We start from the raw sequence: 139,151 nt of genomic DNA on the forward strand, positions 1-139,151 counted from the left end.
TTGGTCCACTAATCCACTACCTGCGTAAAGAAAATTATTTAACTTCTTAAAATTATACAGAAACACTCTAGTACATAGTAATAAACAGAAAACAGAAATGAGGGAAAACCCCATAATTGCCTGTGACTTAGGGCACACAGTGTTCGCCGCTGTTAACATTCGGTTGGATGTCATTTGGGATTTTTTTCTTGGCGGATTTAAGCCTCCCAATGACATCTTACCGCCCAGGTGATCTCGACTATGCCTCGCTCACTCAGTTTCTAATTAGAAATATCTGTTCACGCTGGTAAACTGACTTCCTTTACATCGTTGATCATCATTTCGTACAATTCCATTCCACAGGTCAATAGCGACCTGTGAGGCAGGTCCCTATTTGGGACCTTCCGAATACAGCTTTTTGCGAAGCGGCATTGCAGTGAGCATTCGCATAGGAAACCTGTGTGAAGTTGGCTGATTACTCCGACTTAAGACGTTACTAGAAATGCAATTTGTAATTCGAGTTTTCTCAGGATTTTTAAACTCTTCATGGGCAGGTTTAGTCACCCAGGCCACCGACCTGCTGTCACCGTGTTCCCACGGGAGAAGGAGCAGCTGTGAGGGGCCTCGGCCTCTCTCCGTTCCCGGGACAGCCTTCTGCGCGTCTCCGAGGCACGTGACAGCCCCCTGCCTTGTCGCCTCTACGCTCGCCCTGTCTGAACGAGTCCCCAAAGCACAGAAAACAAGGCATTTTAAAACAGTGCCCAACAGAGCCTCAAGTAAACTCGAGCATCCCAGGGTGCCTCTGCATGAGCTCACCTGTGCTCACCCCTGCCCCCGCCGCCGTCGGCACCCCAGCCCAGGGGCCCCGGCCGCTTCCTGCAACAGGCCGAGCTCCCCCCGCTGGGGCTGCCCGTGTCAGTCCCAGCACCACATGCCCCTCAGAGCTTCGCTCAAGACAGTCGCATCGATCTGTCCCTAACTAGCTCCTGTTCAGCCTTTCCCAGGAGACAGGGAGCTCCATGGTGGTACCGACGACACTGTTTTCTTCACCACTGATTTGGCAGAGTCCTACTCAGGCTGGCTGGCACACAGTAGGTGCTCAGCAGATGTTAGGAGTGGACGCTAAAAGACACTGGTGGCCATGGACCCAAAGAACTGCCCCCGAAAGCCTAGGGAACCACAGCGGGTATGAGTGTTGTTGGAGTCAGGGGACACCGCCAGGAAGGGAAGTGCCTGGGGGCCGACGAGCGTGCCCTGGCCTCGTCCATGCTGCTCCAGCCCCGGCACAGCGTCCGTCCGCCGAAGGCCGAGCCAAGCTGGGCGTGAGGAGAGTGGCCGGAGCACCGCCAGCGCGACACCCGGAGAGAAGCGGGAGTCGCCCCAGGGGCCGAGTGAGGCAGCGCCGGGCGACCGCCAGGATCAGCGGGGTCCAGGCCGAGCGGGCGCCGAGCCGCGATGGGGTGCCGCCTCGCCCGTCCCATCTGCCCCTGCGGCCGACCCTAGAGCTGGCCTCCGCGTCCTTTCCAGCCTCTCGGGCAGCTGGGACCGGGGAAATGAGCATCCGCAGGAATGTGTGGCAACCGCACGCCTGCCGTGTGCTTGCGGCCGCGGAAATGGCCGGGCCGCGGTGTCAGCTTACAACGTCCGCCTGTTCTCCTGACGGCAGAGCCCACCCCCCACGAGCGCGGAGAAGGGACCTCTGCTCGGGCAATTTAGGGGTGAACAGACGTGAGGGAGCTGGCCAGAAGTGTGCCCCGGGCTGCGCCTTCGCGTGACTCCATGTCTACTTGGACCGAGGGAGGCCACCATGGATTCAGGGCCTCTGGGTTTTGAGTGGCGGCTCTAAATTGGCCCTGTGGAGTCAGCCCTCCTGGTCTGAATGCCGCCTTGGGCATTTCCAAGCTGTGTGACTTCAGGCAAGTTTCTTAACTTCTCTGAGCCTCGATTTCCTCGTCTCCAAAATAGGAATGCAGCCCCTCACTGCAGCAACGTGAGGATTAGACGACACCGAAACAGCCCAGTGCACGTCGGATAGATACAAGTCCATGTCGTAGAACTGTCCTTTCAGCCAGAAGACGCGCAGGTGAGCCCCGCCGGAGCAGGCGACAGGCGGCGGGGGGAAGACTCGGGAGGACAGCGGGGTGGGTGTGAGAGGGACGCTTCATGCTGGACTACTGTGCGGGGCCGAGCTGGGCACCGCGGCGCGGTCCGCCGCACGGCCGGGCTCCGCCTGCCAGGTGCCGGCAGCACCTCCCACCTCCCGCCAGACAACCAAGTCTCTAGACACTGCCAATGACCCCCCACCCTGGAGCTGGCCAGGTCGCCTCCGTTGACCGCTGATGTGTTTTGCTGGTAGCTCCAATACAACAGTGTGGATGTCAGCAATGTGACTTCCCTGAAACAGTGACCGAATGGCACAGCTCCAAACAAGGCAGGGCACGGTTTTCCCCTGCATCACACGGTGGCTGCAGCCCTGGAAAATTCCGTATGCAGAAGTTCCTGCCAGATGCTGCTACACGTTTATGTGTGAGCCGGGTCCCACAGTTCACATGGTCACAAACAGGGACGCTTCCTGTGCAGATCAAATAAGAGTGTAAAACGCTTGGGAAAACAGCCTGGCAGTTCTTCAGAAGTTTACGGAGTGGCCATATGATCCTACAGCTCCACTCCTAGGCACACACTCGAGAGAAATGAAAACATGTGTCCATGGAAGCTCGTTCGCCAATGCCCGGAGCAGCCGTGCTGATGACAGCTGAGTGTGGAAACAGCCAAATGTCCATCAGCTGCTGAATGCATAGACGAAATGCGTTCCGCCCACGCGGGGCGGTCGTGTTTGCACTGGAAAGAACTGAGGTGCTGGCGCGGGTCACAGGGTGGTACGTGAAAGGGGCTGGTCAACACAGGCCACATGTCGTGCCTTCTGTCTACGTGAGGTGTCCAGCGCAGGAGCATCGGTAGAGACAGAAAGCAGGTTGGGTTGCCGGGGTGTGCGTGGCCAGGGAAGGGGGGCCCGAGTGGCTGCCGTGGGGCCTACGCGGCAGGGAAAGGAGTATTACGAATGTTCTAAAGTTACTGCAGTCATAGCTGCATAGTTCTGAATAATCTAAAAAACTGGCTTATGCACTTTTAATAGGTAACTTCTGTGGTATTTGCATTATATCTCAAAAAGCTGTTACTTAACAAAATGTCCTGAAGATCGGAGGACAAGTCATAATTGTGAGACTAGATTGCTTTGCAAGACATTTAGCTTCTCACCCAAGTCCTTGTGTGGACGATAAGAAGGGCGCCTTAAATTCCCTCTCAAGGCTGGTTTCCAGCCCTGGCACTGCGAACCGCGAGTCTAAGCAATTTCCATACAGGAATCCTTCCTCGCCAGTGATTGGTTCAGGAATTAAGACTTAAGCCAATCAGTAACTCTCTTTAAACCACGGTGGTCACATGATCCTGTTGGCCCAATCAGACTGCAGAAAGGACTTCCAGAGGGCGGGGAATCCTCTTCTCCGCTTCGGTAGGACGCCCACGCTTCCAACGGCACCGAGCGGCCACCTTGGTCACCGGGGACAACTGCAGAGCCAAGCCAGCCATGTGGACGGCAAGGCAGAAATGAAAGGTCAGGGGCCTTCCTAAGCAGCTAGCGACCGTCCGCAATTTCCTTTCTGGAGGCCTGTTTGCCGTGAGGTCAGGCCCGATGAGGGGCGGGGCTCCAGGCCACCCCAGCTGTGAGGGGCGGGGCCCCAGGCCACCCCAGCTGTGAGGGGCGGGGCTCCAGGCCACCCCAGCTGTGAGGGGCGGGGCTCCAGGCCACCCCAGCTGTGAGGGGCGGGGCTCCAGGCCACCCCAGCTGTGAGGGGCGGGGCTCCAGGCCACCCCAGCTGTGAGGGGCGGGGCTCCAGGCCACCCCAGCTGTGAGGGGCGGGGCCCCAGGCCATTGCCCAACAGTCGGGGGCGGGGCACCAGGTCGGGTCCCGCTGTAACGGGCGGGGCTCCAGACAGGACCCAGACCCGAAACTGGAAACCGGCAGAGCAGGCCCATCCAAACCGCCGGAGAAAGAGTAGGCTGCAGGGACACTCAGGACTGGTCTCCGCCGGCTTTAGAGCCTGGTGATAGTTCGTAGCTGTTCTCAAGCTTGCCTTTTATTTACTTAAATATTCTGAAACAGCTGTTTTGTAGTCTGTGATGAGTCCCATATCTAAAGTCTTTATAACATTGTTTTTCCCGCTGTTATTTCTTCTGGTTCTCGCTCTCGGTGTCTTGTGTCCCTGGTGCTTGATCATTTTTAACTGGATGGTGGTCACTGTTCCTGCAAAGTGTCTGCAGAGAGTCCATATGACTTAAGTCGAAGGTGCCTTGCTCCAGAGATAATCTGTGTCTGCCTCCGCCGCATCCCTAGACAGAGGGCGGCCAGGACGACTTGAACACAAATCCCAGGACTGGGGTGGCGGTGGGCTTCCCCACTGTGGAGCCCGCCGTTGGCGCCGTCTCGAGACCTGTCATTATCATGCACTCGGTGCATTATCACACGCACTTCACAGGAACCTGGCGACGCAGGTGTCACAGTTATCGCCATACTGCAGAGAGGACACCAGAGCACAATATTAAGACATCAACCCGAGGTCATACAGCCAGCAAGGTGCAGAGGCCCCCAAATCCTATAACCTAAGGTCCCATTGTACAGGACCCACTCATTAAGACAGGAAGATAGTGTTTACCTAATAATGCATGTTGATGACGCTCGTCATGTTTACAAAAGAAGCAGAAATAAAGGTTCAGGCTCAGGCGGATTTGGGCTCTGAGACGAAGTCCCCACCCTCCACTTCCCTCCACACTGCACGATGGACCGAATGTGCCCAGAAGCATAGCACCAGGCAAGGCTTAGGATGCCGTCAGATGCTACGTGTAGAACAGTAGACCTGGACCAAATTCCAAAAAGCACAAGCCTCTGAGAACCACAAAGAGCTGGGACCTCACAGCTAAATGTCAAGTAGTTTTGCAGGGAGAGAGAAAGTTCTGCAGAGGTTCTGTCAGTAACAGCCTGAGTTATCCAGGAGGGAAACGGAGAGCAGCATCTCGGGGTTTGCTACTGACACATGGCCAGAGTGTCTGTGTAAATTGGGGACCCCTGAGTGCAGCTTTCTGAAGGGCCCCTTCCTGCTTCACAAGCCAGATTCTCGTCAGCCCTGGGACCTGGGACCTGGGACCGCGCCTGTTGCATGGCAGGCTGCCACGGCAGGTAACGGGCCAGCATGCCCGGAGAGCCGGCGGGCTGTCACTGCCTCGGGGCCGGCCTTCTCGCTGTGCTCCCTGATGATTGATTCCATGCCGGCCTTGACTCTGGCCTCTAGCTGACCATAAGCTCCCGGAGGCCTGGGCTGTTGATCCCTCCCTCACCGACGCTCAGCACAGTGACAGTGCACCCACCGGTTCAGGCCAAAATTATGTGAGAGGCACGTCCCGATAGTCACAGAGGACATCATGGTGGACAAACCCTGCACGGTCCTCGTGCCTCTGGGGCCCGGTCGAGCAGGAGTATGGAGTAGCCAAGTGATAGGGGCACAAGGCATAACTGCAAACTCTGACCAGTGCTGCGAAGGAAGGAAGCTCAGGACACAGAATGCGATGTCTGCTGGGGCTCGGAGGGAGCTGCCCCCTCCCCCTCCCCTCCCCTCCCCCTTCCCCTCCTTTCCCCCTCCCCCTCCCCCTCCTCTGTCTCTATCTCTCCCCCAGCTTTTTTCCTCTGGCCACTCTAAGAGCACACCCTGGCAGGCAATGAATCAAAGCGAGCTATTTTTGCTCTCATGTGAGAATGTTTACAACATTGAAAACCCGGCCTGTGGTTTCACGTTGTGTATATTTTCAGAAAACCTGACTGGTTTCCCAAGTCGGTGGAGGACTGTGCAGCCCAGAGGGCTCTCTGCACTGGGGCAGTCCGTCCCTGGTGGCCGTCCGCCCTCCCGCCCCTCTGTGAGGGGCCGGCTTCGGGTGCAGGCCCAGAGGGCTCAGCCGTATTTCCTAGCAACGCTGACTTTGTGAGCAGTGGCGCAAAGTTGTGAGAGAAGAAATGCAGAACGCACCACGTCCAGCAAGGAAGCCTCTGAGGCCCCCTCCGCGGCCTCGTCAGATGACGCCTCCTTCCCGCCCAGCCGCGCTGCCCCCAGACGCTTTGGACCCTGCCCCTGCCCTAGCAGAGTTAATCTTGAATACATTTTACCATGAAATATGAACATAGTAATTACAGAATTTTCCATTCAACCTCCCCTATCATATTCCTGGCACTCTGGATTCTCTGAGAATAGCATTTAACTGTTTTCATATGGGCTTCAGCTGACATCCTAAAAGATTTGAAATGGCCAATCATTTCACTGCAGCAAACTAGTCAAACTCTCTAATTTTCTTTCTTCATTTTTTTTCTCCTACTCCAAGTTTTAAAGCGAGGTTACGGCCGACCTAGTTTTCTCAGTGCCTCCTGGCGACTATCAGCTGATGGCAGGTCAGGGGACAGACACGGAGGACGTGGCCGCAGCTGGGCCTGGAGGGAGCCTCACAGGCTGAGTGACGGCCCTTGTGACCTCGGCTGCGAGCAGACGGGGGCCCAGGGTGGCGGGCAGCGCCGGCGGGCAGACCCGCTTTCTCAGAGCGAGGCCGACTTTCCCCCAAGGTCCTCGTTCGCGGAGCGGCCTCCACGGCCAGCCTGCTGCCTGCTGCGCGCGCTCGGGCCTGCAGGCCCAGCCAGCGGGAGCGTGGGCCAGCCCGAGAGCAGAGGCGAGTCTGACCGGATTAGGAAACTGGTCCAACGGCTCCGGCCCCCGCCCGCCCGGCCCTGGACCCGCGTTTGTGTTTGGTCTGTTTTGCTTTCTGTTCCTTTGCAGAGTGTTTGTCCCCTCCCTGTGCAACAGTGAGGACGTGAAAGTGGGAAGTGCCCGGCAGCCGCGGCGTCTGTGTGTCCTGGCCTGCAGCCTCGCCCGTGACAAAGACTTCCTTTGAATCCTCCGGCTTTCTTTCGCTGATGGCACTGCCCCCGCTATGACGCCCGTTGGGTCTCCCGCCCCACCAGAACCGCCAGCAGGGCTGTTTAGGGCAGACGCCTGCCCTCCCCCACCCGCCGACCCCCGGGGGCTGCCTTTCCTGCAAGCCCCCCAGTGACACACGTCAAAACCACAGCTTGGACTCTGAGCTTCCTGAGGGCAGGAAGTGTCTCCCTTCCCCGTGTGTGTCACACCCTGTCCCGTGTCTGGCACAGATTCGTGTTCAGTCCGGGGAACGCTGTCCGCCCACTCGGCACCCGCTGAGTGCCAAGCCACTCTCAGCAGCCGGGGTCCCGGGGGGCTCGACCCAGGCACGCTCTGCTCGGGCAGACGGGAGAGGCCATGTTCATGAAAGGGTTCCAGCTTATGCTGGGCACGGTGGAGGAAATTAGAGCAGGACCAGAGGGCGCAGAGGATGGGTCGGCGGGCACTCTGGGTGCGCCGTCGGGGAAGGCCGCCCCGAAGACGAGGCGACTGCGGAAGGAGCGAAGTGAGTGAGCGGGTCGTGCGAAGGCCCGGGCGGGGTCGGCAGCATCTCCAGGAGGGAGCACGAAGTCGGGGGGCCGGGGCCCTGGGCGGCAGCAGGGGGAGGGGTGACAGCGAGACCGGAGGGGCGACCGGCCGGCTCACGCGGACTGAGAAGCCGTGGTGGGGAGTTCGCCTTTGTTCTGCGTTTGGTGGCAGGGTGCGGGAGGGTCTTGGTTCAGGGAGAACCTGTTACGGTTTTATGTTAAGGGTCATACAGGAGGAAGCAGTGGGAGCGGGGAGACAGGGAGCGGGGCCTGAGGGGACCTCGGACCTGTCCGGTGACGCTGAGCGGGCCAGGTGACAGCGAGATGCAGTCTGGGACGCCGCGGGGCTCGGGCGTGGGGCGGGAGGCGTCCGGGGCGGCCCGGAGCTGGCTGGTAAGTGCCGAGGTGGGTTAGAGCGGGACGTGACGGGTTCTGTTTGGGACGAGTCACGACCCTCCAGGGGCCATCCGAGTGGGGGTGACGAGTGGCCTGCTACGGGAGCCGCGGGGAAGAGTCCATGCTGGGGTGGAACTTTGGGGTCGTCCGTGGAGGGCGACCTGCAGAGTCCCTCAGCCGAGGGACCGAGGCCTCTGGGCGACGGTCGCCCATGCGAGGCATCTGGAACATGGACTGTCCAGCACCGGCCGACAGGACATACCCTGGGGCAGCACTGCCCAGCTAAGGCTCCCCGACTTCCTACAAGGAACCGGGAGCTAACGAGTCCGTTGTGTCAGCCTGGTAAGCTCTGGGTGCCTCGCCATACAACGGTTCGCCTTTAGGAAAAACAGGGGCATTGAGTATAAACGAGCCGCACAAAAAACTGAAAAAAAGAGAGAGAGACAGAGACAGAGCAGCCGGGGGAGGGCTGGAGGACAACGCCTAACGGCGAAGGTCAGGGGCGTGTCAAATGACCGGCAGGAACGCAAGACCCAGCCCCCCACGCCCGGGTCAGTGCTGCGGCCGCAGCAGGCGCGTGGCCTCCCCGAGCTTCTGTTTCTCCTACCTGTGCTCCCGAAATAGCGGTAGCCGCGTCACCACCACCGTCATCGTCGTTGTCACACCGCCGTCACCATCCTCATCGCCATGCTCGTCGTCATCATCTTCGCCATCGTCATCGCCAGCATCACAGCGAAGCCTGTCCAAAGTGCCAGGCCACCCTCCGGACACGCGATACACATTAACGCTTCCTCATCGTGATAAAATACACACCATGTGAAGTTCATCATCTTAACCAGTTTCACGTGCACAGGTCAGTGGCATCGAGCACATTCATGCGGTTGCGCAGCCATCACCACCACCATCGCCAGAACGTCCTACACTCCCAAACTGAAACTCCGTCCCCATTACAGGCTCAGTCCCCAGCCTCCTCCTCCAGCCCCCGGCATGGAAGTCGCGTTCCTCGGCACTCGTCCTGCGGCCGGCGCATCCCCCGAGCGCGGCGGCCTCAGAGTCCACCACGTCGCAGCACGCGGCACGTTCTCTTGCTGGTTACGCTCAGGAGCAGTCCACCGCATGCACGTGCCGCGTTCGGTTTACCCATTCGTCTGTCCTTTGGATGTTTCAGCCCTTTGGCTATTGTGAAAAATGCTGCTATGAAATTAGGTACAAAAATACGCCTCTGAGCCCCGATGCCGGTTATTCTGAGTGTATGCTCAGAAGAATCGCGGAATCGTACAGTAGTTCTACGTGTCATTTTTTTAGGAACCACAGAGCGGTTTTCATAGAGGCTGCACCCTTTTCCATTCCCACCGGCCGTGCGCGAGGGTTCCAATTTTTCCACATCCTCGCCCACACTGACGTGCTGTTATCATTTTTTGTCTTAGCCACATGAGGGTTATTTTTATCTTCATTCTGTGGGAAAGCCGAGGCACTGAGAAGTGAAGAACCTGCCCAGGGCGGCACCGAGTAAGCGCGCACACAGGTGCTGGGTCCCGGAAGCCGCGCTGCTTACGGCTCGAAACCACGAGGGCCTCCCGTGCGCCGAGCACTGAGGTGTGCCAGGCCGAGTACCAGGCGCCCGACACGGGCCATTTCATCTAATTCTCACGACGGGCCTGCAAGTTCTCATGGTCCCTCCTCTTCCAGCGAGGAGCACAGGAGGAGGTTAAGCATGGCGGCCCATGCGCCCAAGCCGGCAAGTGATGGAGCTGGGGTTTGAACCCGGGTCCGAGTCCAGGGCTCGAGGTAGGAATCGCTGCCCCATCGAACGGACACCCCGTCAAACTCTTTGTCCTCCCGTGTGCCCTCAGCAAAGATACCGCCCCTCCCTCCCGCTGAAGTGTCCTTCAGCCTGGGTTTCGTGGTGACATAGACCTGCTCGCCGCTCAGGGAGGCTCACGCTGGCATCCCAGGGCGCCTTGCCCGGGCTTGCGGGTGAGCAAGGCGGCCTGAACGTGCGCGCCTGGTGTGACGGACCCGCCAGGGGAGGGCAGGCAGGACCCCACCTCCCGTAGAAGCCGCTCATGTGTGGCTAACCCCTCCCCGTCGCCTCGCTGCTCTTCCTGAGTTAATTTCTTCTGCTTCCTAATGCTAAAAACAAAACTCCTCGCCGCCTCTCTTGCTAAGTTTTTCCTCAACCTGCTGTCATGTCCTTGGAGCTGGCGAGCAACGTCAGCCCCGTCGCCCCAAACACCGACGTCCGGGACCCCCTCTGTGTGGCACTGGCTTTGTGAACGCGAGTCCCGGGGAAAATGCCCGCCGGCGGCTTCCTCTGGCTCCTGACGATCTGCTTCTCAGCACCGGCCCAGAATGAGAACCAGCCGTTAATCAGACCGACCCTGGCCCGCTGGCTCCCCTCCCAGACAGCTGGCCCGGCGCTCGCACCCAGCCACGCCCAGCCCTTTGCGCCCCGCTCCCCTCTTGGACCCTGACCCCCCACTCCCTCATGGGACCGGCTGCCCCACCAGGGCCCGGTGCAGACGCCGGCTCGTCACAGGAGAACCTGGTCTGTGCCGCCCGAGCTCACGCGGGTCCCTGCGGTGCCGCCTGGACGTGCCTCCCTCGGTGGTACGTCCCGTGTCTGTCCTACGCCGTCGGGGGGAGGGGGGTGCCAGCCCCCTGAGAGCAGGCAGGGTCTGTCCCACCTGTGTGCCTGCCCACACACCCGTGGAGCCCGTGAGCACCACGCCCCGCGCCTGCTGTGGGGGCCATGCCCGCCGCTGCACCCCGAGAAGCCAGGCTCTCAGACGACCCTCTCGGCTCCTCCGCGGGGTGTTTACTCAGATCGCACACAAGTCCGAAGGGCTGAAGTCCCTACACCACGCACTAGAATAAACGGCACGAGCTCAACCGCAGCAGAGGTGGTTCGGCCACTTAGACAGCACGTGACGGGGCCTTTGAGTGCTAAGGCCGAAGCCGCGTAAACGAAATCTAGGGTTTTAGTCTGGGAGATGTCTCTCTCGATCGGATCTTCATGGTGACCTGGCGCCGCTCTCCCAGCACGTTTGGCGAAATCTGCCGATCACAGAAAACTGGCCGAGCCGAGCGGTCCAGACTCCTCGCTCAGGACAGGGGCGTCTTGGCCACGTCCGAGTCTCCTTGCAGAAGACAGAGCGGGGCCAGGGCCCAGGGGGTGACCCAGCACAAGGTGTGGGCCCCCGGCCTGGGGCTGGACACTTGAGCGGCTCTGAGGCCGTGTGGAAACAGCCTGGGCCGCCGGCCTTTCCTGCTGGTCAGTGGGAAAGAAGACGGTGTCGGCTGCTTGGGGCGCTCTGCTGCGTAACAGCAGCTACATTACTGTTCTAATCTTCGTTCATTACTGCCAAATGAGAGAAATAATTGGGCTCTGATTACCCTGGCATCAGTAAGTGGCGGCGTAATTTTCCGTTTGGCTCCAAAGCGCTCTCGATAATTGAGTCGTGTCTCTCCTTCCTTCTAATTTAAGAGCCTGAGAGAGGCGCGGGCGCAGCCGGCGGCGTGCGGCGTCTCCCGGGCCTGCAGCGTCCCCTGCGTTTCCACGCGCCGCGGGCGGGCGGTGGGGCGCCCGGCGGCCCCCCGCGAGGCAGACCCCCGCGAGGCGGCCCCGCGCGAGGCGGACCCCGCGGCCGGCGCGCGCTCCCGCGCTGCGCGGCGTCGGCGGCACCTGCCCTGCGAGCCTCGCGCTCCTGGCCGCGGCGCTGGCGACCGTGCTGGTCCTCGCGCTGTGGCCGTGACGTTGGACAGAGCGGCGACCGTTCCGGAAAAGGCCGTGGGTCGGTGGGTCAGGGGACTTCGGGGCGGTGACACGACGCTGTGGGACACCGTGACGGCGACGTGTGTCCTCAACGCCGTCCGCCCCGGAGCGCGTAGCGCCACGCGGCGCCCTCGGCGAGGGTCATGAGCGCGGGGACTGGGCGCCGCCGGCTTCCCCACCGCGCGGCTCAGAAACTGGCCGCAGAACTACAGGAGAAAAGCGAGGACTGTTTTGTTGACATTAAAAACGCAGAGTTGCTTCTGCTCACATCACAGCCTCTGCCCTTGATGCCAACGACCCCGAACTGACAAGGAACGCAGAGTCATCTAATCCACACAGAGATCGAAGCCAAAGTGCTTCGCTCCAAAAGCAACTCAATCCCGCTAAAAGGAATAAATCGGTTTTTCAACACAGATGCAAATATTAAAGGAAATTATTTTTTGACATTTAATTTAGTTATTAGAAAACATTTGGGTATGTTTGGAACAATGCAGTTATGAGAATCTACTTTTTCGACAGTAAATTTTATGAAATCTAAATACAGAAAAGGAATTTTTAATGAAAATGTTGAGATTTGCTTTAACTGTAAAATACACATCGAATCCACAGACAGTATGAAAGAACAAGAACATCTAGTTGTCGGGTTTTATATTGATTATATGTTGACGTGATAACCTTCTGGGTTACATGCCATGCATCGCTAAAATGGACTTCGCCTGCCGTTCCCTCTCCCAGGTGTGGAGCGGGGCAGTGCGGGGTGTGCCGCCCGCAAGTCTCCATGGGCTGCGCCTGCCGCGGGGTGTGCCGCCCGCAAGTCTCCATGGGCTGCGTCTGCCGCCTCACGCCTCCTCCGTCACCGAGAAGGTGGTAAGACGCAGACGCAGAAACGCAGTTTCTGTTTTTTTACTCAGATTTCAATGTGAGCGTCCGGAATAGTAATTATTTCACAGCCTGCCCGATTAAACCAGCATCCTAGACTAATAACGTAGAGAGAGCCAGCAGCCGAAAGGTAAATGAGGGATTGAGATGATTTTGAAAGGTTTATTGTTTTTTCAACTGTGGCAAAATACACGTAAAATTTTGCTTTACCAGTTGTCAGCAGCATCGAGCACATGCACACTGGCTTCTAGAAGTTTCCATCTTCCCCACCGAGACTCTGTCCCCGTTTAGGACTAAGTCCCCGCGCCCTCCCCCAGGCACCCACCTCGTCTCTGTCTCCCGAGTGGAGTCAGACAGCACTGTCCCTCCGTGTCCCTGAAGGTGTGATTGTCTCAGCACCCGCCTCCCTGCGACCCCGCCTCCCCTGGGACCTCGTTCAGGACAGTGACAGACTGCCCTTTGGAAAACACTGTGGTGCTGCGTTTTCCTGAGGGAAAATTAAAGCCAGAAACAAATGCTAGCAGCTCTGCCAGGAGCTACGAGGGCGCCGTTAGATAATCTACAGGGGACGCCGGGAAACCGTCCCCCCTCCCCCCGAGACCGGTGACAACTCGGAACTGTGGACCTCGCTGGCCTCTCCCGGTGTCCGGGCCGGGACCGGCGCTGGCGGGGGAGGGCGGCATCGCTCAGTGGGTGGTGCGACAGCTGGGTGCCGTGGCACCGTGGCTCCGGCCTCTCCCAGAGCAGACGCCGCGGGCACCACGCACACCCGTGCGCCCTGCTAGGAGGAATGATGGGCGGATTCGGTTAGACTCAGTCTACACAGCGTGCATGTGGGCTGTGGGCCCGTCACAGCTCTTCACCCTTTTTTATTCCGAGAAAAAGTCAAATATTTTTAAATGTATCAACAACCAGCTCCTTCTGTGATTATGTGTTTTCTTAACTCTACAATAATTGTTTACATAATCTCTGCCCATAAACGCTTAAATGTAAGTTTGTGGGCCTACAAACGACCAAAATCGAAAGGACAATGGGTGATCTGCGGAAACTCGACAACCCCCCGGTTAAACCCTGGTTAAGCAGACGTCTCGCTCCCCAGGAGGCTCAGCAGAGGGTGAAGGAACGTCTCCAACGGGGCGGAAGAGTCTGCAGACCCAGCCCCACCGAGTGCGCAGAGGCTCCCCTCGCCCGCAGACAGCTGGGATCTGAGGCGTGCGGCGGGGCAGAACCAGGCCCCGCCCCCCCGGCCACCCTCACAGCACTCAGGGAGCCCACGACGGGCCCCGCTGCACCTGCACCGCAGCGGACGGTAGCGGGCAGGAAGCCGCCGCCTGCAGGGGGCTCCGGGCAAGGGCCGGCCAGCCGCCCCCTGGGACAGACGGGGCGTCACACGTGCTCAGGACTAAGGCAGCAGCTGAGACATGATGCGACCTCGGCCTCTCTCCCCCAGGAACCGCGTGGCACCAGGACGGTTAATCAGTCCTCCAGCTGTGGTTGGCTGGGCTGCCTCAAGCCCCCACCCTCGGGTGGGGCCGAGGTTGCCTCATTAACGAAACAAGAGACACCATTGTCACTGTCACTCCTTCCCTTAGGAAATCCCCAGGGGTCGGGATACAGCCGAGGAATATATTTCAATCATCTGAATGTGGATAAATAGTTCTTATAAATCACAGTGTCACAGGGGGAGATAACCCTGAGCCAGGAAGCCCGGGAGTTATCGAAAGGAGAAGCGCGGGAAGGGGGGTGGCTCCTGGCAGTGACAGTCGTGGACCCAGCGGAGACCCCAGCTTTCGCCTGAGGCGGGGGTGGTGTGCGTGACCCCCAAGGTCACGGCTGGGGGCGGGCCGGCCCCGAGGCAGCCGGTTCCTTTGTGCTTCATCCCACGTCGGGCCCAGCCCACATCTGCTCATGCGGAACAAACGGAGCTTTCATTTACGTTTTTCCATCATAAATGCAGGAAGTGTCTGCATTTCCAAGGAAAATATTTATGCGTTCATAGAGTGCATTCTGGGACGAATGGAACACACGGACTAAGACAAACACGCGTTTCCCCTGCGCGGCCGGGCTGCGGGCGGAGGGCGTCCGCGCCTCCGTCCCGCGTGCGCGCACCTGGCGGCTCCGCGGCGCGCGCGGCGGGATCTGGGGCCGCGGAGCCGCCTCCCTATTTCTGGAGAAAGGCGGGCGGGTGGGCATGGTCGGGCCCGTCCTCGTCTCCACGCAGGATCCTGGGCTTCTCAGCCCCAGGCTTCCGCAGGGACTCGGAGGAAGAGCCCGCTCGCCCCCTTCCCTCGCCCGGGGCACCCGGGGGCTGCCGCCGCCCCGCACAGGAAGCCGGGCGGCCAGGGCGGGGGGACGGCGTGGGGCACCCCCGGGCCGGGCTGCGAGGACGAGCCGCCCAGCGCCCTCCTCACCGTCCCCTGGATCGATGGCTCCCGCACATGTCGCCAGCGTCGTCACTCAGATCACAGCCACAGCGGCGCCGGGCGGGGCGGGATCCAGTCGCCCGCGACAGCCATGCGAAGTTCGCGTGCGCAACGGTTTCCAAGACCAAACAGCACGAGGGGGGGCGCGCCGGGCCGGCCCGGGACACCTGAGCTCCGGACACCCGAGCCCCGGGCACCTGAGCCCCGGGCACCTGAGCCCCAGGCACCTGAGCCCCAAGCACCTGAGCCCCAAGCACCTGAGCCCCGAGCACTTGAGCTCCGGGCACCTGAGCTCCGAGGCAGGGCCGCTGCGGGCGGGGGAGCTGCGGGCGGGGCAGCCAGCCGCAGTCCGGTGGCTGAGGCACGGACCCGTGCGCGGGCCCCTGAGGCCCGAGGCCGCCGGCCCCGCGCTCTCTCCTGCGAAGGCCTAGGAGGCTCCTGGCGCAACTCACCTCGCGGAGCCGAAGCTGGAAAAAATGCCGGGAAATGCCAGGCGCTAAGTAGCCCCTGCCCGTCACCAACCTGTGTGGCGCCTCCCGTTTGCAGAGGGTCTCTCGTGACCTCCTGTGACCTCAGCAGACCTGGAGACAAATGTGCGGGAGACACAAACCTGAGAGGCTTTGCTGGGGGCAGACTCGGGTCGCAGGGGGGGGGGGCAGGGACGGCCGCCGCGGGACAGGACCACATCCCGGGCTGAGTGTGCTGTCCACGGGCTCCGCCACGTCCAAGGGGGTGTGGGGGGCGGGGCGACCCCCCCCATGGCTGCCCCCTCCCCCGCCCCTCACTGAGCCCCGGATGCCTGCGGAGCCGCGTCCTGCAGGCCTACTGTGCGCCTGGCCCCGCGCCCAGGCTCACGCTGGCATCCTCGTCGAGCCTGGACATCCAGTGACCCCCTCGCTCAGCTAAGGGTGCAGTGGGGGGTGGCGCCCGCCGCGGCCTGCCCCGTGGCCGTCCCCATCTCAGGTGGCTCTGCCCACGGTTCCGCTCGGTCTTGGTTGACCATCTGTCGGATTCCGGACCAAAGGGGGGGTCGACTCACCCCAAACCCAACGTGCCGCTTCCCCGCCCCCAGGTGCGGGGTCAGGAATGGAGCGTGATGAGGTCAGGGCGCCACAGAGCCGCTGGCACCGGCAGCGCTCTGAGGACTGGGCCCAGCGCCTCCCACTTCCGACTGCCGCGGGGCTCCCCCCCACCCCCAGGCCTGCTGGCCGCCCACTGCCAACAGCCGCGTTTTCACTGTGGGACTTGGCCGGTCACTGCTGCTGCTGGAAGCAGACCGGGTGCCCTGTGCCAAGGTGGGCAAGTCATGCGGACCTTTCGGGCTTATGCCGGGGCCCACGCAGGTGACGCCCCGGCCAGTGGGGGCCCCGGGGGTGGGGGGCGGCGCTCGCCGCAGGCAGGTGGGGACACAAGCGGCTCTCGAGGCAGGCGATGACCGCCGCCGGGGGAGGGGGCGAAGGCAGCCGGAGTCACCCGCCCTGTCCATGGTGCAGGTTTCGAAACGTGTCAGGTTACAGAAGTGGGTCAACAAAACCCTGCGCTCGTGCGGCTTGTGGCCTCGTTGGTGACCGACGGGGCGCATTTCAGAGACAGCGCCGCGGCCGGGGCAGAGGCCGGCAGGGGCACCGGCAACAGGCGGCCCCAGCAGGGGGCAGCAGCTCAGCCGAGGCCTGGGCCTTCTCCAGGGGCGGCCAGGAGGGGCCGGGAGTGAGGAGAAGAGACCGGCCGGGCAGACCCTGCTGCGCCGCGGGCCCCTCCTGGGCATGGGGAGCCGACACCTGGCGTCGCCTTTCGCCCACTGTGGACAGCGGAGCTGACCACACGTGCAGCACTGTCCCGGGGGGCACGTGTGACTCGCTTGTGACTACGGAACCGAGCGCTTGTCCCTCACGGGGGCGGAAGCCGAGGCCCTGAGAGACCACGTCACTTTCCTGGGTTTGAGCCTGGCGGCTGGCGGTCTGCCCCGAGCATGCTCCTGCCCACACGGCGCTCTGCCCTGCCCAGCTGCCGGGGCAGACACGCTGCCCCGTCTCGCACGGAGGACGGGGCCTCGGGCCAGCGGGGGGTCTGGCGGGGGTGGGGCGGGAGGCACTCAGGTGGCCCCGGCAGCGGTGACCTCGCTCTTGTACAGACCAGCCACAGACAGGGAGCGAGGGCCCCAATGACCTGGAGTCCAGCGGGTTCTGTTTGGCCAGAAAGGCTGTGTCCACACAGGGGCCGGCAGACCCAGCCCTCCTGAAACCGAGGTTTCGTGCAAATGGCCTTGGCCACCAGCTCACACATCGTCCTTTGGCTGTCATGCTGACTGGTCGTGCTGGGCCCGCAAAGCCGAAGGTGTTTACTCTCCAGTTCTCCAAGAACCGCTAGCCGAGCTCGAGCATGGAGCCCAGTCACGGGCGCTGTCTCTGCGGCGGGTGGGCCGGTGGCTCCGCCGCTCGGGGCCAGGTTCAGGGTTAGGTCTGCAGGTCAGTTACTCGTTAGACGCAGCTTGTTTTCATCCACCATCCCTCACAGCCGGAGTCCCTCTGGGGGGGTTTCCGCGTGGGGAGCAGCATGCGCCGCTCCCGGCAGGAGCGCGCCGCGTGGGGCCTCTTCCGACTCCCCGAGCGGTGCCGCTGTCGGGGTGCAGACTCCTCAGGCATCACCCCGACTCCGTCCACAAGCTGCCCAGACTCCAGCCAGTCTGCAAACAAAACCGAAAGCAGCAGATCAGGGGGTCGGCCACAGCCTCCTCGACTCCAGCTGGACTTCCCGGTGGCTGCACAGCTGCGGCTGGACCACCAGGCGCGGCCACCACCCCGCAGGCCTCCAGCTCCGTGCGCCGCCCTGGACCCCGCGTCTGAGGCCCCAGACGCCCTGTCGGGACGTGGCGAGCCGGTGGCCAGAACCGCGGACGGCCAGCCAGTGTTCGGCCACGATTCTGTTTCACCTGCACGGAAAATGCTGCCGTCGCTGGAGTGTTTCCCGTGCTGCTCCGGGGATCGTCCCCTGCCTGTCCCCGCACGGGGATGAGCTGGAGTGAAGGCTCGAGCGAGCTTCCTGGGCGAGGGTGCCCAGGAGCACTGGGCTGTGCAGGGCCTCGCGGGCAGCGTTTTGTTTCTGCCCGGTCACTGCCCCGTGCCCCGGGGTCTGGCGCTGCAGGGCCTGTGTGACCCGCCTGGCAAATCCCTGCGCCGTTAGTCCGATGCCTTCCACACACGCTGTTCCCCCCCCCCCCCCCGCAGCCGGTGCACTGGCAGAGGGCTCCTGGAAGCGTGTGCCCACTCCCGAGGCCCCCACCCCGGGCGTCGTGTCCTTGGCCGATGGTACCACTCTCCTGCAGGACGTCGTGGCTGTGAGTACGACGTCAGGCCAAGGCCTCCTGGAAGTTGTCGGAACTGGGCTGGTCTCGGGGACCGCTTGACCTGAGCACCAACACCACAGCTCAGGACAAGATTTGGAAGACGGGGTCACATTTCTCTTGGTTGCCTGACGTCTCAAGAACGTTTTGCCTGAAGGCCTCGCCAGAGAAAAGAAGTTATTCTTTGGTTGCAAGAATGATAAAAAGGCAAAAACAAAACCCTGAAACAGCGGGAGGCCTCTTCTCCAGCACAGTGACCGGGCCTCCGAGTGAACGGCTGGTGGCAGGCTGTGGGGGAGGGGGAGGGCCCCGCGTCTGCTCACAGAGGTCCGGCTGACGACTCGCGGCACAGGGGGGCCCGACCCCCGCCGCTGGGCCTCGCCAGCACCGGCGGCAGTCCCCGGGCTCCGCCCTGGCAGGGGGCTCGTGAGGCCGGAGCCATTGCCATACGAGGCATCTCCGCGGGCTTCGGGGCTCTGCGTGTAAACACGTGTTAATGAGCGATCATTACCCCGCGCTGGGCCAGCACGGGTGTTATTATCGTAATTTTACAAATGGGTAAACGAGGCCGGTGGAGAAGGTGCCAGGAGAAAAAGTAAAATTAATGGGTCCCGAGATCACAGGCCCAAGTAGCACAGACTCTAAAGACTCTAAAGACTTGACTATTAAAAAAAAAAAAAAAAAAGCTGTAAAGTGAAATTTAAATGTTGCAAAACCCATTTTACAAATTAAAAATGTTCACGTCATTAACGAAACCAGAGCCCGGATTCTGCTTTCCGCTGGTGAACGGTGGCCGCACGCCTGCACGGTGAACCCCTCACGTCTGTGGTGGTCATGCCGGCCCTCGACGGGCTCCGTGGCCACCGGCCCCCGCCCCTCGCGCCCCGCGCCTTGCGTGTGTCCGGCTCTGGCCTAGCCCGGGGGCTCGGACGGTGGAGTCAGCGCCTACTCAGGCGGCTGATGCTCCGGGCGTGTCCCCCGGGGGTCAAACGGCGTCCGGGCCCTGGGCATCCAGCCCCGCCGCACGGAGGGGAAGTCTGACTTCCGAAACTGCGCCCTCCTGTTGCCGAGCTGCGGGGAGCGGGTCTGCCCTTGCACAGAAGCCGTGAACGTTTTTATTGCGCTGTGAGGCCTCATTGGGTGCCCGTCCCCGCCCACGGGCCGCTGGGGCCTGGGGGAGAGTTCCAGCTGGGGTGACAGGTGCTCCTGCCCCGTAGGCTGGCCGGTGGGTCCTGTGGTGGGCCGGCGGCCGGCACACGGTTTGCCTTTCTGCCACCCCTGTGGGGACCCCTCCCTCCGTCTCTTGGCCTGAGAGGGTCACCTGCTCCCGGTTCAGGAGTGGGCGAGTGACCCACGGCAGGCACAGAGTCCGCCTCGGACACGCAGCACACGCACTGCAGGGGAGAGGCCGCCCTTGCCGCTGGGCTTGAGAGGCGGGGCGAGGGGAGCCCGCGCACCATGAGGGCGGGCAGGGGCTGGCAGCAGCCGGTCCCCAGGCCCGGGCGCACGCCTGGGAGTGAGGCTGCGGGTCACAGTGTCCCTCCGTGTGACACGCCGAGGCGGTGCCAGACGGGTGATGGCTAGGCGCTCTGCCCGCCTGCCGTCCTCCTCACCGTGGCCGGACCGCGCTCCCTGGACTCCCGCGGGGCCCCGGCGCAGCGGGGGCCGTGTGGCGGGGAGGACGGCCGCTCCCGGGCCCCGTCCACGGCGGCGCGGCGGGCATTCCCTGTCCCTCCCCAAGCCACCGGCTGAACAGAGAGGACGCGGGGCGGGGGGCGGAGCGGCAGAGCCGTGAGCTGGAGGGGCCTGGGGCGCGGAACGACCCGCGGGCGCCCACGCCAGGACGGGGGGCTCTCAGTGGTAGGTCTCTGAGAATTCGGGGTGTGCGCCCCAATCACAGGCATGTTCCTGTTTACGTGACGTGCCCCCCGGCGCGAGGCCGGCTCGCCCCTGCGGCCCGGCTGCGGGTCCCGGGCGTCTGCTCCTGCAGCTGCTCCAGCGAGCCGGCCAGGGAGCCGTCCAGCCCTGGAGCCGTCCGCCCGTGCGTGGCAACCGGCCTTCGCCTGAACGAGGCGCTCGACACGTCAGTTTCCGCGTCAGGGCCCTGCACCCGTGGGGCCCTGCCAGCTCTCCGGCGGAAGCCACCTCGGGTCCCCATCCTTGTCCTTACCTCCCACGCTCTGCAGGACGCGGCCTCAGCGAGCGTTAGCGGAAAAGGGACGTCTCCTTCCAGCTCTGGAGGTCCACACATCATGGGTCTTCAGACCATGTTTGTCACACGCACACACATGCATGCACACGCCAAGTGCACACACACATGCACACTCACACATGTGTACACACAGACATGCACACGACACCAAGAGACACACATGTATACACGCCACACACGTGCGCGCACACATTCAAACATGTACATACGGCAGTGCACACATCACACGTGTGTATGCATGCACATGTAGGCAGCCACACACATGTACACATGTGCACCTGCGCACACATACACACACACGTGCACGCACACACATACTCCTCCTGTAGAAAGCCTGCCACTGCACGACGGGATCGCGACGTAGCTGCTCCCGTAGGAGTTGGTCGTCCGGACTCCAGCGTGGATTTGTCCGGAACGATGGCATGTGCCCCGCACGGGCCGCACTGCGGCTCTGCCCTGTGCCGGGGTGTCGCCCGGGGTCGGGGCCCCGGAGCTGGGCTCCCGAGGCAGCAGACAGCACCTCCTCGTCCACGCCGACCATTCCCACGTGAGCCGGCATGTGGACGTGGTGTCCTGCTCCGTGACGGGAGGCCGGCCGAGAGTGAGACCTGACCGCAGGGTGTCCCTGGCCCCCTACCCCGCCGAGCCCTCCGGCGCGGTCCCCAGGCCACTCTGCCCGCGAGGGGCTCTGCTCCTGCCGCTTCTCTGCCCTTACGTGGTCCGTCCTCCCCTGTCCCCCCTGTCTGACCCACGGAGCCCGCCGGGCCTCTGGGGTGTCCTGCTCCTGCACACGTCCCGCTGGGAAGGGTCCCGGCGTCTGCAGCGTCAGCCCATGTGGCATCTGAGTGGCAATGTCCCCAAGCGCTGATGCTCGCAGGCCAGGGGGGAGGGGCAGGTGGGCCCCCCGCTCAGCAGCCCAGCAGGGCCCGGGCCGACGCGTCCAACGTGCCCACCGCGCCCCGCGTCCAGGCCGGCCGTGCCCACACCGCAAGCCGCCGCCTCAGAGAGCTCGCCACGCCCCACTGGTCTTTTGCTCAGGCACCTGCTGTGGATACCGCCCCCGCCCGGCTGGTCCTCCCCAGCTCCCAGCAAGCGTCAGGACCAAGCCAGCACCGACTGGGTGAACGAGGACCTCCGCGTGTGCCGAATGTCACACGGGCCCCACGCCATGCCGCGGGAGCCGGGCCGTCTGCAGGGCCGGGCGGCGCCTCCCCACCGAGCAGCTCGAGCTCCCGCACAGCCCTGCCCGACGCCCCTTCCCGCTCGTCCTGCCCTGTCCAGCCCCAGCGCTCGCCCTGACTCGCCCAACCTTCCGCGGTCTGCGGGACTAAAGTCACCTAGTCTTCTCCCCACCCAGGGCCAGGTGGGTCTCCCAGGCCCCCGGAAAGGCTGACTTGGGCTGTTTGGGGCGAGTGACCCGACCGAACAGTGTCGCCTCGTGTGGGGAGGCCTCCGTGACAGCCTGTCCACACAGCGGAGAAACGCTCATCGAGGCCGCCGTGTGCTGCTCCAGCCGGCGGGGTGCGAATGGCTCAGCCTGGGGGGGCCGGCACAGGGGGCCAGCACCCCGACTTCGCGCTCTCCGCAGCGCTGAGCCCAGCGGCTGACACTGGACGGGCGGCGACTCAGGGTGCAGGCGCGTGATGTCCCACAGCAGCCCTGGTCACTGCCGGCGGCCTGCACCACCGAGGGCCACGAGGCGGCGGCAGCTGCTGAGGGAGGGGACGGCGGGGAACGGCCTCCTGCCTGCTCTCGCCTGGACCGCTTACAGAACCCACGCAGACCTCGGCTTCCCCACCTGTGAAATGGGGCCCACAGCACGATGGGCCGTGAGGCGATGCACGGATGGGGCGCGCGTGGTGAGCACCAGGCCGAACACAGGGTGGCATCTCCTCCTGACAAGGCCTCGGAGGGAAGGGGGGTCAGAGGTTAAGCCGGACAACCGTGAGGGGAGCGTCCTCTGTGGCGGGGACCACGTTTCGGTTAGAAAGAACGGCGCCGAGCTGTCGGAGGAGGGGCATGCAGGCTCGGTGACACCCAGGCGTCCCCTGCAAAGCGGCCACACGCCTGTGCGCGGGCAGCGCCTGCCGAAGACGTGAGGCGCGAGACAGTGGGGAGGGGCTGAGTGCAGGCCGGATGCCCCGGCCCCAACACCCGCCCTGGGAGTGTGGTCCCCACAGGTCAAGTCAACACCCAGAGATGCTGCTAAGCTGCCGGGGCGTGCAGGGCCCGCCCGCGGCCGAGGCCGCGTGGGGACGTTCGCAGTGAAGGCTGACCCCACGTGGGCTCTGCCCTCACTTTCTACTTCCCCATAGGTTAAACTCGGCCACTAAGTCGTCCACCAAACCGACACTCTAGGAAGGCGCCTTGTCCTGACCTCCGCGAGCTTTGATACTAGAGGTAACCAGCGGGAGCGGCCAGCCCTGCAGGCCCTCGGCCTGTCCGTGGGGGGCCGCCCCTCAGAGGAGCAACACCCGAGGTCAGCACCGACCTCCCTTTGGGTGTACGATCTCCCTGTCACCAAACCCGTCTGCTGTGAAGACTGTCACCCCATGGGCACTAGCCTGCCCTGCGAAACTGACAAGCCCCCACGCCTCCATCCAAGAGCGCTTCTCGCCCAGGACCTGAGGACAGGTGGGCCGGGGACGAGTGTGCCGAGGGGACTCCTGGCGCCCCTTACCTGAACAGAGGCCAGCTACGTTCCACCGCGGACAGACAGCGACCCCCACGCGTGGGGGAGGCACCGTCCAGGGCCAGCACTGCACTGAAGGTCAGCTCACATGAGGAGCCTCACGGCGACCCGGTCCGGCGTCCACAGGAAGGGGGCACGCTGTCACCACTGTCACCCCCGTCACCGGCATTCCAGGCTGTGTCGCCCAGCAGAGAGCCAAGGTCTGCACTCCCTGTCCGGAATCTGGCCGCCCCGAACGGCACCCGCACCGGCTTCTCCGGGACGACCCACAGCCTTGGCAGGAAAGGCGCCCGGCCACCAGGCGGGTGCTGCGAATCCGTCAGGCCGCCGGCCTCAGGGGGCTGCGGAACACTGCCCTGGGCATCAGCGCCCCCGAGGCTGGGGCGCCCTCATGCCCCGCCGGAATCCGCGCCACGCGCCCTGGCAGGGTCACTTGTTGCCGCCCGCGGCCTGAGCGTCCCCAGGTGCAGCGCGCACAGCGCCGAGGGCTGCGCGGAGGAAGCGCCCCCCGGGTCGCGCCTGCGCCATGGGCGGGCACCCCTCTCGGCCCCGCAGCACCTTTGTCAGGGCCCGATCGCACTGGCGACTCCGAAGCGCCGGCCACGCTGCGGCAGGCAGGCTCGAGGGTGTGTCGGGAAGGGAACGGGCCGCGCCGCCTCTCCCGCCGCAGGCGCCCCGCATCCCGGGTCCCCGGCAGCCAGCCTGGGGCGCAGAGCCCGCGGTCAGGGCCGGAGCTGCAGGCCGCCCCGCGGGCTCCCCGACCGTCCCGGGAGGAATTCAACAGCGGCCGTAAGTGCCGGCATAGCGGCGCCCACAGCTTTTCGCAGTCTGCAGCTAGCCAGGAAAAGGGGGCGGGGAGGGGACTACGAGGCCGGCGGCCGTGCCCAAGGGGGCTCCGGGGGACCGCGGCTGGACGGCGGCGGCAGCCTCGGCCCCAAACCCTGTGAGCTGTGCCTGGCTGGCACTCGCCTCCTGTGGCGAAAACCACGCGCGAGAGAGGAGCCTCCGCACGGGACCGTGCGGCCTGGGGTCCTGGGTGGCCAGGCCGCGAGTCGAGGCCCTGGGTCCCCTACCCTCCTCTGCCTCCCGCCCCCTCCCCGGCGCCGGGGGCGAGCGAGCGCGCAGCGGCCGCGGCGGGATGTGCGTGCGCACGCGCTCGCGCAAATACGGCGGAGCAGCCTGCTCCTCGGGCCTTTTCCGAGGAAGTCTGGAGCAGTTGGGCTCAGTCCGGGAGAGCGCGCGCGCGGGCGGGACTGGGCTCCTCGCTCGCAGGGAGCGAGGGAGGGAGGGGGCCGTTCGCCCGGCGGCGCCCCCGGCCCGGCCGCACCATGGGCTTCGAGCTGGACCGCTTCGACGGCGACGTGGACCCGGACCTGAAGTGCGCGCTGTGCCACAAGGTCCTGGAGGACCCGCTGACCACGCCGTGCGGCCACGTCTTCTGCGCCGGCTGCGTGCTGCCCTGGGTGGTGCAGGAGGGCAGCTGCCCCGCGCGCTGCCGCGGCCGCCTGTCGGCCAAGGAGCTCAACCACGTGCTGCCACTCAAGCGGCTCATCCTCAAGCTGGACATCAAGTGCGCGCACGCGGCGCGCGGCTGCGGCCGGGTGGTCAAGCTGCAGGAGCTGCCGGAGCACCTGGAGCGCTGCGACTTCGCGCCCGCGCGCTGCCGCCACGCGGGGTGCGCCCAGGTGCTGCTGCGGCGCGACGTGGAGGCGCACATGCGCGAGGCGTGCGACGCGCGGCCGGTGGGCCGCTGCCAGGAGGGCTGCGGGCTGCCGCTGACGCGCGGCGAGCAGCGCGCGGGCGGCCACTGCTGCGCGCGGGCCCTGCGGGCACACAACGGCGCGCTGCAGGCCCGGCTGGCCGCGCTGCGCAAGGCGCTCAAGAAGGAGGCGCTGCGCGCCGGCAAGCGCGAGCAGTCGCTGGTGGCGCAGCTGGCCGCGGCGCAGCTGGAGCTGCAGATGACCGCCCTGCGCTACCAGAAGAAGTTCACGGAGTACAGCGCGCGCCTGGACTCGCTCAGCCGCTGCGTGGCCGCGCCGCCCGGAGACAAGGTAGGCGCCCGCCCGCCCCCTGCCAGGCCCCGGCGCCCCGGGCGCCTCCCCGTCCCGTGGGACCCTGGGTCCCCGGGAGCATCCCTGCTGCTCCTTCTGCTGCGTGCCAGCCGCGTCGCCGAGGGCAGGTCGCTGAGAGGGGCCAGGCTTGGAAACTGTGCTCCCCGCGGTGGGTAGGCGCCAGGGCCTGGGAAGAGCCGAGGGAGCCCGCGGCCTGGCTGACCAGGTTCCGGAGGAGGCGGGAGGGAGGCCCGCGGGGAGAGCGGACGCAGACCGGCTCTGCGGCCAACTTGCTGGCCGACCTTGAGCCAGCTGCTTGGCCTCTCTAAAGTTGGAAATTCTGGCCCCGGGAGGTGTGACCCGGGGTGAAAGGCAGCCCGGCACCGCTGGGGTGTCCATCCGGGGACTCCGGAGAAAATTAAAGGGGCCGACGCCAAGTATACAGCGATCATGGGGAGGGAACCTGGGGCTCAGAGCTATTCTAGGGTCTGGGCCTTGTACTGACCAGCTGGGTGGCCTCGTGGGTTAATGCCTAGGTGTCCCAGTTGGCCCAAACGTACAGTGGCTTGTCGTCAGGGAGAGAGGGTGCCCTATGGGGGGGTAGTGTGGGGCGGGGCAGGTTGGTGCCCAACAGGTGTTGCCAGCCAGTCTCCTGTTCCCCGGCAAGGCCTCCGGGTCCTGGGGGGCGGTGTGGCCGCAGTGCCGGCCCCATTGCTCGAGGCCCTGTGCTGAGCACTTTGCAGCAGTTTCTTTGTGGGGGTGAAGCTCCTCTATCTGTGAGGAAGAAACTGAGGCACTGAGGCCGGTGGTTCTGGGTCACGGCTCTGAGGTGCAGAGTCTGGTTCTGAACCCCGTACCCCGCTCTGCAGCCCCAGCTCCCAACCCTCCGCCATGGCCAGTGTCACCGCAGGTGCCATGTGCTGAGTGTTTGCTGTGCTGGCAACCAAGGCAGGAGCTCAGGGGGCTGGGGGAGCAGGCCAGAGAGGGCGCACACGCGCCCAGCGTCCAGCAGCGACCTGCGGGGCTCGGGGGTCCGCTCTGCACGGCCCTGAAGCAGGGCGCACCGACGCCCGGGCCCCAGAGTTGCTCGTTGTGCACCGTAGGGTGCTCGCCGCATCCCTGGCCTCCACCGGCCGGATGCCAGGAGCACCCTCCCCCGCGTTCCCAGAGGCAGCCGGAGGGCGGCGCCCTCGTGCGGGGTGCTGGACTCGCTGCTGTCACCCCGGGTGCCTGTCCAGGTGGCTCCACAGAGAGGGGCCCCCGAGGGGCCCCCAGGGCCTGGTTGCCTGTCCCCCTTCTGCAGACCCTTCCTGGAGGCGAGCACTCCAGGCCGGCAGGGTTCCCGCTGCCCCTCCCCCTCTGGCTCCGCCCGCCCGCCTGTCAGCTGTGGCCTCAGCAGCTGGGCTCTGGCTGAAGGGCAAATGCTTACAGCTGAGGCGCCCCCTGGACCGCACAGGCTACAAAGGGCCGGTGTGGCCGCCAGTCACCAGAACAGGGGCAGAGCCTTCGGCGGGCACCGGCGGGCTGGGGGCGGAGGTGTCATCCGCACTTCCTGCGAAGTGTTCGGTGACGCTTGTTTATAAGTAAGCCATTGGCTGCCCGGAGCTGATGCTCCGTCCATTGTTACATTGTTCAGCTAGTTCTTCATTTCTTCTTGGCTTTCGGCTTTCTTTTTGGAGTGCTTGGATAAACTCTCTCTTAGAATCAAAACTATGATACTTGAATGAGAACTGGGAGTTTGGGGGCTCCGCCGGGGGAGCAGCAGGGTAACCAGGGCGGCAGGCGGCGGGGCTGGCGGCTGCTCTTTGCGTGCGCAGAGTGGCCTCTGGAGTTGGAGGCCTGCTCCCCGTGCGTGCCCCGGGCAGCCTGGGGAGCGGCTGGGGGCTGGCCTGCGGGCACCGTGTGGCCTGTTTCTCCCGCCCGTTAGGGGCCTGGAGACACCGCTGCCCTTGCCCAGTTAACCCTCGTCCTCCCGTGCAAAGCCCGCGCCGTCCCCGCAGCGAGCTGTGCAAGGACGTTTGTTCCGCTGGTGGAGGCTGCTCTGCTCCACTGCTTATCCCCGAAAGGCCGCGAGGAGGCGGTCAGCACAGGGTTTGTCCTTCCGAAGTCGCAATGTTGACGTCTGTTTCAGGCCGAAGTAGATAAAAGACACACCGGCCTTGCCCCAGGACGTGACCAGGCGTCGTTTAAGTGGCCTTAGGCTTGGGGCCTTGGACAGCAGCTGTGCGTTCGGGCTCCACTGGTGCTGTCCCCCACGGGCGTCTGTCCTGTCCCGAAAGGTGGCCCAGAGCAGCGGTTCTGAGACCTCTCACCCCCGCAGTCACCCAGAGACGCCCGAGCCTCGCCCCTGAGGTCCCGACCCGTTGGGGGCGTGAGGCCAGCGTGCGTGGTCCCCTGCTATGCTCCAAGTGGCTCTGGACGAGGGTCAGGCCCAGGGGGGGACGTGGACAAGCGCCTTGGGCGGACCCTCCCGGGTCTGTTTTGGTGGCCGATCACCGTCCAGATGTCAGGGGAGACGGCCCAGGCCCGACCGGGCCGCCCAGCATTCGGACGGTCAGTGGCGTCCGGAAGGACAGCGGGCGGGCAAGGCGAGGCTGGGTGTGTCAGCTGCCCCGGCCCCAGTCCCCACCGGCCCGAGGACACGAGCGTCCGCAGCAAAGCTCCCCGGGCTCCCCGGAAACGCGACGTCCCAGCACAGGGTCCCTGGGCTCGTGGAGCAGGCAGACTCGCTGCAGGTCCCCTACCCTCGGCGCCCGCTCCGTCTGTCCCCCAGGCCTGTCGCCTGGCTCCTTCACACGCCCGGGACCTGTGCTTCGGCCGTGGGTGGCCACCTCTTCCCAGCCAGGGCCCCTTCCCTCGGCGCTGCCCGCGCTGTGGGCTGGCTGCCCCGGCCGCGTGTGTCTTGGGCGGGAGCGGTGTGGGCAGAGCAGCCTCTCCCCATGAGGGGCCAGAAGCACTGCCCACGCCGTGACAGCCGCGCGCCTCTCCGGACACACAGAGCGTGCCCGGCAGGAAGACCGGCCCAGGTCTCCATCGCCATCCCGCCTGGCCCGGAGCTGCTGCCTGGGCACATGCTGCTTGTCCCTCGCCTCGCTGTGACGCGCGCGTGTTCGTTGGTGGGTGGGTTCCAGATCCTAGGAGCTGGCTCATCGGCCGTAGAAACTGCTCAGGTCGCTGGCCGGGTCTGAGCTTGCATTGAAGGGGGTTTTCTGTGACCCCCAAGTTTGCAAGTGTCCCCAGCTCTCGGGAGACGTTCTCTGTTCCGCCGCCCCCCCCAGGTGGCACTGCCCAGCACCGCGTCCCACCGCTCCGCCGGACGTCCCCGTGCCTGACGGGCAGCTGTGTCAGAGCCGCCGCTGACGCCCGGCGCTGTGTCCGGCGCGTGTCCTTGGTCAGGGGCTTGTTCGAGGGGCGCGGCAGCAAGTCACTGTCCCTGAGCGTCTCACGGGGCAGCCCGGCCCGTGCAGAGCCCTGGCCTCCACGGCCACTCCTGCTCAGTGCTTACGAGGAAAACGAGGGTCCGGTGGCAGGTTTGGCACCGGGCGGCCTGGACCTCGTGGTCACGCCCTGCGGGCTGCCCTGGGCCTTCTGTCGAGGCCCGTCGTGAGCGACGTGGGCTCAGAAGGGGCGTGGCCTCCTCGCGGACACGTGGGGTCCGCCGTACTGCGCCGAGGGGTGGTGTTTGCCAGCTGCCGCGTGCCGGCGGCTCCGCCTCCTCCATGGGTGGACCGAGAGGGGCAGGTCGGAGGGCGTCAGGGAACAGCGGGGTTAGGGCCGGACGTCACCCAGAACCAGGCAGGAGCTGGGACCGGAACCCGCCCCTGACTGTAGCTCCTGCTGTTAGCAAAACAGGAGACGCATTTCCTGGGAGACAGCACCCCCATCCCTCCGAAGTCTCAGGCGGGTTTTGGGACTGTCCGGCCAGAGGAGCAGGCACTCAGCAAGGCCCTGGGGGGCGGGCCCCCCACCCGGGCCCCCCCCCCCACTGCCTTCTAGGTGGGGACACTTGGCAGGTCAAACATTCCTCATGCCCCTCGGCCCATCACGGTCGGTCTGGTGGCCTCTGCCGCCAGCCAGCGACGGAACAGCCCCCCCCCCCCCCGTCCTGGGGCTGCTGTGGGGGAGGGGCGGACAAGGGCGGGAGGAAGCGCGGGTCCCGGCCAGCCCCGGCCCCGGCGGACCCGTCTCGCGGCTCCGAGCGGCTGCGGTGGGGGAACCGCACCGTGTGCTCCGGCTTCACCCTCGCGTTGCTGTGCGCGGCAGGGCCGGCCCGCGGCAGGCCCCACGGCCACAGAGCTGCGCAGAGGATGCTGTGGGTGCCGTGACCGCAGTGCCGGGGGACCAAGGCTCAAGCCCGCTGGCCTGCGCCCGCCCTGGGCTTCAGCCGAGCCCCGACCAGTGGCGTTCCAACGGGCTGTCTGACGGACAGGGACCCAGTGGGGCGCGGGTCACCTCGTGAGGGAAGCCACTGAGGGGGCCGCGGGTCTCTCGCTCTAGACGTCCGGTCTCCGTGAGGACGGGGCGGCTCCGGCCAGCGACGCCGTGAGGCCTGCGTGTGGCCGGCCCCGTGGCAGGTCCCCGTCCGTGAAGGGCTGGGATGCGCTTTGTCCCCGGCAGCGGGTGACAGTGACGCGGCGGTGAGGCCGGGCCCCGCGGTCCTGCCGGGGCCGCGCAGTGCCCCGCGGTCCTGCCGGGGGCCCCGGGCGGTGGCCCCTCAAGGCACTGCCTGGCCTCTGGGCTCCTGCCCTTGACTGTCGGGCGGGCACTGTGTCACCCACAGAGGAGTGGTCAGGCCCGTGTGGCCGCCCAGGGCAGAGGCGTGAAGGGGGCGGAGCTCGTGGCTGAGCGAGGGCCCCGCGTGCTCGTCCTGAGGGCGGCTTGGCTCTCCCCCTGCTTCGGGGAGGTGGAGGCTTCAGGGGGGTAACTGGAGGTGTGAATTTCAGTAACGGAGACCCCCACCCCCAGGCGCCCACCGAGCGGGCGTGTGAAAGCCTGCAGCGCCCCGGACGGGCAGGGCCTCAGGCCCAGGGCTGGGGTGAAGCCGGCCGGCAGGCTGACGCGCACTCTGGCCGGGGACCCCAGAAGCCTGTGCTCGATTCTCTGACGTTATTTTTCTAAACTCTGGCGGCAGACAGCGCGCTCTCTGTCCCCTCCCGGTGCCCCGTGCCCCGTGCCTCTTCCCTCCTCTCTACTTATTTTGGTGACCGACACATGTCGCTAACGCTTCCGCTGACTCATCCGTTTTCAGCTTGAAGTGTCGTCCCCGTGACTCAGCCCGCGGCCTGAACGGTGCCCTCTGTCCTTCCTCCAAGATCCCTTCCTTACAGCGGGGGGAGGGGCGTGAACGACCGGGGGGGGGGGGGGCGGTCCAGGCCACCTCGGCACAGAAACGGCCTGTGTGACGGAGGACAGGCGCAATCCAGTGCGGGCGGCGAGGCGCACCCTCCTCCCCCCCCCCCGCCCCCGTGCGGGCCCCCGGCCTGCCCGAGCCCCGGCCCTGCCCTGGCGGCCCTCCCTGCCCCGTGCCCGGCCCCCGGCCTGCCCGAGCCCCGGCCCTGCCCCGGCCTGCACAGTTCTGTGCCTTCTCGTCACTGGTCAGAGGCAGAGCTGACTCCCAGCTGCGTCTCGGTGATGTCTCATCAGACCACGCACGGACAGCTGGTCAGGCAGTTAAGGCTCCTCCGTCTGGCCGGGCTGGGCTATGAGTCCCACCCAGGGACACCCGCGCCGGCGGATGGCGGCTGAGGAAGGAGCCCACGCCGACGGTGGCACGGGCGGGCTGCAGGGGGCCCGCGCACCCGTGAGGAGCCGCTGGCGTCCGGCCGGCCTGGGGAACGGTGCAGGGCGGCGGCTTTACCAAGGGGGACAGTCACGTGCTCGGGCGCCGAGGAAGGCGACCCCCCTGTGAGGGGTCATCCAACAGTCAAGGGGCGTGCGAGTTTTGCTTCCTCGCCGACTGCATCCACCCTCTGCTTCCAGTCAGGCCTCGCGTAGAAATCGGGGCAGGCTGTGTTTTGGGTAATGTTGGTGCTGATCGGGGACCACACGGCAGGCCTTTCCCATGGGAGCACCGTGCACCCCGTCACACTGCGTCCTGGCTGATGGCACTCGAGGGCCACCGTGACGCCCACACCACTGCTCCAGGCACCAAGCCCGCGCCCCTGTCCGCCCGGAGGCCTGCCCACCCCAGGGGGCCAGGGAGACCCCGCAGCACCCTAGGGCAAGAGCTGCTGCCGTGAGCATCACGTCTGGCCTGGTGACGGTGTGCACGTGGCCCACCCACACGTCTCCCGTGGGTGGATGTGGCTGAGAGCCATGGAGCAGACTGTCCTGCAGCCCAGGAGCGGGCCAGGTGGTGGCAGGACTCACGCCAGCACCGGACGTGAGCATCAGCGTTTAAGCCTGTCGGCGTCTCCTCTGAAGAGTCGGGAATTAAACTGAGCAGACGCGCGGGTTCAGCACAGGGCAGAGCAAGGAGCCAGCCCTGGGCAGAGCGGAGAAAGCAGGTCCGGCCGTCATGGGGACGAGGACGGAGTCTGGCCTGGACGCAGCCCCATCTCGGCCCTCCCAGCCTCACCGTGGCTCCTGTCGCTGTCGGCACACTGCTGGGGATGAGCCCCACGGGAGGTGGAGCCGCCCAGAGCGAGGGGTCACCGCGCGGGCCAGCCCTGTGCACCATGAGGATGCCCTCTGCCCCCCCAGTGGTTGCATCTGGCGGGAAGTGCAGAGGGCCACCCCCCTCGTCCCAGACGGGCCTTGCTTGGCCGAGGAGCCCGTGCCCGGGTGCCGTCTCGCTCGTCCGCCGGGGGACGAGTCGGCCCCCTGGGACTGGGCGTTGGGGGGCGGGCAGTTAGTCCAGTGAGCGGTCTGGAGTCCGGTGCTGGCGGGGAGCCCGGCCGCGCGTCCCGCACCAGCTCCTGTGGGTGCTTTTTGGAGCTCCGGCCGGTGAACTGTCCAGAGGGCTGCGGCGTCATCTGCACCTCCCGCCACACGGAGGTCGTGCAGGAGGGCGAGCGGGGTCCGAGGGCAGGGCCCGAGCCAGCGAGGCCTCGCAGCTTCCGCGTTGGTGCCCCGCCGCCCCCCGTGCCGTGCGGGGCAGGTGTGCCGGCCGATGGGTCGGCTGGATCTTAGATGTGGCGACGCCGACAAGCGCGATGTGATTCCTGGCAAACGAGCCGCCAGCGAACAGCAGCTGTCGTCACTGGCCACGCGAGGTCAAAAGGCGTCTTCGTTGCCTTTCACTTTGAAGGAACGGGTCGCTATCACGGCTACTGGGGACGCGTCCGTCCCGCTGAGGCGGCGCGTCCTCCGTGCGCCGTCTGAGTCCGTCCGGCTTTGCCCGTCGGCCCTGGCGGCTGCTAACGGTGCAGCCTCTGTCCTCGGTCCCTCGCGAAAGCCAGTCGCCGAGGCACGTGTGGTGACTCACTCAGCTCCTGGGTTTTTCCAGGGTTTTCACTCCCAGACAGCAAAGCCGGCTGTGGACTCCCCAGGAAGGACACAAAGCATTTCAGTCTGTGCCTCATCCTGTCTCCGTTTCAAAGCTTTAGGTCAACTGAGCGTTGACTCTTGCAGCAGCGAGAGCAGCGGCTGCCTCGTCGCGGCTCGCGGGGCCGGCCCCAGGGGGCTCCGTGGTCCCTGCTCGCCATGGGGTGCAAACTCGCTTCTCTTTATGGCAGAAGAGTCACGCCTAGAGCACGTGACCTGCAGAAATGAGCACTTGGCAGCGTTCTGAGAGGACGCCTGGTCCTGCCAAGCGGTTTTGTCTCCACAGGGTTTTAGTAATTGCTGCTCGGGCTCGCATGAACTTTTTCAGACTTTAAGTCCCGCTGTGTGACTCAGGTCATGAGACGCGGCGGTTGCTGAGAGAGCGAGCACGGAGAAGGCTCTGCACGCGGCGCCCACTATACATGTGTGCAAGCACACGTGTGTGAGCATGTGTGCATGTCTGTGCACGTGTGTGCATGTGCACACGCATGCGGGCATGTGTGTCTGTGCGTGTGAGCGTGTGTGAGCGCACATGTGTGTGTGAGCACGTGTGTCTGTGCATGTGAGCGTGTGTGCACGGATGTGTGAGCGTGTGTGAGCACACGTGTGTGTGTGAGCACGTGTGTCTGTGCATGTGAGCATGTGTGCACGGATGTGCGAGCGTGTGAGCGCACGTGTGTGTGTGTGAGCACGTGTGTGTGCGTGCGTGTCCTCGCCGCGCCGTCCTGCCAGTAGGCAGCTTCGCCGGGACCCTGAGGCCACCTTTACCCAGAGGGGGGAAGGCGAAGTGGGGCCGGGAAGCGAGGTCGGAGCGGGCTCTGTGAGGAGCAGCCGGGGTCTTCGGGGACGCTTACGGTGAAGCGTTTCACTTCTACGGGCTGCGTCCGAACGCCGCCACGGCCACGCGGAACCGTGAGCAGGGCAGGCGCGCCCTTGGGGTCTGCGCGTGGGACGTGCCTTTCAGACTCGGAATGGTGCCGGGAGCGTCCACCAGTGGGGGCCCGCGTCGGGCAGCGGGCGGCACCCAGCTTGGTCCACGTCGCTCGTCCGCCGCTGACCTGAGTGTTCGCCCAGCAGCTCCTGCACCCTCAGACGGTGGGCCGTGAGCTGCGCGACCCGCCTGGGCCGCTCCCCTTGTGTGGCGTGCCCCACCCAGACGGTGTTCTTGGTCAGAGGGCTCTGCGTCTCCTGGGGACGAGAGGTGCCGGGCCCCTCACGGCAGGGGCAGTTTCGTTCCGCGCCCCCTGGTTGCGTCTGGCGGCCCACGCCCTGTCCCCAGCGCCCCGAGCGCAGGGTGTTGCTGGCACTCACGCCCCTGCGCCGTCGGCGACCTCACGGGAATGTCGCTGCCGGGGTGGCTGTGCGCCCAGCCCTCCCTCCCCGGCGTGTCCAGGCAGAAGCGCCCGTGTCTGCGGCGGCAGGTACTCGGTGGCTGTGCGTGGTCACTCCCGGGCGGGAGGGCGTCCAGACCGGCCTGTGACCCGGCCGCAGGGCTGCGTTTCAGCCTGGGCCCAGGGCCCCCTGGTTAAACGTGCCGAGAGGCGTAGGATGTCACTGATCCTTTGGGCGACCGCGAGTCCCCTTAGCCGGAAGGGAAGGTCCTGGCCTGTGTTCTCTGTGAGTAAATCTGACCCATCTGTTCCCTCCAGGGCGAAGAGACCAGAAGCCTGACCCTCGTCCTGCACCGCGACTCCGGCTCCCTGGGCTTCAATATTGTCGGTGGCCAGCCGTGTGCGGTATGTCCCCGCCGACCGGCATCTCCTGCCTGACGCAGCCGGGAGAGGGCCAGGTGGGGTGGGGCTCCTGCCCCACCCCCATGATTCGGGCCTCGCTGTATGTCACACTGTCACCTGCGCAGCTGCTACGTGGCCGCGTCTCCCAGCACGGCACTGTCCCCGTGCCCCAGCGGCAAAGGCCAGCTGTCCAGACCCGGGCACACGCCCGCTCCCCGCAGTCGGGAGGGCACCACATTGGGGTGTCCTTTCCTCCTCCCCCGACTGCAGCCCCCTGTCCCCCTGCTCATCTCAGCCTGTCCTCCTGAGAGGACGCCCCGGTCAGACCTGGCCCTTCACCTGCGAGGACCCCGTCTGCCATGGGCTGTGCGGAGGGAGCAAAGGGTGGGGTCAGGCTGTCTGCTCTCCAGCGGGGTCACCCGTTCCCTGGGAGCTGTCACCTGTTGCTCGTTTGTTTTGCTGTTTCCTCATTATCGGCCTAAAAGGAAACTAGTCAGAGGCAGGGACAGGAGACCTAATCCACCGGTTCGGCAAAGACTGTTGCCCAGAGCTGTCTGCTCGGGTTGGGGGACACGCTGGAGGCCAGGGCCACTGGGTCCCCGTGGCCGCTGCGTTTGCCCTAATGGGACATCAGGCAGAAAACAAGAAAATATGAGTTACAGGCGGGAGTGGGGGACGGTGACACGGGGTGGCTCCAGGGGGCGGGGCCCGCGGGCATCGCTGAGCAGGGCGGGAGGCGGTGACGCTGGGCCCTGAAGGACGGGAGATGCGGTGGCTCCACGCAGGACAGCAGTGCGGTCTGCTGCGTTGAGTGACGCGTCCTGGCGAACGGGGCCTCTGCAGCTCGCGACGCTGGTCAGGGCGTTTCACCCGCTGCACGGCGTCCGTCGCGGTCCGGGTCTGTCCTCTCCCGCCGGCCACTGCTCTGCCACCTCCGTCACGCGGCCCTCTAGACCCCTCGCCGTCGCCGGGACCGGGGGCCGCCCAGCGAAAGCGCATTTTTGCTCCTCCGTGAGCAGCAAGCAGCCCACGTCGGTCCCGCCTCAGCTCCACGTCTGATTCCCGTCCTGCCCCGCGTCTGCTCATCCGCAGTGACCCGTCCACGGAGCCACCGTGGGGCCGGAACCCGCCTCTGCCGAACATCCACTCAGGCCGCTGCCCCGGCCTCGCCCTGTGACCACGAACGCCCTCCCAGGCGTCCGGAGGGGCGTCCTGTCCAGAGGCGTCGCTCGCCCTGTCCCCTGGAGGGACCACCGTCTGGCAGCCATGGCCAACGAGACGTGTTTCTCGCATAACGAGACGCGCAGTGAGCAGACGCGGCTGGGAAGAGGCCGAAGTGGCCTGCTCGGTGCCGCGAGCCTGCGGTGTGTGGAGCGAGCCAGCAGCACGGGGTCCCGGCGGCGGACGCAGATCCAGGGCCAGGAACTGCCGCAGAGGCCCCCACGGCTCCGGAGGGGCAGGACATGCCGCACCTGCTGGCAAAGGCCCTTCGGTTCTTTCCTGTGCCGATCAAAGGATGTGTTTTGGCTCGTTATCTTTTTTCTTTAAAAAAGGGATTAAGTCCACAGCAGATGGATGCCTGGCATTCGGGCATGTCCTTGGTTCCCGCCGTTTTGCGAGAACTCCCTGCGAGTCCCTGGACAAAACCCTGCCCCGCGTGCCCCAGCGTCTCGGCGGCTGGCATGGCGGGAATGGCACGGTGAGGCCGGCGTGTTCGGCCGTGGTGCTGGACGCCTGGCGGGTCACCGCGGCACACCGGAGCCAGGGCACGCCGCGTTAGCCTGGGGCCACGTGCATGTGCGCGCCTCGGGGACCCCGCGTTCGGTGCCTGGCCGGTCACGCGTGCGCCTGGCAGGGGCTCCGACGCTGGCTTTTCATCCGTGACGCAGTTGGGGAGCACTCAGCAAGGCCGCAAAGCCCCGACGCCCGTCCTGAGAGCTCGTGAAGCTGGAGCAGCCGCAGCCGCAGCCGCCTGCTGCGCCCCGCCGGCCGCCTCGCTGTCACCAACCCCGGGACGAGAGCCGCCCCTCTCTCATTCCCTTCTCTCGAGCCAGCAAGGCAGGAGGCATCGCAGCCCAGGCCGGTCCGCCCCGGAGGCGGCTGTGCCCACGCGTCCAGCCGAGGGACCAGACGAAGGACCGGGGGCCTCGGCAGAGCCGGCTCGCGCTGCGCTGGGCTTGGTTCTCCCGGATTCTGGGCTTTCTGCGAGTTCTGCCTTCTGTTCTCGCTCCCGGCGCTGCCTTGATCTGGCCCGACCCGTGGCGTTTGCTCCTGCCTGTGCCGCTCTGGTTTGCTTGAACTTTCTGACGCCTCTCAGCAAAGGCGGCTTGTGCCGGACACGGCGTCTGCAACAGGAGGCGAAGCCGCGGCCACAGCCCTGCCCAGCAGGAAGCAGGACGGTGGGTCAGGTGGACGCCCGTTGGCCCCGGGAGCTCGGGCTGCCATTGATCCTCGCTGGCTCTGAGACGCCTCTGGTTGCTCTGCTGGAATGTTCTGTAGCCTGGACTGTTGGTCCTCTGAAATCATGCGTTTTTGCGATTTCTCTCTGTGGGAGCAGCATCGCGCTCAGAGCATACGTAAGAGTCAACCTGGCCCCGATTCTGAGCTGCCCTGTGCTGCATTTCAGCTGCGTGACCTTGGGTACGTCACGAGCTCTCTGCATCAGGCCGTTCGTGCGTGAAGTGGGCAGGGCCAGCTCTTAGCAGATGGCATGGGGCTCACGGCCCGCCTGGCCCTCAGCCTGCGCCCGGCGACGTGGAGGCGTCACGCAGCTCCACCCACACGTGGCGCCCACGCGGGAGCTGCTCGGACACGCTGGCCCGCGTGTCGCTGAGGCTGCAGCGGGAAGGAGGCCCCTGGACGTGGACAGGGCCGGAGCGTGTGCGGGGCCTCTGTGGATGGCCGGCCGGGTAACACGCGCCCAGAGAGACCCCGGCTGCCCAGGGGGAGGGCGGCCTCACGCCGGCCGCGAGGCTTGCTCCAGGCCGCTGGGGCTTTTAGGTGTTGGAAATAGGAAGGCATGAGCAGTGAGCCGTCGTCTTCCCAGAAAGTTCCAGGTCAGACTCCCAGAGCTGCGTGGGTCTGGGGACAGTGAGACCAGGTTTGGGCTGGTGGCTGTGGCTTTCCTGGTGCGAATCAGGACGGAACCAAAGCAGCTGTTCCCACTACCAGATCGTTCGACGCTGGGAAGCTGTTAAGTGTTATGAAAGTAAAAGCATTTCCGAAATAATTAAAAAGCTGTCAAGTCTCACGAAACTCTGTGTGGGGAGGATGTGGGCAGCTCCGAGGGGACTCTGGCGGCGACCTCTGACCTCCTGCTGCCAGGCCAGGGCTGAATTGGGGGTCGCGGCTTCGCTGCACTTCCCGCGCTGCTCTGCGTGTGAGCCGTTCCCGTGACCATGCGGTGCTCACGCATGTGTCTTCTCTCCACAGGACGGCCCGTCCGGCGCGGGCATCTTCGTGTCCAGGGTCACGGATGGCGGGCCGGCAGCCAGGGACGGGGGCCTGCAGGTGCACGACAGGATCGTCGAGGTACGTGCGGCCGCCCGTCTGTCCCTGGGTCCTCGCCCCGGTGGCATGGCGGTGAGGCACGTGCTGGGCAGGAGGGCGGACATGCCGAGGTGGCCGCGTGGGACAGGCAGGCGCCGATGGCCGCGGTGTCCAGCGTCACTGTGGTCGTGCACACAGAGACGCCGGCCCGGAGCGCTGCAGTCAAGCTGGGCACTTGGCGTCGTGTGCTCTGTCCCGTGAGCCAGCATGTCACGTGGCGCGGAAACCCGGTGCGTCGCGTGGCGTGGAAACCCCGGTGTGTCGCGTGGCGCGGAAACCCCGGGGAGCTGGCAGCAGTCTGAGGTGGCCGTGCAGGGCCCGGCCTGCCCAGCCCAGGCCCCGGGGACAGCGCTGTCAGGTCTGCGGTCACCGATGTCCCAGCGCGCACAGCTCAGGTGTCCCCACGGATGCCCTGTGCTCCGTGGGGCCGTCCTCCTGTCCTTTGTCACCAGTAAGGCCGACAGACAGCTCAGGACGTGCAGGCGAAGGTCGGCACCCAGGACGTTCACACGCACGTCACGTCGCACGCGCTGTCCTCAGCAGGGGGCCCCGAGCCCCTGCCAGGCGCCCTGGGACGCCCCGAGGCACCGAGGTGGAGGAACCTCTCGCCTCCTCGCTGGGCTCTTGTTGCGAAGTTGGACAGTGACGGCTTGCGCTGGTGTTTCGGCCTGATTGCCTGCTGAGGGAGACGGCGTGGGGCAGGGGTCAGCTGCGTGTGGCGGGGACCACTGTTTCAGACGCGAGCCGTGGCATCGGGCGCAGGGCCGGCACGGCGCCCCGGCCACGGCCTCCCCCGCTGGCGCTGACGCGTGGCGGGCCGGTGTCTGACGCCGTGTGGGGCGGGGGGCCCGCTACGTGCTGCCGCTGTGTTGTCTCCTTGCTTTGTGTGAGCACTCGCTGGTCACCGAGCGTGTTTGTGACAGACGCCCGCGGACACACGGCGGCGAAGGCCGGACCCCGCGGCCGGACCCCGTGCTCGGTGTCGAGGCGTCTGTGCGTGCGCCGAGCGTCACAGACGCTTCGTAGTTACCGCTGCTGCCGTTATCTGGGGTCTGAGGGAGTTTGTGTCTTTAAAGACGCGTTTCTGTGCCGTCCCAGCTCCCCAAAGTGTTTTTTACCATCCGGAAAACAGTCAGGACGAAAAAATGTGATGAGTTAGAGGGTTTTTGAATTTTAACTATCGCGAGGCCGACTCCTGCCGTCGCTCCCTCACAGCCTCGTCCACTCTCTTTCCCGAGCCCGCAGCCGCGACCCTGGGGGCCGCCGGGTTGCTCAGGCACGTGACCCCGTGTGCTTGGTTCCAGCTGCGTGGACGTGTGGAACCCCTCGCCCCCGACCCAGCCGGCCGTCCCCAGTCAAAGGCTTTAATTCGATCTCCCACAGAGCGTCTGAAAACCAAGGCTCACTCGGAGCCACTGCCGCCCGTTAGGTTTTCAGATGAAGACGAGGCTCAGGGGAGCCCGGGGACTCCCCGAGGACAGTGGGACAGACAGACGCGCGTCCTGCCGTCTCTCCTCGTGACGCTTCCTGCGGGAGGGGCTCTGAGCGCCGTGACCTGGGTCTGCTCTTTAACCAAGTTTTTGTTTTCCTGAGGTGCGTGTGTGCCCACGGAGCTCGGGAGCACATTCAGGGGGTCCGGCTGAAACCACAGGTGGGGCGCGTGTTCCGAGCACTGGGCCTGCGACGAGGCTGTGCGGCAGGCGGGGGCTCGGGGCTGACGGGGGCTCAGGGCCGCCATCCCTGGGCCCTGGCGGGGAGGCAGCTTGCACGGGGCCCGTCCGCTCCACGCCGAGGCCACTGGTGGGTCCCTGGGAAGTGGCGCCCATCCGTGCTGCCGCCAGAGCGTGCGGGTCCCCAGGGCAGCCCCCTCACCCCGACCCCCCTCCCCACGGGTTCTGGGGACTCACCTGGCCGCTCTGGCCCGGGACGGGGACAGCCTCTGCGCCCGCAGTGTCCCTGCCGCCCTCCACCCCCCGGGGACCCTCCCGTCCGTCTGCGAGCGACGAGATGCACTTGGCTCCGTTCACAGCACGTGGAGAAACGCGGGCGCAGCACGGCCGACGCCGGCACCACGTGCTCCTGGAACCACGGCCGCCAGGACGTTTGCTTCCACACGGTGACGCACGCAGCTCCCGCCCCCAGGCGACTCGGGAGGGAGGCGCGCCACATCGCGCGGGCCCCTGCTCGTGGCCGGCCGGAGCGGTCTGTCGTGAGTCCCTAATGGACGGGGACACGTGCACGGGCAGCAGCGTGTGGGCCGAGGCTCGGGGCGTGGCCCGTGTGCCCCCCATGTGCCGGGGGAGGCGGCCGGCACGAGGCCGTGACAAAGCGTCGTGTGCAGAGCGGCCGTGAGTGACCAGCGCCACCGTCCGGCCAGACGGGCGTCCCGCTCTGCCACTGGGCAGCTCCACGCCCTCGGACAAGCCCCCGGCCACGGCTGAGGTGGTGTTCGTCTGTCGTGCACGACGCTGTCGCATGTGTCACGGGGGTGTGCAGAAAGTGACGCACGTGTCTAAAGGCCGGGGAGGTGGTCCTGCCGCCCACTCTCCGGGTCTGGAGCTCCAGGGTTGGGTCCAGGGTCGTGGAGGGGCTGGTGCTCCAGGCACAGCTGTGCGCCCAGCCTCGTCAGCCTGGATTAGTGGTGAGCAGAGCATTTTACATGCTGTGGACGTCACGTTTCAACTAGCGACCCCGAATCTGGACTGAGAAGGACATTACTTCCTGAGGCACGTTAAGTCGTGGCCACGGATCGGTCAGGACTTTTTCCTAGTTGTCGTCTTCGTGCGAATGACGTGCGGACTCATCGCACATGTGGCGACCTGAGCTAACGTGAGCGAGCGCGGCCTGTCCAGCGTCAGCCGTTGTCAGTGCCGCGGGGAGCAGACTCCTTCCCACGCTGACTCGTGATGGATGTCGGGGAACTCATAGAATTCTGCAGTGCACATTAACAAAATCTTCCCTTTAGATTGCAAGTTACATTTAGTTTATTTTTAAAGTAACGTTTTCATGTCTTGAGGTGAATGCAATGCACCAATGTAGGAAAGTTGGAAAACTGCGAGTTGTGAAGATGAAAACAGAAAGGCTTACTGACTGTGAGCACTGTCTTCACGAGTTCGTCCATCCGTCTGCCCAGTCGGGAAGCAGCGGCCCACGTGCGGGCCCCCAAGGGGACACTGCCGTGCATATGCTCTGAGCGCCCGCTCAAGTGCAGCCGGGGGCGCTCGCGGGAAGGGAGATCGTGACTTAGCTGCAACACTGTCACTGAGTTTCTGATGCTTCGTATCACTGTCTGAAGTATCAGTTTCTGAGTCACTCTGCTCGTAGGAACCTGGGCAAGGTGACAGTCACATATGAGGGGACGTGGGGTGGAATCGCTGGAGATGAGGGAATTGAGCAAGGAAGAAAATCTCATCACGTTTTTATCGAAAGCTCAAAATTTCCTGAAACAGTCATGGGAGCAACACCTTCGTTTTCTTGGGGGATTTGGAGGCACTGGAGGGGAGGACGGTGGTGACCGAGCCGAAGTGATGGCTTCCGCACCGGCGTCTCGGCTCACAGCTCCCTCTGGAGCACGGGGTGGCCGAGGCAGATGGCGCAGGTGGGACCTTGCACACCGAGGGCGGTGGAGTCACTGTCAGAGAAATGTCACCTTGAACGTGGAGTCACATCGCGTCCCGGCTCTAACCACACCGTAACTCAGCGCAGTGCTTCAATTTACTGTGTTTTGACAAGCGAGGCTTTTTAGGTTGCTTAGTTAAGAACTTGTAAAAATATGTGCACCCGTGGCCCTGAACTTGTACGTGCACCTGAGGGTCTGTGCCTGACACATAAGTACCCGGCGACGTCACACTCGTAGCTTGTGACACGTTGCCTTTGTCATGTGAGTCGCTCATCGGAGACTGGAGAAAAATCGGAAAAAGCTTTAAGCTTTTTGAGGATAATCCGAGTTTAGTGGCATTTGCTTCTCCTTCATAACAAAGGGAGGAAGGGTCTTTTGGACAGGGGTTATTCTGGAAGGCTGGACAAAGGCGTCTTTGATGGACAAGTGACTTAATTACACCTATTCACAAGGATTTGAGTCAAGTTTTCTGGATGCGTTACATGAACCATACGGTCTCACCTGCCAGTTTCCTGACTTCACAGAACGTGCGTCCTCCCCCTCGGAGGGAATGGGCTAGCAGGTGCCGCTGTCTTGTCGAAAGGCTGCTTCCCCCTCAGCCCGAGTTCTACACGGTCTTGAAACCCAGGGCTGTAAGGGCAGGACCGTTCCTGGCCCCCTGTCATTTGGAGTCGGCCGGTCCAGCCCGGTTCCCCGCGGGACGGGGCAGGGGGTCGCCAGCCCTGGGGACCTAGGAGCACCTGTCCCGAGCGCTGGCTGCCGGGGCGGTGGGGATCGGAGCACGTGCCTGTCAGCGAGTTTGCCCGAGTCCCTTGGACCATGTCACGTGCCTCCTGCTGAGTTCTGTGTGTAGGCATCACCTGCTTTGTTAAAACTCGGCATTTCTCTTCAAAGCCACGTGCCGCTGTTTACCCTAAACTCGTTTTAAAAGGAAACCGAGTCGTGATTGTCACGTGCTGTGATGCGGCGGTGACAGCACACTGAGCACAATGAATGCGGTGGGCAGCTTCTAGTGAGACTGAGTCCTGCTTCCCTCCGCGAATGAGCGGACGCGCGTGGGGTCAGGGCCGGTGGCAGCGCATCTGCTGCTGGCCGTCGGGTCTGGTCCCGGTCCCAGTCCCGCTGAGGGTGAGGGTAAGGGTTAGTGGCCGTGCCCAGGTCGTGAAGTGTGTCAGGAAGCGAGGCCTGTCCACCCATCCTCGGTCCGCGCGTAGATGAAGTCCCTTCACAGATGGCGTGGCGGCGTTAGGCTCAAGCTGACCGTCGTCCAGCTGTGGTCAGGCGGTCGGGGCGGATCTGTGTTCCCCAGCCCTGTCCCCGCGTCCCCCAGGGCCAGCCCCCGGCACCGGCGCCTCCTGCTCCCGGCGCTTCTGCCTCAGACGCGTGGGCGGCGAGGAGCGCGGGCTTCTACAGGCCGCAGCCCACCGAGAAGGCGGTTCCATCCGCGTTAAGGGATTTCAGAGGCAAAGGGTAAATGTGGCGTCTCAAGCCCAAAATCAGGGAATCCACCTTTTATGAAGTCCATTCGCTTTAATAAATTTTTGAAAAGCTGCGCCATCGTCACCACACGGCTGTAGCTAGCCGTGGCCCACACGCCCGCCGTGGGCGCCCACGGAGCTGCGAGGCGGCCGCGAGGCTGAAGCGGCCGGGCCCCCTGCCGGGCCCTGCCCTGGGGCCCGCGTGCGCGGGAGGCGCTACACCCGGCCTGGCGGCTGTGACACACGGCGTGACTCCAGGAAAAGCCTCCGCGAGGCCCGGAGCCCGCGGCGCCCGAGCCGTCGTGCGCCTGTTCGTTTTCTCCTGCGATGCAGTTCGCTCCCCACTGAGCCGGCTGAGAGCAGCGGTGGCCACCAGGCTGAACGCGTCCTGTCGCGGGGGACGGAGCTGTGCCCGCCGTGCTGCTGGGAGGCGCCTTCCCGACACCCGCTCCTGCGCTGCGCCCTCGGCCTGCCCGCAGCGGCGCGCAACATCCGGGCCGCGCGGGGCGGGGCTGAGTGGGGGCGGGGCCGCGCGGGGCGGGGCTGAGTGGGGCGGGGCCATGCGGGGCGGGGCCTGTGGGTGGGCCGTGCGGGGGCGGGGCCTGCAGGCGGGGCGGGGCCACGCGGGGCGGGGCGCCCCTGAGCTCCGCGGGTCCCTGCGGAAGCACCCGGAGGCCCCGGGCGGAAGCCCCTGCGCTCACGCACACGCCGCCGGAGTCTGCGCCTCACGCCGCCGGAGTCTGCGCCTCACGCCGGGCTGGGGAGTCGCTCCGGAAACACGTCGCCTGACGTCGGGACAGGTCGCCAGGCCCCGCGGCCGAGCCCTGGGGTCCGCTGTCGGGCGTGAGTGGCGGGGCACAGTGTGCCGAGGCCTCGGGGTCAGCGGGCGGCCTGGCGGCAGACAGGTGGGGTCGGCCAGCTGTCCCCACAGGAATAGCAGCAGTTCGAACAGATGTCTCTGGGCCGTTCCGCGGCGGAGGCCCTTTGTGCGGGAGGGGCTGGGGAGGCCCTGTTTCTGCCTTTGTTTTTTTGGGAAAAGAGATAAGCAATGGAATCATGAGAAAATCAAGAGTTCGGTGGCCACGCGGGCGCCCCAGCTGCGTGTGTGAGGCGAGGCTCCTGGGTCCTGCCCAGCCCCCCGGTATGAGCCAGGCTCGGGGTCGGGACCTCTGGGGACAGACAGGGTGCTGACCCCATGCAGGGCCCGGGGCTACTGGGTGCCAGTGACACTCACTGCTTCCGGGCGCCCACGCGTCATTTCCGCGTGGTGTCTGGGCCTCTGCGTGTCCCACATGCGCGTCATGGGTCCCCAGGTCAGGTCGGCGTGGGACCGATTGCTGCCGCGTGCTGAGCGCTGCCATCGGGGGTGCAGGCCTGGTGTACCCCACTGGCACACTGTACACTGCAGCCCCGAGGCCACCGCGTGCTCGCTCCTGCGGCTTCTGCTGCCGTTGGCTGAATGAGTCCTGGGCGCGGGGGAAGCAGCGTCCTCCGCCGGGCAGGACGGGCGGACCCGCAGGGCAGGGGAGCGCTGCCCAGCGCCTGGGGGGGCGAGGGCGGAGGTGGCGGGAGGGCGTCTGGGAGCCGTGCCTGCCCAGCAAGGCTCACCGGTCGTGCCAGCTGCTGTGTGGCCTCGGGCTGCAGAGGTGTCCACAGGGACCCCCGGGGCGGGGCCAGCTGCCGGCCCGTGACTCCGGCCCTGACCGTCACCCAGCCCTCTGGGCCTTTGCTGTCCTGTCTGAAAGGCGGAGCGGTAGCACCTGCGTTGTGAGGCCCATGTGTGTGTGACGAGTCAGCTCCGGACCACAGCAGTGCTCAGAGCACTTCCTGGCACGGTCGGGTCCGTGGTGACGTGGATGCAATGTCACTCCAGTCACTCCGGGCGGAGCAGAGCGCCCGCCGACATCCGGCTGGGAACGTGACTCTCACTCTCGTTTCGTGGGATTTTCCTGCTGCCACAGGCGTCTCGACTCCATTCCGTGTCAGACACACGAGATGCGGGTGGTGCCTCGTCTGCGGTCTCAGCTGGCAGTGGTGGACGACGGGTCCCCGGCCGCGGCGGCCGGCCCCGCGCGGAGGGGCAGGCGGCTGCTCGGCTGCGTGCCTGTGTGTGTGTGTTTACACACCTACAGATGCGGGCATCCGTCTGCACGATGTTTCTACTTCATGTTACAAAGTTACGGCCGGCACGTCCCAGGGGCAATGGGGCCTGGTGTGGGGGCCGGGGTTGTGCTACGCAGCTCTCTCTCTTTCTCTAAAAGGTGCTGCCGCCGAGATCGTAAAGTTGTGTAGTTTCCACAGTCCCTGAAATGGTGGAAAATGCTGTAGAAAGACCACAAGGCCCGCTCTGCTCGGCTGCACCCCCCACCCCCGTCGTGAGTGGCCCATGGTCACGTGGATGTGGCCAGCGCACGGGGCGCAAGGGCTTCTTCTCTGGAGCTCTGTCCGCAGGCGGCGGGGCCCCTGCCCGTGTCTGCCCCATGCTCTTTGCCAGGGTGTCACACATCATCAGGTGCAGACACGTGTCCTTGGTGTTAGGGAATGTGTCACCCATCACGTGGACGCGGCCCCGGCTGATATGGGACGGGCACCTTCAGTCGTGTGGCATTCCCGGATCTGCAGATGCCATAATGCCCACGAACGTGTCCCCTCCAGCCCTGTAGCTGGGACTCTGGGGTCAGTGGGGTGACCATCCTGCTCGGGGCCTCGCAGATAGCTGTCTGGGTGACAGGCAGAGAAGGTGGGGAGACAGCACCCCCTGGAAATGATGGCCGTGTTTCGGCCTTCCCCCACGTGCACCAGGGGAGGCCAAGTGATAGCAGGGCCATAGTCACCGCTGGGGACCTAGGCTCATGTCTCAGCTGTGAGGGTTTACATTTTGGGGTCTCAGTTTTCACGGGGAAACGGGAAAAGCAACGCCACCTCCTGGCCCTCGGCGGTGCCAACCCCGTCACTTCCTCCGTTGGGGAAGTCCCCACAGGCTGCAGCTCTGACCGACCCGCCGCACGCCCAGCCTCAGCAGAGTGCGCTGCCCCGGGCCTGCCGCGCGCCTTAGTCACCATGTCCATTCTCCAGTGCTACGGCTGCTTGTTTGGTTCCTGTGTAATTGTGTGGCAAGTGTCATGTGCCAGGAGCCAGGCTATAAAAAGACCGTGTCACAAACGAGGTTTGGTTGTTGGCCAGCACACGCCAGCCACCTGGCGACCGCCTGTCAGACGAGCTGCCGGGAACTGCGGCCACCACCGAGGGGCCTCCCGGGCTCCCCGAAGGGACGGGAAGGCGGTTTTCAGTGTCAGCCGGTCACCGTGGTGACGACACACTCTCCAAACTTCCCGAGGCCGGCGGCTCTCAGCGCTGGGGGCAGCCCCGTGGGTCCCAGGTGTCTCGCAGGCTCTGAGACGTCACAGCGAGTTTTGATTTAAGGCCTCGGAGACGCTGCGTGAAACCTAACGCTTCCAGCCACGTTTATTTTTGGTGCAACTGAAACTCCGAGGGACCGGAACCTGGGTACTCCGGGGTTTGTGGGCTTTTAACCCGGAGTGTAACAGAGGACTTTCCGTGGTCACTGCCAGCTCCCGCGGGGTCAGCGGGGGTCAGCGGGGTCAGAGGGCCATTTTCTGGCTCTCGACTCCTGGCTTCCCGTGGCTCTTCCTGGGTTGGCTCCGTCGTGTCCCCCAGACCTCAGCTGCTGTGCCATCTGTCAGAGGCCTGGCCTGACATCCATTGGGAGTAAAGCTGCTCCCCGACCCCATTGTCCCCTTTGCCCCCTACCCATTCCCGTGTTAGTGTGAGTCAAGAGCTTAACCTTTATTTCTTGAAGTAAACTCATTTTATTAGGCTGTGAGTGGCACTTACGACCTAAGTTCCTAGTCCGCCCCTGCCACTGGGACCCTGCGGGAAGCTGGCGGGCCGTGTCACAGCCCTGGCGACCCGAACACCTGCGCCCGTTGAGGTTCAGGCCAGGTCAGGGCCCTGCAGCGGGAAGGCCGGGTGGCCCTGGGGGTCGCCTTCAAGGCCGAAGCCACCGCAGGAAGGCGGGGTGAGGTGACGCGTCAGGAACATGCTTCTCACACACGGACCAGATTCACGCCGTAACCAACAGCGTCTGGCGGGCACACGGGGCGGCCCTGCTGCCGCTGCCGCTCAGTGGACCCTGAACTCGGTGCGCTGGGCTTGAGCAGGAGGATACGATCGCTCACGCCTGAGGGAGTTTTAAGCTTTGGGAACCGGCCCTGATTTTGAGCTTTCGGTTCTGAGCCTTCGTCCCTGGCGCCTGTTCACAGGCTTCGCGGCCGCCCATGTTTCGTGGCCCTTGGCAGCGCCAGGTCCAGGGACTTGTCCCCAAGTGATAGCTTAGAGGCCACAGAGCCGCGGGGGGGGCGGGGTGCCCACGTCACGGGCGGGCTGTGATGAGGGGCTGTGATGAGGCCTCCGCGGTGACCGTGTCCCTGCCGAGTGCACGCCCTGGGGGGAGGTCTCTTCACGGCTGTCCCGAGAGCTGTGTGCTGCTGTGGGCTGTGGCCTTTGCAGTCGGAACAGGTGCAGGGCCAGGCGACGCCCACGGGGACCTGGCAAAGGATGCACATCCTCGGCAGCCGTGCGGCCTCGTAGTCCGAAGGCGTCTGCAGCAGGGCCCAGCGTCACACGGACACCGGTGGCCTCCAGGGCTGCGGGGGGCACCCGTGCTGACCCGGCCACGCGCCGAGTGACCGTGATCGGCCAGTACCTTTGGCACTTGCCACTTTCTCTGCGGCAAGTGAAACGTCAAAGAGAAGGTGACCGAGAGGAGTGGCTCCTGCCTGCCAGGCTTGTCCCCGAGGCCCCCTCTGCGGCCGTGTGGCAGGCACTCTGATCTTGCAGAACGGGGTGCCGTGACGATCCTTCTGGGGGGCTCTGCCTCCCAGATTCTGTGGTCAAGGGTCCCCTTCGGTGCTCCTCCGAGCAGAAGGTCATGGGAGTGTCGTGATAAACATAAAAATCTCACCCTGGGCTAGACGGGAGGGGGCCGTTTGCCACAGCGGAGCGGGGAGAGCCCAGGCAAAGTGTGGTTCGCCCTCCCCGCCCTCACAGCGCAAGTCTAAGATGCAGCGTGCAGCTCGGACCGCCCTGAGGCTCGGGCTGGGAAGGCCTCTTCCTGTCCTCCCTGTGCCCCGTCGCAGACCGGGGCCACCCCACACCTGTGCCCGGGTGGGGACACACCCGGCTCTGTCACTGCGGCTCCCTGCACAGCCCCATGTCCCGGTGGCCACACGGTGCGGCCCCGGTCCCTGGAGGGGCTCAGCACACGCACCCCCGTGGCACGGAGCTCAGCCTGCCCCTCCCACTGGCTGCCTTCACGGGGGTCGGAGAGCCAGCTGGTGCCCTGACCCCACCTGTCCCCTCCCTCAGTGCCCTGAGTGCGGGGAGGGACAGGGACAGGGAGGGGGCAGGGAGGGGCCCGCAGGCTGTGCTGGCTCTGCCTCCACCCTCGGCCAGCGCTCCAGGAAGTTTGTTTTGCTCCCTCTTGCCCACTTTTCGTTGTCTGCTGAGCAGACTCCAGCCTTTCCTGTGCATCAGGTGACACATTAGAAATGCTTTGTTCTCACCACGATGAGGCTCGTGAGCCCTGCAGGGCTGCTTCTGTCCCACGGGGCTCTGTGGGCGTCTCGTGGCCATTTAGCGCTCCGCCCGCGCCCTCCCTCCTTAAACGCTCTGCCTGCCGGCCCCCCGCGCCCTCCCAGTCTGTCCCCACGCGGGGTCTCTGTCCCCACGCGGGGTCCGTTGCTCGGCCAGCATCCCCTAGGCAGAAGCCAGGGCTTGGGTTTCATTTTGTAAAAATAGCCGACTGCACACAGAGGCCTATTTTTGGAAACGGTGTCTGTATTTGATTCTTTCACATTAAGAAAAAGTCAAATAGTAAATACCGTTTTTCCCAAGGGTTCCAGCCGTGTATTTCCACTTCGTGGAGCACACAGAGAGCCGTGTGGCGGCCGCACCCTCCGGGCGGAGGCCCTGGAAGACGGCGTTTCCGTTCCTTTTTGTTTGTTTGTTTGTTTGTTTGTTTGTTTTCGTCAAATGGAAAAATACTGGGATTAAGACATTTAATTTACTCCCTAAATTTTCTTTTTTCTGCTTTTCTCTCCTCATCTGTAAGACACGGGTTGAACTAAATGGTGTTTATTGTTCTAACACCCACAGATTAGACTTAATTAAGTGACTTGAAGTGTTTTAAAAGCTTGTTAGATCTTTAGCCCTGTGACAGCCTGGTCTCCCAAATCTTTAAATATTCTTCAGAAACATACTGTTCATCGTTGGCCGTAAGATACGACATTTAAATGTTCAGTGGAAGGAAATTGTCGACCGGGTAATGGATTAAAAAGGCTCAGGAACGGCCCATGCTTGCGAGTGCTTCTGTTTACGGCCACTGGTTTGATTCGTCAGCTTTACCACGAGGCCTGGGACTCGGGTGTGGAATTACAGACCTAAGTCTGGGGCCGTGACTACGACCCAGGAACAGCGGCTTCAGACCATGGGGTGAGGGACGGCCACAGAGCCCGGCTCCTAGCTTAGCGGGGGCTCCGAGCCAGGGCGACTCACCCGTAAGTCGAAGCAGCTGTCGTCGTCAGCCCACTGGTCTGTTTTTTCCGGAAATGAAAAAGGTCTTATAAAATAAAGACGTGTGCGTTGTTCCTCTGTGAAGGCAGCTGGCTTCCCATCACTGAGCCGTTCGGGTTCGGGGGTCGGGCTCTGGGCGTCTTCCGTGTGCCGGGGCCGGAGCGGGCCGCGGGCGCCGACCTCGGTGCGCAGGCCCGCTCCCGCGCCCCTTCCCGACCCCCCCAACGTCAGCCGCCTCCGAGTGCTGGCCGCCCCGCCACTGTGTCACCAGCTGCCCCACGTGGGCCTCTGTCACGGGCCAGCCTGCGAGGCATTCTGGTCGGTGCCCCGGCTGTCTCTGTAGGGACGAGGGGACCACCCCGGGACGGAAGGCGCCCCGGACCCCGGGCTCTTCCCGTGTCCTTCGGAGCCACTGCTGCGGTCACCGGTGACCCTGGAGCGAAGTCACCTCCGTGAGGGCCGTCCCCTCGCACGGTCTGCAGTTAATGCTGGTGCGTCGGGGGATGACGTCTGCCCACGCTGGCCCCGCCTCGCCCCAGCACCAGGGCACACGTCCTGGGAGCCCCCAGTCAGCAGTCATCCAAGGAGGAGAACGACCTCCAGACAGGGCGTGTCACCTCTCTTGCTTTATGTAAAGATCCAGCGTCTCCTGATAAAAATATTTGTGTGCATTTTGATAGCTCTTTTGGGGGGCATTGCATTACATTTGCCAAAAAGAAAAGGACAAAATTACAGTTTTCTTTATACTAGATACTTATTACATTTTCATGTATTTTTTTGTATAAAATAAGTTATTTTGTATAAACTTTATATTGCTAATGCCTGAAACCATTTTCAGCAAATTGCTACCTTTTTATTCAGATTTTTAAAATGAGAAACAGATTATGGTCATTGCTTATTGTAGCTGAGATTTCCTTTCTGTTTAAGCCACTAAAAATTTCAAAGAGGAAAGTGAGTTTGTGATTATCCTGCTCATCCGAAAGCTGAGGGTTTGGAAAGTTGGGGTTTCCCGGTGGGTTTGGGGAGGGTTGGGGGGCACTTTTAGGGGACGCCTCCCGTCAGTCCTCGTGCGCGCTGCTGACCGCCACGTTGTCCACATGCCTTTCCCCCGCTCGGCGGGGAGCGGGGCGCCCTGTGTGTGCGGCCGTTGGCGCTGTGAGTTCCTGCGAGTGGCCTGGACGGAGGCCCGAGGGGGCGCGGCCGGGGGGGGGGGTGGCGTCCTGCCGAGGCCTTGTTTCCCTGCACCTTCAGCAGCCGCTGCTGCGGATCCAGAGATGGGGCCGGCTCCAGGTCGAGCCCACATCCCCACGTGGCCCCCGGGGTCTCCTGCCCGAGCCCCCGTGTGCGCTGCCGGCGGCGGCCTGCAGTGCAAGGATGCAGGGTCCCCCCAGGTGCGCGTCCCGTGCTGGGCCTCGTGCTGGGCCTCGCGCTGGGGCCGGTCGGCGTGTTTCCGTGGGGGCCCCGGGTGCACCACGGACGCCGTCCCTGCAGACACCAGCGGGAAGCTCGGCGGAGCAGGTCGGACCCAAGCCCGAGCCACACGGGGCCTATGGGTGCGTCCTCCGCCGCCCGGTGGCGTGTGGCTCTGTGCTCCCCGCCGGCTCGCCCTGCCACCCCGAGGGCCGCGTTCCCGCCGAGGCCTCCACTTAGCTTTTCCTCCTGCCCCAAAGACACGCTCAGTTCCATTGACTGGTGCTCCTTCGGGGGACAAAGCGGTGGCTCTGAGTGGCCTTAGAGGTGTCAGTGATTATGGAGTCATCCTTCCCCAGAAGGCAAGAGTCACTGGCTTCGACTCAGAAAGTAACTCTGGCTGGAAATCCGTAACAGCCTGTGGGAAGCAAAACCAGACGCGTTTAACTTTTCTTCCCGCTCTGCAACGTGTCTGCTTTGTCTGGTGACCAAGGCCGGCCCAGGCAGGCCGGCCCACCGGACCCCAGTCCCTTCCCCCCCGGGGGGCTCATGGAGTGCCTGGTCCTCCGCACCCTGGGGGAGAGCGTGTCCCAACAGCCAGGGCGCCGCCGAGGCCCGTCCTCCCCGACTCGGGGTGCAGGCTGACTCGGGGTACAGGCTCCCCACTTGCCGCCCCCATGGTCCCCGTGCAGCTTGGTTCCCGTCGAGCAAGAGGCTCCTCTGCCTTCCTGTGTCTGAGACAGACCGAACAGAGCCGCAGCCGTGAGCAGGGACGGCCCGGGAGTGTGGGCAGGGGGCGCCCAGGGTGCCCCGTGTGAGCAAGGGGCAGCGGTGACAGCGCCTCGGGCTCCCCGGACGTCTCTCAGAACCTTCTAGGTCACCCGGCCCGTGGCCTTCGGTTCTGCCCCAGGGAGCAGCATTTCTTATTAAACTTCCCTGAAAAGCCCGCCCCTCGCCCTTCTCTGGTCTGCCTTGCCTGTGGAGACGGCCTGGCGGTTCCCCGAGACGTGCCCTGGACCGCGGCCACCGCGGCCTGTGTGCCTGCCAACAGCGTGACCACCGTGTGTGCGCTGTCAATGGAGGTTGATGAAACAAGGCTTGCCCGTGAAGACAGACCCTTCTGAACAGGGTTTCCGTGCCTCTGCCCAGGAGAAAGAAAATCCCTTTTGTCAGAAATGGCTGATCTCATCGAGGCAGCAGGACGAGCCCTTTCGTCTTCGGCCAGGACGGTTCTGGTCAAGGGCGGAGGCGCGGGGAGGCCCGAGGTCACGGCCCGCTCCCAGGGGCCGCCGCCTCTCCGAGACCTTCGTCAGAGGGGCGGGACGTGTGCCGGGGGCCCCTGCAGGCTGCCGGCCGGACGTGCTCCCCTGCTGCTTCTGAGCACTCTTAAAGACTGACTTGGAATATCTGTAGGAGAAAGGAATTTTGTATCACAAATATGCATGCTTTTGATTTTGCTTAAATCCCCCTTTTTCTTTCACGTCTGCCGGGCCCTCCAGTCTCCACAAACGTCTGTACGGGTACGGCCTTGACTCTCGCAAGGGCCAGTGGCGGTCAGCCACATCTCCTTTGGAGCACTTGAGAGCAGGGTCCCTGCCAGGCCTTTGAGTACAAAAACGTTTCCTGAACACCCAGAAGGTCAGGCCAGCGCCCGCTGACCTGCGGGGGCCAGTGAGGGGTGGCGAGCCGTCCGGTACCAGGCGGTGTACACCTCGCAGCCCGAAGCTGCCGTCCTGCCGTGCAGACCCGGCCGTCCCGAGAGGCCCGTGGGGCTCCTGGGTGGACACGGCCCGTCCCCTGACATAGTGGCTGAGGAACCATCACGAGTCTGGACTTAGCCTGTCAACAAACACGCGGCCAGCGAAACTCGTGCGGCTTCTCCTGAGAAGCCTGAGATTGTCTGTGTTCACGGTGAAGGGCTGCAGTCCCACGGCTGAGACCAAGGAAGCCTGGAGGGGACACTGTGCGGCCTGGCCGGGCCCGCGGTGGCCTCTCGTGGGGCTGAGCGCTCGCCGTCCGCCCCCTCTGCCAGGAGCCCGGCCTTCTGTCTTCTGTCTGAGGCCGGGAGGGGAGCGGCCGGGACTGTCCTGTGCGCGTCGTGCCGCGGCTCGGCCAGGAGGTGGCGCCGTGGCTCCACACGCCGTCTCTGCCCAGGAGCCTCGTGCTGCGGTGCTGCGATCCGGGGCCGTGAGGACCCTCGGCCGGTCCCGGGGTGACCGAGGACGGCTGGCGGGCCCCTCCTCCGGACGCCAAGTGATAAAGGAGTGTTCAGGACGCGTGAACAAGCAGCCAGTGACCTCTGGAGGACACAGGTTTAGCTGCCAGTGGCCGGAACGGAGCGAATCCCGTCTCCTCACACCTACCTGGCCGTCCCTGACCTGGGAGCCGTTCACGCGGACACAAGAGCAGGTGCTGGGGACAGTCCTCTCTGCCAAGCCTGCGTGGGGTTGTGGCCAGGGCATGATGGTGGCCTCAGACGTCGTCCCGGGCCCGACCCCCAACCCCCGGGCCAGTGTGACCCTGGGCAGACGCGTCACCGCCGTCTGCGCTGTCGTCGCCAGGCGGTGCCCTCCCGGCCTGGGAGCTGCACCCCTGCACCGGCTCAGCTCGCCGTGCTCTGCCGCCCCCGCACCCCCCCGCCTGGCCAGAGGGCCTGGCCCCGGCCGGGAAGGACGCACGTCCCGCCGGCTTTGTTTACTGCCCCCGCCTCCGGGGCTGGACGCGAGCCGGTCACCAGAGCCGAGCTCGTGCCCTGGGCCCTGGCGGCGGGGGCCGAGGGCGCCGGCGCTGTGTGAGCACGTTCGCCCCGCGTCGGTGCGCGGCGGGCGTGGGCCGCGGGCGGGCGTCTCGGAGAATCTGCAGCGCGTGAACCGCTGGAGGAGGCGTCGGGCACGTTGCCGCCGCCCCACTGCTTGGTGAACGGGACGGTCACAGAGGCCGATCGCAGCGTCCGTCGCACCGGACGCTGGGGGGTGGGGGGGTGTCTGCCGTAGGAACCGCGCGTGGGAGATAAACTCCCAGGCCGGCGGGACCAGGGAGGGTGTCGGCGCGCGCGGGGGCCGCCCTGCCTGTCGGCACCTCCGGCCCCCCGCTGGAGACCGGCCGGCGGGGAGGACCACGGCTGCCCCCAAGGACGCCGCCCAGGCGGTGGCCCCGGGCAGGGGCGGTGCCCTGGCGAGCCGAGGACGTGGGCGGCACGCGGGCCAGGAGCGGCGCGGGACCCGGCGGGGTCCGGGGCTCGACCCAGGTCCTCTGCGGAGCAGACGGGACGAGTCTGTCCTCCGTCGCTGCGAGACACACGGCCCGGCCCCGAGGGGCTGAGGGCGGCCGGCGCGCGGCGTGTCACACGGGTCCCACGCAGCGCCGCTCGGGCCGCGTGGCGGGTCGGCCTGGCTGGGCTGCAGCCCCCTCCCAGCTGGCCCCGTGGCCGGCACACGGCGGCTCCCTTGAGACGCAGCGAGGGAGGGGGACCCGAAGGCGGACGCCTCGGGGTCCTGGGCCCTGATCTTGGTGGGGACATGCCTGCCGCGCGCTGTCGGTGCCACAGCCCAGCCCTGGCCCGGTGGGAGGCGCTGCAGGGCCGACCTCTGGGGGCCCGTGGGGACCGTCACGGAGGCCGGCATCCCAGCCAGACACGCCGCTGGCCCTGAGCCTCCGTGGGGTCGTCTGTGGAATGCGGAGGACGATGTGACCTTGGGGCGGGGGGCTCGGCACGTGCCCTGGGCCCCGGCAGCCCCCGCTGTGGCTTTTGTCACCATGTCACACCCGCCCCGCCCGTGTTCACGACGCCCAGACGGGCCTGTGTGTCTCCGATCCCGGGTCTCTTTGATTTTTGCCACTAATAGTGCTCCCGCCACCTCGAACTTCACCCCCTGCCTTGGCCGCCCACACGCAGGACCCGTCAGGGTGCTGGGGCGGTGGGAAGGCAGAGGTCGCGCACGCGGGCCGGGCAGGGCCGGGGACGAGGGACAGGCACTTCTCCAGGAGGGTGACCGCCGGAGACCGATTCTGGAGCTTGAGGGAGAGAGGGCGCGGGCACCCGAGCAAGTGACAGGGGCAGGAGCGGAGCAGCCTCCTGGAGCTGGGGCCACGGCTCGCGGGGCGGGCGAGGTCCGCTGCTCCGGCCACGAGGCGTGTGTGCTCGGCCGGGCGACGGTCTGGCGCCCCTCCGTCCACCTGAGTCGGCCCCTCCGTCCCCCAGCCAGGCCCTCTGTCCTCAGTCGGGCCCTCCGTCCCCCGGCCCGGCCCTCTGTCCTCAGTCGGCCCCTCCGTCCCCCGGCCAGGCCCTCTGTCCTCAGTCGGCCCCTCCGTCCCCCGGCCAGGCCCTCTGTCCTCAGTCGGGCCCTCCGTCCCTGGTCAGTTCTCTCTGCCTGAGGAGCAGCGGCGTGGCAGAGGCCAGCACGGCTGGGCTCACTGTGTGTTCGTTCTGTGTGGGGTGACAGCAGGCGGTGGCTTTTGCCTGCATCGCCGCCCGCACGGGCTCTTGGTGCTCTGGCCGGGTTCCTGGCTTCTGCAGCTCGCCGGACGACACCAGCTCCTCGTAATTAGTTTTTCTCAGCCATGATATAATCATTAAGCTGCCGTAATGAAGATTGAAGGTTTAATAACGGGAAGTGTTACAAATCCCATCTGATCACCCCTAAGTGGATTAGCAGCTCGGCCGCATGCCCAGCCGTGGAGACGGGGTGCGGGGTCCAGGCCCCAGGCGCGCCCGGCGCAGCTGCGGTCGGTTATTGAGTTTGCTTGGCTGCTAATGGCGTTGTCTGCTCTCAGCCTCATGTGCTGGGGGCCAGCAGAGGGTCAGCAGGCGCTCCCGCCCGAGGGCCTGTGTGGGGTACGGTGGCTTCACACAGTGACGCAGGGTTTGTTAGCACAGGGCGCGGGGGCCTGCTGCCCACAGGAGTCCTGGCGGGGTCCCCGAGGCCTGTCGAGAAGGGTGAGTGTCCCATGAGTAATGGTCCTCTCTGGCCCGATGTGGGGAGGCCCTGGGCAGGTTAGAGGCGCAGGCGCCTCTGACTGGACCCCGCACCAGCAGCTCTGACGGCAGGGCGGGCGCCCCAGCCCCACGGCCCGGCCCGGGGACGCCCACGCGGGTGTGGACGAGTCAGCCCTTCGCAGTTCCCCGCGCGGCTCCTGGACGCCGCAGGCCAGCCTCACCCCACAGGCCTCACCCCGCAGGCCGGCCTCACCCCGCAGGCCTCACCCCACAGGCCTCACCCCGCGGGCCAGCCTCACCCCGCAGGCCTCACCCCGCAGGCCGGCCTCACCCCGCAGGCCTCACCCCGCAGGCCTCACCCCGCAGGCCGGCCTCACCCCGCAGGCCGGCCTCACCCCGCAGGCCTCACCCCGCAGGCCTCACCCCGCAGGCCGGCCTCACCCCGCAGGCCTCACCCCGGCGAGCTCTGAGGGACGCTTTTCCACACGCCCCCTCCTGTCTCCGCCCGCGTCCCCCAGGCAGTGGGCGTCTGGCGAAGGTGCGACCTCTCTGACCTGCCCTCGCGCCTGTCACATGGCTAGGAATGACCTCTCTGACCTGCCCTCGCGCCTGTCACATGGCCCGGATTCCTAGCGATGTTGACGTGAATAAACGTCCCGGGCCTTAGGGGCTGAAGCCAAAGCTGTTCTGCCTGGGACGCGCCCCGAGGACGCGGACAGGCAGCCGGGGGAGGAGCCAGTGGCGGACAGCGAGGGCCGACGGGCCGGCAGAGGGTGACCACGTGGCCCTGGCCAGGACATGCACACGGCACGGCTTGGCTGACGAGCCGCCTCGGCAAAGTCGTGTGCACACAGCTCCCCGTACCCCTGAAAGCAGCATGTGGGTGCCCCAGGCCACCGTGGAGGGGCCCATGAGGCGTAGGCTCTGGTGGCCCCCCCCCCAGCCACGAAGCGGCTCGCGGGTGGCCTGAGAGGGAGCGTGCTGTCTCGACGCCCTGGGAGCCGCCCGGCTTGCAGAGGCGCCGGTCGCCGCGACCCCGAGGCTTCCCCTGTGCCCACACGTCACCCTGGGCCATGGCCCCGCACGGGCCTCCGTTCGACTTGGGCCTGGGGCTCCAGCATAATCTCGACCCGCCGCGGAGACCGCGCTAGAAAACTGGACCGGAGCGTGAATCCCGCGTCTCGGGTGCGTCTCCCTTTTCGGGCACTTGGCTCCTGGGTCCCGGTTTCAGGCCCAGGCGGAGCTGCCCGTGCAGGTGGCTTCAGCTCCAGGCCACAGGCCCCGGCCCAGCCCTGTCTTCTGCAGACGCCGTCCCCGCGTCTGCAGGGCTGGAGGACCCGAGACGTTGGAGAGAGGAGGGCTTCCTGTTGTGGGGGTCGGTGGCCCTGGGGTCTGCGGGGGGACGGCCAGGCCGTGAGCGGTGGCGGCTGGTCCGTCCTGACCCTGCGCCTGGGCGGGTCCCGGCGACCGGCAGTTACAAGGCGCCAGGCGGCAGCAGCAGGTGCGTCGCTCCCCGGGGACGAGGGCGTGACTGGGAGCGCGGCTGCCCCTGGCCCTGCGCACAGCCGAGCGCGACCCTCGCCCGGGCACCCCCTATGGGGCGGGTCCCACGGACAGCACCTGCGGTGGGTGATGGGCCCTGCATTGTGGGGTCTACGCAGATGGTGGACGCCTTAGCCGCAAGTCCTGGGGACCCGTTCTGCCCCGTCAGAACCGACCCGACACCCCGCCCGAGAGGGCAGCTGTGCGTCGTCGCCCAGCGCGCCGCAGAGGAGGGGCCCTCGTCCTTCTCCTCCAGGGCCCGCACCTCCCGCCTGGCCGTCTGTGTCCTGGGGGCGCTTCCTCTGTTAACACAGAACCCGGAGACCCCGTGGGGGGCAGGGAGGGTCCCAAACAAGAATCACACTGTAAAGGGTGCTGGCTCCGCACCAGGGTAGCGCGGCCATCCCCAAAACCCAGCGAGCTTCCGTGTTTAGGGCCCAGCCTGCAGGCCATGTGCGCCTGTGAGGGCCCTGCCCTCCCTCGTTGGACCAGCACCCCCAGCAGCTCACAGGGACCAGTACCCCAGCAGCTCACGGGGACCAGCGCCCCTGCCCCCCAGCGGCTCACAGGGACCAGCGCCCCCAGCGGCTCACAGGGACCAGCACCCCTGCGGCTCATGGGGACCAGTGCCCCAGCAGCTCACGGGGACCAGTACCCCAGCAGCTCACGGGGACCAGCGCCCCTGCCCCCGGCGGCTCACAGGGACCAGCGCCCCCGCCCCCGGCGGCTCACGGGGCCTCCCCAGGTCTGCGGGCCTGAGGCGGTGAATTGCGGTGCTGCCGCCAGTGTCCTAGGTGAGGTTTTGCTGTCACTCGTCACCAGCTCTCCGAGACGTGTTGGCCCTGAGCGTCTTACCTGTTTTTGTCGCTAGTCGGCTTTTTCTGGTGCCCCAGACTTGCAGCCCCCTTAACAGAACTCCGGCCCCTCTCCCGTATCTCGCTGCCTTGCCCTGTACCCGGGGTGACCGCGTGGGGACGGGAGCCGTGCTGGCCGCGTCCGGCGGGACGCGTGTGCCGGTATGCACGCGCCTGGGCTGCTGTGCCTCCCTCGCACGGGGCCGCCCGTGGCGGGCTCCCGCAGGCCCAGACCGGCCCGGCCGGAGGCCCCGGCCGCCCCTCCTCCCTGCCTGCTGGACAGAGCCTCAGCGTCCAGCGCACCTGGCTGGGCTGACGGTCCGCAGAAGGCGGTCTTCAGAGTTTGTTTCTGAGTCGTCCTGCTTTGGAGACGAGTCCTAAAGCCGTCTTCTGCTTGTTCCTTGATGTGGAACTCGGCGTCAAATGGTCAGAACTTGCTCAGACTGCCAGGGTGAGTTTGCAGAGAAAGGTGAACGGATCTACCTGGTGACCGGGCTCAGATGCGGCTGTTGAGCGGGACGCCGTTGACCCCTGTGGCGGAGCAGCTGCCAGATGCAGGGGGCGCGGGTCCCGCACTGAGCTCGTCTCACTGGGACCAGCATCGCAGTGCAGAGTTGTTTGTCAGGCACTAAACACACGCCCTTGGGTCGGGGCGGTCTGGGCCCGTCGCCGTGTGGCCCATGGTCCCGCTCGCCAATCTGGTGCCTCCAAGGTTTGCCCCAGAGACCAGGGTGGGGGGGACCCCGTTTTGTTTCATTTTAGGCTGCATTTTGCACACCCCTCGGGGGGCCAGTGAGAGCATGGTGCCCACAGGCGATGGGTGCTTGGTAAGCCCACGCTGGCTGTAAGACTGCAGGAAAGTACACAATTTGGAGGAAGATTACTCTAACTGGACCAAGGTTTCAGAAACGCCGGCACAGAGGGCCGGTCACAAGGCTCCCCGCCCTGACAGGAAACTCGTTCGGGTTTGTTCGAGGCCCTGGGGCTCAGAGGTGCCGTCTCGGGAGGAGGCCAGGCAGCGAGCGGCCGAGCGTCCTGCTCACCGGCAGCTCGTCCCTGCACAGAGAAGGGACGGGTATGCGTGTCCTCCGAATGTGAAAACACACCGTTTATTTAAAATGTCTACTTAACGCAGATGGTTTTAAAAACGTGACCTTTTTTTTTTTTTTTTTTTTTTTTTGCCAGTAGAGTTTATTTCGTTTCACCTGTGCCAGGCCTTCGGTCAGCACAGGTGTCAGCCCCTGCTGCATCTTGGGAGCCCACGGCCAACTGGTTCACGCAGGACTCGGTCAGGCAAAGCCGAAACGGGAGGCGCCCAGAAATTGGGGTGCATGAGGGGATGCGTGCCACCTCCAGGCCACCCCCTACTGAACCCTGAGTGCTCCACGAGTGGAGGGTGTGCCCAATACCAAGGCACACACATGCACGTGCGTACACACACGCACATGCACGTGCGCACACACACTCACACGAACGTGCACACACGCGTACTCACGTGCAGAAACACGCACGCACATGCACAAACGTGCATGCACACACGTGCATACGCACACGCATACGCACACAGCCACTCACGCACACGTGCTCGCTCAGACCTGTCTCTGACACCACCCAGAGAAGCAGACCGTCCCCTCACTGCCGATGCTCTGGGGTTCAGTGTGCTCCCTACACCGTTACCCATCTTTTCTAACACAGCGTCCCAACCCCCAGTCCCTGGCCTGCCAGGACCCGGCCGCACAGCGGGATGGGAGCTGCGGGAGCGAGAGAAGCTCCATCCGCATCTGCAGCCCCTCCCCCCCCCCCAAGCACCGGCATCGCCGCCTCGGCTCCGCCTCAGGCCTCAGGTCGTCAGGCATCAGGTGCTCACGGGAGCCCCGGGCCCTGGTGCCACACAGGTTTGGGGACGGCTGCTCCCGAGGCTCAGAAGAAGCGGTTGGGTTTTTCTGGGTTTGTGCTCCCTCTGCTGGCCGCGTAATTAACTAACGACTACCTCCTGTGCCTGCGCTGATGTCAGCAGTTATTTCTGAGCAGGGGACCGGAACTGCCCGAGTCAGCATGTTCTGCCCAGACGTCACCAGAAGGATCAGCAGGCGGTCTGTGCGGGGCAGCCGGCCTAGTGAAGAAAGTGGAGAAATCAGACGTTCGTTTTGACTTCTCTGAATCTGTTCGAAAACCCTAAATACACTGTTATGCTTTGATTTGCTCAGTGCTAGAGAAAACGACCCGTCATTGTTTAAACAGGCTCATCACATCCTACCTTCTCCGAGGATTTTGGGAACGAGGTTTTTCGTCCTTAGCAGATGTATCCTAACACCTGTTTTGCAGGTGAGAAGGCGGAAGCTCGGAAGCCAGGCAGCTGGCTGCCGAGAGCCTCCCCGGGCCGGGGCAAGTGCCCAGCGTCCGTGGGTCTGAAGCGCTTCCCGTGCCAGCGCGGGGCAGTGACGGCGCTGTCTCGCGTCTCCATGGGCTGTCACTGCGCCGTCACCGGGGCTGCAGCCGGACCCCGGCTCAAGCACTTACGGCGTGTTCTGAGCCGGTTGCCTCGACCTCACTGTGCTGGTCTGCAACCTGGGAAGGACGTTCTGGGCGGGGGGCTTCACCTGCCGGGGCCGTGAGGACCCAGCAGAACCCTGCGTGGCCCGGCGGAGGGGGCTGGGGACGCCTCTGGTGGTCACTCAGTGATCTCTTCTCCCACAAGGAACAGCTCTGGCCCCGGCCGCAGAAGCTCAAGCTTATTGTGTGAATGTGGGTGGGACCCCCATATGCACAACGGGGACACGGAGACGTGTAGCCCTGGGGGAAATCTGCCAGCACCCCGAGGAGGCACCAGGCGCATTCTCGGGGGGGAGTGGTGAAGCGAAGGGGCGGGACCCGGCTGGCGGCGTCTCACAGCTGAGGTCTGGGGAGGTGGGCGTCACGTGCCCCCCCACCCGTGCATGCTGCCCCCTGACCCATGCACGCGGCCCCCCCGACCGGTGCATGCGCCCCCCCCATGCACGCGGCCCCCCTGACCCATGCACGCGGCCCCCCCCCACCCATCCACACGGCCCCCCCCGACCGGTGCACGCGCCCCCCACCCATGCACGCGCTGCCCAGGCTCCCACTTGCGCTGGCGCCTCCGCTTCCCGGTCAGTGCGGCCACGGCCGACGTCGCTCTCGGCCCGCGAGGCCCTTGGCGTGGGCAGACAGGCCCCTCCCCCAGCTCTGAGCCGGCGCGGACCAGCTCGCGCAGCGGTCTCGCTCGGCCCGCGTCAGGCCTGGGGCGGACCCGCCGGGGCCAGGCAGGCGGCTCCCGGGCTGGCCGCGTCCGCCCCTGCCCGTGGCTTTACGAGGGAGAGTCAGTTGGAGACACGGACGTTGCCACGTGTCGCCCGGCCTGGGGGTCGGGGCCGTTGCTGGTGGGCTTGGGTGGGGGTGGGGAGTGGCGCTGGAGGGGAGGGGGTCGCCACCGGCCCCGCTGTCTGCGGGGCTCTGAACGTCCAGTCTCGGGGTGCCGCTGAGACCCCTGTGTTCGATTCCGCCCAGAGCCACTGGCAGCTTCGCGCACAGGCGGCGTGGCGCCCGCGTGCTCCGCGTTCACCGCCCCTGCTGGCGACGGGTCCCTGCCACTCAGCTCTGACTCCCCGGACACAGCCTGCGGGCGCCGCTAGGGCCTTGGGGCCCTGCGTGACACAGGCTGGTGCGTGGCGCGGGCCGTGCGTGGTGGGCAAGCCAGCAGGAGAGGCCGGTGGTGCCCTCACGTCACAGCGGATGACCGGGCCTGCAGGGGTCACCCGGTGTCAGCAGGCCGCTCTTGTTTTGAGGAGGGGAAGGCGGCTTCCCCCCCCCCCCCCCGCCCCCCGTCTGGGGAAGGAAAAGCCCCTGGTGTGGGGCTCGGGTCAGGAGGCGGAGGCCCACCCCTCCAGGAGCCGATTCCGACTGTCGCTGGCGAGGTGCAGCAGGCGGGGAGTGGGCGACGCAGCCAAGGCTGGGCTGCAGGGCCCGAGTGCACAGCCGGGATGGGGGGGGGCGGGGGGGGGGGCAGAGAAGCAGGCTGGCCTGGCGCCGGGTGTCCGCAGGTTGAAGGGGGTGCTGAGCAGAGAAGGTGCTGATGCTACGCCCTCCCGAGCCCAGGCCCCTCCCGGCCCCTCCCACGCCGGGCCCCCTCCCGCACCCAGGCCCCCTTCCTCCTGAAGTTAGGAAGCTCCCTGCAGGGGCCAGATGCCTGTGAAAAGTCAAACAAGATAGTGTATTATTTCATTAAAATAAACTTACTGTTTTTAGAATTTTTAGATTATGTCCAATATCTTTTCACGTTTTCATAATTAAGACGGTAGCAGCTCAATTATTTTAAAGGTCTCTACAAGGCCACATTCGGTCGGCGGACACCCTGGCAGCAGGTCCGCGGGCTCTAAGTGACAGGGGACCATCGGCGGCAGTGCCCATGGGGGTGGGGGTGGCAGGCCGCAGGGGCAGCGGCCCGTGGACCACGTGGGTGGTCGGCGAGGCTGCGAAGTGAGGCCGGGTGTCCGGTGCCTGAGTCTGCCCCCTTCCCTATGAGGCGGCAACTGGCCCGGGCGCAGTTCCCGGCGGCGACGGGACACCTGTCCCCCCCCCCCCCCCGCTCTGCGCTGCCTGCCCATGGGCGGGTCTCCTGAGAGGTGTCGGGGCGCAGGCGCCGAAGCATGTCAGAGGGGTGACAGCACTGTCAGGGACGGTGCCGTCTCGCTCGGGCGAGCCCGCGACATCAGACTGTTGGAAGTGACTTTGATTTTCCCTGCCCTGCGGCTCTGCGCAGAGACCAGGAGCCGAAGCGTGGGCGGTGCCTGCGATGCAGTTAGTGCTGCGGCCCCTGCGGATCAGGGGCGCGGGATTAGCACGGACGCTGGCTGGCGGCTGTGAAGACCAGCGAGGTCCCGCCCCCTGCCCGCCCCCTGCCCGCCCCGCCCCGCCCCGAGGACGCGCCCACTGTTGCCCAGAGAACGGTCTCTGGAGCATGAGCGCGGCGAGTGCGGAGCCTTGTTCTCCCCGCCCCGTCGCCCCGTCGCCCCGTCGCCCCGGCGCCCCGTCGCCCCGGCGCCCCGTCGCCCCGGCGCCCCGTCGCCCCGGCGCCCCGTCGCGGCCCTGTCTGCTCGTCCTCCCTGCGCCGGGCCCAGGACGCGGCTCGGCGAGCGTGTGCGGACGCCACGCACGCGCCCCATCGGGCCGCTGGGCCCTGGACCTCACTCACGGCGTTGTTTTTCCTCTCAAGGCCCTTCGTGGCTCTTACCTTCCAGTGACTGACCTAGCTCCCTCATGCTCCTTTGTCCCTCTCGGACAGGAGTGGCCAGGAGCCCGTGGCTCAGTCCCGGGCTGCGGGAGGGACCAGCTGCTGTAGCACGCGTCCCTGACCCCAATCCAGCCGAGAACGAGAGAAGCTGCGCGGCCCAGGCCTGCGTGCGGCTGCAGTCCAGGCCGCCGGCCACCGCGGGGAACGCAGAGTGGCCGCAGACCGGGCCCCCGAGCCCAGCGCACGCGCCGCCCCGCACTCGCCTCGCCTCGCACGCTCGCGGCTCGCCGGCCTCTGCCGCCCCGGGCCGCGCTGTCAGACGTCACTTCTGTGCCGCGCGCAGCTGCCTCTGGGCCCCGTCCCGTGGGCTCCCCTCGGCCCCGGCCCGGCTTCCGCTCCAGGCGGTTCCGAGTGTCAGCACCCTGCTCTGCTTGGTCTGGGACGCTGGTTAGCAAGTGCGGCCTGTGGTCTGTTTGGTGCACCCGGCAAACCAGGAATGTTTCACGTTCTAGATGGCTGTGGCGTCCAAGCTCCACCCTACGGTTTCTGGGTGTTGCCTCTGGGCCACAGAATGTAAAAAATTACCCACCTGGCCTTTTATGGAAAAAGTTGCCAGCGCTGCCCTAGAGTGTGCTGGAGGGCCTCCGGCCTGTGCCCGCCTATGGGCTGTGCTCCAGGGGCTGTCAGAGACCTGGCCCTCGACAGCCCGGGGCACCCACACTGCGGGGCTTCAGCTCCCAGCCCCTCGAGTCGCCAACGCGACCAGCCTGCGCCCGCACCAGTTCCGCAAGGACTCACACCGGCCTTGCGAGGCGGGAGAAGGCGTGTGGACCTCCTTATATGCCATCTAAAGTCTTTTAAAATAAAGATGCAGTCCACACAGATTTACTCCTTTAAAGTGTTCACTCCCGTGGTGTTTAGTATATCCACACAGTATTTCATTCGAATGGAATCATACCGTATGTGGCTTCGTGAGTGGCCTTTTCATTTAGCATCAATGTCTTTAAAGTTTATCCGCATCATGCCGTCTATCAGCACTTCATTTCTTTTTTATGGTTGAATAATATACCGCATGATATGTATAGACAGACCACATTTTGTTTACCAATTCATCAGTTGATAAATATTTGGGTTAGTGCTACCTTTTTTGGCTATTATAACTAATCTGCCGTGAGTTCTATGATCATTATTGTGCATGTATTTCCGTGGATATGTTTTTAATTCTCTTGAGTATATAATTAGGAGTGGAAATATTGGGTTATATGGCAGCTCTATATTTAATTTTATTAAGAAACTACCAAACTATTTCTCAATGTGACCATGTATAATCTTTCTAAAAGAATCTTTCGGCTCCGCGCCCATGCAGGCGGTGGGCTGAGCAGTCAGTGGTCAGCACACGCAGCCACAGAGGTGTGGGGACCTGGCCGCAGGGATCCCTGTGAAACCGTAAACAGCACTCTTCCTCTCAAAAATTTCTTTTAGTTTTGGAAACTAGTATTTTTCATAAAACTTATTTGTGACTGTGTGATGTTTTGTAATACATACTTTAGGTGTATTAATGAATATAATGAAATTTCTTTTTATTTCCAACACAGTAACTTGGTAGACGTAGTCCACATAAACTGCACCCCGTGGGGCTCGCCATGATTTTTTAGAGTGGGAACGGTTCCTCGGACCAGGAGTTTGAGGAGCACTGCTCTGGAGCAGGCGAGTGGGCCGAGGCTGAGTGTCAGGGTGAGCTTCAGCGTCCTCCACCCACCCCCCCTCACCCCCCCCCCCCCCGCCCCCGTGCACGTGGCTGGGCCCCTTTCTGTGGCCACCAGGAAAAGGATGGAGAGCGGCTGCTGTGACGCCCAAAACCTCAGGAAGTAAAACCTGGAAAGCGGGGTCTTTTGGAGGGGAACCGCGGTGACTCCTTGGTGGGGACATGGGCTCTGCGACGCTGGCCCTTCGCGCTGTGATCTGAGCATGGGCAGCTGGGCTGCACCTGCTGGTTCTGCCTGCAGACGGGTGACCGCGATACCGTCCCGGGCTGGACCGGGGACTCTGGGGTTCTCACAGAGGACACAGCCGATGAACCGTGAGCGGAACTAGCTCGTGGGAAGAGCGGGGTGAGTGGCAGCGCCGTTCTCAGGCCTGGGACAGTGGCTATCGAGGGGCGGGGTCCTAGCGAGTGGGCGGAGACCATGAGTGCCCAGTGTGGCTGGCCGCGCGGGTGAGGGTGCGGACCTGGGGCGCAGAGGTCCCCGGCAAGGACTGGTTTCCGGGGTCTGACTTCAGTCTGGTGCCAGGGGAAGTCCTTGGAGGGGCGAGCGGCTTCGGCATTGGGGGGACTGGGCTGGGTCAGTGGGCGGGGGGTGGGGGGTCGGAGAGGCGGGGCCCGGGGGCAGGCGTGAGTGAGGTCTTGAAGTGGCAGGCGCGGCGCAGCTTCATGACCCAGCGCCGAGCTGCATCGAGCGCTTGACTGAAAGGTGCCTTGCGCTTCCTTCAGGCAGTGGGGTGATCGTTTATCCATAAAAAAGTGTTATTAAAGGTCGGACTTACTCAGTGGGACAGGCACTGGCAGGAGGGGGCGCAGCGCCGCGAGGACCGGGCTCCGAGCACTGTGCGCGCTCCCCGCCTTCCCGACCGGGACGCGGCCGGCGAGGGGCCCAGGCGGCCCGGGGCCAGCAGCGCGCGCGCCAGGGGCGCAGTGGGATCGCCGGCCCTGGGCGGCCCTCACTGGGCTGTAGCTCACGGTTAGATGTGTGCGTTGTATCCACACGTGCAGGATTCTTCCTGCAACTCAGAAAGCACTAAATGTTACGCGGGCATTATTCAAAACATGTCCATCCCATAAAACTCGTTTGTACGACATCGTTATCTGCAGCATTGAGTACATTTTATATCATCAGAAATTTTACGATATATCACAAAATGAATTTCGACTTAGCTTAAATGCATCAGGGATGATCCTGGGATGATCCTGAGAGACCTTGCTAAAGATGCGGTCGTTTTTATTTGTAACTACCACAAAATGGCTTGCAAAATTGAGTGTCTTTTATTATTCCCCGCCACTGGAGCATTCGCTTGTTAATTAGAGGGATTTCAGCTGTCATCGTTGGCAGTTACGGCTCCTGTGTCGTCGCGTTATGAATAGTCAATGAGAGCCGATTAATATGCATGAGCAGCGGTATATATGGCGAGGAGCGGGACCCAGCCGCGCAGGCGGCGGAGGGAGCGCGAGCTGCGGTCTGCGCCGTGGCGCCCGGGGCGCGCGGGCGGGAGCGAGCGCGGCGCCGACTGTCGCCCGCGCCGCGGGAGCCGGCGGTGCGCGGCGCGCGCGGGACGCGGGGCGCGCACCGAGGGGTTCCCGCGGTGCTGCGTCCGAGCCTCCGGCGCGTCCCCAAACATGGGATGCAGCCTGTGCAGCCTGCAGAAGCGGGAGGAGCACTACAGGCTGCTCTATGAAGTGCGCCAGGTAAGCGTGCGTCCTCCGGGGCCCGCGTCGCCGCGCGCACCTGGCGGAGCGGAACTTGGGAGCGGGCTGTGCGCGTTCTGGCTTCTCCGTGGTTCTCCGCTCCGTCTCTCCCATTCCCCCCGCCCCTCCCACGCAGTGGCCCTCGGGTGCCTGTGTTTGAATATTAAAACAGGTGGCAAGCAGACATGACACAGGCTCCTTACGACCGACCGCTCTCCGGAGTGTCGGCCGGTGCCCGCTGGGTTTCCTCGCTGCTTAGCAGGAGCTCCCGGAGCTGCGCGCAGGGCCCCCGCGTCGCCCGCAGACTCCGGTCCCGGCGGCCCAGGAGCGGGTCAGGCTCCGCGCGGGCCGCTGCCGCGCCTCTCTCCGAGCGCAGGGGGCTGATCTCGGGGGCTGTCGTCCGCAGCAGGTGTCGGTGCCAACAGCGTGGAATTCCAGTGGAGAGTAAACGGGACATTTAAAGTGTAACCCAGGTGACTTATCCGACGTTTGCGTTGCTTTCTTTTAAATACTCAAGTCTCAACCTAAGCCAGAAGGATTCGATACTATCTATTGTAACCCAACTTGGCAGTTCCGGTTTTCCCCTTAAATCATTCTAATGCCTTCAGATTTTTCTAAAGTCATCAAAGATTGTCCGTTAAAAAAGTTTTTTTAAACAGAACATTAGAATAAGGTTGTTACAGTGAAAATAAGATTCGTTTCTTAATTCATCACAATAAGTGGTATATTAATATATTCTTTAAAAAGCCAGACGTAGATTTTTAAGAGATTTGTTTAGCTTCCACCTGGATGGCACTTCCGCACACGCACCACCAGAGGGCTCGTAGCACCGGAGACAGCCCGGCGAGGGGCAGCCGCTGCGTCTGGACGGTGCCCTGGGCGGGCGAAGGGGCGCGTGCGGGTGTGTGTGTGCGTGTGCCCTTTCCACACTGGGCATGGAGGGGGCCGCCATTCGGGGCCTGTGACCCCTGCCATGTGTGCAGAGGGGCGTGTCTCACAAAAAACGGGACTCTTAAGTAAGTTTTGGAAGGACTCTGCGTGCTCAGGACTCTGGCCGACTCCCGTCCTCCTCGGAGCAGACTGGGACACCTGGGAGGCCTGGCCCCGGCCCTGTGGATTGCAAGGTGAGGTCACAACCCTAAGCCTGCTGGGTCGTCACACGCAGTGAGCAGGGAGCCCGGTCTCACTCGGAAGTGTAGTGGGCAGAGCAGAACCATCGCCACCGTGTGCCAGACGCTCGCCACTGTGGGCCGGATACACGCAATGCACCGAACGCAGGTGCGGTAACTCACTGCTCTTTTCCTCTTAACCGTCGATGCCCAAAATATTTTGTAGCAGCTGTTGTGGTAGATGCATTGATCCCACCGGCACCCTGCCACCCCGTCGGCCACCCCGCCACCCTGCCCGCCAACCCTGCCACAGCGCCCACGGGTCTGTTAGCCAGCGCTTTGTTCGTCTGCGTTATCTGGGCTCCCCCGCCCCGCAGCCCCACATCCAGAGGGCGTCTGGGTTCTGTTTGTTTGTTTCTCACTCGGTGAATTTATGTGGAAATACTTCTGGCCGAAGCGTCATACAGTAAATTGCTGACAAATGACTTGCATCTGGAACACACTCCGTCAGCAGTGTGGGAAACCATGCCGATTCGTTTTCAGGAACCTTGAACTTCTCTTCGGGTCTGTTACCCTTGTGCCAACTAAGTGAAACCCCCCTTCTATTGTTTGGGAGTCCTGAACCGTAGCATAGAAGAATTCACAACACACTTGCAGGAATTAATAATTGCATCCCTGCCTTTATCACGCGAAGCCTTATTGGAGCAGAGAAATTAACATCTCCGTAAGTGACAATTCCCGTATGTGTGGCTGCAGCGCAGAGAGACCTTATAGCCTCGGCTCAGACTTGGCCCTTTTGTCACCCGGGGGCATTCAGAGAGCCGCTCCCCGCCGGGGCCGAGGGCGAGCTGCCCGCAGCCTCCCTGGGGGCTGCCGTGGGTGTGGTGGTGAGGACGGCGGCTTTGCCTCGTCTCCGCGCGCCCTGTCTTGCCTTCGCTCTCCTGGTCCTCGGGGGCAGTGCAGATGCGCACACCATCCGAGGCTGTTGCGCAGGAAGGCTGTGCCAGCGGTTTGAGGGGTCGCAGCCCTTCCCCGGAGAGGCAAGGCCGGCCTCCTGCCGTCCCTGGGGGTGCGGTCGGCTGAGGTACAGCAGTGCGTGCTCCGCAGTGACTGGGGCTGTCGGAGATTTAACGTTTACGTGCGCTTGCTTCGTGCTTTGGGAAGCTTTAGCCTGTCCCGGGCGATCCCGACACTCGGAACCACTGTCAGGGTGAAGAGATGGCGACTCGGAGCGGCCGACCTGTCGGGGGCAGGCGGTCTCGGGTCGCACGTCCCCGGTGGCACGGCCCTTGGCTGCGGCTGGAATCCAGCTGAAGCTGGTTCCCCGGTTATGGGGGCGGGAGGGGGGACAGCACCATCTGGGCCGTTGGCTTGGAGCCGTAACTCCCGAGCAGGCGGGGCAGCAGGCCTGCCCCAGCCGCGCCCTCCCCGGACCAGGGAGGCTGCTGTGTGGGTGCTCTGCTAGGCCCTCAGATGGGGGGCTCGTGACCCAGCTAATGTGACTGGGCGACAGGGAGGCAATTCTGACTGGACAGGAAGCTATAACGGCCGCTGCCCGCAGCCGGCTCGCCGGCCGCATCCCTGCGACGCTCGCCCAGCTGCCCGGTGTCCCGTGCTGAGCATCCCCTGTGCGCCGCCCGCCAGGGCCCCCGGGCCCCGGCCCCCAGGCGGGCGATGCGCCCCACTCCAGAGGCGAAGGCGCTGACACCAAGGAACCGGGCGTGGGCCAGGGCCGTGTCCGTGCGGCGGCCCAGCCTCTTGAGGAGTCGCGTCCCTCAGCGTGGTGGTGCCTCCGAGGGCCGGATGCAGGCCCCGTGCACTCCGACGGGGCCGCGCGCTGCTTGGCGCCTGAGAGTGCCGGGGCCCGCGGCAGGCGCTGGGGCTCTGGTCCCCCATGCTGCGGAGAGGGGCGGGCCAGGAGAAGCGAGGTCCCCCGGGGTCCCCGCTAACCTGCAGGCGACTTTGAGGAAGCGTGTGTTCTCACGCCTCAGGGTGACAGAAGATACCGTGCAAGAGTAATTTGTGCTTTTTGATGCCGCTTGACGTGGTTTTGAAAAGCATGACCTTTCCCTAGTCACCGTGACTTGGGAGAAAACCGATGTATGTCCTGCTGACTTTCTACGGCAATCTACTGGCCCAAGGGCAGAAAAACCGGGTTTCTATAGCAAATGCTGGTCCGAGTGGAGCTTAAGGGGTGGCCCGAAGCCCGCCGCACACGGGCCCCTTTCCACGTTCAGTGGGCCGCAGGCGGTGCCCAGGGCTGACGGCTGAGCGCGGAGCCGCCGAGTCTGGGAGAGTCGGCGGCTCGCGGTGCGGTTCAGCGTGGACGGGCGATGCCGCTGACTCGGAGCAGGAGCTTGACCCGTGTGGCAGCGCTGAACCTGGTTCGGTTTCCTCGCGAGCAGCAGTGTTTGTTTAAGCAACTGGTAACTCCGAAAGCGTTGCTGTAGAAGCAGCGTTACACCGTGAGTTAGCTTAGGCAAAGCAGGTGTGGGAAGGGGAGCCTGCCTCCCGCCCTGTGCCCCGCATGGACGAGCCCAGCCCTGTCTGGCCGGAGGTCACTGTCTTCAGCGTGGGCGTCGAGCTGTCACCAGCGGCTTTCGGCACGTGGTCGGTCGAACAGCTTGGGTGTTGTCTGTGTTTGCCGGGGTCGGGGCGAGAAGAGAAACAGGGGTGCTGGCCAGGAGCTGGTGAGGACTGGTCGTCGGACACGGGGACTGAGAACCTGCGGCTGGAGAACCAAGGGGCCCGGGACGCTTCCCTTTCATTCGCTCAGCGTACGCGTCACCCCTGCCTCCGTGGCCCAGTGCCCTTAGGGTAAAAGGGGCCACTCGCCCGGGGCCAGCAGGGACTGACCTGGCCGCACCCACCTCTCCCCCAGCCAAAGGCCCCACCCTGCCCGCCCGCCCGCCCCCACAGGGCCCCTGTCAGCACCCAGAGCCCACCCTCCTCCCTCCCTCTCCAGGGGCCGGCCGGCCCCCTCCACCTGCGTCTTTCCCAGTGTGTCCTTGAAGGCTCTGTAAATGTTCCCGTCCCTAGCGACCTTCCCGACCACAGCAGGTCCCCAGCCCCAACCACACGGACCGCTCCGTGAGCAGGTTGCTGCCTTCCCAGCATTCACCGCAGCCCTTGGACTTACTAACTGGCATGTTGTTTGTCCCCCAGGAAGGCGACAGCTCTGTGAAGCTGGGGACTTTGCCTTCTCTGTGGCACCCCAGGTCCTGACATGTGACCAGTAACTAACTACTCAGGGCCTGTCTGCCAAACCAGGCTCTGCGTGAGGGGCATATCGAGTGGGCCCACTTGGGTCTCGCAGGTTTGGATGACAAGAGAGTCGGTGTCCCAGGATTCTGATGGCTTCCGTGGGCAGCTGCACGGCGCCAGGAAGCAGGGGGCCCGGAGTCGCGGGGGAGGACCAACTGGCCCTCACCGCGTTCCTGTCACCCGGCTGCCGAGGCAGGCACAGGGCACGTTGGAAACGGGTGCCGCGGCTCTCACAGGTGCCGCCCTTGCGTTCGGTACTAACGCAGGGCGAGGCCGTGGCTGAGTGGGGCAGCCCACCTGCCCCCACCCGCGTGGGGTCTGGGGATGTGGCGTGCTCTCTGGAGCCCACACAGCGTGCGCTGGCGACGTCACCCCGGGGTGGGCAGTGACGCAGAACGGCAGACGCTGCACCAAGGAAGTCGGGTGTGAGTCCGTGGACTCCGGGCGCCCGGCCTTCCTCTCCCCTCGCTGAGGGCGCTGCCCTGCAGGCTGCGGGCGCGCGCGGGGGCCCCTGAGTCCGCCGCTCTCCAAGGGGGGCCCCGGGCCTGCAGCACCCCCGTCGCCGGCGAGCATGTCCAGTGCAGACGCCCCAGCCCGCCTCCGCCGACAGAGCCCGGGCCGCGGTCCAGCGCTCTGCCGCATGCGGCCTCCGGTGAGCGTGGCTGCCTCTGGCTCCAGAGCCCGTGTTCTAAGCTAAACCAAAAACGCCGGCAAAGGCAGGGCTCTCGGGCCTGCCCCACTCCCCGGCAGGCTTTCCGGAGGTCCCTTCGATGTGCGGCAGCCCCACAGCCCGCGTCCCCAACACTTAGATGCGTGCGGGTCACAATCCAGCCACCTGTGGGATGATATCGAAAACTTACCTTGCATTGCTTAGGCGGAGCTTTTATCAAGTAAACGGTTCTGTAATGTCTAGTTTGCAGGTGGAAAATTGAAAGTTAGTGAGGTCTTGTCTGTGGAAGATATACACACACGTGTGTACACATGTACACAGACACGCGCACATACGTGTACATGTGTGTCTGTGTGTGTGTGTACTTATCTTTCATAGACGAGGCCCACAAGCTTCCGGTTTGTTTCAGCCCCTGTCCTTTTCGGATTCACCTCAGGCTCTAAGATCCCCCCAAGTCCTGCTCAGCCACCCCGCCCTGTGACCACTCGCTTCCCGGCAGAGAACCCTAAGGGGGAGCACGGTCACGGGGAGGCCCTAACGGGGCTGGGGCAGCGGGCGGCCCGGGGCCCACGCTGCGAGGGGCGGGGCAGGGCCGGGCCTGTGCGTGACCGCGGCCCCGCAGAGGGCCCCGGCCGGCCGCCCCGGAGGCTGCGCGCGGTCGCGGCGCCTGCCAGGTGCGGTACCCGGCGCCGCTCGTCAGAGCAGGAGGGGCTCCGCCCGCGAGGCCCCCACGGCGCTGGCTCGGGTGACGCGGCCTGAGCGCGCGACGGGGTGGGCCAGGCGGGGGCCCCCCGAGCCAGCAGGGCGGGGCCCCCACAGCCTCGCGCCCAGACGCGGAGGGACGCTAGGCCTGGCCGTCGCACAGGCGAAAGCGCAGGGACCAGCCCCGTGGCGCCCAGTGCAAGGGGCGCGTGGCGCGCCAGGGCCCAGTGACCTTGGCCAGCCGGGCTCCCTGGATCCCCGAGAGGAGCCGCGGGTGCAGGCCCCGCCCCGCGGGACAGCCAGACCTTGCCCGTGACCTCACTTGAACCCCGGGACCCTCACCCCACACAGCTGCTGCATGTACTGACTCTGCGTCTCCCTCCCCGCTCTGAAAACCGCTCACTAAAACCGCGTCACACTCGTCACCTGGCCGTGGGTGTGACACGACCGAAGTCACACGTCCACCTCCATCCCCGGAAAACCTGTGTTTCCTCATACGCTAATTGCATCATCGAGGGTTTTGTTTGGCCCATTAATTCCTCCCCAGATAATTTGCTCCTGGGAAGTTTCCAGCAGATTCTCTCGCGTCTAATAAATCATCTTAGGAAACGCCGCGTGTCCTCCGTCACCAGGACTGGAGCCTGTACGCCGGTCCCTGGCAAGGGGCAGAAGCGGCCTCTTCCTCACAATTAGACTGCTCGCCATGGCAACGCAGAGGGGGGCAGAGGGGGGCAGGCCAGCGCTGGGGCCCAGGAGGGTCGGCGGCTCCCTCGCCGGGTGTGCTGGGGCTGTTTTGTCATCCAGACCGTTTCTCTGGTGGCCCCAAGTGGGGGGTGTGTCTTCTCATTCCCCGCTTGACGTTTGTGGGACCCGTGACCCCACCGTGGCCCTTCCATGTAACCAGACCCAGAGCAAGAAATTGAGGCCGAGGCGGCTTAGCCAAGTGTCCACGGGGTGTGGAAGGGCTCGGGGGTGTGGCTCTCGTCCCAGGATGTGACAGGTGTCGGGGCCGGGCACCGTGCACTGGGCCACCTGGGACAGTGAGCCGGTGTGAGCAGCAGACGGCGACCGTCCACGGGGCGTCAGCTCTGGGGTGACCCGCGCAGGCACAGGGGCGGAGACCGGCCGGGGCCGCGCTGCCGTCTGCAGGGGCCGCGGCAGCTCCCCACTCACCTCACCGGTCCCCGGCACCGAAGCCACCTTCGTGCCAGTCCCGTGCTGGCCTCCCACAGACACCTTTATTTTTTAATTTCTGTTCAGTTCGGCAAACGTGTCTCCGGCCTCCTGTTTGTTGGGCGTTATGTGCAGCTGAAACATGTCATTTTTCTGCATGTTTAGTTCCAGTATTTAACCACCAAAAACACGAGGATCAGCTCTCGGGATGTGGCCGTATTTCGCGGCCCTCGGCGCCCTGATGGCAGGAGGCGGCCGCCTTCCTTCTGGCTTTAGAGGAGATGGACGTCCTGGGCCACCGTCATTCTCCTCTCTCTGCCATTTACAAATCATGTTTATAAACCTTTGAGAAGGAAGTACCAACTTAAGTTTGCTCTGGCTCATAAGGCTCCGGATCTCGCCTGCGCTTCCTCCACCTTCCCTGTCTCCCAAGTCTGTCGTTCCTGCTCAGTTTTACTGGTTCTTGTTCCAGAAGCAGTATTTCCAGAACCCTCCACTAATTTCTCACAGTGGCTGTTAGGTGACTTCATATTTCAGTGAAGATAACTCAGGGCTTCTACAATCTACTTATGTAAAGGTGTCCTTGGTCCCCGGCCGCAGGCGAGGGCCTCGGCAATCTACGACTGTTTCTGCAATTTAATAAAGATACATCCAATTCGCTGTCACACGCAAGCTCTCTGAGTGGACTGTTCACACTCGGCTCAGATGAAACATGAGCTTGTAGGGGGGTGGCTTTTTTCCTTTTGGAAATTGTATTCTAATTTAGAAATAAATCTTCACCCAGCAGGGAAGAAGCAAATATTTTCTTCTCTAACCTAAATTTCCTCAACAAATTAGGTAATAATTTACAATAAAAACATAGTTTTTTTTCCCACAGTTCAGGACAAGCATGAGGTTTGTTTTGTGTTTTCATTTTGTTAACAAAACGAGCACTGAAATGGCATCACACAAACACTCACGCGCCCTGTGCTCTGCAGAACGGCCTGTGTGTGACGTGTGGCCGCCCCCGCTGAGGACCCCCAGCCCTGGCTCGGACTCGGCTCTGCCCTCTCCTGGCGGGGCCGGTGAGACGCCGTTGCAGTAGGAACCCGCACCGCCTGTACGTGATGATGTCGCGTCTTATTTTAGAACTAATACTTTTTTAAAAAGCTAAGTACATATATGATTTTTAGCCTCTTTCTTTAAAGACACATCACCTATTTTATTTTTTTCGGAGGCTGCAAGCCAGGTATATTCTATAATTAGAAATAAAACTAACGGATTTTGAAATGTGAGATACTTGAGGCAGATGCAGGAAAGACTGGAACAGGATAGTGCCCCGGCCATTGGCTCCCGTAGGGGCGCTCAGGTGCAGTGGGGGGCCTCGCCATGCGAGAATAGCAGAGCCAGGGCTTTGGCCTCGAGAGCGTCGGATGCCGCCCTGCGCTGCGGGCCGTCGGACCCCCACGCGCCCCGCGGACGTGAGCTTTCACCGCGGGCCTCGTCTGGGTGCGTGCGGTCCGTGGCCACGTGCTCGCCGCCGAAACCCGCGGGTCGAACACCAGCCCCTCGTGAGACCCGGTCCTTTGCCATCTGCGTCAGTAACCCCGTGCAGAATAGTTGGCCTCCCTTTATCGAGCCCAAGAGCAGACTGTAAGTTCTAAGTAAGTTAAAACATACAGGAGTTTCCCGAATGGGAGAGGTTTTTCCAGTTTCATGAGAAACAACAGACGTGTGCCGTGTAAGCGTGACGTCGCGGCACGCGGTCTGGCTCACACGCGCTGTGAAGTGACCACCCGGGCTCGGCTAAGGGCCGTCCCCGGGGAAGAGACGGTACCAAGGAAAGAACGTCCCCCTTGTGATGCGCACTCCGGGGGTTTACACCAGCACCTTCCCGGTGTGGGACACAGCCCAGCGCTCACGCATCTCAGGGCTGCAAGTCTGCAATTGAGCCCCCCTCCTCCAAGCCCGTCCCCCATCCTCCACCCCCGTAACCACAGTCTAAATCCTTTTCTGTGAGTTTTTTTTTTTTTTTTAGATTTCACATATACAGCATGTCTTTGACCTATTTTACTGGGCGTGGTGTCGTCAAGGTCCATTCACGTCGTTGTAAATGGCCGGGTTTCCTCATTTTGATGGCTGAGAATATCCTGCGTGTGTGTGTCACACGCACGCGCACGCACGCACACACGCACACAACTTATTCACCCGCCCGTCCACCGCCGGACACCGAGGCTGCCCCCACCTGCTGTCAGTGTCGCTGCCGCGGGCGCGGAGTCCTCGCAGAGCTCGTGTTCCCCTTTCCTTCGGATGAAGACCCGGGAGCGGAGCCGCTGGGTCACGTGGTAGGTCTGGCCCGACTTCTCTGGAGCACCCCGCACCCCGCCGCCCCCCAGGCCGCAGCCGCGCGCCCGGGCTGCGCGTCTCCGCGTCTCCACGCGCCGCGCGTGCTCGGTGACGGGCGCTCCCGGCTCTGCTCCGCGCTCCCTGGTGGCCGCGCCGCGTCCCCACGTGCGGCCCGCTGGCCTTCCCTGCGTCTTTTTCAGATAAATGTCTATTCGTGTCCTTTGCCCATTCTTTGACTGGGTTATTTGGTGTTGTTTGTTTGTGAGTTGTATGAGTTCTTTCTGTGTTTCGGATATTAATCCCTTATCGGGTGCGTGGTTTACAGATCCTTTCCCCCATTTTGTAGGTTGTATTTTCACCTGTTGATGGTTGCTGTTGCTATGCAAAAGCTTTTTAGAGCAATGGGGACTCGTCTGTGTTTTTATTTTTTTTATCTTATTCTATTTTATTTTCTTGAAAATTCATTTTAGTGTATACAAGCACCCCTGATTTCTGTATGTTAATTTTGTGTCCTGCACTTTTACTGAAATCTTTGATTAGATCTAAGTCTTTTTGTTGAGTCTCTTGGGTTTTCTACATACGAACTCACGTCATCTGCACCCGGGCAGCTTCACGCCTTCCTCTTCTGTTCGGACGCTGTGCGCCGTGTTCCTGCCCGACGGGCCTTGCCGTGATGAGCGAGGTGGTGGCGCTGGGCGCCTAGGCTCGTCCCAGACACCAGAGGACGCGCCTTCGGCCCTGGCCGTGGCGCGTGCTGTGGGCCTGGGCCTGGGCTTGTGTCGCGGCGAGCCGCGATGTTCTGTGCCTCCCTGGCTGGGCATTTTCGCGTGGGTGGCCTGAGCCCCGATTTCCTGTGCACCTCCATTCCCACGCTGGTTCTGCACGTGACTGACTGAGCTTCTCTCCCAGACTTTACGAGTGTCTTTGGCAGCTGCAGGTCACCAGTCCGCCCGGTTTGGGTTTCTGGGTGTGTCCGCTGGTAGTGTCCTCAGGCAGGGGGCAGGCGCGGTCTGCTCCTTGGTCTGTTTAGGGACGGGACAGCTACTCAGAGCTCTGGGGGTGGGGTGGGGTGGAGCTGCTGCCAGGACACTTGGGTGGGCTGCTGGCCTGGTTCCCGCCCCCTTGAGCGGGCAGGGACTCTGGTCAGCGTTACTAGGTGGCCGTGACCCACCGTATTCAGCAGGAGAGGGCTGTGAATCGCCTCACCCTGCGGCAGCAGGGTGGGACCCAGGGCCCCTGCAGCGCCTCGTTCGGGGGCCTGGACGCCGCTGCGGTCTTGCTCTGCAGGTGGGAGGCTCGGGCTGGGCTGGCCGTTCACGGGCCCTGCAGCCGGCGCAGTGGCTGGGCGGCTTGGCAACCCTTCCCCAGGGCTCCGTTCCGCAGGTGGGCGGATAGGTGGCGCTTAGTGAGGGTGCGTGTGGGCGGCGGGAGGCAGAAGCGGCGGAAGCAGCAAAGCCCCCCACTCTTGTCTCTGCTGGAGCCCCTGCTCGGAGCTCCCCCACCCGACACCGCCTGCTCTGCTTGGTCCCCCAGCGCCAGGTCGCCAGCCGCTGAGCCCCCAGTTGTTACCGGCCCTCTGCCTGCTGTGGGCTGATTTGGCTCCTCGCCTGGGCAAACGGGGCTCCCGCCGGCAGACCCTGATTTGCGAGTCAGAACCAGGCAGCTCTGCACCCGCGAGCCCCCAGGCCCCTACTTGCTTCTGCAGGGAGCGGAGCCTGGGGGGCGGGGCCACTGCTGGCTCCACAGGTGCCCCCTGCGCCCAGGTGTTGAAGCCCTGCCCCCGCCTCGCCCCCGCCAGGCGGACCCTGTGCAGCCGCGGGGGGCTGCAGTGCCTGTGGCGCAAGATCAGAGCAGGGCTCCCCGAAGTGACGCAGTGCGGGGCGCTGGTTGACCCCGTTCTCCCTTCCCGCTGGGGATCCCGAGGCCCCGGGGAGACCCCGCCCTGTGGAGCGGGGGGCGGGGCAGGGGGCAGCTCCCCGCCTCTGAGCGTCCTGCCGCTCCACTGTCCCCGCATCCTGCCGGCCTGCGCTCCATCCCGTGGTGACCTGGCGACCTGGCGACCACTTCTCCAGGAATTTCTGTGGAATCAGGGCTGTCGTTCCCAGTTGGCCACCCCGAAATCAGGGCTCAAAACTTTTTACTTTTCAGTATATAGTTTATTTTCGTCTGTTGCCGCCAATGGAATCTAAATTTTAATTCGCCAGAAAACAGGTGTGATTTCCCACAGAAAGGAGCCACTGCCCATAGAGGTGGGCGGCACCAGGGGCATGACTGCAGGGGCAGAGTGTTAGACCCGTCAGCCCTGTGTCCTGGGTCCTGCGCTCATGTGACAGAGGCAGCGGTGACCTGAGAGGCTGATCCTGGAAACCAAGGTGCGCACACGCTCTGGTTCGGAGGGCGGGGCTTCTTCCCCAAACCTGCGTCACAGCCACTCTGAGCTGCTTGCAGCCCAGTCTCAGGGACCCGCAGGGTTCTGGGCTCCCGGCTGAAGGGGGCCACTAAAGGCCCATGACAGTGGCTTCAGCATCTCCAGGCAGGCAGTGAAAACCAGGCCCCTCGAGGCTCGGGCTGGTCGCTGTGCCGGCGTGGTGAGAGCCCGGCCACCCAGCAGAGCGCCGTGGGCACTGCGTCCTAACCGACCCTTCCTTCAGTGGGTCGGGCGTCTGGTGGCCTTGCTTTTCCCCAGGAAATTCTGAGTGGCGTCCCGTCAGCAGGGAGGGGGACCAATCTCGCTGAGCACCACAGGGTGCTGCTGGTCGAGTCAGGGGCTGGAGGGTAGACGGGTGGGTCGTCACTGGAAATCACCCCGAGGCGACAGCCCCCAGCTCTGCACCAGTCCCGGGGCCGTGGGGAGGACCTGCGTGCGCGCACGAGGAGCGTGGGTGTGGGTTAGGGTTAGGGTTAGGGTTAGGGTTAGGGTTAGGGTGTGTCGCCCAGGCCCGCGTGGGGCCAGGAGCCACTGCAGGCCCGGAGCGGCTTCGCCCGGTCTCGGGAGGCCTTCCAGCAAAGGACCCTGAAGGTCCCTTAGTGTCAGGTCACGTTTGCAGCTGTGACGTTGGCCTCGAGTCAGACTGATTGGGTTTTTCCCATAATTGCACCTAAGTCACGGTGGACCTGCCAGAGCCTTAGGTGAATGACTTAGGCATTTAATTTATCATAATGACGAGGTTTGCAATCAGCATTTCTTGTTCCGAGACACTCCATTTGCTTAGTTTTAGAGCTGCATAAACCGTTTTAAAAAGCCGCCTGCTCAGTCGGGCGAGTTGATGGCATTTTGACCAGCCGCGCGGCCTGCCTGATTGCAGCCATCACTGCGCGCTGGGTAATGTGGGCGCGATGCTAATCCCGGAGTAAAGGCTGTCATTCCCAGCGGGCCAGCGCCGCCGGGAGTCATCACCTCGCTAGGTCTCAGTGGTGCGATTCCAAGACGACAGGGTCGTAAGTGTTATGTACACACGGTAATTCAAAACAAATTTGGCTGCAGCAGCAGGTCGTTTGGGCTGCTGAACCCCCACCTCGCCTCGTCGTCTGTCAAGAGAATGTAATGATCCCTAAAACGCCTTGTCAAGAAGCCTGCGTGGCGGGGTCAAGTCCCGTGACATTTATCTGTCGCACCCGCAGACGGTCCCTGGGGACTCGGGGACGGGCAGCACTAACGAGGACGCCTGGCGCCCGAGCGCAGCTGACGCTCAGGGCCGCGTCCTGCTTCTCCGATTTATGGGTAATTTTCTCCAGGAAAATGTGACTCGTCGGGGCCACAGTCCTGTTAGCGCTGGTCTCTTGGTGAGTCCTCACTGTGCGTGTCGAGTGCCACATGGAGCTGGTCTCACTGAACCTCACAACGGCCCCAACACGTCTGTCCCCCTGCCTGCAGGTGGGAGAACGGGGACTCAGAGGGGCCGGCCGCGTGGCCCGGAGCCGCAGGGACTCGGAGGGGCCGGCCGCGTGGCCCGGAGCCGCAGGGACTCTGAGGGGCCGGCCGCATGGCCCAAAGCCACAGGGACTCAGAGGGGCCGGCCGCATGGCCCAAAGCCGCAGGGACTCGGAGGGGCCGGCCGCATGGCCCGGAGCCGCAGGGACTCGGAGGGGCCGGCCGCGTGGCCCGGAGCCGCAGGGACTCGAGGGGCCTGCCACGTGGCCCGGAGCCGCAGGGACTCGGAGGGGCCGGCCGCGTGGCCCGGAGCCGCAGGGACTCGGAGGGGCCGGCCGCGTGGCCCGGAGCCGCAGGGACTCGGAGGGGCCGGCCGCATGGCACGGAGCCGCAAGGACTTGGAGGGGCTGGCCGCATGGCCTGGAGCCACAGGCGAGGCCACCGGCCTAAGCTCTCGGGCACTGCGCCCTCTGCCCCCAGCTGTGAGGGAGGAGGCCGGCTCACCTGAGCCTGCAGGACTGAAATGGGTCCCTCAGCAGGTGCTCTGTGGGCCACATGCAGGGTGGGGATGCTCTGGTGTCCGGTGACAGTCACCCGGGCCCTGGCCCCCGGGGCTGGCCTCACCCCTTCCTGCCTCAGCCTCCTGGTCACACCGTCCGTGGGACAGGCTCAGCGAGCACTGGGGTGCCCGGGCTGTCCGCCCGCGGCCCTCCTGGCTCAGGCCCCTCTGGTGGGTCCTTCGCGTCTTGTTTTAGGGCACCATTTAAGCACCCGCTCAGCGTTCCAGCCTTGGCTTATAAAACCTACCCACGGAAAGCAACAGTTACCCTCACTTTTCCATAAAACAGCTGATGAAGATGGGCCCCCATCGGGAGGTGCCGCTAAGCCCTTCCTGCGGACCGGGGGGCTGCGGGACAGGCTGGAATGCCTTCCTGCTGGGCGCGCACTAACTCTGTGCCACCCACAGCTGCCGGGCGACATCCGGGTGCAGGGGCACATTGCTGAGCACGGCTGGAAGTCCGGGCGGAGAGGCTCCGAGACAGGCTCCTTCGTGTGCCCAGTGTCGCCGGGGGCCCCCGCGCCCCCGTCCCCTGCTCTGCCCCCCTCAGGGCGTTGGTGCGGCCTCGCGGGCCTGCTCCCGGCACGAGCCGGGTGTCCCCACGAAGCCAGGCGGCGTGGGTGTCGTCCCACAGGCAGGTGCCGGGAGTGACTTCATGTCTCGAAGTCGGCTCTGGCTTCCGTTCCGGGCGGAGCCGGAGTGACTTAGTTCTGCTTATGCCCCCAAGAGGGCCCTGGGCACAGCGTCCCCCGGTGTCCCCCGCTGTGGAGCACCAGGCCGCGCCCACGCCCTCTGTCTGAAGCCATTGAGTGGCGCGAGCACTCTTTGGTCCTGCCGACGCCGGGGCCTGGGCCGGGAGAGCACCTTGCCCCAGGCGGTGGCGCTGGGCACTCGCCGGCTGCAGGAGCGCGGTGGCCGAGGGCCGGGCACGGCGGTTCAACCTGCCGTCCTTCCCCGCTCGAGGCCGTCGTGACGTCCGCCACGTCCCCGGTGGCCCGCGTGGTCATTTGCTTCATGTTTTTTGTTGGCTTGTTCTTTTAAACCAAAGGAAGTCATTTAAAAGGGGACTCGATACCGCGTCCTAACCAGCCAAACCGACAGGCCGGGAAGCACACGGACGCTCGCCCCCCACTGCTGCGGCCAAGGCTCTGAGCTCGAGGCCACACCTCCCCACGGGCGCGTGTCCGGGGCCCAGCCCGAGGGCCGAGTGTCCTGGACCCCGACTGCCCTTCGCTGCCCCGAGGGGGCCCTCGGCCCCGTCCCAGTCCGGCCTCTGCTGGCCCCAACTTACGCTACCCCGAATGTCCCCACAGGTCAATGGCAAGGACCTGTCCCGGGCCACGCACGACCAGGCGGTGGACGCGTTCCGGACAGCCACGGAGCCCATCGTGGTGCAGGTGCTACGGAGGGCCCCGCGGGCCACGCCGTTCCCGCCCGCGCCGGGGCCGCAGCTGGTGGACGCGGCCACACAGACTGACGTCACCTTCGAACACGTCATGGCACTCGCAAAGATGGCAGCGCCGCCCGCACCCAGGCTGGGGCCCTGCCTCCTGCCAGAGAGGTGAGCAGTGGCCAGGCGGGCGGGTGCTGGGTGCCGGGCAAGCCAAGTACACTGGGTGCCGGGTGCTGGGTGCTGTGTGTGCTGGGTGCTAGTTTCTGGGTACTCTGGATGCTGGGTGCTGAGTGCCGGGTGCACTGGGCGCTGGGTGCTAGGTGCTGTGTGTGCTAGGTGCTAGGTGCTGGGTACTCTGGATGCTGGGTGCTGTGTGTGCTGGGTGCTAGGTGCTGGGTACTCTGGATGCTGGGTGCCGGGTGCTGGGTGTGCTGGGTGCTGTGTGTTCCAGGTGTGCCAGGTGTGTGCTGGGTTGTTTGACCTCTGGTTCTGGCTGCAAGGTCAGAGGTCAGCAGGAGTGCAGGTCGGATTGGGGGTGTCGCCATGACGCCTGCCGGCCGGGCCGTCCAGCGGCGCCCGCAGCACCAGGTGCCCTTGACGCGGGCCGCGCAGTCACTTGCTGGGTCCGGGGACTCGAAATCTGGCCCATGTGATGGTCACTCGCGTCTGGTCGTGGCTGAGTACCAGGCGGGAAGGGCCAAGCCCGTTGACACTGTGCTGCCGTCTGGGCCGGGGGTCGGGGTCCCAGCCGACCGGCAGGGCTGGAGCCTCGGTCCCGTGCACCTCGGGCCCTGTCCGAGCCGCTGGCCCGTGGGCCATGCTTCCCGCTGCCTTCGCTCCCGGGTCCACTCGGTGTCCAGACGGGAGGCTGGTTCTGGGGACGGGCTCGTGTTGCCCCAGAGACACCCCGGCCCATTCTCCTGGCGGTGTGCGCGCGTGTGTGTGCGCGTGTGTCTGCTCGCACACATCGGCACGCGTACACACGGCACACACACAGGCACCAGGTGTGGGCACAGGCCAGAGGTGTAGAGAGTCTGTCCGAGGGGACGACTGGGGTTCCCCGTCACAGCCCCGGGACGGCTCTCAGGGGCCGGCACATGTCTCTGGCCGTCACCTGCGGCCCAAGCCTTGTCCCCCCCAGAGGTGGAACGCAACCGTGAGGCGGCAGGTGGCGAAGGTGAGCCTGTCTCGCGCCTGGAGACAGTCGCCCTGAGCCCCTTGCGGCCAGGGCGCGGGGCGCTGGGAGCCGCCACGCCCGCCCGCTGCGCCCTCCCACCTGCCCGGCCTCGAGCGTGCGTGGTGCGGACCCGGGGCTGCAGGCCCCGGGGGACGCGGGCTGGGGGCGGCGCAGGCGCCTTACAGTCTCTCGCCCTCGCCCTCCCAGGCACCCCTCGGCGCACGTGTACTACGATTCCGGTGGCTACGTCGGGGGCGACGCCCAGGCCCTGGACAGGGAGGAGCTGGAGCTGGAGGTAGGAGTGGCGGCCGAGGCCGCGCCTTCCGTGAGCGGAACTGAGCGCGGGCGCCGATGCGCGGCGCCCGGGGGTGCGTCCCTCTCACCGGGCAAGGCGCTCGCCCCTCGTCCCCGCCGCAGCGGAGCTCGGCGGTCGGGGCCAAAGCAGACGCCGGCGTTTAACAGCCCCCAGCGCAGGCGCCGAGCCCCCTTCGGGCTGAGCTCCGTGTCCGCGCCCGCGGGCTCTGAAACGCACGGTCTGGGACGTCGCCAGCTCCCCGCAGTGCCCCGGGATGGGTGACAGGGGTCAAAGTGCACGCTGCCCACGCCCACCCTCAGGTGTGAGGCCGAAAATGACCGAAGGCTCTAGATGCTGTTCACGTCACACCCGCCTCTCAGTCGCGAAGTATTGGGGGACCCCAGTTCGCAGGGCCCCGCTCCCGTTTTCCTTGAGCAGCGGTAAACCAGCTTTCATGGTGTTTCTACTTCTGGGGAAACACGTTCATATTTCAGTGTGGTTTTCAAAATTACAAGGCCACGTTTTGGAAACGGGTTTTACAGAATAGGGTAATGGGGTGCCCTGCGTAAAGGGTGCTGACACTGGGGGGTGCTGTGGCACCACGACAGGTCTGGCTTGGAGTCAAGGCCAAGCGTTGCGCCGTGGGGGGGGGGGGGGGCGGGGCCCTCCCCTCCATCCCGCGCCCCGCCCACGCTCAGCCCCGCCCCATCCCAGCTCGCTCGGTACCTGCACAGAGCTTCGGCGCGTCCCTGGTCCTTCGTACCTGCCGTTCCGCCTGCAGTGCCCGTGGTGCTGGGCACCGGCCCTTCACAGGGAGGGTTAAGGAACTGCCTAGCACAGCCAGTCTGAGTTCCCCACTCCGCCACCCTCCAGGAAGAGCACAGAGAGGGATCGGTCCCCAAAGACGCCGTCGCGGCCCTCGCAACGTCCCCAAGGCTCCGACAGGCTTTGAAGTTCCGACTTCATTCTGCAGCGCAGACTCGCCAGCAGACGCAGTGGCGTCCCCGGGTCATGCGTCTCGTGCCCGGGATCACTGTTTTTGTTTAATGTGCGGTGATAGTGGCTGAAGCTACTCTCGAGCATAAATGCCACGGCTGCCGTGGAAAGCACCCATGGCACCCTGTCACGTCACCCTTTCTTGGATCAGCGTGTGATCAGTTTGCACGTTGTGTCACTGTGAACGTGAAGGTAACAGCGTGAAACAACGTAACCAAACACGCTGGAAACACCCGCCGTGAAACGGCTGGCCGACCGGGGCCGGGGATCGTCCCGTCTGTGGCCGGGGCCGGGGATCGTCCCATCTGTGGCCGGGGCCAGGGATCGTCCGTCCCGTCTGTGGCCGGGGCCGGGGATCGTCCCGTCTGTGGCGGACCCTGAAAGCACGCCTTTCAAATGCCCTACCCCAGAAGTCTGATGCTGAGTGAAGTACGGGTCATTTTTTGGGGGGATCCATAAGATAACTGTTTCAGAGTAGCCCGATATTGAGTGGACCCCGGAAACGCCCTGGGCGCTGGCCCCCATGGGCGCTGCTGTTGTAGGCGGGTCCTTTCCGCGGCTCCTTATTTAAACACAGCATTTTTAGCGTGGGAAGCCCTCCCGTGGGCACCGCCCGCAGGGCTCACGGGCACGCCTCTCTGTCAGGAAGTGGCTCTGTGCAGGACGAGCAGCCAGGACAAGCTGGGCCTCACGGTGTGCTACCGCACCGACGACGAGGACGACATCGGGATTTTCGTGAGCGAGGTAGGAGGTCAAGACCGGATGAGGGGTTCTCTGTCCCCTTTTATGAGTTAGCCAGCCCTGACTCTGGCTCACTGAGCACCCTGGGGAAAGACGCAGACGCCTTTCTGTCCCCCGCATCACGCTCGGCAGAGCCGCAGCACTGGGCTCGGGGTCGATGTCAGCACGGGAGGCAGAGAAGCCCAGGTGGGCCGTGCGGCGGAGCCACCTGAGTGGCTTCGTGTGCCCAGCCGAGGGGACGGGAGGCCTCATCTGGCCGCCCACTGAGTCTGGTCCGTTTGTGTGCCCAGCGAGGACGCAGGGGTGGGCGTGGCTGTGGGGCGCAGCCGTTCTCACGCCTGCTGAGGTGTCTGCTGGTGCTGAGATGCTCGCTGTGTGTTCCAGATCGACCCGCACAGCATCGCAGCCAAGGACGGGCGCATCCGGGAAGGAGACCGCATCATCCAGGTAGGTCGGCTTCCGGCCGCTGGCCTCGCCTTGTGCCTCTCCTAAAACAGCAGGCCGGTTCCAACAAGCTCGAGGGGTACGAGCGGGTGCCGGCCAGACGTGGGGCGACGGGGAGCTCAGCTCTGGGCAGCGATGCGCGCCAGAGGCCCGAGCGGGCAGGAGGGCCCCCGCGGCAGCCCTTCCCGGCACCCCGGCACAGGCCAGAGACGACTCAGGAGCAGGCCTCCCCGGGACAGGCATGTGACCTGGGGACCAGAACACTGCTGTGTCAGGTGTCTCGGAAGGGTTAGTGCTGGACCGAGTGCTTCAGGTTTGGTCTTGTCTTTAAAACGGGAACGTTTTTGGAAAATGTAATGAAATCGATCGATAAGGTTTTCACCTTCTGTGACAGCCTTTAGCCGTTACACAGAGGGGCTTCTCGGGGTCCTGCCCTCTCCCTCAGCCCTGCTGTCCTTTCAAATCAAATCGAGGCACTCCGCTCGGCTGGGCTCCCAGCCGCACAGGAACCCAGGCGCTGGGGGCCAGCGCATGCCGTGCGCGCAGCTCTGCCCCGGCCCGGCGGGCACCCGCGGCTTTGTCCCTGGGAGCGAGTGCCGTCTTCTTTCCCCATTGCTTGTCCCACATGTCCTCAGCCTTCGGCCCCCCCTCCCCCCCTGCTCAGGGCCCGTGTGGCGGGCGACCCGGAGCTGCACTCCCGGAGGCCCCTGCCTTTTGGGTTGCTGTCGATTTCCACCCACACTCCTGTGGGCAGGGAGGTGCTGGGTCCCCACATGGCCCTCGCTGCCTCCACGTGTCTCCGTGGCCACCAAGATCCATCACCCACAGTGGCAGTCACCCCGTCGCCGCGTGAGCTCAGAGTTTCCGGGACGAGGAGCAGAAACCCGTGCGGGTTAATGGGGTGTGATGGCGAGAGAGCTCGTCGCACCCGACCCGTCCTGCCTGAGGAAGCAGGAGTGCCCACGGGGGCACGGAGCAGCCTGCGCAGCTCCGTGCCCTTCTCTGCCCTCGACTTCCGCGGCACCCCCACACCTGTCCTGCTTTACCCGAAAACATGCCTCGCGACACTTCAGTACATTCCACCGGCGCTCCTGCCCGAGCGCCCTGCCCGACTGCGTTCCCAGTGGGAGCGGCGTGCAGTGGCTTCGCCCGACCTCGTGATGCATTTGTCACCCCCGCCTCCTTCTCCCCCTTTAAGATCAACGGGCTGGCGGTGCATGACCGAGAGGAGGCCGTCGCGCTCCTCACCAGCGAGGAGAACAAGAGCTTCTCCTTGCTGATCGCACGGCCCGAGCTCCAGGTGAGTCCGCGTCTCGCGCCTGAAGCTGGGTCTGTGCTTCCCATCAGAAACTCCTACAGCAGCAGCCCCTGACCTTTGTGGCACCAGGGCCAGGTGCTCCTGTGAGCATCTAACCCCTGATGACCTGAGGTGGAGCTGAGGCGGTGATGCTGGTGCTGGGGAGCAGCTGCAGATACAAATGAGGCCTCGCTAGCTTGCCCGCTGCTCACCTCCTGCTGTGTGGCCCGGTTCCTAACAGGCCAGGGACCAGTACTGGTCCGCAGCCTGGGGGTTGGGGACCCCTGCCCCACAGGACATTGTGCGAGTATGAAGTCTGAGCTCCGAGGCACACTGTACCCAGAAAGGTGGGCTCGCAGCTGTGCCTCAGAAGCTGCTCTGCGTGTTAACCTTCGAGGCCGGTGCTGACACTCTTGGCACCTACACTGGGGCCCCAGTGAAGGAGAGGGAGACACGGGGCATGGGGACCCCCGCCAGGGTCACGACCACGCAGACGTTTGCCATCGGGCCTGGCGGGTGCTCCAGCCAGGACCCGCGTGCCTCCCTGTGTGGCAGGGACTGTACAGCATGCTGGCAGCTGGAATTTTTGGCTGAGAGTAAATTTCAGCTGCTGCCACCACAGAAACACGGCAACTGTGAGATGCCGTCCGCAGCTGGGCTGGGCATCGTTTCGCCACGCGACTGCACGAGTCACAAGGCGCACCGTGAACGTTACGCAGTTTTCTTTTTGAAAACGAGAGAAACCTGGATCGACAGACTTATCACTGAACAAAAACGAGAGGCCAGATTCGGCCGCTGTCGGAGGGCCCGGCATGGCGTGCGTGGACGGGAGGGTGGGCCGTGTCCTGCGGACAGCGCAGCGGTCGGGGGGCCCAGGAAGCCTTTCCCAGGGACTGTCTTTTCCGGCAACGTGTAAGTGGGTCGAAGGCCTGTCTGCTGAGGCCGTGTCGCTGCTGCTCTCCCCAGCTGGACGAGGGCTGGATGGACGACGACAGGAACGACTTTCTGGACGACCTGCACTTGGACATGCTGGAGGAGCAGCACCACCAGGCCATGCGGGTGACGGCCAGCACGCTCCCCCAGGTAGGCAGCTGGCCCCGCCCTCGGAGCCGCGGGAGAGCCTGCCCTGGGCTGGCGGCCGGCACCCTGCCGGGAAGGCCACCGAGAGCCGTCTGTGCGCCTGGGGGGCCCCGCCGTGGCGCCCTCCCCACCCCAAGGTCGCCCGGTGTCGGCGCAGAGTGAGGCGGGGGCTGCTGGCCTCCCGGGCTGCCGGGGGCACACGCGCAGGCAGCACCGCGGGGCTCAGAGACCCCCCACCCCCTCTGTGTCCCCACACCACCCGGTGGCCGTGGTGAGCTAGAGCCGCCCCGCGGGGTCCAGCGTGGTGAGGTGACCTCTAGGGTCGGATCCGGCAGGTTCCGGTGGGCGTGGCTAACGCGGCCTGGTTGGCAGGACGCGGGGGAGGTGCAGGGCCGCCCCCCACAGCGCTGTCCCCGTTTTCCCCGCGCAGAAGCCGCAGGAGGAGGACGGGGGCACCACGGACACCGCCACCGTCCTGTCCAACCAGCACGAGAAGGACAGCGGGCTGGGCCGGACCGACGACAGCACGCGCAACGACGAGAGCTCGGAGCCAGAGAACGGCGGCGACGAGGCGCCCGCGGCGGACGGCGGCGACCTGAGCGCCAGCCCCGAGCCGCCGGGCAGCCCAGGCGGCCTGGACGCCGAGCTGCGGCGGCTGAGCCGGGAGCTGCGCGGCGTGGAGCTGGAGGTGCTGGGCGTGGGGCGCGCGCCGCGGCCGGCCGCGCCCGCCGAGGCCTGGATGCTGCCGGACAGCGGCTTCCGCAACTACAACACGAGCGCCGAGGGCCGCCGGGCCGCGCTGGCCGACATCACCGAGCTGCCCGAGCGCTCGGACCGCGACAGCTCGAGCGCCTACAACAGCGGCGAGAGCTGCCGCAGCACGCCGCTCGCCCCGGAGACGTCGCCCGCCGGCTCGCTGTGCCGGCCGGCCGCGGGCGGCGCCGAGGCCCCCGCGGGCGCGAGCGGGGACGGGCCGGCAGCCGAGGGCGCCGCGGAGCCCCCGGGGGGCGCGGCCGGCCGGCAGGCGCACATCCCGACGCACGCGCGGCGCTACCGCAGCTACATGCAGCTGGTGCAGCAGCGCTCGGCCGTGGAGTTCGCGCCCAGCCAGAGCAGCCTGGCCGAGCCCGGCGCCGAGTGGAAGGTCAAGGTGCGCAGCGACGGCTCGCGCTACATCACCAAGCGCCCCGTGCGGGACCGCCTGCTGCGGGAGCGCGCGCTCCGCCTCCGCGAGGAGCGCGCGGGCGCCACCACGGACGACGACGCGGCCAGCGAGCTGAAGCTCGGCCGCTACTGGAGCCGCGAGGAGCGCAAGCAGCAGGCGCTGCGCGCCAAGGAACAGAGGCGCCGGCGCGCGCTGCTGCAGAGCCGGCCCGACGCGCCGCCCGAGCCGCCCGGCGCCGACGAGCGGCGCGGCCTGAGCGTCCTGGAGCTGAGCCACAAGAAGATGATGAAGCGCAGGAACCGGCGCATCCTGGACAGCTGGATGACGGTGCAGGAGCTGCTGGCGCACGGCTCCAAGGCGCCCGACGGGTCCCGCGTGTACAGCTCCTTCCTTTCGGTGACGACCGTGTGACGCGCGCCGGCGCGGCCGAGCCCGGCCTCGTGCCCTGCAGCAGAGGCGCGCGGCTGCGTTCGAGGGGAGAACGGCCGCCCCGCGCCGCCCCGCCGCCCCAGACGGCGGCCACACTTTGCCACTCGTTCATCCGAAGTCTTTAGACGTCAGACAGACCTTTGTATTAAGCACACTCACAGAATGATTTGTTTAAACTATATGCATATGGAAAAGTTACACACGCTTTCTTCCCGCCGAGGACACAGACGACTGCTAGCACGCACGCGAATGGAACCCGACTTTATGCCGCTGCTTCGCGCTTTCGGAGGGGCGACCCTTTCTGCGTGCCCGAGGCCAGGGCTTCCGCTCAGAACCACCGGACCGGGTGACGGTTTCCTGCACACACCGGCCCGCGGTGCCTGAGTGTGTCTCCTGCCTCCACGTTTCTGCCTTCAGCTCCCAAGAGGGCACAGGTCCAGCCGGAGGGGCCGGCCGCACGGCCCGTGGGGCGCGCAGCGGTTTGCGGGGGCGGAGCGTGCGCACGGGGCGGGGCGGGCGCCGAGGTGCCTGTCACCCGAACCTTTGCTGCGCAGGTTTGAAGGGACGGACTTTTTACAAGCAAGTGCACAAAATCATATTAGTTATAAACATTAAGTAAGATGAAGTTAAAATAAATTATTTTCTATTTGACATGTTTTGAAGTGACCCCTCATTTCGCAGTGGCACCTCGAAAATAAAGACCATTTGCGGTGCTGGTTTCCTTCCTGTCTGACCTGCTGCCTTGGCTGACTGAGACGTTGGGGTCCTCACCCAGCGGTGGGGAGACAGGTGTGAACGCAGGTCTGTCTGCGAGCCCAAGGGGTCCGTGTGCCCCACGCTCGGAGGGTCTGCCCGCCAGAGGCCTCCCCTGGCCGGGTCCTGTTAACGAGAGTGGCCACGGACAGGTCTGTGGGTCACGGCCAGCCTCCCCGTGGCGAGGCCCAACTCCCCACCACTGAGACACAGCTGAAAACCGCAACGTTTCACAGAACCACGGGACCCAGAGCGAGTGAGCTTCACATCGGAGTCTCTCAGACTCTGCACCCCAGGCTGCATGGCGCTTCCTGGGTGTGGGCTCACAGCCATTTCAGCTGTTGACCTCCGGGAGACAGGCAAGCACGGGCGGGTCAGGAAGGGGTTCACCCTGTCAGGCCCCCCAGAGTCATCCCCTAGAACCCATCCAGCCAAATGCCTCCTTTGAGGCCAAAATCTTGAGCCAAATGAGTGTCACACTCGCAGTAAAACATCTTGAGGAAGGTGAGTTGTTCTACTTACTCTTCCCATCAAGATGTCTGTCCCTTGCCCAGACAGAGCCGGCACGCAGAGACAGCTACGTCCGTGACCTGACTCTAACTGTCCTGCGAAGCGAGCTTTGCACACAGTGGATTCTTGGAACTGTGGCTTTCCAGCACCCCGAGGCCAGTGGGCATCAGCCGGGGGCCCTGGCGCCCCGAGCAGCCCTGTCCCTGTCCCCGGCACTCGGACCTCAGGCCTTTTTTTCCGATTAAGGTTTCACAGAGAACAGACGCCAGTCGGGCGAGACAGAAGTCGCCACCGGGCATAGAGGCCCTGGCGCCCTTGGGGAAGCACCTCCGCTCCCCGTGTCCTCGTTTAAGGACGGGGGGGGTGGATTACGTGGCCTCAGGGACAACGCTGCCACCTGAACAACTGGGCAGCATCAGTCGAGCAGAGGCACCTAACCAGGGCACCCGACCGGCCGCAGGATTCAGGGGTCAGCACGTGCCACTATGGAAAAGCAGAGGGAGATGAGGAAAAAGACGCAGGTAAACCAACTCCAGGTCCTCAGGTAAACCGAGTCCAGGTCCTCAGGTAAACCGACTCCAGGTCCTCCCGTTCCAGCGTATTCTTAACTCCCTTTGTCACTCATGGATGGCCATCAAAACCTCACGCGAGGCTTCCCGACTCCGATTTGGCAAATCGAGTTCTAAAAGGAATCGGAGAGACCCTGGAGGTTGTTGCCGTGTGGCAAGCAGGGGCTCGGGTGGGTGTGATTCCGGCTGCCCCGCCCGTCCCTGGGTCCCCCGCCTTTGTGCTCCCGCTGCGCTTCCCTGGGGGTCAGGGCGCCGGTGTCCCCCAGTCCTTGTGGAGGCGGCTGCCGTGTAACCACAGGCCTTGCACCCCCCCTCCCTCCCCTCCCCCGTGCTCACGTGGGGCGATGGGCAGGGCCCCAGTGTTGGACGGATCGGAAACCCCCAGGGCCGCTCCGGCTTACGAGGGATTGGGATGGACAGGACAGGCGTGGCAGGCATGTCACAGTGGTCGGCAGCGGCCTCAGGGATGTGCCTTTGAGCAGAGGTGGGAGTGGGGAGGGGTGAGCCTGTGGGTGTGGGCCTCGGGGGACACGTTCCCGGCGGAGGACCCAACGGGGGTTGCTTGGCGTGCCCACAGCAGGGGGCTGCACAGTCCTGGCACGGTCACCACGGTCACCACGGACGCTGGCCACTCTCCCGGGGGACGAAGGGCTCGGGCGGCAGGCGGGGCACGGTCGCCGCGAGGGGCAGCTTAGGGGCGCTCGCTCCCGGCCACCGCCAGCCCCTCCGCCAGCAACGGCAGCCCCGGCAGCGGCACAGCGCGCTCTGCCCTGTCCCTGTGCACGCTCTACGTTCGTGACACCTTCGGTGAGCTCCCGGGACAGAGTGTGCCGAGCGCCCCGGAGCCTCTGCGGGCGCAGATGGAGGGCAGGTCTGTCGCTGGGCGGGGTGCGGCGGGGCGGGCCCGGGAACCGTGCTCACCCCACCCCACCCCGCGCAGCCCGCAGGGGCGCGAGGGCTCAGACCCGCCGGGCCGCCCACTCGCTGCGTGGCCGCTCTCGTTCCTCGGAAGCAGGGCCCGTGCTCAGGACGTGGGGACGGGGGGTGGGGGGGGCGGGTTACTGCAGAAAACAGGACACCGCGGCAAGCTCGTGCGGGGAAGGGGGGCCGTCACGTGTCCCGGACGCGCCTGCGCACAGAGGGGCCGCGCTCCCCCGACTGCTCCCGGCAGGCGGGGCGCCCCGAGGCGTCCGGGCGGGCATCACGGCCACACCCCGGCTGCCCTCTCCCTCTGGTCAAGGCCGGTCAGGGGCGGACGCATCTGCGGGTCTAAGGGCATCGGGCTCGGCGTCCCCCTTCCTGCCACGGCCTCGAAGGGGCACAGCAGCAGGGAACAGCCGGGGACAGCCGCGCGCTTTCCGGCGACAAGCCCCGGAGCCGGCCAAGCGAGTCAGCCTCCTTTTCCCGTTTTCCGACGACTGGACGGGGGCCCGGGAAGGTGCGTGACTGACCCAAGGTTGGCGCCGTTCCTCCTCGTCCCTGGGGCTGAGAGGAAGCAGCTCCCGTCCCTGGGTCTCTGCCGTTCAAAAAGCAAATGGTCCATGCCGGGCAATTTTACAGCCCTGGCCAGACTCGGGGAGAACGGGGCGCGGGCGAGGGTGGAGGATGCGCCAAACGACACACCCGAGGCCGCCGCCGCCAGACACAACCCTGTCCAGTCGTTAAGGGGAAACTGCCCTGCCTGAAGCTTTTATAAATCACCCCAAACTAACCAGCCATTTAAGGACGATCCCATAAAAAAGTACAAGGGACCGCGGCAGGCTGCTGGCCGAGACGACTGGCTTTGCAGCCTCCCCTGGGGCGTGCAAACGGGGGACCATCCGCGGGCCTCTTCTGAGCGATGGCTTGCTTCATCTCAGAGGGGGTGGCCCCGGGGAATCGCTGTGGGGTGAGCTGCTGCGGGGACAGCCTGTGCCCCGGCACGGCAGGCGGGCGTGCGGGGCTCGGCCTGGGGACGGGCCCTGCAACGCAGCCCCCAAGCCTGGGCGGCCCGCAGCCCTGCCCAAGCGGGCGCTTCTGCCGGCTCGGTGTCCGTCAGCATTCTCACACAGGGCGGAGGGCTGCGCCATCTCAGGACCGAACGGAATTGTCGCGTTGTGGAGCGCCTTCCTTGCCCGGTGGGGAGCAGGGACCCAGTGCAGTGGGGTGAGTGGCAGGCCCCCAGAGACGTCCCCGGAACCCGTGACTGTGAGCTCATCTGGGAAAAGGCTCTTCAATGTTAGAATTAAGGGTCTCGCGAGGACATCGTGGGTTACCACTAAGCATCCTTACGGGGCACAGTGGGGGCCACAGGAAGATGGGGACAGACACTGGCGGGAAGCAGCCACTCGCCCAGGAACGCCTGGGCCATCGGAAGCCAGGAGAGGCAAGGCAGGAGCCCCCCACGAGCCTTCGGAGGGCTCGTGGCCCTGAAGACACCCCGACTTGGACTTTAGCCTCCAGGACTAGAACACCTTCCTGCGGTTTTAGCCCCCAGCCGCCCAGCCGCCAGCTTGACGCAGGGTTTAGAGCCGAAGCGAGGAGCATGGCTCCCGAGTGTCAGAAGCGAGGCAAACGGGGTCGGGGATGGAGCGGCCTGACAGTCACGCGCCGCTCGGTGTCGGGGGCTGGAGGCTGGGCGCTGGGCCTGCCTGAGGCCGCGTCAGCTGCCTCCCCGGCCACCCGCAGCGCCCCCGCCTGGGCGATGGGGCAAGCACACCGGCTGAGGCTGGCATGGTCAGCAGAGGGGGGTCTCGCATCGCCTGGCCGCAGCGGCCACGCCGACACTACCGCCTGGACCCCGCCATCTCATCCCCGGCGCCAGAGGAGCCGCGTCTGCCGCCACCAACTTCCACACGCCATCCAAACCCCTTCCGTAAACACCACTTCCTTTTTCGATCATCATGACACTAAATGTTCAATTTGTTATTTTTAGATTTACCGATATAATTAAATATAACATAGTAGAAGTGTAAGGTGTGCAATGCGATGGCCCGATGCGTAGAGTGACCCGATGGCCACCAGAAGGCCAGTCACCACGCCCGTCACCTCACGCAGGTACGGGGCGTGTGTGTGTGTGCGCGCGTGTGTGTGATTTACAGCAAATGACACGGGAACTCTGTGAGGCGTCACCGAGCTGTGCTCGGCCCCGCCCCGGGGTCTCCCGCCCACCGGCTTCCCACCTTTCGCCCCCGCCCCCAGCTCACTGCCAGTGGCTCTGCGTCTGCCACGCCCCCTTTAACTTTCCACGAATGGGTGAGGCCACACGGCGTGCGTCTTCGGTCCGACTTACGTCGCTCAGCACAGCACCGCACGCGGCCTGCGTCTTGCCGTGAATGGCTGGAGTTTTCTCTTCTTATGCCTGGTGCACAAGCCACTGGCTCCGCCTCTTCTCGGTCCAGTCGTCCGCTGATGGACACGGGTCGCTTCCACGTCTCGGCTGCCGTAAATATGCCTCGGCGGATACGGGGAGCCCCTGCCTCTTCAAGGTGGGGATACCATTTCCTCCAGATAAATAGCACCCTGCAGGGAGACTGCAGGAGTGTACGGTAGTTTTGTAGTTAATGTCTGAGGAGACCCCATACTTACTGTCTTGTTTTCCACGGCGGCTGCGCCAATTCTCGCTGCCACCGACAGTGCACAAGGGTCCCGGCTGTTCCACGCCCTCTGGCCGCCACTGGTTTGTTGATTGACGGTGGCCATTCTGACAGGTGGGAGGTGAGATCTCAGTGTGGTCCGATTTGCATTTTCCTGAACACTGGTGATGCCAAACATCTTTTCATGCACCTGTTGGCCGTCTGCATGTCTCCTTTGGAAAAATATATGTCAAGGATCTTTGCTCATCTTTTAATCATATTATTTATTATTTTGCTGTTGAGTTGTATGTGTTCCTTATGTATTTTTGGATATTAACCCCTTATCAGATATGTAATTTGCAAATATTTTCTCCCTCTTCATTTTGTTGATTATTTCTTTTTTTGTACACAGATTTTTAATTCGATATCATCCACGTGTTTCCTTTTGCTGTGAAACCATCTGGTTCTGGGCTTTTCTTTGTTGGAGGTTTGCGGTTACTGATTCGGCGTCCTCACCTTACCGGCCAATTCAGATTTTTGGCTTCGTCATGATTCACTCTTAGTAGGTGGCATGTGTTTCTAGGAATTTATCCATTTCTTCTAGATTGTCCAATTTATTGGTACATGATTATGCGTAGCTGTCTCGGTCCCTGGTGTTTCTGTGTTCTCTGTTATGTCTCCTCTTATGATTTTATCTACTTGAGTCCTTTCTTCTTCTTGATTAGTCCAGCTAAAGGTTTGTCTCTTTTGTTCGTCTTTTCAAAGAACTAACTTAATTTTGCTCATCTTTGCTGTTGTTTTCCCATTCTCTATTTGTTTATCTCTGCTCTAATCTTCATTAGTCTCTTCCTCCTACTAACTTTGGGCTTAGTTTTTTTCTTTATCTAGTCCCTTGAGGTATAAAGTTAGGTTGTTTATTTGAGGTCTTTCTTGTTTCTTGATGTATGCTTTTATAGCTATACACATTCCTCTTAGGACAGCTTTTGCTGTATCTCATAAGTTTTGGTATATTGTTGCCATTTTGATTTCTCAAGATTTTAAAAATTTTCCTTTCGATTTCTTCTTCAATCCATTGGTTATTCAGAAGCATTGTTTAATTCCAATGTATTTGTGAATTTTCCAGCTTTCCTCCTGTTATTGATGCCCAGGTTCACACCGTGTGTCCAGAAATGATACTTAATATAATTTCTCTCTTCTTGAATTTGTTGAGATTTGTTTTGTGGCATAGCATACGACCTAGCCTAGAAAGTGTTCCATGTGCAGCTGAAAAGAATGTGTATCTTGCTGCTGTTGGATGGAATGTCTGATAGATTTATTCGTTTGCCAGTGTTGTTCAAATTTGCTGTTTGCTTATTGATTCTCTGTCTGGATGATCTACTCGTTGTTGAGCGTGGGATATTAAAGCCCCCAACTATTATTGTATTTCCATTTACTTCTCCTCTTAGTTCTGTTAGGATCCGCTTTATATATTTAGGTGCTCTGATGTTGGGGGCACAGAAATTTACAATTGTCATATCTTCTTGATGAGTTGACCCTTTGTCATTAGAGAATGACCTTCTTTGTCTCTTGCGACCATTTTTGGCTTAAAGTCTACTTTGCCTGATATAAATACAGCTACCTCTGCTTCCTTTGGTCACCGTCCGCTGGAAGGTCATTTCCCATCCCCCACTGCAAGCCTGTGTGTTCCCAGGGCTCAAGGGAGGGGCAGCGGGACGTCGGACCCTTACGCAGCGCTTCCGACCGCGGCGCTGACGATGGCTCCCGCGGCCCGTCCCTCAGGCAGGGTGCCAGCGTCTGCCGCGGGCTGCCTCGGGTGCTGGCACTGAGGCTTCGGGGGTGAGGGGCACACCACCGTGCCACCTGGCTGCGGTGCCCCACACACAGCACAGGTCCTGCCAGAGGCAGGCGGGAGGCGTCTGAGGGGCAGGAAGTAGCCCAGTGCTCGGTTCTGTTGAATCCACAAAGGGAACTCAGACAGTCACACCTTCAGGCTAGTGACTGTCCAAAGAGCGGGTGGGTGGATTTGGCCACGGAGACACCGGCAAACATCTCCCCACTCCCAGCTCTGTGCAAATAGCTCCAGGTGCGAAGGAGGGAGAAGCGAGGGCGTTTCAGTCGCCCACCCACCCGGCCTTTGTCGGAGGCTGGATGGGCCCCTTTTCAATTTCATCAGGCCGAATGGTTATCAAACGTCCTGCTGCAAAAGACCGCTCCACTTTAATCATCATTTCTCTTGAGGAAAAGAAATGCAAGCATGTCAACACACCATCCGAAGACCGCAATGCGCCTTCCTAATACAGTAATAGTCGTCGGTTTATGAGCCATTTGATGAAACAGCCAAAGGACACATTAGGGCGTGTGGCTCTGGTCGCTGGGAACAGGCGGGCGTGATGGATGGGGAGGCCTGACGGTGTAAAAACCGCTTAATGTACGAACGCGTTATGGCCGCGAACCAAACTCAAACAGCCATAAATATTTGAGGCACCTAACAAGGGTTTCAGCAAACACTGCGCAGAAACACTTCACGCCAGCAGAAGCCGGGGCGCGGGGTCTGGTGGGCCAAGGCCCCTGCTGCCTCGATCAGATCGAAGTCCTCGGCTAACGGCTTCCACAGCAAGGGGACACCCGGGGGCCGGGCTGTCCCCAGCTCCGTCGGCGCTTCCTGCTCTGGCAAGGCCGACCCGCTCGGCTTCCCACGGCCGCGTGGCTGGGGCCGAGGGCCGTGCGTAAGCAGAGGTGTGTGTGCACCCTCTGGAAAGCCATCTTAAGAGGCTATCAGTGGACCCTTCTTTACCGTCCTCTTTTCTGCTGATGGTCACATGCCCGCGATGGTGGGAGTTCAGGCAGCCGCTGTGAGCCATGAGGCGGGGAACTGCCTCAGCTCCTCCTGGGAGGCCTCGCCAGCCCCGGGCGCCCGCCGCAGGCCCTTGTCTACACAGGAGAGAGGCGGCTTCAGTGGCATTTAAACTGCTGTTCCTGGGGTCGTCCTTTGTTTGCAGGCGGAGCCGGGCCCCCTGTCCCTTCCCTTGGGGGCGGGGTGCACGTTCCCTCTCGTCACTGAGGCCCTGCTGACAGACGCGGGAAGAGGCCCTTCTCGGGGCAGGACGACAGCCACGAGATGGGCGGAGCTTGCAGCTTCGCGATGTGCTTGCTGTGCGCGGTGCGAAGCGCCTCTGCACTTTGAGGCTGTTCCGTCCAGAGCCTGACGGTACTGATGACGCCTCGAGTCTTCGCAGCCACTCCCAGAGGGTCCAGACTGTGCGAAACAAATACGTGTAGATTATTTTGGAGGCCTAATGAAAATCGAGGGATGTTTTTGTATAACAGTGTTTTAAACTGGTAAGAGGGACATTTTCCAAATGACCAGCTGCCTCATGGATCAGCCATCAAGGAAATAAACTGAACCGGCCCCCAAGAGGACTGACAGAGAGGGCTAATCAGTAGTCCCCTGAGCGCTCGCTTTCTTGCACCCCATACGAGTGTCGAAAGGATCGGTGAAGATGAATGATCCCGAGGAGCATCCCAGCGCGTCCATTAGCGTGGGGGCTTCGCGTTTCCGCGAGCGGCGAGCGGTGAGTGCAGAGCAGCGGCTGGCCGAGCGAGCAGCAGCCGAGCGAGACCACCCTTGCCCCCCCCCGACCCCTGGGCAAGCGGGGACATGGGACGAAGCGGCCCAGCAGTTCCTCTCCCTCGGACTCCAAGGCTCCACGTTCCCGAGGCATCTGAAAGTCGCAGGACTGACCGACGCCCGCTCCCCAGCAGAAAAACGCGAGCCGTTGTAGAGCAAGAGGAAGCCCCTGGAAAATGCGCCCCGGGAAGGGCGGAGGGGGGAAGGCCACCCTGCTTCCACGCGCTGTCCCTCTCGACCCCCAGCCCGCAGGGAGAGCCTCCCCCACGGTGCCCCTCCCAGCACCTTCCACGCGGTCTCCCGGGGGTCGCTGGCGGGGCCGCGGCAGGAGCCGGGTCTGTGACCCGTAGCCCAGAGCAGGGCTGTCTGACCCACTCGCGAACCTTAAACCATTTGGAGCCCATGGGAAAAGCACCGCGGCAGGTGCTTCCCCAGGCGCCCGCGCGGCCCCCTGTCCACACTTGTTTTAGTCGCCCTCGTGCGTTTCTGCACTACCTTGGCCGCGAGAAAAATACATGGACACAAATGCTTGGTTTTCAGGGGACCGGGGACCGGGGGCAGCTTTCCTTCTGTGTCCCCAACGTGCTGAGAAAACCACGCTCACAGGACGTGGTTTGGGGCTCGGGGGCTGGCCAGGCTCAAAGCCCCCAAGGGTCACGCCGGCCCGGAGCGGGCGTCCCGGGCCCACGGAGCGGGTGTCCCGGGCCCACGGAGGGGGCGAGCGCCCAGCCTCCTGCTTCCGGAGCGAATGTCTGGCACCGGCGAAATGCGCGGCAGAAGCCGCGCCGGCAGCCCAGTCGGCGCTTCTCCTGCACAAATCACGAAGCTCGCGCGCCGGTCGCAGCTCAATCAAGCGCCCCCCTGAAACCGGAAGCCACTTTCCTATGTCAGAAAGAAAGAGGCGCACACGCCCCTCAGCCCCAGGACACCGCGCGGCTTTATTAATCTTCAGGTTAATATCTGGTCGCCTTATAAAGAGTGGCTGCCCTGGGTCTCGCAGGCAGACTTATTAGATCTTTGAAGAAAAAGATATTTGAGGAGTAAATAAACAGCTAAACAAAGAGCTGCCAGAGGCCCTCGGCCCTGCGCCTCACGGGCGGGATTCTGCCGCCCTCGCCACTTCTCCAGCTGTCACCAGGTTTACAGTTAACAGCCGCCGGCACGGAGCGCGGAGCAAGGGGGAGGCTGTCGCTTGCGGGGGAAACAGTGGCGCGCTGTGACAGTCCTGTCCGAGGGTCACCTAGCGAGGGAGGCGGAGGGAAGCCCCTGCTTCCCGCCGTGCCCGGTGGCCGCGGCCCGGAGCAGCCCTGGACAGGGGATGTCCCGAGGGCCCCACAGCCCGGCAAGGACAGATGGCCAGGGCACAGCACGCCTAGCAGGACAGAAATGAGCCCCCGGGCCTCTGAGTTTGAAACAAGACTATGGAGAAGCCAAAGGAGAAGGCACGTCTAAGTCGAAAACTGCTCCTGGGAAGTGCGAATTCCTCGCTGCGTGCGGTCGGGTCGCAGGCACGTCCGCGGTCCGCCCACCCACTCATCCCTTCGCGCGCCCGCGTGCCGGGAGGAGAGACGCTGATGTTAGCAGAAAACACCCTTCACTACTCCCGGTTATTCAGAAGCCCTTAAAATGTCGCCACACGTCAATAGCATCGTAAACGGTTTTAACCGGGACTCTCGTTCGTTTGATGTGCTCAGTAATCGGACCAGGACAGAACTAAGGCTGCTTCCTGCGTCGTGCTCCACGAAACCCGCGAGCGAGCACAGGACCCTGCAGAGCGGCTCCGACGCCCTGGAGAACCCGCAGCGCTTGCTGGTCGCATTTCACGCAGCGTTTTTTCGTACGATACGTTGCTTTCTTTTTTTCACACTGCAGTTCGTTTGGCACCAAGGCTCGGCCGTGAAGCTGACGGGCAGACGGGATGCGGCTAGCTCGCCGAGAGCCAGGGGCCGCAGGTGGACGCCCGGGGAGGCGGGAGGGCTCCGGCCCGCGTCTGGGCCGCGCCCGCGTCCCCTGGGGGCACTGGGGACAGACCTCCCGGCCCGAGTCAGGGTTCCGGCTGGAGGTGTGGCCCTCCTGCTGCCTGGGACCGCGCTGTGATGCGGGTGCCCAGCGGCCGCTTCCCGCGCTGAGTCGGTGGCCGTAAGGAAGGAAGACAGTGGCTGTAGGCGGTCGGGGTCCCTGGCGACCTCGCGGGGCCCCCATGTCAGCCCGGAGCTTCCCAGCCACAGGCTTCGTGTCACGTGAGAAGAAGTTAAGCTGGTCGGGCTCCGGCGTCTGCCCGGCAGGCAGCTGGCGCTGTCCCGCCCCGAGGCGCGTGCGCGGTGGCAGCGGCCAGAGGCCTGGAGTGCGCACGCGCAGCGGAATCTCCCGGCGCACGCGCATCTGTCTTGTGATGCTTCACAGCCCGTTGGTCGCCGTTAGAGGTATACAGAGTAGGGGCTGAAATCTGTTCTTAAAATAACTATTAAAATGATAAAAACAGGTTAATTTAGGAGTTTTGGAAAAACTGATTCAACTTTGTCTAATAGGATAACAAAGTGACCGATTGTACCAACATAACAGAAAAGAAACTCAGTTTTCCACAATTTTGTAAATTTGTGATTGGAGACAGTCTCAGTGGAACCCTAAAACGCGGCCCCCACACCTTGGCCTGCGGCGGCGGCTGCGGGAAGCGCGAGGGGCAGGCGGGGAGGGCGCGCGTGCGCCATGGTTTCAGAGGGCGCCCCGCGCCCCGCGACCAGGCTCCGCGCGCCGCTCAGCCGCGGCTCGCGGTCGTCACGACGGCAGCGGTGGCCCCCAGAGCCCCCAGATCCAGCCGCGGCCAGGCCGCTGGTTCTTCGGAACGACGACTTCTGTTCCCGCGCACGATCGGATGTGCGGTGAGGGCGTTTCTGCAGCCGGGCGCTCAGCGCGGGGTGACGGCGAAGCGGCCCGTGAGCCGCCCCCACGATCATGTCACAGAGGAGCCTTGGGGCGAGGCGGAGACTTGCCCGCGCTCCGGGGCCACTCATCACAAGGTTTCCAAAGTGGTAGAAACGTGCGTGCGCGCGCCGATAGTAAGAATCCACACTGAGCGTGAAATGAAACGAAACTCTCCTTCTTGGGGAAAAGCGTCCGCTGTGGCCCGTTAGGAGGGAGTGCGGACGGGCTAGCGCCATGACTTTGTCGTCAAATCGCCAAACCGCACCAAACTCGCCGTCTGCCCAGGAGGGAGGAGGTTTAAGAGGCGCTGAGCGGCCGCCTAGCAACGCTGAGTTGGGAACTTCGCGTTCTGGCCCCACCCGCGCGCCGACCCGCGCGCCGAGTCCACCAGCCGCGCAGAGCGGGATGTCAAGGCCGCCGCGCCGAGCCGGGCTGGTCGCCAGAGGTCACCGTTAGCAGAAAAGGACAGCGGTGCCGGTGGGGACCCCAGCAGGAGAAGCCTGGCGCCTGCGGAAGCTCTCCCGGCGCGGGGGGCTGTGAGCGGCCCCCTCGCCCGGCCTCACCCTAGACGCGCCGCCTCACCTGTGCACTGGGCGTGACCAGGGCGGCCCCACGCTCCCTCACGTGCTCAGGGAAGCGAGGTGTGGGGCACCTGTCACGCTGCGGCCCGACACACCCTCGCTCTGGGGACAGAAGTTACCGTGCAGAGTAGGCGGCCGGCACAGTCCCCGCTAGGTCCAGGCAGCCGAGTCGCGGCTTCTGGTTCCCGCCGCCCCCCGCCGGGTGACGCCGGTGCCTCCGCGCCCTCCCGCTCCGCTGTGCCGGGCCCGTGCCCGCCCTCCGGCCGCCATCACCACCGCCGTGCGCCGTGGCCCACGGGGAGCAAAGGGCTGCGTCAGTAACGCAGCAAGCTCGGGAAGGAGTGAGGAAACGTGATGTGTCGGTGTGGGGTCACCAGCGACACGTGTGCGAAGCTTCCAGGGGCGGCGACGGCACCGGCAGTGCGTGTGCTCGTCGTGTCTGGGCGTGTGACACACACGCACAGTCCCTCCACAGTCTCCAGAACCCGAACAGGCAAGAACTGAGACCCGCGAACGTCCCGGGAACAGGCTTTCGGGGCCCATTCCGTCTCTCAGCACAGACGACACTGCCTGGTCCTTACGGCCCGCCCTGTGCTGGCGATTCGCGGGCAGACAGCCACACGCAGAGACGGGCCCCTCGGTAGTGAGGGGCGCGTCCCCGTGACTGGCTGGAAGCTGCATCCTCTGACCTCGCTGGACCCGCGGCCGTGGGAGCAGATGCAGGGTGGCGGCTGCACACGTCCCCCCAAATCACTGTCCCTCAACACGCAATTCCACGTCTAGGACTTCATTCCACAGAAACGTTTGCAGTGCAAACGACTTGCATGCGACCATGCGGCTTCCTCCCTGCAGCGTTACTGTGCTTACAGAGGAGCCTCGCCGACTCCCAGAGGATCACCGTCTCCCCCAAAGCAAGCCGCACGAATGGGCTCCTCGCGCCTGACCTGGAGAGCCAGGCACACTGCCGGTTATGAACACGCCGTGTGTGGCGGACGCGCACGTTTTCTTCGTGTTTAGGAACGCGCAAACGACACGAGCGAGGCACAGACGCGGGCGTTTGCTCGGGCGCGCGGAGCGTCTCCGCGGGACTTGCCGTCACCGCCGGGGTCACTGTGCAGGGGACGGGAACATTCGTGTGTGCTGCTCTGATCTGTGACTCTATTATCTTTTCAAAAAATGGAATTTATAAAGGAAACAAGACGCAAAGACGTGACGGATGTGCAGCTCTCGGCACAGTGCCGGGAGCGTAATCAGCTCCCAGCAGCTCTTAGTGGCTTCGGTTGTGATTATTTGTCATTCTTATCGCCCTAGGAGCCCGCATCAGGCGCCGGAAGCCCCGCCGTGCCCTGGGTGCCGGCCCTGGCTTCGGGGACCTGCCGGAACGTTCCCGCCTCCCCCCTCTAGCTCACACCAACCGGCCCCCACCTGCCCCTCCCCCTTCTTCACTGACATCACCCCAAAGACTCCACATGCCTGCTCCTTGCAACCTGCAGGAGCCTTCCAGCCCTGAGCGGTCGGCTTGGGGGTGCTGACAAGCACAAGACGATGAGGTGCGAACCCCAGGTTCTTAGCGCCCCCAGCAGACACCTTCACCCTCCCTTTGCCCCCATAACCACCTTCCCAAGGGCCCGTCTGGACTCTAGCCCCCCACCTCTGCCCCAAACTGCCCTTGTCCAGGCCCCGGGCCGCTCACCGCAGGTGCGGCAGGCACAGCGCCGGTCCCCAGGAGGGCACGCCAGGACTCCGGGGGTTCCTGGTATGCAGGTGACATGCGGCTGAGCCGTCGATGCTGACCCCATGTGCGTCCTCCCTTTAGGGCAGCTCAAGTCCCCGGCACGACAGACCGTCACACCGCCCCATATCCAAGGGGCCCCCTCGGCAGACCCCACGCCCTGTCCCTCGGCGGGGTCCCCTTTCTGGGCATCTTAGCGTTTCTGCCATCGAAGTTCGTTGTGTGATTTCTCTCTGCTCTTTTGTCCTCTGAAGAGATCAGAGCGCACCCCGCCCACCCTAGGACCTGTGAGGTAAGTTGCCCGCCCACGGGCACACTGCGTCCTCCCTGACGAGATGCCACAGTCCCATCCCTCGATGCTCGGGCCAAACTTTCATGTCACACAGGAAAATTCATGACTTTTCCAAAGACGCAAACCTCTCCAGATTAAATTCTGCTGTTTCGACCCGAGCTGACGGCAGCACGATCGGCCGGCTTGGGGCAGGGGAGGCAGGGCCTGGTCTGCAGACCTCGGTCCTCGCCAGGGAAAGCCGGCAGAGAGGCGACACATACCCAGAAAGCGGGGGGCGGGCAGGGGGGCACTGAGGACGGACAGCGAGCAACCTCGGGTCCCAAAAGCCCGGAAGCGGTGACCGAGGCCGGAACGACGCAGAGACGCTGGACGCGGACAGCGGCCTCTCTGCACCTTGCGCAGAACGTGGAAAGAGGCATCTTTCCGAGCTCGTGCTTTCTGTTTCCCGTCTTTTATACATTTATTTGTGTGTGTGCAGCCACCACAGGAAACAGCACGAAGTTCCTTGGACAAGTGGAGATGGAGCCGCCCGGCAACCCGGCGACCCCGCCGTCCACTCCGCATCTCGCCCGCTGTCCACGGCGGCGTCTGCCCCGCGTCCATCGCCCGCTCACCACAGCAGCCAGGGCGCGGCGACGACCGAGCGCCTGCCGCGGACCACGGGACAGGACGCCGGGGGTTTGTGCGCAGGGGACGCTGCTCAGCCGTGGACGGAGGTGGCGTGCCCTGTGCGGGAGCACGCGTGGACCGAGGTGTGCCCCTGAGTGCGTACCACAGACACTTCTGTGCCGTCCCACTCACGTGTGGGCCCCGAAGCAAAACCGGCCTCACAGACGCCGAGGTCGGCCGGGCGGGGGGCGGGGCGAGGCAGGTGGAGGTCGCTGCCTCAGCCGCCGAGGCTGCTCAGTGTGCGGTCAGCACCGCCTGAACGTGGGATGCCTGCGCGGCCACCGATGGCAGGCCACAGAGCCGCTGTCAACAGGCCACACCGGGCGCCCCTCTGCCCGTGAAGGAGGGGGACAGCTAGGAGACGGAGCAGGTGCACGTCCCCGGGGAGGGCTTACGTCCTGGCCCCGAGACTCACCAGCAGCAGCTCCACCTGTCCCAGCTCCGGCCACCGCACCTGGCACAGCAGGTCTGGGTAAGCACGGGACGGATGGACGGACAGACGGACAGACAGACGGACAGACAGACGGGCTGTTGGAAAGACGGGGGGATACGTGCAGGTTCTAGTGACTAAAACTGCGCCTTCTTGTCCCATTCAAGAGCAGTGTCAGTCAGGGTCCAGGAGAGAGGGTTGCTGTTACAGAAGGGACCTTGAAACCATTAATTTCCTTCTAGAATAATTTATAGCTGGACAGTTTTGATACTATTAGGATCAAATCACTTGCATCACGGCTCGCGATAAGTGGGGGCACAGTTGTGGAGACGGGACAAGGGTCTTTGCGACGAACGTTTTGTCTACTCACGAGACGGAAATCTGCCTCCTCCAAGGCCGTGAGAGCACTCGCTCGTGCACGGCACCATCGTGTGGGGGCGAGGACCCCGTGACACACACACCCTCCGGGCTTGAGGAGCCAGGCGAGCGGCCCGCAGCGCCCCGCCCAGCTGCCTCTCAGGCGCTGCCCAGCGCTGCCTGAACCCCGTCTAAATGCTGGTCCCCCACCCCCGGTCCCAAGACACCTAGCCTCCTGTCATCCAGCACTTTGAATCCTTTGCTTTAAAAGAAAATGAGAGAAAATACCCCACAGCATGTTCCAGATATTAGGAAGCTAAACGAGTAATCTCTGAGAGTAAAATATGAGATATTGAGCTGGGTCCCCTGGAGCGGCCGTCTCTGCACGCAGTAATTTTGGGAAGACGGGATTGATTTCTGCCCTCACGCCCTGGTGTATTCGTAAGCATCTGTATTTGATGAAAAACGGTCGACACAAAGCGCCGTCTGACTTTCCAAGAGCTGCAAAGTGCAGGCCAGGGTCACGGGGTGACGGGCACGCCGCTCGTCAGGGGGCAGCGGGCCTCCTGGCTACAGCAGCAACCGACGGACCTGGCAAAGCCGTGCGTTTCATCTTCCCCATCTCACCGCGACCCTGGCCGGGTGAACCCAGGGCGGTCGGCTCCTTCCAGGGGTCACAGCTCCGTGTCCTCTCACCCCGCGTGCGGCCCGTCGGCCCGTCGCAGACCCCAGCGTCCCCTACTCAGGACCAGCCAGTGCCTGGGCTTCACTGTGGGACGGGCCTCAGGGACTCTGGGAGCGAGACTGGTCCAGACACGGCCCCGCCAGCGTCTCAGCGAGGCTGGTCCCCGCTCGGTGAGGCTGCCCAGCAGGCCCCCCTTGCCCAGGGCTTCCCGGGGCACACGGTGCCAGACACGAAATGAGGACGCGCGTCCACGAGATTAAATGAACACGCAGTGCGCATAGCAAGCACCTGTTCCACGCACACACAGGGCCGCACACGCGGACATACAAGAGCATGCGCGCAGACACAGACGCACACGCGGATGCACACGGGGACGCGCACACGCGGACGCTCCGCGTCCCTCCCAGCTCAGGGGCTCAGGGCCCCGGGCGCGGCGCCTGCGTTGCCCCGGACGGGGGCAGCCCGCAGGCGGCCTGAGCCGGCGGCCGCACCCGGCAGGACCTGGCTTCCGCGTCCACGCTCCGGCTCCGCGTCTCCGCGGCGGGCGGGAGCCCCGCGCACCCCGGCGGCACGTGCACAGACGGGCGTTGCGCGCGCCCCCGCCGGCACGGACAAGCCCGCGTGCGGACGCGGGTCCGGCGAGGTGCGGCCACGCAGCCGGCCAGAAGCGGCCCCCGGAAACCGCCAGAAGCGGCCCCCGGAAACCGCGGCTCTCGCGCCGGGCCGGGGGCTTCTGACCCCAGGGCCTTCGCGCAAACGGGCCGCAGCCCTGAGCCTGGCGCCGTCGCCGGCACGTCCGCCCGCGCCGGAGCGCGCTGGCCGCACCACGCCCGCCTGAGGCCGCAGCACCCGCGCCCTGGTGCGCGGTGAGCCCCAGCCGGGCCCGGTGTGGGGCCTGGGGGTCCGGTCTCCCGGGAGGGGCGTCCTCCCCGCCTGCAGCCGCAGGACACTCCGCGCTCGCCCTTGTGACGCGGCTCCCGCAGCGAGCAGAGGGGCGCTGGCGTGACCCCTGCCAATCAGAGGCCCCCGTGCGGGGCACGCTCTCTGCGGGGGCGACCCCTGACCCCACCCCACAGAAGCCGGGGCTCAGCGGACACACCTGCCACAGCACGGGAGCGCGGGCTGCGGTTCCGACGCCTGCCTGGGGTCCCCGTCCTCGGGCGTCGTGGGGGTCCCTGCCCGGGGCCTCTGGGCACCGCGCCGGCCGCCAAGGCCCCCCAGATCCCGCCGAGGCCACGCTGTCAGGGGGCCTGGTGACAGCCACGTGGCGGCTGAGGGAACCGAGTCTGGGCGACTTTGGGCCCCAAGGTGCGCGGTCCGGAAGCAGCGCAGGCCCAGGGGCCGATCCCTGCGCTCCTGGCCCGCGTCCCGTCCCCACGGCTGGGGCGGGCAGACGCCCCGATGCCTGAGGGCGGAGGGTCTCTGGCCTTTGCGGACCTGCCCGGGGGGCCAGAGGACGCAGGGAAAACCACGCAGACGTGGGGGAGGCCGGAAGCACCATGCGGACAGTCGTTCCTCCTGTCACCTCGTGAAGCTGTCACCGAACGCCCCGCTCGCCCCGTGAGGGCGTTTCCCGGGAACCAGGCACGGGCCTGCGCTGGGGCTGTGAGCAGCCGTGGAGGGCCGCGGGGTGTAGACCGCGGGCGGGCCCAGGTCCAGGTGGAGGTGGCGGGGCTCACGGACTCAGGGGTCTCGGAGCCCACCCCCCAGGGGCAGGATAGTTTCCCCTGTCACCTGACGTCCCTGAGCTCCGGCCTGTGCCCAGAGCCACCACCCCGCCCCCCCCCCCGCCCCCCCCAGCCCCCACCTGGGGAGACCCGGGCCACTCGCTGTCCTTCCTGGAGACTGGCCTGCTGGTCCCTGGGCAAAGGGGTGCCGTCCACAGGCGCCACCGAGCCGCCAATTGCAGCCCAGGACGTGCCTGGGCCCGGGGAAGGGGCCCGCATGCAGTGGCCCCTTTGTGTCCCCACGAGAGGACTTTGCGGGCACCATGGACGCGCGTGCGCCTTGGAGCCTGGGGACGCCGGCTCTGGAGGGTTACATCCCGCCCCAGCCCCTGCCACACAGACACCCTTCCGAGCAGACGCCTGGGTCCCGGCTCACTGCTACTCGGCGCCAGGGGCCCAGGGCGGGAAAATGCTGACCGCACCCAGGGTGCCCATCAGTGTGCGGTGGGCAGGAAATCATTTCCTCACTGACCAGAAGGCCAGCCTCACTCAAAGCACAGGCTCCCACCTTCCACAGCCCCCTGCTGGTGAGCAAGCCCCCCCGACGCTCTCTGCTCCCTCTGAGCACACCCCGGCCTCTTCCTGGCGCCTCCCCCTGACTTGGTCCCACATCATCTCCTGGCTGTTCGTTTGTTTGACAAACATTCAAGGAGCTGCGACTCTCTGCCAGCCTTGGAGCTGAGGTCCCGGGGCTCCTGCGCTCTCACGGGAAAGACACACGGAGAAGTGAGAGCAGACAGCTGTGAGGTCACACCGCCATCGGCGCTGTGTGAGTGGGAGAGGGCGCGCCGCCACCGCGCCCCGACTGCTGAAACAGCGCGGGCGCCCCCAGGCCACACGGCCCCCCGCCTCCCGTCCAGCCCGAGAGGAACCCGGGGCCCCACGGGGGGATGAGCGCTAACGCCGCACAGCACGCCTTCGCGCGCACACACACGCCTAGCGTGCACGCCCACACGCAGGGGCAGAGACCTGGAGGCGCTGGGGTTGACCCACACGCACACCTGGAGGGCAGTCGGAATCTGGGAGACAGGAAAGGCTCAGCAGGGGCCCCCCGCCTCTGCGGCTTTTAGCCTGGAGGCTGTGGTCACCCCAACTCTCCCGCCAGAGCAGGGGCATCGAGCTGGGGTGGGCACGGCCACCAGGAAGTGGGCAGCGCCCGGGGACTCCGATTTCTGTGCGCCGGCTCAGCCCTGAGCCTGGCGGGTGTCCAAGCAGCCCGGCCAGAGAGCGAAGAACTACACAGCTCTGAGCTGCCGCTCAAGAGGCAGAAGTCAATGTTCGAGGCCACCGAGTCAACCGCCCAAAGAGAACAGACACAGCGCCCCCCAGAGGGATGGACCGATGCAGTCTCTGCAGCTCTCACCTCTCCTGGGGAACAGCCCGCAGTCACTCGACACACAAAGAGCCAGAAACGGTGCCCCTGTCACATGCCACACGAGCAGGGATGACGGGGGAGGCCAGACACGACCCAGGCGAGGGGACGGGAAGCAGCCCATCACACGATCACCGATGTAAGGAAAAGTTTCCTCATGGCAGATGAGGGGAGAAATGACGGCGATGAACGGGAGCCAGGGGCCGCGTCCAACTGAAAAGCGAGTCTCTGGATTCAGAAGCCAGGGGCTGAGCAGAGGGATGGAGGTGACAGGAGTCAGTGCCGCTCCTGCCGGATCAGGAGAAACGGTCAGACCCGAGCAAACAGGAGAAGATACACGGAACCTCAGAGCCTGCTCGTGCCGCGTCGACTGGCTGCGCCGCTCGGTCCTGGAGGAAGAGCGGGGGGCGGAGATCACGCCAGTGCACAAAATTAAAGTTTTCCCAAGTTGGCTAAAATCACACATTTACAGATTTACAAAGTTCAGCAAACCTCGCTGCAAAGAAAACCACTCGTGGCACATCACAGTCAAACTCCGAAGACGGAACCTCACAGGAAGTCTCAGAGGCAGCCGGAGGGAAGCGGCGGCTGCACCCGGGGGGCCCCGACGCCGGTCACACGGGCTCTCTTCGGGAGGCTGTGAAGGCGCGGCCGTGAAGCCCTGAACACCCGGGCAGGTCACTCCAGCCCCCATGTCCTCGCAGGGAGGGCAAGGAAAGCCGTTTTCAGGTGAAATCGAACCAGGAGAATTGGTCACCATCACATCTGAACTTCAAGAAATGCTACAGGAAGATTCCCAGGCTGAAGGAAAATTATTTTTCAAAATCGAAATAAATTGTTTCTATTCCTAAACGTATCAATGGTTTGGATACCACCCAAAAGAGCTGCGAGGTGCCGGTGTTCATTCAGAGAGACAGACGGTGACTTCGGGTGGCGGAGAGGCAGGCAGCGCTGCAGAGAGGTCTCTGCGCTGCGGGGTGGTCAGGGCGGCTCACCGCGCAGGGCAGGGCTCAGGCCGAAGGGCTTAGCCAGCAGGGCTTCAGCTTCTCGGAAAAACACCTGTCATGGGCTAAATGAAACACATCTGCAAAGTCCCTAAATGTGCATAGTCTTTGACCTAATTCTTCTTCTTCCAGAATCTCCCCAAAGGGAAAAGAACCCCCCCCCCCAAAAAAAAACATGACGTGAAGATGCTCATCGTGATGTTATTCTGTCCAGCAAAAAGCATAACTTGGATGTAACCTGTTCCGGTAGTAGACTTAAGAAATATATTATACATTTTTACAATTCATCATGATAGAATCAATAAAACTATAGTTTTAAAGACTTTATGTCAAAAATCGTTTTTATTGCAAAAAGGATAAAAGCTATTTTAATGTGTTTATAGTAGCACTCCCATGAAAAAAACACCATAAATCCTATACCTCATGTCAGCCATGAGGTCTGGATGGTTGTCACTGGCAAATCTAACTTTTTCTTTATAGTTTGTTTTCTAAATTATTTCTATCAAAGAACTTAATCACTGTATAAGTTTGGATTTGCGGTATGATCTGAATCCTATGTCATGTGTGTAGACGACGGCTGAGCGAGGTTCTCGAACACGGGGCTCGCCCACCTGGACGCTGCCGACCCTTCGGTGAACCCGGAAGTTTGAGGCCCGGGCGGGGACGGGCCCTGGCTGCCTGCGTCCCGTTCGCCCCGCGCCCCGGTCCCAGCGTGGAGTCTGCACGGATCCTGACCCCCCCCGCCCCGCCATTAGTTTTTGTAAAGTGTTTACAGCAGTGTCAGGTATTTGGTGTCATTTTAATGGTGTTTGTTAAACAAACACTAAGTGGGAAACCACCCTAAGGAGGTGATAACAGTGTCTCCTGCGGTATTTTGCTAAGGACAGAGGAGGAAGGGGCAGGACGAGCTGGTGACAATGGCTGTGGCATCACCGGACGCAGACGCCCGGGGTTCAAAGGCCAGCCCTGCCCCTCACCAGCGGGGTGACTCTAGACAAGTGACTTCATTGTCGTGCCTTCGTTTTCCCCTCTGTAAGACAGGAAAGTGGGGGTGCCTGTCCTGTGGATGTTTAAGGGTCAAACGGGGTGTATCTGTAAGACTCTCAGAAAAGGCCCGGCATGCAGGGGGCACCGTCTGGCACTGACACCCCGCAGGATGTTGGTGGGTGGCAGCACACGTCTCCACAGACCGCTGGGGTGCTGCCCGTCTCGGCACCCCCACGCCCCGGGGCAGAGGGGGCGCTAGCGGCCGGTCCGCCGGGAGGGAGCCCCGCGTAACCTGCACACAGCTCCACGTGGCCAAAGTGGCTGTCTGCCACAGCCCCTGGGACCCCGTCCGTGGACACCTGAGTGAGTGAGTGACCTGCGTGAGTTTTTACGTGCCCGTCAGTGCTAATGTGAGACACACCAGGTTGGCGACCTTTGTGCTGACCCCTCCTCCCACCCCACACACTTTTTTTGTGGAAAACCCAGAAAGCTGTGTGCCACAAGGCTGGCTGACACCTGGCAGGGAAGGGGCCCACGACAGAGTGTGCCGTGGGCAGCCCCCGCCTGTGTGCCGCGGGAGGCTTTGGGGAAGAAGCCAGACGTCCACACACAAAAGTGAACAGCCGCTGTGTTTGGAGCGCCAGCACGACAGCTGAATTTCACAGCTTTCTGTACTAGTGAGAATATTTCCTTTTTCCTAAAAAAAGCACTTTAGATTTTGGCACACATGGGAAGGAAATATACCAAGAGGCTGTCATCTGGTGGTGATATTATAGGAAGTTCCTACGTTCATTTCTATGTTTTTCTATAATTAACGCCTGTAACTTCTACACTCAGGAAACATGCACTTAAACTACATGTGATTAATCTACGCCCTCAGTGACGGCCTAGACTGACCAGGCTGATGGAGCTGCATTTATAAAAACCCTCCACAGGTGAAAGGGGGAGTTTTGCACATTCTCTCCCCTCCCCCTCCCCAAATTAATGTGACTGAAATGTCGGTTTCAGCAGATGACTCAGTTTACCAGCCAGTCCCTGCAGGGCCCAAAGAGGACACACCGCATTTTGTCCAGTTTGCAGGTGCTTTTTGGGAAAAGCAGTTGCTAACCTCCATACTCAGCCGTATCTGGAAGTCCCGTCAGTAATTCAATTTTAAAACCACAGTGCCGTAACTAACGCTCAGAGTGCAGTGACGGAAGGATTCGCAAGGCTTTGAACGTCTCCTGAGGGATGTCCTTATGCCACCGATTCGCCAGTTGGGGCAGAAAGGGACAGGTAAAAAGGGCTGATCACATTCATATCACTATGAGTCCCAAACACAACTTACAAGTCGAAATGGTCGCCCTATGCCATTTACATATCCTGGCAAGTGGCAGCTATTTTAACACTGAATTGCAGCTCTACCTACACACGTGCACATGGCGCGTACCCACATGCACATGCATTTTGTATCTCAGAACGTATACACGTCCGGGTGCGGACCGAGCATGTATGCTACGTCAGCGCTCTTCCCCTTCACACTCCTCACCGGACTGTAACGGTTAAGCCCGCAAACTCCACATCTACTGTTAACCCTCTGCTGCCCAGCCCCAGACGCCCCGGGTGCGCCCTGGGCGGAGGAGACGCCAGGGGGCGGGAGGCGCAGACGCAGTGCGCGCCGCCCCCCCCGAGGACCGAGCCCAGCGCCTGGAGGCGATTCCCACGCGCCGCTCCGTTATCCTGGCGGCGCCTGCTTCAGGGGCGGGAGTCCAGGCCCGCGCCGCAAGGCCCGCGCTGACATGGCCCCAGAGCCTAAATCCGCAGCGGTGAACGACCCGGCTCGGGCGGCGGCGGCACCGCACGTCGCGCTCCCGGTGACGGCCGCTGGCCGCTCCCCTCCCGCGAGGGCCGCTAGGGAAACTGGCCAGGCGCGTGTCGCCCCGTGACCCCTGCCCAAAAGTCTGTGTCACGGCCACTTGCCACCTGTCACGTGCTCCCTGTTCCAGGGTGGGTTCGGTCACCGAGGGTGCTGCGAGGGGCAGCAGAGGCGCTGAGGCAGCTGAGCGCAGAGGGGACGAGGACTTCTGGGGGGTGGGGCGGGGGGCGGCACCGGGCGCCCGCTGCCGGCTCAGAAGTCTGGTCTGCACGGTGCGTGCGCTTTCCCCGCCTCAGGGCGAGGCGGCCCTGGACGCGAACTCACACGACGCGGGCTGCCCGGAGGCGCCGTCACGCTCTGGGTCACTTTACAGTCACCACGGTCTATTTTATTTACGCTTCATTCAAATAGAAAGATTTCACCTCCACTCCAGCTGTGAAGCAGGTGCTGTGGATGCCCCGTGTCACAGGCGAGGGACCAAGAATTCCGGAGATTCCAAGTCACTCGGCCAGGGGCAGGTCAGGGCTAAATAATTTTACCCTACCGTCCCACTCCTGCCTCCGCCCCTGAATGAACCGCGGTGTCCTCCTGATGGAAACCAGGCCTCAGCGCCCCTCACGGGCTGGGGAGGGGCCCCGCCCCAAAAGGTCCGCCTGGAGCATCGGGGAGCAGTTCATCTGTACCCTGTCTTTAAGAGGGATACATCTTAGTTGAAAATAAAGAAATATGTCAAGGGGCTGGGAAAATGCTGACTGGCAGTGATTCTGAATTAAAAATCAAGCCGTATATAACTGACTTCATCTGCCCATTTATTTGGATATTTATCAGCCACCCGCTGAGCGTACAGATCTCACTGGACACGGGAGCAGTGCAGCCGTGGGGCCAGCGCCCTGTCCACAGGGCGGGAGGACACTCGCAGCGGCCCGGCTCCCGCGCTGTGGGCTGCGCCTCCGCACGCACCTGGAGAACACGCCGCCCTCACCCGCCTTTCAGAGCGGCTTCCCAGAGGTCGCATGTCAGCCGCGGCCGGGAGGAGCAGTCCAGGGGGGCAGGGGCGGTGGCCGGTGTGCCAGGAAGAGGGGTGCTTTGGCAAAAAAAGCGCCTCATGGGCAAATCCGGGAGGTGAGTGGGGACGAGGATTTGTCAAGAAACTAAAAGGAGTTTGGTGTAGCTCACGCTTGGATTCCTGCAAGTCACAAGAACAGAAGAGACTGGCTAACGAGAGGCGTTTCCAGAGCAGTGGAAGCAGAAACTGAAGCTCCCATTGCCGGAGAGAGTCTGGGGGAGGCGCAGAGACCTGGCGAGCCAGACCCCTGGCCAAGTCGCCGGCACGCACTTAGTGACCGTAAGAAGCCAGTGGGCAGGGACGTTCTGAACGTCCCTCCCATTCTAAGTCAGGCCCGGCCTCCGACATGACCCCTCCCTTTCCATGGCACCTCGCGGGGACCAGGGACACAGGCCCTCTTTTCCAAGTGAGCCAAACATATAAAGGGAGAGGCTAACTTGGCACTCACTCGGGTCTTCCTGTCCTCACCAGACGCGACTCTCGGGAGAAAAAACACAACAGAACAGACGAGGGGAGCACGCGGGGACGGGGCGCACGCGGAGCCTGCGCAGGCGCGGTAGGAGCTGGGGCTGCCAGGGCGGAGCTGGGGCCGCCGGGGCGGGCGCTCAGGGTGCACGGGGCCCTTGGGCACTCGGGGCCATGGCTTGTTCCCGGGCCTAGCGCGGGGACAGTGCGTTGGCAGCCGGGCCTGGCGGGAGAGCACGGCTCCCATGGTGCCGTGACCGGGAGACGCCCCGCTGTACAGGCCTGAGGCTGGGGCGAGGGCCCCGCGGACAGAGGCCGCGCCCCGTGCGCGTCTGAGCTGCTCTGCCCAGTGCACGACGCCCGCAGGAGGGTCCCCGGGAGGAGCGAGAGCCGGCTTGGCGTCTCAGGTGCTGCTCCGTCCCCCTCCTCTGCCTGGCTGACACCTGCACATTTCCGGGTCTGGGCTTAGGCAAGGTGTTGCCACTCCCCGGCGCACGCGAGGCCTGCTGAGCAAAGGCGCGCACGGCTCCGGCCCCCTCTCGGTCCGCCGCCACGCCCTTCGTGTCCAAAACTACTGCCCCTTCATTCAGTCAAACGCTGCAGACGTTTGCTCCACACCTGCCACTTGCCAACGCCATGCCAGAGTCTTCTCCCCCTTCCTCTTTCCGCCCTCTAGGCAGCCGGGCACTCGCCTTCGGAGAGGCGCCGGGCCGCGAGGCCCGGATGAGCCCCCGAACCTGGCCCCACCAGAGTCTCCTGCACCCTTCCCGGCTTCGTGCTCTTGGCCTGCCCGCGACCCCTGCGGGCACCTTGGCGACAGGTGCAGGCTGTCGGGGGTGCACGTGAAGCTGCTAGCCACGCACCCCACCCATCTCATTTATGTGTTGTGTTGCATATAACGTAGCTGCTTCCCGGCCGTGGTGCGTGAACACACCGGGCTTCTCAGCGGGGACCCTGGTGTTCCCTCGTCATCAGCCCCTTCTCTGCGGCTGACCGGCGACAGTATGGAAATGTGCATCCAAGACAACCCGCCGCTCTGCCAGCGCGAGGCGCTGCCGCCCGGCCCCGCGGTGTCCCCTGGGCACCTGGGCCGGAGGGGCGTGGGGCGCGGCCTCCCCGACGTGGCCGGTCTCATTGGCGACAAGGCGCTGCTCGGTTCGTGATGAGCGCTACAAAGTGGCCATTCTTCCTCTGGCACAGAATTATTATAATCTTGTTATTCGTTCCAGGAATCAGTTGCCAAAAATGACAACATGACGAGCGCGGCAGGACGGGGCCGGCAGCGCTGTCTGCGCTCTGGTTAGAGGGCGGGACCGGCCCCTTCTCAGCATCAGCAGGGGCGGCGAGAGGCCCGCATCGCCCTCTGCGGGGGGAGTGGGGGGGAGCCGCGGCCCCCCGCGGCGTGAGCCGGAGCCAGGGCAGCGGCCGGTGCCGGGCGGAGCGGCTGCCGCGCCAGCTGGCAGCGCCGGCCCCACGCCGTGAGTCAGAGGCCCTGGCTCCGGCCCCGGCTGCGTGGGCGGCTGCAGCCCGGTCTGCTGCCAGTTCCCACGAGGGGGACCAGCGGGCGGCGACGTCATCGCGTCTTTCCGCTCCAAGCCCGTCCCTGGCCGACGCCGAGCGCCGCCCACACACCGCCGTCCCCGCCCCCGGCCCCTCTGCGGGCAGATTCTGGCCCCTCTGCGGGCAGATTCTGGCCCCTCCGTGGAGACTGAAAATGCCACCCTCACCTCCCCGCCGCCCCCCGCAGGGTAGTGGTGTGACAGGGTCCCATCAGTGACACCGAGTGGACGTCCGTGTGTGGGGGGGAGACTCAGAAGGAGAGACAGGAGGGCAGCAGGGCTCACGTGCCGTCCGCCTCCCCCCGACTTTGGGCATGAACTGGAGCGCGGCCCCGTGTGTGGGCCAGGAGGGGCCAGGGCGCTGCAGGCAGCCACCCAACCCCCGGTCGGGGACGCCCCTGGCACGCCGGCCGCGGACTCCGTCCGGGAACGAAGGCCGGGTCCGTGAGCTTCGAGGTGCTGCTTCCCGCCTGGCAGCCACGCCGACCCCAGCAGTTCACGGCCACCTACGCCCGTCTTTTCCTCGCATCTGCGCCACAGATGACAGGTGTCTGCTCTGAGGGCCCTCGGACAGGCTGCAGCAGCCCCCGCCCCCAACCCCTGGAAAAGGCTCGAGGGGGAATGCCCAGCCCCGCACCGACCCCGCAGCCGCCTCCCGCTGCGTCTCTGCGAGTCACTCCCAGCTGGGGCCTCGCCCCTGAGCGGCATCAGAGCAGTCACCCCAGGGCTCTGGGGTCCTCTGGGTCACAGTCAGACCCATCTACTAAAAATACCCCTTACGGAAACGTCCTCGGATCTTAATGTACACAAACATTTTACGAAGTGACTTCAGTGCGGTGTTACAAGAGTCTGAAGTCTGAAAAAATTTTTAAATTTTGGACCATCTCACAAGTTTGAAGTCGGCTCCAGACCCAAGGTGTGCAGAGGTGGGTTAGAGGGGCTCACACCTCCACCTGCATTGCTGGGTCATGGAAACCATGGCCTCTGCTGACTAGATGCTCTTTAAGGAGTGAAACCAGCAAACTTTCCCCTAAACATCCCGAGCGGCTCACATAAAGGGCCGCTGTGGCCGGTCTCGGCGAGCCCCGCGCTCACCCTATGAGGCAGGGGCCGTGCTCCTGACGAGCCCCAGAGCCGGGGGACACGTAGAGCTGATTTATGGTCACCGGTGCTGTCTGAGCTCCCCACTCCGCACCTGAGCTGCTGAGGCTGGAAGCACATGTCACTATGACAACCGTTTATGTGGCTAAAATGCAGAAGCAAGATTTGATGGGAGGAAGAAACGCAGGCACCTATAACTGAAATATACGGCGAGTTTTATGTCCGTTTCCTTCTGAGGCTAACCCAGCACCTGCCCCCTCCCCGCCCGGCCCGGGTGTGCGTGTGAATAAACGGGCCGTAATGAACCCATGAATAATGAGCACAGGGCTTTGGAGATAATACCACAGGGTCTCCGGATACGCTACCCGACACCCCAGCAGCACACCCCACCCCGAGGGGCCCTCACAGGACGCGCATTTGCTCTTCCCCATGTGCCGCCGTCTGCCCCCCACCCAACACCCCCGCCCTGCGCCCCTAGCCCTATACCCACACCGGACGCCTGCTTCTCGCCTCAGGGCTGTGTCCTCCGTGCCTCTGAAGATGAAGACCTGTCGAGATGCCACAGGCCCTGAGCGCCCTCGGTCCTGGCCGCCCTGATCCCCACGGGCCCATGTGGAAGGGGGCAGACGCCCCTCTCTGCTGCCAGGGGCAGGGTGACCAGCCGTGTCCTGAGTCCCATGGTCCCTGAGGCAACCTCAGAGAAAAGCCAGGGCCCTCAGTGACTAGGGCCCCCCACAGGCCAGGGTCTGCGCCCGCACGCAGTCAGGGACAACCACGGGTTGCTGGCTGTGCCCTCCGCCGTGGGACCAGTGCCCATGTGGGCAGCCACCTCCCAACATGCGGCCCGTGCGGCCTGCTGGCCACGGCCCAGTGCTCCGGGGACACGTCCCGGCCAAGCTCACTCAGGCGCTGCGCCTCCCAGACCAGCGAGACGAGTCAGCCACCACCACTGCCGTCCCCGCAGGCTACTGTAGGGCGCGCTGTCGGGGTGCTGGGGAGCCCCTCGTCCTGTGCACAACGCGGCTGAGACTCCGAAGACGCGAACTCGCCACTGCCTCTCTGCGACCGCTCTAGCACACATGGAAGTACGCACGGCACGCCACTTCCCGAGAGTCACTGCTGCCACCACCGCACCCGAGGCCGAGGGCAGAAGGCTCTGTGTGAAGCAGGCGCATCGCCAGGTTGCTCGTGACGCCTCCGGACACCAGAGCACAGGTCCCCTGGCGAGACGGCGCTGAGCACGAGTCCGAGTCCTAGGGAACAAATACCCAACCCTCGGAGCGTGTCTCTGGGGACTGCGCCTTGTGGTGGCCTCCATGTCACCAGGGTCCGGGGAGGGACAGTGAGAGACCACGCCAGCATCCCGCGGTTTGCTTCATCGCAGCAGAGAGAAGTTAATAAACGTGTGTCCTGCGGGGAAGACCATGAACTGCTCGCGGCAACAAGAGAGCTGGACCTGCACGGGATCTGCCGTTTGTGGGACCAGGGACCCGGGGAGACGTGGGGGTGCCCACCCCGCAGCTCGGGGGACCTCCCGCAGAGCTGGGACAGGCTGCAGCCGCGGGGAGATGCGGGTTACGCCGACTGCCCTTGCCAGGAAGCGGGGAGGAGGAGACGGACGTCCCGGCTGGGGGGACAGGGCCAGCTGCCGACCCGGCCAACGCCGGCCTCCTGAGGGTGAGGACGCAAGAGCTCTGAGCCGGAAGCGGTGACGGAGGGCGCGGTCCCACCCTGGGGCGTCGCCCTACAGCCCTTCGGGCCCACCCAGCATCTGTACCCAGGAACGTAAAATGACCCGAGTCCGGTTTGGCCTCGAAGGCCGTGTGCAGAAGGGTCGTCTCTGTTCTTGTCTTTAAAAGTTGCCCCCCGGCTGCCGACCTGGCTCTTCTGGAGCCCTGTCGACCGCTACGCTTTGTAAGTGCAAGTTGGGGAGGGGACCCCAAGCTGCTGCCCCGTGGCCTTGCGGCCAGGTTGAAAGTCACAGCCTTGGGTCCCAGCCCAGAGGGGGAGATGGTAACTTCACGCAGAAGCCCGGCAAACGGCAGCGGCCTGCCCCGCGGTCTTGGGGACGTTGCCCGTGGTGAGATGTGGCCTCACGACCACTCGGGTAACTGCCCAGGAGGAGCACGATGGTTTTGTGTAGCTCACACCAGAAGTGCACACACCCCGAGTCCCAGCGTGGGAAAACACCGACCCGACCCAGACTGAGCTCTGATCATAAACTACCGCCCGGTACAAGTGTCAGGTCTCGAAGACGAGAGAGGTGGAGGAACAGTGTCTGCTTGGAGGAGACGGCGGGGGCGACGGCTCAAGGCAGCGAGGGCGCCTGGGGCCTGGGAGAGGAAGGGCCTGGGTGGGGGGCCTGGCGGCTCCGAGGCCCGGCCGGGCCACTGCAGCACGAGCTCCCACTCCGGACGCCACACCGCGCCTCTGTGAGGCCGTGGGGCTGGGACGAGCGCGGCAAGAGATGGGACGGTTGGCCATGTCACCTTTGCAACTTTTCAGTAAATCTTAAACAGGTTTGAAATAAATGTTAAAAAAAAAAAACAAAACGCATTTATTTACATGGCCAGAATGCCAAGGGATTCCTCGGCATCGCCATCATGGCCCCGGCTGGGTAAACAGATGACTGCAGACTGCCTGTTCTGGAAAACAGAGCCCGAGGCCACGGCACAGCACAGACAGGTGGGGTGCTGTTCATGCCCGTTGCCGGGGAGGCAGCACCCCACAATGGCGCCGTGAGAGCCGCGAGGCCATCAAAGGCCAGCACTGTGCTCACTGCAGAGCCAGCACCAGCCTGTTCATGAGTCGGGGCGATGGGCCCCGCCAGCCGCCCACACCTCGAGGCCCGTCCTGGCCGCCGCCCCCACAGGCATGTCAATCAGTCGTCACCACCGGCCGAGGATACGGCACCCGCCGCCCAGCAGCACCCAGTCAGCCTGCAGCCACCGCCTGCCGCTCGGCTCAAGACAGCCCAAGCCGCTGGCCGCCGAACCCGGCGAAGACTTGCTCGACCCAGCTCTAGCCAGGTTCCGGAACCTTCTCCTGGGCCCATCTCTGCACTTCTCACAACATCCACCTCAGCAAGCGGCCTCTGCACTGCGCAGGCAGTGCCCCCCAGCACGAGATCGGGCCCCTCGCCCCCAGGTGCGGCCTGGTCCCCATCCCCGTCGCCGGGACCCGTCAGCAGGGATTGCCCAGAAGCCCCTCGCCTGGACGTTCCCTGAAGGGGCCGCCCGCCCTTGGCTAGAGCTCTCCACCTGCGCGTGCCGCGGTCACCTCGACCCCGCGCCGCGCAGCGAGGTCCTCCCGCACCCGTCACGATGGCCCTGAGCTAAGCGCACCCTGGTCCGCGGCAGGCACATGGCTGTTCCCTCTGGCGGCCCCGTGTGTGTAAAAGCTCCAACCGACTGGGTTCCTTGAGCAGTTTCAGCAGCGACACACCCTCCCGGCGACCCCCACGGCAGCGAGGAGGCCGGCAGCGCGGACCCAGCAGGGACCGCCGTGGCCGGGCAGGCACCGGGGTCCCCGACTGGCCCGGCCGGGGCGCTCTCTACCCCGAGGCGGCCAGCGATCAGCACCGGCGTGTTTTGTCGACTATGGAACGTGACGAGCGCCACATCCTGGTAGGTGCGGGGTAACTGCTGAGCTGGAGCAGACAGGTCTCCCCTCAGGGGACCTGCGCGGCCGGCAGCAGCCACGCGGCCCGTCAGCAAGCAGGCAGGGAGCGGGACGTGCGCCCCAAACCTAAGCCACCCCAGGGCGACCGACAGCAGGGGAGACGGCCTGCCCAGGGCGCGAGCACGGCGTGGAGCGTGCGGCAGGTGAGCGGAGATCTGAGGGGCGAGCGTCCTGGGCCCGGGCAGTACTCGCCCACCGCCTGTCCCCGAGGAAGGTGACTCTGAAGGGCGACGCCAGACGGTACGAGTGACCGTCAGGCCGGAGACGGTTCCGACAGGAAGCCCCGCGCCTCAGGCCCCAGCTCTGAGCAAACGGGCCGCGGGCTGGTGCCGCGGGCGGAGCCGCCAGCCTCGAGCCCAGAGGCACGGCGCACACGGCCCCGTCACGCGGCGCCGGCCCACGGCTCGTGCGCGAGACGTCCCGCCGTGTCCGCCATGCCAGGGGCACGCGTGTCGCCCGGCGAGGCGGTCCCTGCACGGGGGGGACTGCGGGGGGGGGGGGGCCTCGTCGTCCCGCACGGCAGACACGAGGCTGGCACCCGGGGTCCTTCCCGGTGCCGTGCAGACTCCACATGACAGCCACAGCGCCGGGAGCCGACTCTGCAAGCTGTGGCCTTTGTGACCGTCACGTGGTGCTGCTCGGTGAGGAGGGGCCTGGAGGGCCGAGGAGGGCCGAGGAGGCCCAGTCAGCGGGAGGCCAGGAGGGGGCATAGTCCGCCGACGGAAGTCCATTCGAGGGCTTCTCAGCCTCAGTGGGGCAGCTCTGGGTCCCCAGAACCCGGTTCCACGCTGCTCCACACCTACGGAAGCTCCCCTCCCCCGCCCTGGGCACCCAGCACCCATCACAGAGGGGCTGACACTCTGACCAGCAGGCCCGCGTGACCTCTGAACCCTTCTCCATGCGGCAACCCAGCAGCCCAACCGGGGAGCGGCAGGCGCTGGGTGCCGCCGGCGGCCGCCCCTCCCCCGATGCATCCCACCCCGACGCGCCCCCGCCCCGACCCCACTCTGAGGACAGGAGGCAGCAGGCGGGGGCACAAGGGCCGACTTTCTCCTTTGCTTTCCGACACTGACGGCCTGACCCTCGCGTCCAGCCCTCAGCTGGCGGCGTCAGCCCGGCCCCGTCCTCCGAGGCAGGGGCCTCCCCGGGGTCCCCGTTGCCGTTGCCGGGGACAAGGGCAGGGGCTGGGCCTCTGCTCTCCGTCCGGGCGGGGCTGAAGGGGAGCAAGGCGCGGGGTTGTGAGGGCACAGGGCAGAGACACGCGGGTCCGGCTCCGTCCCGAGGCCCCTGGAGTGCTGCCCAGTGGCCCACGGGGGCAGGAGCTGTTTTCCCAGCTGGACAGACTGGCTCTGCCCACGCTCAACTCCTGCCAAGCTCTCTCTCCAGTCTCATCATGCGGCCGTCTCTGAGTCACGTCTCAGCCTGCCGATGAGGAATCCGCGTGACGTCACCACCCCGCCCCCGCCCCCCACTCGACGTCACCGCCCCCGCCCTCCACGCGATGTCACTCAGCATGTAAGCACGGGTTCGAGAGCAGACATTAATTATCCTTCTAATGCCCTGTAACGGAATTCGGTAGCAAAGGCATCTCAGAAGTCTATTCCTAATTTTTAACATTACGGCAACTGGCATAAATCATGGGCATCAGAAGCAATAATAAGCACCCAAAATGAAAAATGAAAAACTTGTACACTGCCCATATATTTAGATTTACGAAAAGGAAAGCAAACAAGTTCTTTGATGTACAAAAGAATCGATAATATCTTTTTTAAAAATAAAGATCTGGTGTAAAATTTGATCCCAGTAGCCTTCTTGGCAAAGAGATTTCCTGTTACTATTTAAATATAAATAAGTGATGAAGCTTGTGTCAGAAACATTTAAGTCGAAACCCAACTCAGTACAGCAAGAAACAGAACAAAGCCCCGCCAAGCAAGTAGAAATAAAAACGTTTGAGTTTCCAGGTTTTGATAACTTCATGCATCTAGAAAGGGAGGTTAAGTGATGAATGGACACAATTAAGAGACTCCGCGTGCCACTTATTAAACTCGCGTGACCCGCAGCTCGCGGATTCCCAGCTTAGCCGATCATAGATTCAATTGGAACATTTACCACTTTGTATTGACGGTGCTTTGGAGAATTCAGCTATCGATTAAAACATATTTATGCATCTTTCCCAACAATCTATTTTAAGAGGCTTTGATTTTTTCAAAGAAGAAGAAAAGGACGCTTAAGTGTGGCTTCAATGTCCTAACGAGAAACACGAGCTTGAAGTCACATCTCAGTTCTCATCCACGGAGCAGATGGGCAACTTAAAAGAGTTCAGCAGAATTAATCACGCTGCAGGAATGTGGTCTGCAGAGACTTCTACTTAACCAAGTAAAATGCGGTTCACTCAGCCAGTCTCCACGCTCAGGAGGGTGCCCAGGCAGGTCGCAGGCGGAGGGAGCACTAGGGTCTGTGGAGCACAAGCCGTGACGGCAGCAGCGGCGGCCGATTGTCGAGAGCTGACTGGGCACCAGGCGCAGGCCCAAGAGCTTCACCTGCAAACGCAGCCGCTGAGCCGGCGTTGCGGGCTCTCGACCCCGCAGCTGGGTGACGCTCAGTGCCGCCCACCACACACGTTTCCGCCCGTCTGCGGCAGGCCTGGCCGGCGACCAGCCGTCGGTGAGGTCGCATCCTCGGCTGTGGGCTCGTCTCCTGCCTCCCCCTGAGGGGGACGTGACCCAGGCGGCCAGGACAATGAAGCACAGAGCAGATCTGCACCAGCTGGCCCAGAGTCGGGAGAGCTGCAGCCAACCCTGGGCCCACGCGCGAGATGGTGTTTTCTTTTGCAAGTCATGGGTGTTTGGGCCTGATTAACACGCTGTGTCGCTGTGCGTTCTGGGACTCCGCGTGTTCGTCTGCCGGGCCGGGCACCTCAGGCTACAGCGACGGGGCGGCCGGCGGCTTCGTGGGGGCCGGGGCCGGTCGGCGGCGCCACCCTGGGGACCGTTCGCACAGCAGCAGCAGCGCAGTCGGCGTCCGAGGCCTGTCGGCCTTTGCTGGCGTTTTGTTCCCGAGTGTTGTGGGAATTAGACGCCGCCCTCCACCCGCCATGGCAAGGAGCCAGGACCCTGCTGCCCTCGCCCGCCGCCCATGCCCGCAGCACATGGCTCCAGGGGACGGAAGCACTGGCCACTGTGCGGGAGCTTTCTCCACGGCTTCGCCTTGGAAAACCCCAAGACTGTCACGTGCCGCTGGTCTGTGATGTCAAGGAGAATTGGGAAGAAACTGGTTTGTTTGCAACGTGGCCGGTCACCAATGTCCTTCTCTGTCCTGAATGTGCTTGTCCAGCCCTAACTGGTGGTCAGAGTGGCCGGGATATTAGAGCCAAGAACATGCTATGTACTGGCCAAGCCCTTCGCTCTTGGACCGTGTACGTGCAAAGCCTTTTACCAAAGTCACTGGTTATGAAAGCAATATGTTCTCTTTGAAAAAAAATCACGAAGATATATATATATTTTAAAGGCTATAAATGTCACCCACAGCCTCTGTGTCGGTTAGTGTTTTCTAAAGATAGCCCCCCACACACTCCGTCCCCCAGGCTCGTCTTACACCATGATAGTGACACTTTCCACGGAGAATCCTTGAAACCAAGTGGGTCTTTGCAACTGTACTGGTCTATCAGAATCCCGCGGGAGGGACACTGTGTGACGTCCAAGGACGGGTCATAGGAAGCAACGTGGCCTGGGCTCGTCCCCCACCCCCTCTCAGCACGTGTGGGGTCCCCGGCCTGACGTGAAGGACGCTCCTCACGGGACGGACACGGGGGAGACTAAACAGACGGAGGGACATCGAGTGCCACCACCCAGCCCGCAGCCGTCTGCATCTCCCCGCTCAGGAAGCAGACCTACGAGGGGCCCTTCCACCGACGCCAGCCGGTCACCCACCCAGCTGACACCAGAGGGAATGGAGATGGCATCTACCAGGCGCCACCAGACCCCGCCAGGCCGCACGTCGCCAGCCACGCGAGCGCCGTTTTTAAGCACCAGGCTTCAGGGGTGGCTCGTTATGCGGCGTCGTGTGACCAGAGCAACGTTGAGCACAGGCGAACCGCTGTGACGGCCCTGACCAGTGACAGGGGGCCCCCCTGCCCGGCCCCGAGCAGAGAAGAAACCTGGTCGACAAGCGGTTTGGTCCAGACAACAGTTCATGAGTCACCAGTGTGGAATGTCGAACCATTCCCCCCGACAAAGAGCCGCATGGACTGGCCAGCAGCAGGAGCCACCCACGCCCAGCTCCCTTGGGCGGGGCGTCAGCGCGGCGTGCCCCCTAAGGTGACGGAACAGTGGATGCTGCCCGAGGGACCGGCAGTGACCCTCCGCTCTCGGTTTTCTGCAGGTTGCTCTGCCCCAGGCCCTGTTTTCCAGCCTGTGTGCTTCGCCATCGGAAAAAGTGGATTCACTTCACACGGGGAATGTCCAGGGGTCCGACGGACGCCAGCTGCCATGGGCGTAGCCAAGCAGAGCCTCCCAGGAAACACAGGACTCGTGGTCACCAAGCAGAAGAGGTGGGCAGGGAGGGGCCGCAGTGGCTGTGTGCGCTTCCCGCCCAAGTCATTGTCCCCATAGCAACCACACCGAGATGAGCCCCAAGGCCACGTCACCCAAGCCCAGTGCGCAGACCAGCAGCGTCGCTGGGGGCCTGCAGAAACCCGCGTCTCGGGCCTGCCCGCGCCCCGCACGCTGGTGCCTTCTAGCTCGAGAGGCGTGGTCTTAAGACACCCATGTGTCCCCTGTCCCTGTCTGTGTGGCTCAGGCCAGTGACAGGCTCAGGGACCAGCAGGCGGCTGTGCCCACCCAAGACAGACAAGATGTCACAAACAGGACAAAGGCGGGGACGCTTCCTTCGGAACCGCTGAGCTGGTCGGCCGGGAACCCACGCCGTGGTCACAGGCCGGGGCTTCGGTCCCACGGCCTCTGCTCCCACTACCAGCACGGTCGGGCCGAGCAGCGTGGCAGGCGGAATGACGGCTGTCGCCCTGCAACTGCTCCCCGGTGCTCCCCAGAGCACGCAGGCCCCTGCCGCACAGGACAGACCCTCCCCGGGAGCTCGGCATGATGGCCCTAACAGGAGCACCCTGAAGACAGGTCACCCCGAAAAGGAGGCCGCACCCACACCCCTCTCCCCCTCTCCCCCACACCAGCAGCTGTGGCTCCTTGTTCCCAGCAAAGAGTGGCGAGGGACAGAAGTCCCTGCCACCACGGAAGGGGAGGAGAGGGGACGGAGCGTCTCCCCGTCACCCCGGGTGGGAAAGGCCAGCGGGACCGTGATGGTGCGAGGGCCACCGGAGTCCCCTCCGTGGAAGAGCCTGGCGTCCCCGGCACCGAGGCCCCACTGCACACGTGAGCAGGGCGCAGAGCCGCGTGGGGCTGGCCCAGGCGCCCGCAGAGCAGCCTCCCGTCCGTGCGGCTTCTCCCCGGAGCACTGTGCGGCCCGAAGGCAGGAAGTTACGGTAACACACAGAGCGAGCTGACGAGGGCTCTGCTGGTCGCTAGGGTGCGGGCCACGGTGAAGGACGGAGAAAACGCTGTGTGGCCAAGAGCCCAGGTCCCCAGTGGCTGCAGATGGCGACGTGTGGTCACCGCCTGCGTGGGGGGGGGGGGCGTTTAGAGAAACAGCATCGGGTCTCCGCCCCGCCCTGACGCCGGGCTTCCTGGGGGTCCCCGTCTGCCCCGCCCCCCAGGCGTCCTCAGCCTTTTGACCGACCACTTTGTGCCAGAGCCTCACACGAGGTTCTCGGAGGTTTTTGTCTTATAAAATCACAGACGTGGCAGTGGCACATCTAAAGTCTCCTTTGTCGCCTCACGTGGGAGAAAATGACAGACTCTGATGGGCGAACACATCGTGTTCCCCGTCCATGCGGCCGGCACGGTGCCCGGCCCTGGGGACATGGGGGGCGGACGAGTACGGCCCGTCAGGGGGACAGTGCCGAGGAGGGAAATGGGGACCGCAAGGGGGCGGGGGGGCCGCCCGGAGCTCAGGGAGCTGCGGACACCGCCCTGTGGGGGCCGACGGGGACAGAGCTGGGGGCAGGACAGAGGGGGCGGGGCTCGCTCACCGGTGCACGACGCCTGGTCACAATCGGTCACGCAGTGTCACGCGGAGCAGGATGCGGCGAGCGTCCCCTGTGACGGGCATCTCGTGCACAGGCCAGGTCTGCGGGTCACTCACAATCCCTGGTGCATGTTCCTTGGTTTAAAGCGTACGGCGCTGATAATGAGAGACCTGGTCCCCGCTCGCGGGCTGGGCAGACACCCACGGCGCGGTCAGCCCACGCCACCTGACGCACTGACCCCACACCCCTGGCCTCGTGACCAGGTGGCAGCCGCCGGGGCCCGCCCTGCGGACCAGGTCGAATGTCCGTGTGCACCCAGCACCCCGAAAGCCCCTGTAGGGTCACGTGAGCGGCCCGCGTCACACGCGGCCCTCAGGGACCGGCCTCAGGAGGGGTGAGGAGCTCCCAGCACAGTTCTGGTGACATGCACGGCAACATCCCGCTGCCTGGCCGCAGCTCGCCCCAGGCCGGTGGTGTCCACTCGGCCACGCGAGAGCAGATCGTACGTGTGTGGGAAAGGGCTGTGCCTCCCGCTTCCCACGAACGGAGACCAGTCTTCACCACCAAGGGCGTCCACGAGGTTGTCTAGTGTCTCATGGGACGTTGTGTGGGACACGGAGAAATCCTCTAACATATGGGGGTGTCCGTGATCTCGGGAAGTCCAGCTCCCCTGCCCCCCACCCCCGGGGGCCAGCACTGTCCCTCCAGTTACTACGGCAACCAGAAACACCCTACACACTTTGAAGCAGCACCCCTCAACAGCACAGGGGTCCAGAGGTGGTGCGAGTCATACACTTACGCATTAAGATAGTTCCAGAATTCCCAGGACCACCCCGAAGCGTTGCAGGTAACCCGTGAAGGAGACTTTGGGGGCAGCGGCTTCCCACCAGTCTGCCTCGGCCTGGCAGACGAGGGCACCGGGGGTCACAGTGCCACCCTGGGCTGAAAGTGCAGGAGGCTGGGGACTGACGGGGGCCGAGAGCCTCAGCTGCCCAGAGCCGAGCGTGAGCAGTCGACCTGGACGAGCCAACCGCGCGCCCCGGTCAGCCCCGGCCACACGACCAGGGACCGAGTGCGAGAGGAAATGTGGGCCCTTATTCGAGTTGCTACGAAGTCCGGGTGACAGCGGCAGAGCAAGCCAGGGCCTCTGGCCCACTGGACACGCCCGTGACGCTGGCCACCACTCGAGCCGACCGCGTCGTGCCGGCTTTGTGATGACATGTGTGATGACATGTGTCCTTCTCATCCGCACCACTCTGGCCCTGCCCTGACTTCCCGGTGTGAGAGAAGCTTGGAGGGACGAGGCCACATGTCACAGGGGCAGGACCAGCTGTCCTGAACCGGGAACGCTGCGGTCCTGTCCGGCTGCCCTCCGAGGTATGAGGCGGGGACTCACACGGAGACAGGTCTGGGCCTCGGCCACTCAGAGTGGTTTTGGCTTAAAATAAACAGGGACCTTCACACACTCCGACTGGTGCTTGATTCTTCACGTGCTGTAAGCCCCTTTCCATTGGAATTCCTGGGTTTTTAATTTCAGGAAGCCCCAGTCATAAAATGGCACCAGTGGCCTGTAACGATGTTCCAGTTGTGTCCTGGCTGCAAAGAGAGATTGCTAGCTTGGCCAGCACTCTCCGGACAGGGTAGGGAGAGGCCGGGGAGATGGCTGACGGGCACTGCAGCCGACACCCTACTGACCACGAGGCCCCCATTGAGTGTTTGCCAAGGCCACCCCTACCTTTGTAGGTAAACAGAGAACTCCACGTTCCAAATGCCCCCGAAGCAAACAGGAGAGCGAGCCTGCCATCTGCCTCTCAGGGCCCACGGGACTTTCCAGAAACTAAATTTCAGGGCGTTGGCCAGTCTGACGGTGGACAAGCTGGGCATGTCTCTGTTCCTGAGGACCTGTCACTTCATTTAAGCTGTCCTGAATGCGTTACGACCCGTACTTATCAGTGAGTTCCAATGTTTGCAAAAACAATAGAACTCTAAGTCACACATGCTACAATAGTTCCTACCCCCCAGCAATGTTTTATTTCAAGTCTCCGGATCTTAGAACACACACATACACACGTGCACACACACATCTCTAAAAATAAAATAAGGAGTAAACAAGTTTATTCTGAGATGAGAACAAGAGCGTAATGCAAATTACGCAAAACCCACAAGTGAAGAGGGCCACAGGCCTGAGCAGGGACAGACAGGTGAGGGCAGAGTGTCCCCCACGGTCAGCGCCAGATCACGGCTCCGGGAACGAGGGCAGACACACCGGCCACTTCCCCATAATCTGCATAGACCACTGGGTTTATCTGGCAGTTAAGGAGGTAATGACTTCCTTCCAACTCGTTTTTAAAATTCAGGTTTTAATGGTGGCGATAAACGTGTTTTATTGCTGGCCGCACGCCACGTTCAGCTCTTGCTAAGGGTGCTTAATGAGGCGATGCTGGTTTAGCTGGAATATTCCATGCCGTTTCAACAATCTCATCATCAAGAGAACTCTCAAGGCACGAGGACAATAGGGGGACAGAGGTGGCCCTGAGCGCGCTGCCGACTGTCTCCTCCCCAGGAGGCCCCGTGTGGCCAGGCACGGTGCCGGGCACAGATCCAGGTAGCATCATCGGCCTCTGCCCTACGCAGTCGCAGGACCAAGTTATGCTGGAAACGACCGGTACATTTTAACATCAAATAGTGCAGTTTGGGATTAGAGGTGTCACAGCCTTGTCCATCCATCAACCCTGAAACTGAAAGCCAATCAGAAAGACAGAAAGGAATCTGCTTGCTGTCTCTCTGGATTCAGAAGATCGCGTCACCCCTCAGCCCGGCAAAGCCAGTTCACTTTCTCTCACCGTTAACCGTTACCTTGTACAAAAACACCATGTACGAAACCCTCGTCCAACGCCTGCACCGTGGAGCCGAGTGGTCGTTAAAACTCGTTATAACTGTGTGTGGAACAACTCATTGCTTCCAGAGGATTTAGATGTTTGAATTTTGAAGAAAAATAGAAAAAGATGTACCAGGTGAAGGAAATGCCAGAAAATTCTATTAAAAATCTGTTATTTTGGTTACAAGTGATCACATGGATTACACACTACATTAGTCACAGCAACAGCATCTCCGCGTCAACGTTACTGGAACAGACGGAAAACAAAGCCAAACCTGGAAAATCAACTTGTACCCAAAATTAAACAAATATACCTAATACTGAAGAAGTGAAAGTACTGTAGGCTGATGAATAATTAAACAGGTCAGAATCAAACCAGGAGGGGGAAACGGCTGCTTTGGAAAAAAAAAAAAAAAAAAAAAAACCCACCAGAGGCCTAAAGGCATAAATCATGATTTATAACCATCCTGCCTCTGACCTCTCAGAAAGCAGGAGAGATCAAAGGTGATGCTTCATTATGCATTTATTGCTTGGCCAAACCGTTATGCACTGGTCTTCATGTTGAAAGGCATGTGTGGCACATGCACAAACTCTCGTACGTGGAACCAGTGCAGAATTATCACGAAATCTGCAGCTAATGGCACGATGTGCCTAATCCGTGATGTTCCTGTCCGGTTCCGGGTTTATAGCGTCGCGGGTGGCGGTGGACCCCGGGGAGACGGTGGACCCCGGGGAGACGGCCGCGGCCTCGTTTCTGGGAGACCGCTGGCGACCGCGGCTGGCGTCCCACAGCCCCGGACCTGTTCGGACCCTGGCACTCCGACGGGCCCCCTGGGAACCTGGTAGCGTCACGTCGCACGGTTCGCACAAAACGAACCCCCTGCGGCCCCTCCCGCCAGCAGCCCAGGGCTCGGCCTCCCGCAGAACCCGCAGAAGCATTTTCTGGGGCTCCCCTCGAGCCGTCTGCGCACCCACCAGTCTCCGGCTGCCGGTGACCCCGCGTCGGCACGCGTCGCGCCCCACACGGAAAGCCCAGCTCACGACGCCCGCGGCCTCTGCCGCCCCCACAGCGAAGCGAAGTCCGCGAAGCCGGCACCAGCGGGGCGGGCGTGAGGGCCGGGGCCTGGCGTGGTCAGGAGAGCAGGGGCGCTGCGCTCCAGGGCTCCCCGCGCTGAGCTCCACCCTCTCCTCCGCACCAGGGCTCCCCGCGCTGCGCTCCACCCTCTCCTCCAGGGCGTCCCCGCAGAGATCGGAGATCGTCCTCTCTCTCCGCCCCCCCCCCAACCGCCCCCCCACCCCACGCCCCGGCGGGGTCACGGGCACGTGCGCCAGGAGCCTGTCAGGAGAAGGCGCCGCTGCGGAGGGCACGAGCGCGCTGCAGAGCCGAGGTCACGGTCTCCGCGGAAACTCCGGGCAGCGGGGTCACACGTTCGCTGTTTCCCCTTTGAGAAACGTGACGCTCCATGACAGGACATTCTGAGAGTGGGCGGTGCAGTCGCTGCCCAGAACGCGGGGCGCTCGCTGCCCGGGAGCCCCCGGGCCCCGCGCGTCTGCCTGGCCCTGCGGACCCCACCGCGCGCATCCGCATTCCCGCAGGAGCTCGCAACGCAGAGCAGAGGGGCCAGCAGAGGGCGCCGTGGCCGGATCACGGCGTGGCCGCTGGGGGCTCGCTTCGGTTCTCCAGCTGCCCCTAGGATAGATAGATCCTGAAAAAACGGAGACGTGGGCCTCACTGCGATTTCTGGAATTTGTGGTGAAATTAGATTTTTATGGATCCCTGTCAAATTAGCCTCATGTTTAAGACTTTCCCAAATCTATGTCGCTTCATGTGAAAGAAATGTTTTAACATTAAAATTAATATCGAATGTTCTCCGATCAACCACGGGCAAAGGTTGGTCGCCAACACTGCCTATAACCACATATTGGACCTGACGTGTTAAACACTGAGGAAAAGGACAAACTTGCAGATATCTTGGAAAGCAAAGCTGTGCTTGTTACTGCAGAAGAATATGAGGATTCTGTTTTGTCTAAAAAAAAAACACTAAAATTAAATGCCTTTACCTAACGACAATAAGAACAAGTAAAGGAATCATTTCGGGGGTAAGGTTTAAACTAAGGAAACCAAGGTTTAAACTAAGGAAACCAAGGCTTCCCCAATGTGGTGTGTCTGGTGTCACTGTCCATAAAAGATCCTGGGACCCTCCCATGCCTGCCGAGGCACTGTCCTGGGGGAGGGGTCTGTGTCCCTAGCTCCCGCAGACACACTCGAGCTGGGAAACCTCTGACTGAGAAACCGTCGAGAGCAAGATCTTCCAGAAGCTCATCCAGGACCTAGAACAGCCTGCACTCTGAGTGTGAATGGAGCACCTCCAAGATGACTTCTGGTTGCCTTTGCTGACCAGGATCCGGGCCGGGGCCATCAACAGGGACAGTCTCTAAAGCCACGCATATGCACATGCACACACACAAGTACACGCACATGCACACACACGTACATGCCCACAAATGCACATGCACACACATATATACACATGCACATACAGTGTGCACACACATGCATGTGCGCGCACACACACACAAGCTGCACTTCTCCTTGGGCACTGCACCCACCTCTCTGGGTGTCTTTTTAAATTCTAGAACCTTTTAGCAGAGGAATTAAATGTCTCCAGCACATGGAAATTAATTAGCACCCACCAAATGAACGACTATTTCATTCTCTGTGTGAATTCATGTTTTGCTTCTGTCACAGCCCAAAACACACACAGAAAGTCTCTGTGAACATTCGCAGTGCTCTCGGGGTTGCGGGAGCCACAGAGACAGCCCTCTGGGCACTGATCTGCAGTATTTACTTTTTTTTTTTTTTTTTCTGAATTAGCAAGTGAAAATCCAATTGGTCCTAATGGTGCTCACTCTGAGAGTCCCTATTCTTGTACACAAGAAAGGGTTTATAATTCATTTGTAGTAATTAAGACACTGATGTTATATAGACCCGTAAAATCCTTCATTAAGTGAGTAAAGAGCTTTTCATCAAATTCACTGTAGCTAAATATTTACTTTTTAAAAAACTAAATTAAAAGAAAGAACTCCCCTGGCCAAAAAAATGAAAACTTTGAGACCATCTGGACAGGGTTAGTGGGCACGCACGACAGCCCTGGAGCACGTGACGTATTACGGAGTAGAAACCACTAAACCCGGACATCAATCATGGCAGCTATAAAGAAATGAAGTAATTAACCGTAAGGAAATAATTCAGCAAGACGCTAACCGTCTAACATCATTTAAGCGATCGCATTTAAGCATTATTGCTTTTAAATGGCTTTGTCATTGTGTCAGACTTGCAAATGGCGCCAACGCAGTCAAGGGCAACCGAGCTCATGGCTGAGGTGGCCGGGGGCCGAGGTGGCCGGGGACCGAGGTGGCCGGGGGCTGGGGTAGTTGGGGCCTGCGCTGAGCCAGGATGGAGGCTGGCACCACCCAGGCGGCGTGCAGGGCGCCAGCCCCTTGCCAATGCGTGTACAGTGCACACGCAGCCCCGAGACGTCACGCTGCCCCAACCGGGGCAGAAGGGGCCCCACGCCCCTGTTCCATGGCGAGGCCTCCTGTGCGTCCTGGCGTCCCCGGAAAGTGCCCTGAGGAGCCGAGGCTGAGCGATGAGCCTGTGGCCAGGCGTGGCGACCCCACCTCGCAACCGGTAAGTTCCGGCCTGCAAGGCGCAGCGGGGGCACCCGGGAGAGCGCGGGCCTGGGTGGCGGCGAGGCCGCGTTCGCGCTCTGCGCGTGCGCGGTGAGCTCCGCGCGTGCACGGTGAGCTCCGCGCGTGCGTGGTGAGCTCTGCCTGTGCGGGCGCATTCGCGCTCTGCGCGTGCATGGTGACCATGGGAAGGACGCAGGGTCGGCTCCGCCTCTCCCCCGGGATGCAGGGCCAGGGCGCAGGGCCCGCAGCTCTGTGGACACTGTGCGGGAGTCGCCCGCCCTAACGTCTCCGGTGCCCAGCAAGGGCTGAAGGGCCGGGCGCCGCTTGGTGCTCACGAGCATGCGGCCCCGATCAGCGCAGCTTCGACTGACGCAGGTCAACGAGAGGAGTGGTAACGCCAGACCTTGGATGAGCACAGGGCACATAAGAGCCAGGAAACCTCCTTGTGCCCGAGGAGCAGAGGCGTCCTGAAGGCTCGAGCAGAAGGACGTAGGCGGGAAGGGGCCAGCGGCGAAGGGTCTGGGGCCAGCAGACTCACATGGGCAGCACCCAGGGCCACGCTTGTCCCGTGGGCGACAGCTCACTTCCTGCAAACAACAGCACCCCTGACTCTCGGCTGAATGTCTCATTTTAGTCTCACTGGTTGTGTCTCACCTGCGTGCAGTTTGTAAACTCGTGTCGTCTCACAGCTGTGGTGCCTACGTGAGCCTCCCAGGGGTGGCTGCCCGGCCTCTGGGCTGCTGATCTCTGGGTGGACACGTGGGACTGGCCGGCGCTCACAGCGTGTTTACTAGCGTCTGGATTCTGCCCGCCAGCTGCCAACGATACCCCAACGTGTGACAGACAAATGCCCAGACGTTCCCAAATGTCCCCTGATGAACGACGCTGTCCCCAGCCGAGAGCTGCTGCCCAGAGCACAGGTCAGTGTCCAGGCAGCAACGAGGCAGCACAGTGAGGGCGATGTCAGCAGAGTTTCATGCAGAGACACCTGTAACGGTGCACGGGGGGTGTGGGGACAGTCCCCGAAGGGGAGGCGGGCAGCAGGGGGAGGCACGTGCCCTGGAGGGAAGGGGTCCTGTCAGGCGCCGAGAGCTGTGGCCAGACATGGACATGCGGCCTCACCGCCAGGCACCCACGGCACGAGCTGGACCAGCCTCCCAGGGCAGATTGCACAGAGGGACACAGTGCAGCGGGGCAAGCAGAAGAGAACCAGCTCACTTAGTTCTCCACCCCACAGAACCCCAGAAATATAACAAGATGTCTGGTCAGCTCTGGAAGCTCCTCGATCACCTTTTGTTTAAAGCAGGGCTCCTCAGTCCCCGGGCCGTGGACCAGTACTATCCATGGCCTATTAGGAACCGGGCCGCACAGCAGGAGGGGAGCGGCAGGCGAGTGAGCGAAGCTCCATCTGTGTCTGCAGCCGCTCCCCAGCGCCGGCATCACCACCTCAGCTCTGCCTCAGGTCATCAGGCATTAGATGCTCACAGGAGCACCAGCCTCTGGTGCCAGACAGGTTGGGACCACTGATTTAAAAGGAGCTTTCTCTACATTCGACCCTGGAAGACACTACCCTGAGTGAGTGAGTCCAACATGGACGGACAATCTCACCATCTTACATGGAACCTAAAAAGCCACACGGGAGGAAGTAGAGAGCAGAGCGTGGTGACCAGGCTGCGGCTGGCGGGGAGGGCTGAGGAGCCCGGAGTCCCCCATGCTGCGTGACGGCTGGGTAACTGAACTCTGGACCACAAGAAGCCGCTAAGGGATCTCAGACATCCTGAGCACGAGCCAACAAGTGGTGGCCACATGAGGAGGCTGTTAACTAGTGTGGCCCAGAAATCATCTCATTATGTGGACAACAAACCACCATGCTGCATGCTGTGTGTATGCACAGTCCTCCACTCACCGAAACCAGGGGAGCTTGCCTGTCTGTGCGTGATTCCAGTTCGTAGATGGCACTGGGAACATCCGGGTGTCCTCCCCAGAGCACCCACAGTCGGCCGAACACTGACCGCTGGCCAGGCTCCGCCGAGCACTGCGCTGTCGATACATGGCTGCAGACAGGGCGATGGTAATCAGTGTCACGCCTAAGCCTTGCACCTGCTCAGGGAGACACCTGATGTCCACGGATGAAGGGGGCTCCGCCCAGCCATCACCGGCTCAAGGACACTGTCCATAATAAGCTCGATGTCAGCGGCTCATGGCCGTGCAGGACCAAGCAGGGCCTCTGTGCCTGTGTCACTGTCTGTCCTCTGGCTTCCATGAGGGGACTTTGCCCTCGTCCCCGGGAGGGAACAGCAGAAGAGCTCCATGCTCAGGAGGGGAAGCTCGAATGTGATCAGCGAGAGGGGCCCCTGCCACACACAGGGTCACGTGGCCTAGGGCAGGGCCACGGCATGAGGGCTCCCCGCTCTGTCCAAGTATGACAGTCGCCTGGGCAAGGTCCTGCCCTTTCTTTTAGTATCGAGCCCCACAAAGCACGTTGCTAGTCCTGCACGTGGGGTCTGAGTAGGGCAGAGGAGTGTCGCTACAAAGGGGCCTCAGAAGCAGACAGCCGCCCCTCATTTTGCTGGCGTCCCGTTCCGCAAAGCCACCACAACACTGAGTTAGCGAACCGGAACCGTTGCCCCGGAGAAACCCAGGGCGAGACTCGGGTGAGCTCTGGTCAACTGGGCAGTGTTTCCTGTGCATTTCTGTTTAAAGGCACCTTGCCTAACACATGCTATTGAACCGTGGACACTGGGCCCGTGGCCGGTGGCGCTGCATGAGCCTCGTGCCCGTGTGAAGCTCACGCAGCACACGCGTTTCCCCCGCAAGTCACAGCACCGTCCGCTCGCACTCCGGGTGCCCAGCACACAGCAGCGTATTCCTGGGGCTATTTAAACAGCAAAATCGCCAAGGAAAAATGTAAATGTGCAAAAAGTGCAGCTCTACACAGACCAGCAGAAGGACACCTGCTCACGGGGTGCAGCTGAGGCCAGAGGGCAGAGTGGCCTCGGCTGGGACCACGCCCGTCGGTGCATGCCCACAACACCTGAATGCAGACTGGAACGTGACTCCGGGTGACATCAATCCGCAAGCACATTTTAGCAAGAAACCCATCTGCAAACGCAACCGTGCCTGAGTACTGGGGACATTCTTTTGGTGTGGTTGCTACGTGACCACCCAGGTAACAGGCGGGCACAGTGACACAGGTCCGCCGTAGGGCCCTGCACGGGCCACCCTGGTCAGAGCAGTTACAGTGCTAAGAATGATTACAGAGGACGATGCTGCACACGCTGCACTGTGCAGTGGGCAGCTCCGAGCTCTTGCCCGAGTCACTCGCTTCAGCTGCACAGCAGTCCAGCAGGCAGGGAGCCAGGTCCGCAGTCTGCTCCAAAACGTCAGTGTGTGCTGGACAGTTGACCACTAACACCAAGGCCAGTTCGTCACTCTGATAAAAAATACACCCCTTAGTTGTAGCTATATCCCTTCGGAAGGGCCACACTTGGACGGTGGCTACCAAGAAGATTCCATCCTCCACACTCAAGGCTGGACTGACCAGCATGACGAACTCTCGCTGACACAGCCAACAGCCCATCACATGGTGTGACAACTGCCCAAGGACTCCAGGCAGGCAACCGTGACGGCTCCAGCTAACGCATGTGCAGTCACCTCTCCTGGGAGCCCTGTGACCTGCTCCCGTGGGAGGGGCACCCACATCTCCATCTGTGGGAGCCAGTGTTTCCGGAGGATGTGCTCGGCACCCCTGTAGGAGTGACCGCAGCTGACCTGGCCTGAGAGATGCTGGCCACACAGCTAAAAGGCCAGAGAGCTAAGAGCATCTTAGCGGGAAAGCGTGTCCTCCGTCCACTTGTCACTGTCTGGTTAGCAGACGTGTGTGCTCTGACGAGGGGACCGTGGAGCTGCAGCGAGACCCCGCTCCCTCCAGCCGCTTCAGTGGGTCCTGCCCGGTGAGGACGCTGTGTCCCCAAGTCACGCCACCACTGAGAGCTACGGAGAAGGGCAGCGGGCCGTGCACTGCCAGCATGCAGTGCGGCCTGTCCCCACAAAAGCCACCTGCAACTAACGCCCAGCAACACTCAGGGGGATTGGCATAAACAGATGACCTAAGAAGTCCCCACAAGGGCAAAGGAGTCCTAAAAAGACAGTGAACAAGCCTGAATTACCAGGGACTTCGAACACACGCGCCTGCTCACCACATGTCCCCGGTGGTGAGAGCTGTTCGAGCCGGTGCCCCAGCTCTGAGCAAATCGCCCACAGCAGCTAAACGTGCTTGTCAGTTGGAAAATGACTGTAAAGTTGTTAAAATTTGAAGAAATGGGCTCTTTGGAATTGAGGAATTGAGGTATTTTTGTTGCCGTTGTTTCAGCGAGAAGACATGACAGCCCACACCCGACTGGCCCAGGGCTCTCTCTGTGAAACCCTGACAAAAGTTTAAAAATCAACATAGTGCCCTAACGGGAACTGAAAAGAAAACACGTACTTTAATATGTGAGCATGGGGACCCAGCACTGGCGGACACCATTTGGACCTGGTACAGAGCCCAGGAATTCCCCCTCCGGAGGGGACTCAGGGTGAGCCTGCAGTCCTGACCATACTCACTGACTTAATTTATACTTTCAGTCTTTATTTTTATAAAATCCCATTCTTTAACTATTTTAATTTGTATTAAAACTGTTCAAGTACATCATTTTTTAAGTCATACATAGTACCGAAGAATGTGTAATAAAAGGAATATTTATATCACATTGCTTTTACTCACAAAGACAAGCATTTTAAACCATTTTATTTCTAGTTCTTCTAATGATTACTATGATATAATTTACTAATTTTTTATTCTTCATAATATATAATAGTTCTTTTCTCATCTTGATGAAAAAAAGAAATCGAATGCACACATTATATGAGAATACAGCCTTAAAATTTTTAAGAATACTGTGTCTGGAATATGGATAAAATTCTCTCATCCCCTAAAATTAGAGGCACATAGGAAAGTAACCTATCATTTCATTTTTAGAAGAAAATACTTAAAAGGCTGCATCTGGACACTTGAATCATAACCTTTTCTACACTCCCTGTGGCAGGGCAGCTAACCGTCTGG

The 139,151-nt window shown here is 63.4% G+C and overlaps 1 protein-coding gene across 1 annotated transcript; it reads left to right on the forward strand.

Annotated features, from left to right (window-relative positions):
* The first annotated feature begins 24,102 nt into the window (after positions 1-24,102).
* On the forward strand, positions 24,103-90,538 carry PDZRN3 (PDZ domain containing ring finger 3). Its single transcript, XM_036219009.1, has 10 exons — positions 24,103-25,282; positions 34,417-34,503; positions 37,933-38,031; positions 82,177-82,424; positions 83,641-83,728; positions 85,370-85,468; positions 85,850-85,912; positions 87,108-87,209; positions 88,173-88,289; positions 88,717-90,538. The coding sequence occupies exons 1-10, from the start codon at positions 24,560-24,562 to the stop codon at positions 89,860-89,862; spliced, it is 2,772 nt and encodes a 923-aa protein (XP_036074902.1). The 5' UTR covers positions 24,103-24,559; the 3' UTR covers positions 89,863-90,538.
* Positions 90,539-139,151: the final 48,613 nt, after the last annotated feature.

Source organism: Rousettus aegyptiacus, unplaced genomic scaffold (assembly GCF_014176215.1).
Source record: "Rousettus aegyptiacus isolate mRouAeg1 unplaced genomic scaffold, mRouAeg1.p scaffold_m13_p_4, whole genome shotgun sequence".
Taxonomy (NCBI): domain Eukaryota; kingdom Metazoa; phylum Chordata; class Mammalia; order Chiroptera; family Pteropodidae; genus Rousettus; species Rousettus aegyptiacus.

What these genes read in the sequence shown, in the direction of transcription:
- PDZRN3 (XM_036219009.1), top strand. Translation starts at nt 24,560, where the DNA reads ATGGGCTTCGAGCTGGACCGCTTCGACGGCGACGTGGACCCGGACCTG. An exon ending in CCGCGCCGCCCGGAGACAAG is followed by an intron (nt 25,283 to 34,416) that starts GTAGGCGCCCGC and finishes TGTTCCCTCCAG; the next exon opens with GGCGAAGAGACCAGAAGCCT. An exon ending in CCCTGCCTCCTGCCAGAGAG is followed by an intron (nt 82,425 to 83,640) that starts GTGAGCAGTGGC and finishes TCGCCCTCCCAG; the next exon opens with GCACCCCTCGGCGCACGTGT.